General features: G+C 42.6%; 1 protein-coding gene across 1 annotated transcript; it reads right to left on the reverse strand.

Annotated features, from left to right (window-relative positions):
- Positions 1–22,942: 22,942 nt before the first annotated feature.
- On the reverse strand, positions 22,943–111,653 carry KYNU (kynureninase). Its single transcript, XM_075001566.1, has 13 exons — positions 111,473–111,653; positions 106,956–107,076; positions 94,741–94,823; positions 79,502–79,563; positions 77,942–78,013; positions 76,841–76,915; positions 75,272–75,418; positions 65,033–65,131; positions 64,595–64,668; positions 37,451–37,503; positions 36,313–36,398; positions 29,199–29,429; positions 22,943–23,086 (listed from the first exon to the last, which is right to left on the reverse strand). The coding sequence occupies exons 1-13, from the start codon at positions 111,639–111,641 to the stop codon at positions 22,943–22,945; spliced, it is 1,416 nt and encodes a 471-aa protein (XP_074857667.1). The 5' UTR covers positions 111,642–111,653.
- Between the last annotated feature and the right edge of the window lie 32,526 nt (positions 111,654–144,179).

Consider the following 144,179-nt stretch of genomic DNA (forward strand, 5'->3'; position numbering starts at 1 on the left):
GGCATTGATCGCCCACCCCTGGACGAAAGCCTCCCCCTTGCTCTCAACGATGCTGTGGAGCGTGCAGCATGCGCCCACAACCTGGGGGATGTTTTGGAGGTTGATGTCCAGTTGGGCAAGGAGGCACAGCCAGCGGCCCTTCAGATGGCCGAAAGTCCTCTCCACCACCTGGTGGGTGTGGTTCAGGTGGGCATTGAATTGCTCCTGGCTGGCATTGAGGTGGCCAGTGTACAGGCGCATGAGCCAGGGCTGGAGGGGGTAGGCTGCATCTGCCATGAGGCAGAGGGGCACGGTGGAGGGATGTAGGTCCCCACCTCCAGCTTCTGGCACAGGCCTGAGTTCCTAAAAACACGGACATCATGTGTGCAGCTGGGCCAGACCATGTACATGTCCTGGAAGCAGCCCCGACTGTCCACCATGGCCTGCAGGACCAGAATGGTAGCCCCTGTGGTTTATATATCTTCCTCCGCTGTGGTCAGGGATGCGGATGGGGATGTGGGTCCCATCCAGGGCCCCGAAGCAGTTTGGGAACCCCATGGAGGCGAATCCGGCGACGGCTGCGTCCAGGTCCCCGAGTCAGATGACCCTCTGGAGCAGCATGGCGTTAAGCACATAGACCACCTGTGAGGAGGGAACACAGGCACCCATGAGGCTGTGCAGGGTGCCCCAGGGCCCTTCCCCCAGGCCCCGCTCCCTGGCATCTCCCCGGGTACCCCCCTGCCCAACTCCTCCCTCCCCAGCTCCCCTCCTTCTCCAGCACCACATCTGGCCCCCCTGCCCCCCAGTGGGCGTGTGCCCAGGCCTCCTTACCTCCATGATGACGGCCCCAACCATGGCCTTTCCCACTCTAAACTGGTGTCCCACATAACGATAGCTGTCTGGAGTGGCCAGCTTCCAGATGGCTATTGCAACCCTCCTCTCGATGGGGAGGGCACGCCGCATCTGGGCATCGTGGTGTCTCAGTGCTGGGGTGAGCCACAGGCAGAGCTCAAGAAAGGTCTGCCGGCGCATACAGAAGTTCCGGAGCCACATGTCGTCATCCCATTCCCTCATGATGAGCTGTTCCCACCACTTGGAGCTGGTGGGGTAGCTCCAGAGGTGGGGGAGCAGCCGGCAGGGGAAGAAGAGGGGAGCCCGGTGGTCAGGGGTGTTACCGTCTGCCTCTGGGGAGAGCTCCTCTGGCAGGAACCACTGGCCGGCCTCCCGGGCAGCACCTAGCAGGGCGCTTGCCCCCTGGATAACTACCTGGAGGGCCTCCTCTTCCTGCTGCTGCTGCTGCTGCTGCTTGGTGTTCATAGCTGCTGCGACTTGATCTGCGAGAGAATGGCTACTGCTCTGCAGACCTCATGCTGTGCAGGTCGGGTGTGTCTGGGAGGGGCCCTTTAAAGGAGCAGCTTGCTGTTGACCTGGAAGGGCTAGTCCAGCCTGTGACCCGGTCTGTGGGCTTTGCTGGCCCCTTATTTCAACAGGGAGTGCTTGTGTGTGTGGACGCTCTGCATTTCCTTCTGGGGCGGCTCCTTTTGAGGTTCCCCGTCGCTACTTCGATGTTGAACGTCAACAGCACCAGCCCTGGAGAACGTGTAGATGATACGCGTTGAAGTAGCCTATTTCGATGTTCTTACTTCGAAATAGGCTACTTCAACGTAGTGTGCTATTGTAGACATAGCCAAAGTGGCCTAGATGTTTAGCGTGGAGTTATGTGAAAATTTTAAGTCTTAGTAGCTGGTGTACTCACAGTTGCTTGAGTCCTTTTTCTGCTTCCAGACCCATCTCCCCACTCTTTGGTGTGTGGGGGAGAGGCAATATGGACTCAAGCTCCCAGCCTACCTGCCTGTCCTCCCACTGGGAGAGACAGGTCAGGCCACAGCTCCTAGCCCTCAGCACCTGTCCCCTACAGGTGATGGTTCAGGCTGTGGCTCCTGGCCCTCAGTAGCTCCCAGCCCCCTTACCTGTCCTTGGTGAGAGGAAAGAGCGGGAAGGAGACCAGGTTATGCAGTGGCTCTCTGTCTTCTCCCCACCCACCTGTTGGTGGGTTGGGTGACTGCGTCAGCCTGCCTGTCTCTGGTTTTGGGCGGGGGTGAGTCAGCCATTGCTCCTGGCCCCTCCATCCTTTCCCTGGGGGTGGTGGGGAGGCTGGGTGAGGCCACAGATCCCAGCCCCTATCTTTGTTCCTGGGGGTGGGTGGGGAGGAACCATACTGAACCACAGACCCCTGCCTGACCTCTGCCCCAAGGCCAGAGCTGGACTGTGGCAGTGGCCCTCGCTTGAATTCTGGGAAAGGGGCTCATGAGGTCAGGGCCTGTGGAGCCAAGCTGGGAACTGGACCTAAGTTAAAGCAGGAGAGCTGGGCTGACCCAAAGGCTGGTCCCAGTCTCAACTTGGGGAATAAGGAGGGTACGGGGGGGCTGGAGGGGTCAGGGCTGGGCCATGATGCTGAGCCTAGACCTGTGATAAGCCTGGGGGGACTGGGACTGGGAGCTAGGGCAGTCTGAGGCCAGGGAATGTGGGCTGGGCTCCTGGCCCCACCATGGGGGTTGGCAATAGTCTAGGGGGGTCATGGGCAGGTTCAGGCCAGGTTTCCTTCTCCCAGTGTCTGTGGGAGGGAGAAGATGGACCCTGGTGGTGTTGGTGCAGTGGGGCGGGGGCGGGGCACTTAACTGTCTAGTGGCTGGCAGAGTGGAAAGCCTTGTCTCCATGTAGCCACAGCATTCCTGCTGTGGCTGCCCACAATGGTTACTCTGCAGACCTGATGTTCCCCTGGTCGCTATCCCCAGTAGTGAGTCTGTATGTCATCACTCCTCGCAGCGCCCCTTCTGTTCCACATTCTGGGAAATCCTGGGATTTTGGCTGGATCCCGCTCTCCAGGCACAACCAACCCCTGACCTTGGTTTAAGTTAGGGTAAGAGGGAGTTTCACACCAAGTTTTGTGGTTGCAGCTCTTACGATTTAAGAAGAGTTCTTGAACAAATGTAGCATGTGCAGACAGGCACACACTAAAATATACATACTTAGTTATACATTTAATTGGATCAGTCTCTTTTGTTAGCGCTAACTATTATAAGGAAAACTAAAGCATAAAATTGAGCACTCCCTCCACTGTATACTTCTGAAAAATAATCTGTTTACAAAGTGTATTGAACTATTTTGTCATGCTTATAAGAAGCACATAACATGTTCTTTTAGGGGAAAAGGCGATATACCCCCTTTATTGACAATATAATACAAAAATCACCATATGTATACACATGTACACACACACACACTCAACCTCTCTTTCCTTCCCTCCCTCCACTCAATCCCAATGTATTTGCAAGGCATATTACACTATTCTTACATTCTGTATTTCCAATCCTTTTATATACATATACTAGAAATGCTGAAGCTGCTGTTCATGGAAATTGAATAGAGAGAAACTATATCTACTCCAACTTTCTATTTCAGGTTATGTACCTCTTACTTTGGGCTCCTGACAGATATTTTAAAGGCCAGTTTCACATGTTTGATAATTTCAAGACAAAAATCACCCACCACAACACATAAACCTTTTACAAGTAAAGCCCAATTCCAAAAATAAAAAGAAACATATGTTGACACATTATTTAAAGCCTACTTGACCTTGGTTTAGCAGCATACAAACTTAAAATGCAGTGCAAACATGCCTGTGATGTTAGGCCTATGTATCCTAAAAGTGCGAGTATAAAAGAGTATCAAAAAGGTAACAAACTCACCCAGTAAAAGACTTCTTAAAGAAAAGATAGATTGTTCATCATATTTTAATATATGGCTACATAGTGAAGGTGACTGCCAGGTTCAGTCAAAAGTACTCTTCAAAGCACTTTCTCTTCTTGCCATCATTAGCTGGGATTAACTGCAACCAGCTATTTTCCATACAATCATTGCAAATAGGTGTTGAGGAAGCTGACATACTTCAATTTGTGCTGGAGACGAAAGCAGCATAGAAATTATAGTTGTTAATGGTATAAGCCTGGCACTTCAACCTATGCTTTTTCCACCACTATCTTAATGGCCTTATACGGATGCTGAATAACATGAAAAGAGTGCTGAGCCTGGTAGGATTCCAGGGATAAGGACCAGTGAGGACTTGGCTCTTTTTGAGAAGAAAAAAATTTGATATGTTATAATACATTTCTGTTTATTTCTTCAGCCTCTTGTAGGACAGGAACATTTAGTCATCAAAGTATCAAATGCTATAGACAGGCCCAATAAGATACCTAAATACTGTGCTGGAAGGCACATAACTAGCTAATGTAGTTCAAGCCACACCTGGCAGCAATGCCAACTATTTGTGTCACATGTGGACTATTACTTGTAAATTATTTACCTGTGTTGTAGTCTCTCTGTAGTCCTTGTTCTTGACCATACCACAACATATGACATCTGAATGCTTGGCTTCCACCTCCAGCAAAAAAGAAAACAAGACAAATAGAAAAGAATAAAGAATAAGTGAAACCTCTCTATGGAGACAAGGTGGTTTGTAGCAGCTCTCAGAAGAGGCTGTGCTGCTCCAACTAAACAGGAAATTGGAAGAGGATGACAGAGCAGCTTACCATAATTACAAATAATTAGTAGATTCAGCAAATAATTAATAGATTCAGCACCTAGTTTGTGAAAAAAGTAGGAAGTCTTCTTCTTGCTTGAAGCAAGCATGTGGATTAGATCATCTAAGATGTCCATCCCAATGAGTCCCAATGATCTTCTGTGATTTTTTTTTGCTTGACCAGCAAAAAGACATGTCTATACTTTTTTCCCCCCTTTTCTGGAAAAGTACCTTTAGAAAGGGGGCTCTTTATTTGGAGAGTTTCACATATTTTCATTATTCCTAACTGGAAATGTAGCTGCTGACAGGCAGAAATGAATCAGGTTCCTCTGAAGTTTAGTGCACAAGCCTTTACAGTTTGAGCTAAAAGCCTCCTTTCACTCAGCTAAGGCTACAGGTGAGGCTCAGTTGTGCTCTTGAAAAGTGGTCTAAGGTCCACTATATGGAAAGTGAACCACACCCATTAAGTGTGTGGGTGACAGAAACATCCAATTTTTCCAATTAAAATATTATCCTAGATGTTCCCTGTCTGCTCTGTCCCTAGGCGTCTTAGTTCCCCTCTACTGTGAAGAAAACACCCACAGTGGGAGAAACCAAGATACTGAGAAGCCTGGCACCAGTTGATAGAAGTCAGAAGAGACCTGGTCCTTCTCTTTCTTCTGCTTCCCCAATGCAATGAACAAAAGGAAACTAAAACCAACATAGTAACCTCTGGAAGTCATTTATTTGCACATTACCAAAATAGAAATGTGGGAACCAGCTGAGATTAGGGATTCATTGTGCTAGACGCTATGCACACCATCAGAAAGCCTGTCCTCATCCCAAAGAGTTACAGTTCACAAATGGGAAGCTAGAGATTTAGTGACTTAGGCAAGATCATATAAAGACTTTGTGGAACTGAGCTAGGATCACCTAATCACAAGTGACAAGACCTTCCTTCCTCTCAAATTCTCATCTCACCAGTATTGTCTCCTTTGTAAACAGAGAAGTTTGTAAAAATATCTCCTGATATCATTACAGGACCTAACATCAACCATACTACCAGGGGCTCCTTTACCTACACATCCATTAAATATACGCCATCACGTGCCAGCAATGCCCCACTACAATTTACATTGGCCAAACTGGACAATCTCTACGTAAAAGAATAACTGGACATAAATCAGATATCAGGAACTGTAATGTACAGAAACCTGTGGGAAAGCACTTCAATTTCCCTGGACACTCAGTAACAGATTTAAAAGTAGGAGTCCTAAAACAAAGAAATTTCAAAAATCAAACAGAGAGAGAAATCTCTGAGCTGCAATTTATTTGTAAATTTGACTCCATCAACCAAGGATTAAACAGAGACTGGGAGTGGCTCACACCTTACAAAAGCAGCTTCTCGGCCCTGGGTATTAATATCTTCCCATTAGACTCTGACAATGGGCCTGTCTGATCTGACTTGTTTTTTGCTCTTTTGATATATACTACTGGTAATAGGCCATTTCCACCTTGCTGAATAGACCTTGTCAGCTCTGGCCATCCCTCTTACTGGGACACCACTCTTTAAATACCCCTCTGGACCCTCCCCGCCGACTCATGCATCTGATGAAATGGGTTTTTGCCCATGAAAGCTTATGCTCCAAAATAGCTGTTAGTCTACAAGGTGCCACAGGACTTCTTGTTGTTAATGTAAAGTAGAACATCCTTATTCCTCTGTGCTTTGTGCCCCTTAGCCAGAGCAGTGGTTCATCCAACAATGCCTATCTTTTATGAAACTTTCCAAACTATTATGGGATTGGAAGTGGCTAGCAAGTTCTTATAAAGAGAAAAGTAAGGGTGTCTTTTTAGCCACCTTGCAATCCCCCATTTGTGAACCCCTGATCCAAAATATACTACCTCATGGTTGGTACTACAGCCATCATGTCTGAGATCCCAGTCAATGCCTACACTGTCAGGGGCATAACATCATGGTCCCTCTCTAGGAATGAAATTTATTATGGCCTCACAAAATAAGCAGACTCTTCCAGGCTCAAACCTCTACCTCTCTTGTGGCTTCTATCCATACGTCAGCACTTGAGTCAATATTTCTTAGCCTCCCAGATCCCTCCGAGTAAGAGAACTCTTGGCCAGTCCCACTATGCAGACTGTTATTCCCAGATCTCTCCCCCAAAACACAAGTCTGAATCCTTCTTTCCTTGTGGCAAAGTCTCTGTAGACCTTTTTCTTGGGGCTATGACAAGTTTCTCAATTTCTCCTGCCCACTGTCATCCTGATTCTTCCAAAGGAGAACCTCTCTACAGGTCACCCCAGCTCTAGGCATTCCCTCCTGATTTCCTGACTGAGCTAAGAGTACCCTTTATAACCTCAGCCAGCACTTAAATAGACAGGTATCTTGGCACCCTTTCCCAGTTTGTCTTGGTGATTTTCCTTTCCTCCAAATTACATGTTCTTAAAGGGTCAATGCAACAAGGTCCTCACTATTCTCAAGCGAGACAGGCCATCTCTTTACAGCAGGCTTCGAGTTTGAGAGAAAACTGGGCTTTTAAGTCCCAGCTCAACCAGGTACTTCAACAGCAACAGAACTTTATGCATGGGGGTATTGAGATTGTTATGCATGTGCACATGCACTATCCTGAACTGAGGCCAGAATTCAGAGTAGCCATAATCCTTAAACCATACAGAGACTACCACTGTTCCTATGATGTTACAGTTCACTCACTACAAAACAGTACCTCACATCAGATCAGGCCATGTATTACATGTTCACATACATTTAAAGATGGTATTCAGTTATTTATATTATATAAATAGAGTAAAAATAATTAGCAGTAATTTTATGAGACCATCTTGACAATAGATTCCCTTCGCCATTCATTTTAAAGATTTTTCCCTGTCAATACCCAGGCAGGGTGCACATAAATCTTTACCCCCTCTCCCCCCGTCCAAATCACTGAGGCTACGTCTATATTGAAGGGATCTGTTGGCAAAAGATATGCAAATTGGGCAACACATTTGTGTATCTCCTGTCAACAGTTCTGTTGGAAGAGGCTTTCTCGACTTTTGGCCCATCTACATGGGACCAAATATCAGAAAAACTCCCTCTGCCAACACATCTCTTCTTCTTTGTGGAATGAGGATGATCAGGATGTTGGCAGAAGGCTCCTGGAGCAGCAGATTTCTGTCAGGAGACCTCCAGGCTCCCAACAGAAGCCTTCAATCTAGACATAGCCTGAGAGAATGAGCCCCTAAATTAATGACTGTTGAATGTGTTCCAATATAAGCATTTGAAGAAAGATACTTAAGGGAAAAAGAAAATGACTTTTTTCCCTGATCTTTTGAAGACTGAATGATTTTCCCCCTTTCTACAGAAACAGATTCCAGACTAATTTTTTCCTACTAGAGGCTTTAAAGTATAAAACTCATCAAACATCTTGTCCTCTGAGACAATGTCATCTAAGTTCAAAGGATGTACAGGCCTGCAAAACTGATGTCTTATTTCAGAGCTGGCACCTCAGCTTTCATCAACTGTTTGATTTGATGAAATTAAACCAGTTTTTACACATTCTCTAAAAAAAATATAGAAGACACAGCCAAATCTCATAGGCCTCAGGAAAAATTATATATATAATAAGAATATGCAATCAGACATAAAATATTTTTAATATATTTATACCTATCTTGTTCCAGGATAGATTTATAACATACTCTATTTTGCAGTAATTTTTAAAAGATTCTTATGATTGAAAACAAAAGTCATGCACATTATTTATTATAATGACTGTAATTAAAGTGAATGAGTTTGTTTTTCACAAATAAATGCAAAAAAATAGCTACAGTACAATCAGGTGCTGATTTAGTGTTGGACAAACTTGAAGGAGTTGGGAGTTTTTTTCTGTTCCTCATTCAGAAAACTTCAAGATAAGAGACTCCATTCTCTGAATTTGGTAATACTGAGTCACGTTTGGCTTTTCTCAAGAGTATTTCAAGATTTTTGAGGTTATTTTAATATTTTAGTTCTTTGTCTCAGTTGAAACAAGAAAGTTCAAAAAATGCAAAAATAATCAGACCTAGAGGTTTGTTATAGATCCAACATCCTTAAAGATCAAACTTCTATAATTCATTGCTCCTAGCTGTGGGCTAGGTGAAATGAGGGACTAACTCCATGGCCATACCCGGGGTGGAACAATAATCCTTGACTAATTGTTTAATTTGTAAATTAGAACAAAGAGGTATTCTTTTACATGACTTGTCCTTCTCAGTGATTTTTTTTTCCCAATCCCCTTGTAGCAGGGGACGCATCTGCTGATAGGACACCTATGAATTTATCTACACAAGAAAAGTAGATGCTGTAAAGAGATTTGATAATCTGTCATCTCTGAACAAGGTACTTATCTATGGCTTTGCCCTATAATATTTGTGCTTAATGCTAGTTTGTGACATTTACAAAGGTATCTAAGTGCAAAAACTCCAAAGATTTTCAGTGAATCTTGCCCCCCTAGATCACTTAACCTGGAATTAGCTTTGAGTATCTGGGCTTACTAAGGCTAAGGTTACACAAGCAAGTTTTGCTGCTGACCATGCCCCAGTTTTGTCAACAAAACTCATGGAGTGTGCACATGCAAAATGTGTTTTGTCAACAGTCTGTCGGCAAAACTCAGCACTTTTGCTGGCTGCAGTCTGCCTCTCTGCCATGAGACATAATGCTGCTGTCGACAGATTCTGTTGAAAAAAAAGGCTGTGTGGATGCTCAGGGGGGCCTTCTCTCAACAGACAGGGTATTCACAACAAAGGACAGCCCTATCTGCTGTGCTTCCAGGTGCCTGTTTTATTGAGAGAGCAGCCAGGTAGTTCAGTTGCTTTGTCAACAGTGTGGAGCACTCTTTCAATCCACTCTTAGTGCGTGGCCACACTCTGTCAACAGAAGTTTTGTCAGGAAATCTCTTCCGACAGTGACTTCTATTGACAGAGCACTGTAGTGTAACCATAACCTCAGTGATCATATTTATATACTATTATTATCTTGAATGATGTAATCACACATTCAGGAGAACACACCATGATTAGTTCTAGCTAATTAACTAAACCAAGTTACAGAGAGGTAGCTGTGATAATCTATCTTTATAAAACAAAAAAAGCAGTTCCGTAGCACTTTAAAGGCTAACGACATCATTTATTAACTCTTATTAATTTAGTTTTTAGTGGGATAGATCCAATTCTTCAGATCTGGAGAATCCTGACAATTGATGACTGAGATGTGGAGAATTTAAAAGAAAGATAGAAAAAAATGAACTAAGAACTGACGAAGCAGAAGGCAGGGCAGAAGGAAAGCAGTTGGGGCTGGGGGAGAGAAAAGAGGGAAAAAACCAAACTTCTGCAAGCGTCTATTAAGTTGTTATTTCATTATTATTTAAGTTTATTTCCTTTTTTACTGAGTTCTGAATCCTAAAACCAGATGACTGTCTAACTCTCAACAGGTTCCTTAGAACCTTCCTTCAAGTGGCTCTTCTTGGTTCCTTTTTATTGGCTTCAGCCTTCAAGCTAAGAGACATCCAGGGCTCAGATCGAGCCAACATGCCAGAACCTCTTTCATTCTACCATTCTTCTTCTCCAGAATTAATCTTCCACTTAAAAATAAAATCTAGCCATTATGGTTCAGCAGATGGAGTTAGGTCACTTTTTTAACCTAGTGGATGCATTAGTGTCTGTCTGTGCTCTCAGAACCTCATAGGGTAGTTCCAACAAGTTCTCTGCAGAATCTGGTGGTAACTCAGGAGCCCAGCAACAGTACCTTCAGTAGCAATGGCAATAGCCCTCACAGAGTCCATGACAATGAAACTTAGCATGCACTAATGGTGGCACTGCATGAACAAATAACTTCTCTCAAGAGACCTGCATCCTGCTTTCTTGGCAGAAAGTACCATTATAGTAAAGGCTAGCAGCATCTCTGTAGAAGTGAAGATATTTCCTACTCCCCGACTTGCAAGGATCTGAAATGCTCCAGTAAGCTGAAAATAGCATTAGTGTCAGTATCTGCGACAGCATAAGAACACAAAAACAGACATTTCTGGTCAGATCAAAGGTCCTCCTAGCGCAGTATCCTGTCTTCTGACAGGGGCCAATGACAGGTGATCCAGAAGGAATGAATAGAACAGATAAACATCAAAGCTGTGTCTACACGTAAGTGCCCTTTCGAAAGGGAAAAAATCAAAGTTCGGCTTTCAAAAAAAGCGGCCATCGAAAGAGAGCACCCGCCGCCATTTTTCAGATTGGCGTTCCGATCTGCTCTTTTGAAGTGCCGTCAAGGTGTTTTGAAAGAGAGCGTCCACATGGCTCCAAGCTCTCTTTCTAAAGAAGGGAGGCAGGAAACGCTGCGGACAGGATCCCATGGCCGACAAGCCCTTCCGGGGCCACAGCCAGCTGCTTCCTTTCAAGGGCCTCTCCTTCCACCCTCCCCTCTGCATGAGCCGAGTGCTGCCCAGCCTATCCCAGCCTGGCAGAGCCCACTCATGCCCACCATGGAGGCCCAGCAACAGCTCCTGCAGGAGGACACCTTCATCATGGACGCCCTGCTGGCAGTGCTGTGCACCCTCGCCACAGCTGCACCTGAGCTCATCGGGTGGCTTCAAGGTACCCCTGGGGACACAGGGCTCCCCCCCTCAGGGCACTGCCGGTCACCCTCCCCCAGGTGCCCTGACACCTTTGGACCCACCCCAGCGGCACCGACTGGTGGGAGCACATGGTGCTGGGGGAGTGGGGTGAGGAAAGGTGGCTGCAGAACTTCTGCATTTTGAGGCAGACCTTTCAGGAGATCTGCCACTGGCTCACGCCCGCACTCCAGCACCATGACACCTGCATGCGGCCAGCTCTCACAGTGGAGAAACGGGTCACAACTGCCATCTGGAAGTTGGCCACCCCAGACTCCTATCGCTCTGAGGGACAGCAGTTTGGGGTGGGCAAGGCCACCGTTGGGGCTGTACTTATGGAGGTTAAGTGGTGCCAGGTGGGCGGGGAGACTGGGGTAAGGGGAACCCTCCCCTGCAATGGACCAGATGGGGCAGGGGCTGGACGGGAGGGGGCAGGGCTGCATGAGCCAGGGGCTGGACAGGAGGGGACAGAATGGGCCTGAGGCGGGGGGGCAACAGCTGCCTCACCCGCACTAGAGCACGTGTCCCCCTTCCCCCTCTGCAGGTTGTCAGGGCCATCAACGCGATGCTGCTCCATAGGGTTGTCCACCTGGGGGATGTGGACAACACCATCACTGGCTTCCAGGACCTGGGCTTCCCTAACTGCATCAGTGCTTTGGACAGCACACATATCCCCATCTGCGCCCCACCACACAGCATCGGCCAGTATGTGAACAGGAAGGTCTACCATTCGGTGGTACTGCAGGCCCTGGTGGATGCAAGGGGCTGGTTCACCGACCTCTACATGGGTTGGGCCGGCTGCACCCACGATGCCCAGGTCTTCCGGAACTTCAGCCTCTGCCGCTGCATGGGGGCCAGCATCTTTGTCCCTCAGAGGGAGATCCCCACGGCAGAGGACATCACCATGCCATTCTGCATGGTGGCAGATGAGGTGTACCCCCTGCAGCCGTGGCTCATGAGGCCCTACACAGGACACCTCGACTTCATCTGGGAGGCGTTCAATGAGTGCCTCAACCAAGCCCGCAACATGGTGGAGCGGGCCTTCAGGTGTCTAAAGGGGCGGTGGAGGTGTCTCCTTACCCAGCTGGAGGTCGGGGTCCCCAACGTGCCCCAGGTGGTGGGCACCTGTTGCATCCTCCACAATATTGTGGAGGGAAAGAGGGATGCCTATGTCCCTGGGGGGGCCCTCCGGCTGGTGCTGTCTATGAGCAGCTGGGCACCGACCCCATCCACCAGGCCCACTGGGATGGCCACCACATTTGAGAGGCCCTCAGGCAGGCCTTTGCCCATGGCCAGCTCTGACCCGCATGCACACCCACATCCCACGCACATCCGTCACCCACCATCCCTGCCACCCCCACCCCCCACCCCCACCAGCACTGCACCTGCACGTCCACCACCCACCAGCCACCGAGGAGCACAGCAGGGAGTGGTGAATAATAAAGAAACATTTATATAACTTGGGTGTTTGGAATAATATGTACAGGGGGAAACCTAACTTGGAGCGGGGGAGGTGCTCATTCTGGGGCAGGGGTGGTGGGCCGCGAACCCCGTTGGCCCCTGGATCCCCTGCCTCCCCGGGTGTGGGGTCCCTGGTGGGGGTGGGAGGGTGTTGGTACCACCAGCAAATATTGCCGGCAGGTGGGCCTGGTGGGGGCAAAGGGGGCAGGCTCAGTGAGGGCAGAGGCGGTAGGCTTGGTGGGAGCAGAAGGAGTAGGCTCAGTGGGGGCAGGCTCGGTGGGAGCAGAGGGGGCAGGGCCAGCAGGGAGAGATGCCGGGGGGCCAGGAGGCAGGCCATAGTGGCCGTGTGCTCCTGCACAGAGTGGCCAATGCCCTCAAGAGTGTCCAGCAGTCTATCCCAGGCCTCCCTCCACCACTCCATGTCGGCCCGGGCAAGCTGGAGGTGCTCCTTGGCCACCTCGGCTTGGTGCTGGGTGGCTGGGTCTTCCTTGGCCCTCTGGGGGGCCCTCCGGCCACAGCCCTGATGGTGCGCTGCCTGGGGTGGAGTCCGGACACCTCCGACGGATGCGGGTGGGCTCTCCGGGATAAGGGATGGCGCGGGGCTCTCCCGGCCCATGGATGGTGTGGCTGTATGGGGAGAAGGAGAGCATGTCAGTAGTGTGCCCCGGACAGAGGGGACCTGGCTGTGGCCTACCTGCCTGAGCCCATCCCATGCGGCCCCTGTCCCTGCCCCTCCAAGGGACACTGACTCCTCCAGGAAGCACCAACCGGCCCCCTTCCAGGACAGGGCCTCCCAGCCTGAGTATGATTCCAGGGGTCTCTCCCATGGGTGGCCCTTCCCAGCCTGTGGTGCCCAGGCCCCGGGTGCCATTCGGCAGTGACCAGCCACCACCCCTGTGCGGCTTATGGCACTGTCCACTGGGGACGGGTGCTGGGCCTCACTGGTGTGGCACCATGGGATGCCACATCCCATGTGGGGGCTGGCCTGTGTGCGGCCCAAAACTACCAGTTCTGTGTGCAGACATCTAGCCATTGCATCACCCCCACCCTGTGGAGTAGGTGTGCGCCCCTCCCTGGACATACCTGAGGGTCCCCCAGTGATGTCCGGAGATGTCGGGCCCTCAGTTGCCCAGCTGGAGGAGGGGGAGGGGATCACTATGGTCACTTCTCCCTCCTCGCTCGACCAGTCCGTGGTCCCTTCACCCTCCTGGGTCCCTGATCCAGGCTGCTCCTCCACCTCCTCCAGCTGCAGCTCCTCCCCGGAGGTGTCCAGGAAAGCCACACGGGGTGAACTCTCCTGGGGCCCCAGGATGCTCTGTAGCTCTCTGTAGAAGGGGCATGTGGCTGGTCCTGCCCCAGAGCACCCGGCCTGGTCCTTGACCCAGGCATATCCCTGGAGCAGTTCTTTTACTTTGGAGCATACCTGCTCCGTGGTATGCTCCAGATGGCCCTTTGTGTGGAGGCCCATTGCCAGGCGGCCAAAGGCTGTGGCATTGCACCGCTTCATGCCCACATGGCGCAGGACCTCCTATTTCTGCCAGAGGCCGAGGAGGTCCCAGAACTCCCACTCCATCCAGGAGGGAGACCTTTGTTTTTTCTCCTCCTGGAAGCCCTGGGAGCCTTGGGATGGCTGGGGGGGAGGTTTGCGGGGGGGCTGGCTGCTTGCCATGTGGGTGCTGGAGTGTGGGGCTGGCATGCGTGTGCAAGCTTCTCCTAGATCGCTGTCAGCTTCCTGCCACAGGTTTCCTGCATGCGTGCGGCTTTAAGGCAGCTGAAGGGAGGGACCATAGAGCCCCACGGCTGCCGGCTGGAACAGCCCCACGCTCCAGCTGATCGGTGCCATGGCGGACCTGTATTTCGAAAGAGCAGATTGTGGAACGTCTACACGTGTACCCTTTTGATTTATTATTTCGTAAGGGTGCGATATTCCTGATACGGGATCGGGGTTCGTATTTCGAAGAGTGCACCTCGTTCTTTCGATTTTCTTTCGAAAGACAGGTTTATATGTGTGGATGCTCCTCCCACTGTTTCAAAAAAGGGCCATTTATTTTGAAGTTTTTTGCACATGTAGACACAGCTCAAGTGATTCATCTCCTTTTGCCCATTCCCAACTTTGGGCAAACAAGAGGCTAAGGACACCATCCTGATCCATCTTGGCTAATAGTTATTGATGGACCTATCCTCCATGAGTGCATCTAGCTCACTTTTAACCCTCTTATGGTTTTGGCCTTCAGAACATTCTCTGGCCAAGAATTCCTCAGATTGACCATAAGTTGTCTGAAGAAATATTTCCTGTTGTTAGTTTTGAACCTGTTGCCTATTACTTTCATTTGGTGACTCCTAGTTTTTGTGTTCTGAGTAGTAAATAGCACTTCTTTGTCTATTTTCTATACACCAGTTATGATTTTATAGATCTCAATCATATTCCTCCTTAGTCACCTCTTGTCCAAGCTGAAAAGTCCTACTCCTATCAATCTCTCCTCATATGGAAGCTCCCTAATAATTTTTGTTGCCCTTTTTTTGGACCTTTTGCAATTCCAACATATCTTTTTTGAGATGGGACAACCACATCTGCAGGCAATATTCAATCCCATGTAACTCCATTCAGGAACATTTGATTTACAATGTTCAAGATAAAAATACTGCAATTTGATGGCATCCTCAGAAAGGTGCATTATTGATTTTTTTTTTGGTTGAGTAACACTTTCATTCTTATCTACTTCCTTTCTGAGAAACTGTTTGTTTGCATTGACACTTTGAACTTCTACAATGGATTCTAATAGAAGAGAAACAAACAAGCAAACATCTATTGACTCTCAATGTTTGATCTGACCACAGTACTCTTTTTCCTTTGAAGGTAAATATCGCACAGAAATTTTAACTACAAATGCCAGGATTTGTCAATTTTTTGAAATGCTGTCTCATTAACAGATGTGCACATATCCCAGAATATTTTGCAATCATTAACTGCAAGCTAACTTCATGATATACATGTATACCTAAAAATTGAACCTTGGAGTCCCATCTCATCCTCCCACAGGGAACACTAGACAATGCTCTCTTCACTGTAAGGTATGCTCATCTGTGCGAGTTTTCTTGGTGCGCCATGAAAGACTGATGCCCATTCAAGATGTTACAAATGGTATCTGTCAAGGCTTCCTATATTGGAGCAGTAACAGAGTGGTAGCTGTGTTAGTTTGTATTCTAATAAAAGAAATCAGCAGTCATGTAGCACTTTAAAGAATACCAAAATAATTTATTATGTGATGAGCTTTCTTGGGCCAGACCCACTTCTTCAGATTGCAAGTTGGTTATTATTGTCAAGCTTACAAGCTGGTTTTGTGTGCGTGTGTAGTCTTTTTTTTCCCCCAAGATATGCTTTAACTAAGAAACTACTGGGATGATTTCCACATATATCTTTGTATTTTTACCTGACAATGATGAGAAAGTAGTTTCCTTTTATTTCAAATGAAGGGTTGTCAGTATCCCTTGTCCCTATGTATACTGTGGAAGCCTGTATAAATCTTATTCCCATCTTGCAGTTGCTTTAAGTAATGATTTACTATGCTTTGTCTGTGTCATAGCAAAAGAAAGTTTGCTGGATATATGATTTGATCAGCTTTTAACATTATGGCAAAATATTGAACATCTTTCTGTAAAATGCACGTAACAAACAACACTCTGCTTCATTCCCCTCAGTGGATATACGCACCATACCGCGCAATCAAATTATAATGTAACAACTCTTTCCATACATGTTTTGAATGCAGGACTTGTTCCTTATTTTCTAAAGTAGTTACACATGATTTGATTAATTGCTGAAAACTGAACACAGAGATAAAGGGAACTTTGAAATTCATACCTTGGAGTATTACCATGTACTCAGGACTAGATGTAAATGTCAGAGAGAAGAAAGATCTAATGAACTCTTTATTGGTGAAATACAGTATTGTATCTGCATAGAATTCCAAATGGTTTGTAGCTTCAAATGAAGATAATCATGGTGAGGTTTACTATATGGACTTTTATTCAACACTTATTTCTTCTTCTAGGCACAGTAGAAGGCATTTGGTGTGCTAGAAGTTGCAGCAGCTCATTATTTCATTGAGGTTTAGTAGATTGTATTAAGGCTAGCAAATTGTGCAAGAAACAAGCAGTGTAGCCATACAAATACTTTTTGCTGGAAAATTACACCGCCATAAGTTTTCATTTTCCCCTCATGTCTTCCCTGCCATAATAATGGCTTCAGGATTTAAATCCTTCGCGTTATTTTGACTTAAAGCCTTCAAACTGCAATTGAATGAAGTAGTTCATCTGTCATTATTCAAATATGAAGCAATTATGATGAAATAAAGATAGAATTCCACTGAGAAATACCTCCAATCAATTTTCACTTATATTTAACTCACAACATAAAATGATACTTAGACAAGTAAGTTAGGTTCCTAGTTTTTATTACCTAAAATATGAATTACTGACCTATACTTTATTCATTTCTGAATCTTAGAAGCCCTATAAATACATTTCACAAATATTAACAAAAAACTATGTTTAGCGTAGAACACTACTCCTCAGCTGATGGGAAAAAAATGTCCAACTGCACTTCTTTGGATACTCAGGCTAGATCCGGAAAGGGACTTAGGCTTTGACATGTTCAGCACTGACCTTTAGGCACCTGGGAAATCACTTAGGCTTACTGTACAACTCTCCGTGGGGAGAGATAGGCACCTTGGAATGTGTTATACAAAAGCCCCATGCTAGAGCCGCCAGAGTTGGTGAATAGGAGACAATGATGAGAAGGGTGTGTTCTAAGCCTTATGCCTTTTCGGGAGTCTGGTACCTACCTCTGCCTTCAACCCATAACTAGGTACTCCTCTCCCAGAATCATGCAGGTCAAGGGCCTAAGTAATTTCTTACAACTAACTCCGCATCATCTAGTAGGGGAGGAGGGGCAGAAAGCACTGTATACCCTTTAGCTCAGTTGTTAGGGTACTTCTAGGGAATGTGGAAGATCCCAAAGTCAAGTCACCACTTTGTCTGATGAGACAAAGGGATTTGAATGGGAATTTGTGCTCTCTCAGGTCAGGCTGCTGCTACACTACCATTGTCCCATTGGAGGGGCCATGGTGGTAACATAATTCAAAGCAGGAAATGTAAGGAAATGTCAAAGCAGGGCGCTTATTTCAAAGCTGCCCCCATCTTCACTGTCAATCTTCAATTCAAAGGCTGTTCACATGGCTGCCATTATGCTAATGAGGCACTGAATGTGCATGTCAGTGCCTTATTAGCCTGCTTAGAATTGCCTCATTACCATGGCACCTCTCATGGGACAAAAGTAGTGTAGCAGCAGCCTGAGTGTCCTTGCTACTGGTGTTGTCTCAGTCCTTTTCCTCTTGCCCAAGTAATATTGAATGAAAATAGAATTCCAATAGGAGAGATTGAGAATACGCCACATCAGAAAATCCCAAGGGACACTGGCTGGTATTTTGCACAGAGACTGATTTGCACCTCTGAACTTCTCAAGCTAGCTGAAGACGGCTGTGAAGCCAGGTTCCAGAGAAACCAGAAGCTGCTGGAGAAGAATAGGCCCTCCAGTGCTTCCTTCAGCTGTCTTGTTTGTACTGAGAGACACACAGCTTCAGGGGACTGGGTTCCCTGTTTGTTCTGGAAGGAGGACTCCGCCCTCTGTCCCACCTTATCCTTCTCATCATAACATCTGAATGCATTTCTGCAAGTAGAACCTGTGCAGTTTCCTCTTCACTGCGGTTTTTCAGCAGTTTTGTATTATCTGACCCCAAGTAATTAAGGAAATCTACATATAAGTAAATTGCCATTCAGAGAAGAATGGCACACAATGAACCCCTTTTCTGTTTGGTATGAGATTCCCAAATATTGTCATAAATCTGTGTTAGTCCTCTGGGTATATTTTTAAAAACAGTGTTGTTTTTTTTCCCTCCTGCATCTTTAGATCCTTATATCTTGCAGCTTAATTTGAAAATGTAATTTCTTCAGACCATCCTAAAATTAAATCTGATCACAATTAAAATCCACTGGCACTGAATACAGAATTTAAAATCAGAGACTTAATTAGCTAGAAGCATTTTGGGGTGTATACAACTAATTATTTCAGCACATAATTATTTCTGATTTTACTTTGACAATCATAACTAAAAGCATTTCAAAATGTAGTTTATAATACTCCTAGCTTATCCAGCAGTTTTTCCAGTAGACGTTTTGCTGAATAATATGTAAAATACTGACACCTAATGTTAACTTTCAGTATTATTCATTTCATAACACTTTTGTATAAAGTTTGTGGAAAAAATAAAATTAAGTGCTGAACTGTAATTTCACTTTGATAAAATCTTTATGGATAAGCAGACACTGAATAAATGTAAAAGAGTGGGAGTTGTATTTATCCTCAGGGTTAACGAGTGGAAGTAAGAGCATAAGTGAAAGGAGAAAAAGCTGAAGCAGCAAGAGAATTTTGCTGTACCAAACTTCACTCAAATAGAAACTATATCCATATACATAGAATTAGCTAGTTAATGTTTACCAGACCCACCCATGAAAGGTGGGGGAGGCAAACAGGAAAATTGCATAAGGACCTGGTGGCCTTAAGGGGACTCGGGGCTGCCAGCTGCCACTGCTGTAGCTGTGCCCGGGCCCTTTAAAATAGCTCTGCTTTTAACAGTGTGGTAGGACTGTAGGGAGCCCCGAAGCTGGGATCTGTGGAGCTGCAGGGTGGGAGTGGGGCCCAGAAGTTGTAACTGTGTGAGTGAGCTGGGAGAAGAAAGCCAGGCTGGGAACAGAGCAGGGGGAGCCAGCCTGGGAAGATAAGAGGGGACTGAGCTCTGGGATGCAGCTGGGCATCATGCAACTAATGGGGAGAGTGGGCTGAGGATGGCAGAGGAACTAGTGTGGGAAGGGAAAAGATGTGGAGGGAATGCGGGTAGGCGTAGGCACGTATGGCTGAAAGAAAGAGGACCACAGTGGGTTGTGGGGGGTGGTGAGGAGTAAGGTTATGGGACTGTGATGGGCAGGCAGGGGGAGCTCGACTGCAGGGCCCAGAGCAGAAGGAGACCAGCTTGTGGGGAAGAAATGAGCAGGGGGTTTCAATGGGGACAGATTGGGGAAGGAGATGAGCTGGGCACAGGACAGCCTGGGGGCAGAGCTGTGCAGGGTTGACAGGGGTGGCAGAGTGGTAAGAGGGTGGGAGGGGCAACTCCAGGCAGGTGGAAGTTGGGGTTATGACCAACCAGGGGGTCCTCCGACTGAGGGGTGACGGTCAGGGCTTCCCTGGGTGGGAGTAGTTTGTGGCTTTAGGGGAACTGGAGGCCCATTGATTGTGCTGCCCTTGGGCATGGAATCAGCAGGCCTGATGTTTACCCAGAGCTCCACATGGGCTTAGAAGAATTTTTACTTCCTCTCCCTGAATGTGATTAAAAAAATAAATAAGCCCCTGCATGAGGGAGGAGGGGCATTTCTGAGCTCTCGCCTCACGTGCCAATGAAAATTGGCTCACATGCCACTCTTGGTCCCTGTGCCAGGGGTTGCTGACCCCTGCACTAGAGTCTGTTTTCAGAAAATATTGAATATCATATGAGATGGGCTATTGCGCGTCCTGTTTGGCAGACCCTTGAGTTATGGATCATCATTTACACAAAGTTCTTAGCTACATGAGATGATTCCCTCTTTACACTTAAATGTGTCCTTAAACTAATTTAATTGAACTGGGGCAAATCCCTGTGTGGATGCTTATAGTTAGCAATAGGTGATTTCCCTTCTGTCAGAGACAGGGATGTTGGCAGCCATACCTAGAGTTTGGAGCACCAGTCCGCTGTGAGATGCCAGGGCCAAAGTCAGAAACCAAAGCAAAGGGGCAGAGACAGGTTACCTGGCATTAGGCAAGGTGAGAATGAGGCTAGGTCCAAAGTGGAGCCAAGCTCAGAAGAAGTGAGCACAGCAGTTGCTGTAAGCATATGTTTTCAACTACTACCAAACTTGTGCTGCTAAGCTTAAGACATGGTCTGCTGACTTTTCACACTACTCAGGCAGCCTCCTATGCAGGCCAGCTACGCTTGTTAGACTGCCCAGAGACTGGTTCTGATGCAGATTCTGAATCCTGGCATTTTTTTAAGTTAAGCCATTTCATAACTGATTTCTGCTAAACCAGATAATAACCTTCATTTAAATCAAAGTAAGGGTTTAAAATCACAATTATATAAGTCAATAACTTTCTCATGTAAACAAAACCTGCCTGCATGGGTGCAAATGTATTATCCTCCTTTGAGATCCCTTCATGCTTCCAGAAGCCGTGTCTACATGTGCACGCTATTTCGAAGTAGCGGCGCCAACTTCGAAATAGCGCCCGTCATGGCTACACGTGTTGGGCGCTATTTCGAAGTTGAAATTGACGTTAGGCAGCAAGACGTCGAAGTCGCTGACCCCATGAGGGGATGGGAATAGTGCCCTACTTCGACATTCAACGTCGAAGTAGGGAACGTGTAGACGATCCGCGTCCCGCAACATTGACATAGCGGGGTCCTCCATGGCGGCCATCAGCTGGGGGGTTGAGAGACACTCTCTCTCCAGCCCCTGCGGGGCTCTATGGTCACCGTGTGCAGCAGCCCGTAGCCCAGGGCTTCTGGCTGCTGCTGCTGCAGCTAGGGATCCATGCTGCATGCACAGGGTCTGCAACTAGTTGTCGGCTCTGTGTATCTTGCACTGTTTAGTGAAAGTGTATCTGGGAGGGGCCCTTTAAGGGAGCGACTTGCTGTTGAGTCCACTCTGTGACCCTGTCTGCATCTGTGCCTGGCACCCTTATTTTGATGTGTGCTACTTTGGCGTGTAGACGTTCCCTCACAGGGCCTATGTCGATGTGGTGCTGCGGAACGTCGATGTTGAACATCGATGTTGCCAGCCCTGGAGGACGTGTAGACGTTATTCATCGAAATAGCCTATTTCGATGTCGCCACATCGAAATAGGCTACTTCGATGTAGGGTTCACGTGTAGATGTAGCCAAAGTGGTGTAAAGTGGCTGTAATATAAGTGAGTATTCACTACAGGTTGCACCTCCCTCGTCAGGCACCCTTGGGACCTGACTGGTCCAGAACAAGAGGATTTGCCAGATGAGGGGAGGTCAGGTCCTCTGGCTGCCCTGCGGTGGGATGCCAGCCTGCTGGCTGGGCTCTCATCCTGGCCACTGCAGGCTCCCTGGCACCAGGCTGCCTGGGCAGGGGGGTCCACTCCTGCTGGGCTCCCCTGTGAGGCTGCTGGACTCTACCACCCCAGCTGGGTTTCCCACTGATGTGGGGTTGCCGGGGGGGGTCTCTGCCCCCCCCCAGCTCCCTGATGCAGGCTGCCAGGCTCCCCTGCCCTGGCCAGGTTCTCTGCAGTTGTGCGGCTGCTGGCAGATTCTGTACCCCAGCCAGGCTTCCTGCAAGCTCCTCATCATGGGGATCCAGGCAGAGTTCCCAGACCCAGAATGGGCTCCCCATAGTGGGGCTCTCCAGCCCCAGCCATGATCTCCATGTGGGTCTCCCTGACCTGGCTCTTTGCCCCAAACCACCCCTGGAACTTCCCAGAGCTGGCTTCTAGCAGGGCTCCTCTGCAGCCAAGCAGCTGGAGTTCTCTTGTCCAGGTCCTGTCTGGTCCAGCAACATCTGTGGTCCTGCCGGACAAGGGATGTTGCCATATAAGAGACTGCCAGATGAGAGAGTTTTAACCTATAGTTAGGTCTTCCAAGTGAACCAAAAATTCAAAATGTCTGGTCCACTTGTGATTACCCAAGCACCAACTAGTGACTTTACAAAAAAGAAACACATTATTTTAAAAACGTAAATATGCATTTATTTGAAGTAACTTAAAACAGAATTTCCATAAATTCAAATGCAAAAATACTTTGCAAATGTTGTTACATTGCTGAAGTAATGTGCCTCATATATTCATCACTTGGTTATAGGGCAGTGACATTTTATTCTTTATTTATTGAGATTTTCACCCATTCCTCTTCTCCAGGCTAACCAAAAGAAACTGTATAAAATGTTTCAGAAAAGCCCCATTAAAATGTACAAATCACAAGAACTTGTGAAGTCAAAGTCAAAGCAGAGAGGAAATATTAGCTTTAATAAAAAAACCAGTCTGTTGTAAATAACTATTTAAGCACTTTTCTCTTTGTTTTTCAAATTGCAGTGAATATAGCCTAGTCTACTAGAAGGACAGAATTGCTCAGAAGAATAAATGACTCTTAGTCAGAAATAGATTAAAAGATACACTTAGCCATCAATAAGATCAGGATAGTGCAGCATTGCTTGCTGTTTGTTTTACAGATGTAATTGAAGATTGCAGGATTTCCATAAATCTGTGTACATCATGGAAAGAATTATAGAGAGGAACTGGGGCAACACGAAGAACGTTTGGTTCTCGGATGTCACACTGGAAAACAGAATAGGAACATTTAATACATTAATGTCACTTCACATTTATTTTTCACAGCAAAATGCAAAAAGCTCACCTCTTGCTTGCCATTGTGAAATAACACTAACTAAAAACCAGCCCACCCTCTCTCCCTAAAGACTGGTTGCTGCAGTCTGAAAGCTAGAGGATCAGAGATTCTTGTGCATAGACCTTTAGGGTTGAAACAACAAAGATACCAGGAATAATGTTCTATTATAAGAACACAGATGTGAGGGCAAGATTTTGGCCTACACTGCTGTCTCCTTTACACAATTCTGTTGAAGCACAGTGCCTCCAGGAATCATCCCCAAGGCCAAGGTAACACAGGCAGCCCTACATCAAGGAATGTTAACCCCATAACTGGTAAACATGTTTACCAGTATGTTTATGAGTTAGTCCTTTAACTGGTTAACCAGCCCTTGTTGGAAAACACCAGTGATTACCAGCTGGGCCAGGTCAGGAGCATCCTCAGCTGAGGAGCGGCTGGTAGGCCAGGCATCAGGATCTCATGGACAAAGCAGGACAGTTGTCAGGGCCGGATGGCAGGCTCTAGGTTAAAGTTATCTATGTCCTTTCTTCTCTGATGCCCCCAGCATAGGGGATATAATGGGAAATGGCTGGAGCTATCTGATCTCTGACTATTTGCCGCAGAGCTGACTTGTGCCAGGATCTATTTCAGCTCTTTGAGCAGCCCAGAATTAAAGATGTTTTCAGGTGGCAGAAAAGCCACCTTTACCCTCTTGACCATAGACAATAGCTCCTATGCTGTGTGAATCCTGAGAGGCACAGAACTGAATGAGGCTCAGATTTTTGACAAAAACTATGCACAAAATACAATGTTATGTTTTATAATAAAGGTACAAATAATTCCTGAAGACGTACAGATTCTGAACTTGAATATTTTGCTGAATAAGACAATCTCCTAAAAATGAAACATTACTGTGTCCCAATGACAAGGCAAGAGCATTACGCCCTGTATCCTCTTAAAAGCAGTAGTTCCTGTAATTTCTTGGCAGCACCAAAACACATAAGCGTATGCTGCCTACAAGTGTTGCCCTTTGGAGACACAAAACCTAGATCTACTATTTCATTTATATGCTGTTAGCCTATCATCCCTCCAGCACTTCTAATCTTCAGACGCAACACATAATACCTTCAATTCAGCCTCTGATACTTTCAGTTTTTTGAATCTGTGGTCACTGGTTACCAGCCTGATTTTTATCAGGCATAAGAGGCAGCTGACAAAGGGTAAGTTTCACAGGCAGAACCACGTTTACAAAGTTTTTTTTTTTGTGCTGGCAGCAGCATCTGCTGGTAAGCAAATATGCAAATGAGCAGCCATTTGCATTTTCGAGACTGTCTATTTGCACACTACTGCTGGCGGTTTGGGTCAGTGTAACCATAGACTAGAATATTTCTCTGAGGCAATGACAGCTTTTCTACTTCTCAGCTATGTCTACACTAGAGAGTTTTGAAGCCAAAACTGGGGTTTGTAGACAAAGCTCTCAGCGGGTGCGTCTACACCAGCCAGCTATTTCAAAGCAACTGGCACAACATCGAAATAGCACACGTCATGTCTACACACTCCGTGAGCTATTTCGATGTTGATATCGACGTCAGGCAGCAAGACATCGAAATCGCTATTCCTATCCGAAAATAGGAACATCAAATTAGGGCATGGGTAGATGATCCGCATCCCACTACATCAAAATAGTGGGGTCCTCCATGGCGGCCATCAGCTAAGGGGTTGAGAGATGCTCTATCCAGCCCCTGAAGGGCTCTATGGTTGCCACGTGTAGCAGCCCTTATCCCAGAGCTTATGGCTGCTTCTGCTGCTGCAGCTGGGGGTCCATACTGTGTGCACGGGGTCTGCAACCAGTTGTCAGCTCTGTGGACCTCAAGCTGTGCAGTTGAGTGTGTCTGGGAGGAGGCCGTTAAGGGAGTGGTTTGCTCTTGCCCCAGAAGGGCTAGTCCAGCCTGTGACCCCGTCCACAGGCTTTGCTGGCCCCTTATTTCGATGGAGGGGACTTGTGTGTGTGGACGCTCTGCATTTCCTTCGGGGGTGGCTCCTTTTGATGTTCCACATCGCCACTTCGCTGTTGAATGTCAACGGCACCAGCCCTGGAGGACGTGCAGACTATATGAGTTGAAGTAGCCTATTTCGATGATTTTACTTCGAAATAGGCTACTTCGACGTAGAGTGCTAGTGTAGACATAGTCAGAGTGTCTACACACCAAATGTGTTTTGTCAATGGAAACTGTCAAAAAAAAAGAGCTGTGTAGATATTCCATGAGGCCCTTTAGTTGACAGAGTGGATCAAAAGATCAATCCGCTTTTATGTGTGGACACAATCTGTCGACGGAATTTTGTAGGAATATCTCTTGTGAGAGTAACTTTTGTAGACAAATTAGGCACACGATCCTAGTATAAATGTAGTCATCCAGTTGCATGTAAGCTAACAACAAGGTTCTGACTTTCTGCAGATTATTAGAGGAACTCCTTTATAAGTATTATGCATTTTGTTGTGGTTTTTCAGTCATGTTAGAATCAGGTAGGTGAGGTAATATCTTTTATTGGATCAACTTTCATTGGGAAAAGGGATAAACTTTGGAGCTTCACAGAGCTCTTCTTCACAGCTATATTAAAGAAACTTTTAGGTTACTAATAATAGAGGAAGATTATCTTAGAATCATAGGACTGGAATGAATTTTGAGAGGTTACCTAGTCCAGTAACCTCCCCTCACGGCAGGACCAAACAGCATCTAGATCACTCTGACATGTTTGTCTAATCTGCTCCTTAATAACCTCCAATAACATAGATTCTACAACATCCCTAAATAATATATTTTCATATTTAGTTGGCTAAAGTGCAACTAAAACTGCCCTTGCTGTGATTTAAGACCATTGTTTCTTGTCCTATATCTAAAGGTTAAAGGAACAATTTTCCTCCCTTATCCTTGTAACATCTTTGTATGTACCCGAACTCCACAAACAAAACAAACCCATTTCTCCAGTCTTCCCTCATAGGTTATGTTTTCAAGACCTTCAATCATGTTTGTTGCTCTGCTTGATCATTTATGTTTCTTTTCAATGGATGCTCTCCAATTTGTCCTCATTGTTTCTGAAATGCTGCACACAGAACTGGATATACTACTTCAGTACTGACCCAGTCAGAGCAGAGTAAAGCAGAAGAATTACTTCTCATGCCTTGTTTATGACACATCTGGTAATACGTCCCAGAATGACTGTCATGTTTTTTTCCCCACAATGTTACACTGTTGGCTCATATTTGGCTTCTGGTACATTGTGACTCCCAAATCACTGTTTGCACTACATCTTCCTAAGCATTTATTTCCCCTTTTGCATGTGTGCAACTGATTGTTCTTTTCTAAGGGAAGTACTTTGCATTTGTTCTTTTTGAATTTCATCCTATTTATTTCAGACCATTTCTCCAGGGTTTCCAAGTCATTTTGAGTTTTAATCTTACCCTCCAAAGCACTTGTAACCCCACTTCCAGCTTGGTATTATCCTTTAATTTTATATGTGTACTCTGACACTATCTAAATAACTCACAAAGACAGTGAATAAAACCAGACCCATAACTGATCCCTGCCAATCTTGTGGCTTAATGTAAGGGGTCTGAGTTCAAATTTCTGACTTGGCCACAGACATAATGTGAGAGCTTTGGCAAGTGACTTAATCGCTTTGTCTCAAAAATAAGAATAATTTTTCAGATGGGAAGCTTATGTAAATTATAAGCTCATTATTTCCAGGAAGGTCTTTTACTACGTGTATATGCAGCACCTTTTACAGTGTGATCTTGTGAATTATTGATTTTTCAGGCTGCTGGCAGTTCCAGAGCAAATAATCAAAAACAAAACAAAGTTGGCTTCAGGTTTGATGCAAAAAATAGTGGTAAAAATTCCAATGAATAGAAGAGGCAGAAATAAATTCTGTTTCAGGAAATTTGGGCTGTTTGCTGACATGCAAGGGCCTCTCTTTCCCTGGCTGGCACTTAGATTGTCAGCCTTTCCCCTTGCCAGTGGCTTGGGGTTAGCATCTGGTTTCTGGGGTAGGGAGGCCAGCTACTCCTTCGGAGTCTTCTCTCTAACTCATGACACTCTTTGGGTGTGTCTACACTAGGAACTAACTTTGAAGTTAACATTGAAGTTAGACACTACACTGAAGTAGACAGTAGATAGTCTACACACATTTTCCCTTACTTCAAAGTTAACTTTGAAGTAGGGAGCCCAACTTCAAAGTCCTTACTCCATTCCCAGGAATGGAGTAGTGCCCTACTCTGAAGTTTAACTTCAAAGTAGTGTGCGTCTAGATGCTCAACTTCAAAGTTTCTTACTTTGAAGTTGTACTTTGAAGTAAGCAACTTTGAAGTTATGTTTGTAGTGTAGAAACAGCCTTTATGTTTCTAGCTCTTGGTGTGTATCTCTTGCTGCCTCCCTCACCATCTGCCTGCACCTGCCTCTTTTGCTGTCTTTTCTTTCCATCCTTTCTACCTTCGTTTTTTTTCTTCACTCTCACTCTCTCTTCATTTCCCTTCTCCTTCTAATTAGGGTGGGTTTTTAAGAGCTTCCAACAGGCCACAATAGGAGTCACCTGGCCCCAGCCTGTCTGTGCCAACTCCCTGCCAGCTGCCTCTAACTGACCTCCAGACCTCCACCTGTGATTAGCAGGTCTTTTACCCTTTCTAGGCTACTCTGTAGCAACCCTGTGCCCTGATTGGGTCTCAATATAGCTGTATATATTAGCTATCTTTAGAGGGAGAGGTAGTTTCCATTCACAAAGCAAGGAAGCTATGGTGATGTGATACTTATACTCACCCCTTAGTGGATGCACATGACAGAGATCCAGGTTTAAATCCTAGCTCTAGGGCATTGACTTCAGTCTAGGCTGCCTATAGCTCAGGAGAGTGCCTAACCTCCACACGACAATATTGGATGTTTTAGGGAGTGCTGCTCTCAATGTGTCCTGTATAGAAACTAGTGCACTTTGTATGAATTATGGTTACACAACTAAAACCTATGTGTTACTCCCTGATGAGCACCCAACCTGTAGAGTCATTTTCCCTTCCTGGCAACATCTCCTCCTCTGTTTTGTCAATGGTGCTTACTATCCTTGTGAATCCCTTGCCCAACCCCTGCCCCTCCCCCCATCAAAACATTTTGGAAATACCAAATTTAACTATTTCAACCATTCTTTTTTTTTTAATTTGACTGAAACAATTTGCCAAAATTAGCACAAATTCATTAAATGTTTCATTTGACCTGGATCTGCATCACCCTAATTCCCAAAAATTTCAGCGACAAAATTTCTCTCAGAAGTAGTGCTGCTCTCTTTCCCAGCCTCTAGGTATTTTTGTAAAACCACTGCTAATGACAAATTAGTGCTGTACAGAACTTAAAGAAAAGGAAGGATAGTCTGGACAGCCGAAATCCTGAGCAGTTGATCTTAAAATGTGGATAATACCACATACATAAATTGCTCTCAGAGCTAAGAATTAAGAGTTATGATAATATGTTATTATTCCATGTATTTAATACATAAACATCTGAGGATTTTTTGAACTAGGAACACCTATTCTGTCAACACAATTAGCCTGGACATCTTAAAATGTCCTTCTTGTTCAGATTACTGTCACTTTCCTACTGGGTTGGAAATACCCTTCCTTTGTAGTATGTTAATGTTGCAATGTTTTATCTTGACTGGGAGAAAATAGAGCAGTGATGTGGAAACCTGCAGAATATTTACATATGGTGTCTGTGGGGACAAGGAGGAAGGAGAGACGTGAAGTTAGAGGGAAGTTACCCGAACATTTCTGAACCTGCAAAAAAGAGTTTGTTCAATTTTAGGGTGAAAAATATTATAATCTCATAATCTGAACATTGATCAAGTTTTCCTTTTATTATAAATAACACATTTTCATCCGTATGCCTGATCCAAACTCTATTGAAATTAACTGGAGTCTTTCTCCAGTCCAATATGAAGAACAATAACATAGCAATTAACACAGAGCAATAGAGTCATAAAACAAAGCATGGGAAAATCAACAGCAGGGAAGACTGATTTACTCACAGCTATTCCTCTCTTTTCCAGTTGTTTAAATATAGTTTTGATTGGAAGAGAAAAAACTAGTGTGAGCTGGCATCCTCTCTCCTCAATCTGAGGTGGTGTGATTATTCTTACAAAGGGTTTTTCTGGATTTGCTTTATCCTCACTGTAGTAATGCTTTATCAGGTACTCCAGGTAACCTGTTAGTAGAATGGATTTCCTTCTCAGGGCTTTCATTGTAGTTTGACCAAAGACCTACAAGGATGTAAATAATTAGATTATCCATTGGTGAAGCTGAAAACTGAAACAATAAAGGGAACCCTACAAAGAAGGATGGGGCCATTTTTGTCCTTTTTATTAATTTAATCATTTCAAGAGCCACAGTAGTCTGAGGCCTGGACTTTTCCATCCTCAATCATGTTATGTAGTAGTTTTCATGCAATAGTAGAACCAAATAGTAACATGTTACCCAGTGTGGATTAGGATAGCAGAATAGGACCTTAGAAAGCACAAGATAAGACTATGTACTTTAAGGGTGAGATGTAAAGTTCCTCCTTACCTGCTGCTTCAGTAGATCTGCAGATATTTACCTATGCATTTGGGAATCTGCACTTACAACAAGTGGCTAGTACAGCTGGTACCAGGTTTGTGTATAAATGTTGTCCCTAAATACTGGCAGATTAATAGTGCAACTATAATAAAAATGTAGGTGCTGGAGCAGTCTAAGAATGAAAATAACAGTTTCAAAAATCGTGGGTCTGGCCACAGAATATCCTGATATTGATTTAAATATCTTAAGGGTTTTTAACAATATTTTGAGTCCGTTTTACTTGACTTCTGGTCTTTGGAGCTCTTAGAATTCCTGTTTTTAAGCTTTTCTTCACAACGATAGTGTCTGGAAAATACTTTTTTCTTTCTTCTCTTTCTTTTCAAACAAGACTCTAATGTGACCCCAGAAACTGGTGTTTTAAGACAAACTCCAAATTTTACAAGACTCATGATAACATTGCAATAATAGTGGGTGACAATGCTTAGCTCTGCTGCCACATGGAAGGGAGACAAATAGTATTGCCAGAATTGACATATTAAAAACATCCAACTATTGATTGTCTTTCAAAATCAAGTGGTCAAATCTAAGGCCAGATTCCAGGCCCTAAATTCTAATATATGTTGTTGCACCGCATTGTGCCCTCCAATGACTTCAGGTTCAAAAGTCAGACCCTGAGGGAGACATACCACAACAGTATTTAAAATCATATTAATTATAATATGAAAATAAAGAGATTAAAGTAATTAAAGGACAAGAGAGCCAAGACTTACTTAGAGTTAGGTCTGCCTGTGCATATGGGCACATTGGGCAACAAGTGCTCGCCAGTGATTTCAGTCGTCTGCAAATAATTCCGCCTCCTCCCATGATATACCAATGTTTAATAAGTCTTCCTTAAATGTGGTGCGCCAGGTCTTGAGTGGCCTGCCTCTCTTCCTTCTTCCCTCTGCCATCTTCCCATCTCATTGCAGTCTTTGGGTGCAGTTGATCTGGCAGACGCAGAATGTGTCCAGCAAACCACACTCTGCGCTCTGTCACGATATCTTGCAGTGCCCATGACCCGCATCTTTGTAGTATCTCCTCATTGGTAACGCAATCGCGGTAGGTGACACCCAGGATCTTTCGTAAGCAATGCTGGTAGAATACATTGAGCTTGTCTGCTACTCTTGACGTTATTTTCCACGTTTCAATAGCGTAAATGACGACTGGCATGATGATGGTGTTATACAGTCGAACTTTTGTTGCAGTGTCAGTTGTTGGTGCAGACCAAACTGGGCGCAGTCTTTCCAACACTGCTGACGCCTTACCGATTCAGCAGTTAACATCTGCCTTGACACCTCTGTTGTTAGACAGAGTGCTGCCAAGATAGGTGAACTGCTGTTCTTCTTCTATGGGTTCTCGTCCAACCACTAGTGGTGTGTTTGTCTGAGTGTTCCCAAACTGCATCAACTTTGTTTTATCACTATTTATCCTCAGCCCAATTTTGCTGGCTTCTGCTTCCAAATTTGTCATCATGCCTTGCAAACATTCGCTCATTTCTGCTAGCAGTGCAATATTGTCTGCAAAGTCCAGATCTGTGAGTCGACGCTGATCCGAGAGCCAAGAGACCCCACTTAATTTATAGCATGCTTTCTGGAGAGTCCTCTCCTCCTGCTGAATATCCATAGGCCTTTGATTCCAAGACTATCATGGGCATGGAGTACCATGGGCTAAACAAATCTGAAATATTACTTTTCCATCTCTTGCGCGCAAGACATGGTTGGTCGGGCAGAGGCCTTGCAGGGAGATCCTGGTGCAGTGGAGGTGGGTAAGGAGTGTGAAAGTGACAGGACTGGTAAGGGATCAGCAGCTGCATGGATGGAAAACATATAGCACCTGCTGTACAGGACGCATATAGAAAACTTTGCTGGTATCACAGAACTACTGGGTTTGCAGGATAGGCTGGATTCCTGATCCCTTTCTTAGGCTACTGGTAGAAAACCTCAGGTTTTGTTCAAGGAATATTTGCCCCATGAGTGCAATTTTTCAAAAGGATTTTTTGAATGCGACCATGGAGATCTTCCTACCCCAAACACTTCAGTCCATAAAAGAGGAAAACTAGTGCCATAGCAGTCACTTTAAATATTATTGAGGCTTTAACACTTGCAGTTTTCATGGTTTGCATGAGAAACACTGACTTCTGCTTCACTTCTGCTGGATGGCATACAATTCCACAAACCAGCTCTTGCCAGACAGGAAAACAAGCCTGTTTCTATTGCCCTAAAGCAATTAGCCTGGGGAAATCTGTCTGTGCCAAAAGGGTAATGCAGGTATGAAAAGGGGAGTCAATGGAATGTGATCAGCTACCACTCTTTGGCTATGTCTATATTAGAGCAATCTGCCAAAAGAAGTTTTGCTGGGAGATATCTTCCTACAAAACTTCTGTCAACAGATCATGTCCAGACAGCAAAGCAGAACGCTTTTTAGATCTGCTCTGTCATCAGAGAGAGGCTGGACTCCCTGGCCACTCTCTTGACAGAACAGCCCCTGAAATGCCATCCGACAGGGTTGCATTGCTGGCAATCCCGGGAACCCCTGTGAGATGTATCCATGAAGGCTCCCCCACCCCCGATACCCATTCCCTGCCCATTCCGAGGTGTGTCTACCTCCATGAGGCACAGCATAGCTGCTAGAGCAGGGCTTCAATGCTTGCTGAGAGACACAGTGCTTTCCAGCTAGCCATGGTGCCAGAGCAGCCCCCAGGCTTTCACTGGCCCCACCCAGAGGTGCTTCAGCACCAGCTGCATCTCCTCATGGACGTCCTCCTCTTCCTCTGGGAAGGCAAGCCAGACACCAGCCTTGAGGAATTCTCCATTGCTCCTGCATGGTCCCAGCTGCACCCACCCCAGGTGCACAGGCAGATATGGAGGTACCATATCAGGTCCAACTGGTGGGACTAGATGGGCATGGAGCAGTGGGATGACCAGCAGTGTTTCCAGAGCTACTGCTCAGTGGGAAAACAATTTGCTGCGTGGAAGTCCACTGTTGGGGCCCTCCTCATGGAAGTAAGGCACTCTTGGGCTGCAGTCCCTACATGGCGGGGGGTGAGGTATCCTGCCAAAGGGGGACCTTTGACCCTCAGATTTGAGAGTCCAAGGGGTGGGGTTTGGAGGAAGCCCCTTCTTCGAGGGACCGTGCCATCCCACCATTGCACAGTCCTGCTGCTGGGGGGGGACCTCACAGGAGGAGGGTTCTTGGAGAGCTCAGTGGGGAGGGGATGCAAGGAGGCAGAGGACCCTCCCTGGGGTACAGGGACTCCCTCCTTCAGTCCTTGAGATATGTGTTCCATACCATCCCTTTGGAGGATGGCCACCAATACCATCCTGCTGCAGAGGATCATCCATCTGGCAGCTGGATTTACTGCCCTAGGGTTCCCGAACTGCATCAGGGCTATTGTCAGGACCTACATCCCAACCTGTGCCAAGTATATCAGAAGAAAGATATACTTCTTCAGGATGCTGCAGCCTATGGTTAGCCACCATGGACACTTCATAGACATTTCTGTCAGGTGGTCAGGTTGGGCACACAACATGTGGGTGCTCTACAACTTCAGCTTGAGCTGAAGGATGGAAGCAGGCACATTCATCACCCAGTGGGAGCTGGCAGTCGGGGATATGCACATGCCACTGTGCATTGTAGGGGATGCAGCCTAACTCCTCATGTCATGGCTCATGAGGCCTTACACTAGCCAGTTGGACATAAGCCAGGAACTCTTCAATTGTCACCTCAACCAGGCCCAGGTGCAGGTGAAGTGCACCTTCCAATGCCTCAAGACTTGCTTCCAGTGCCTGCTCACCCACCTGGACGTGGGGGAGCACAACTTCTCCCAAGTTGTGGCCACACATTTTGCCTTGCATGACACAGTGGAGGGGAATGGGGAGGCCTTTCTCCTGGGGTGGAGGATGGATGCTGGCCATGGGTACAAGCAGCCAGGTATAACTCTCATCCACCAGGCCCCTCAGGACAGGATGTGGATCTGGGAGACCCTGAGGGAGAGCTTCTCCCATGGCCCAGAATAACCTTCCCCAGGGCCCCCTCCCAGCAGGGGCCTTGGGACCACAGCCCTACCTCATCCGCACAATGATGCCTCCCTTCACCCCACAGATCCAAGAGGGTGTGGACCTTGGGCCCAGTCCAGGAAGGGGCCTGGTACTTGGTGTCCTGCCCTGGATCCTGTGGCCCCTTTTGGCTGGTCCTTTGAGGGTCCTGGGGATTAGGGGGTGCCTAGTTGTCTGCCACCTGCAATGGCTCTAGTGTAAGGGAGTGGCTGTGAGGGTGTGGGGGGCTACAGCCTGTAGCCCTGCTGCTTCCACACTCTCAGCTTCCTGCCACAGTGTTTACTGGGCTCCCTGTGGCTTTAAGACAGGCTGACAGCAGGTACCATGGAGTGCTTATTTCTGTGGACAGGGTGTCTCCCCGGACATCTGTGCGGCACCCTTGAGTCCTTTTCTGTCAATTGAAAGCTCCCACCCCCCACCCCAAATGTCTAGACCAGCTTCCTGTTGACAGATCTCTGTTGACAGAGGCATTATGCCTCATGGAGAGCAGGATAAGAATGCCAACAAACGTGCTGTGCTCTGATAATTTACTGTCAATGGAATACCTTGAAATCTGTGACCTCTGCTGGCCACTCCACAGGTTTTGTCGAGGAACCCTCTAGTGTAGACATAGACTTTGAGGCTCCCTGAGGTAGTCTAATTTATATGCACCCACTCAGACTGGAACAGTGACAATTTCGGACAAAACAGAGCTCCTTTTAGCTTATGTAGGAAGTCATGTAAAGTTTAAAAATACATTGAATGTTTAAGGACTAACAAAATAAATTGTCAAACTGAACAAGAAGTATTTCTGTGACCTTTTGTTGTCCTTCAGTTTAGTATGTAATGCTGGAGAGAAAAGATAGCCTTAGCTCACAATTTTCTGATTTTAATGGTTTGTTTTGTTTTTCATAACACATAGATAAAAGATAGTGTGAGGCGGATGGGCTTTTTTGTTCCAGAACTGACTTTACCAGCACAAATAAGGCTAATAAAATGATTCTGGACACTATTTTTCAGAAATAAACCACATTCACCCTAGCCACAGAACATTTTCATGAGCTTATATATTTATACCCTCATCTGGAACCCCCAATCATGCATGTGACGAAGGGGGTCTTTGCCCATGAAAGCTTATGATCCAAAATATCTGTTAGCCTATAAGGTGTCACAGGACTTCTTGTTGTCACAGAACATTGTTATCCAAGTTTATTTTAAGTCTGGGTTTCAAAAAAGAATTTTTGAAGATTGTGAGTAATGTAGAAGACAGAAAACAATGTACAATATGTATAACTGTACCTTTCATCCACAAAGGATCTCTAGGGATAAAGTCACCCATCACAGAAATGCAACCATTTCTGGAAATGAAATGTAGCAATATGTGACTGCACCATTTTACAACACATCTAAAGGAATTCTGAATGTTTTTCTAAGATGGCTGAATTTTCTCAATATATGATTATGGATTTTCTGTGCACAGATTACTGACAAACTGGCAAAAGTCTTCCTTCTTAAGTCCATCAGAGGGGGCATTCTCCTGATCCAGGAATTAATGCATAAGAGGAGGGCATATCATGGAGTGAGTGGGCCAGGGAGAACCATTTCATATATCCACTGCTCTGATGCACTTCCCAAGTAAACTAACGGCTCTGTATTTCCTTTCTACCCCCAAACCCTGTAGTCGAAATCTCTCTTTGATGAAGGTCACAAAGGCCAGATACCAGTTCCATGAATTCTGCTTCCAGGGAATAGAGAAGATGGATTCCCAGAGCCAGTGCAACCACCATGACACTGTGCAGACAGATCCTGTTTCTTCCATATGGAACAAACCTCACGCTTCTGACAAAAGAATTAAGAAAGAAATTCTGTGTGGAGTTTCCCAGACCTTCCACTGATAAACTGCAGCCAGGAACTTTTGGCCTATGCGTTACACTGATGGCCATCTGGACTAACTCCACAGGAAAGAATATGGTAAGCTGAAGTTAAGAAGAGATAGTCTGGAGCTAGAGGTGTGTAACTGAGAACAGAATATGGGCCTGTACATGAAGGACATTAAAACATTTGAAGTGAAATGTCAAAACAGGAAAGTTCAATTAAGCCTGAAATCAAACAAAATCTTGCCTGATTCTGGGTTTTGAGTGTCACCAACAAATACTGTCAAGATTCATTTTATTCCTTTGGCAGAGGCAGTGGCAGATAAATGAGTCTGGGAAAGGTCAGTTTTACCATAATGATTTTGTACCTATCGGGTGAGTTTCCATCAATTTTGTTCAATTTTCATCATGCATTATTGTATTTAGATCCATCTCAAATATAACAGAAGATAGGGGTTGCATATTCCACACATACTAAAGCTAATAGAAAGGTTTGTGAAGTCAACAATATCTCTTATAACCACAAGTAGTCTTAAATTTTACATTTTTAAAGAAAGACAATAGTGATGAAAAATCAAAGATTTCAGTCTACAGTTTGAAGATTCTTAAAATTTATAGTCATAAGAAATGTAACGACCTACCTCTAAACTGGCATGCAGTGCACAGACCAATAAAATTGGAGGATTTGATAACCGAAATCCATTGATTCCTGAAGTTAGTTGCAGTTCTGGAAAATGAATAATTTTCTGTTAACTTTTATCTTCATTTGTTTAACTCAGTAGGCCAAGTCTTGTGTTTTCACACAATTAAAATTCTTACAAAAGTGAGTGGGACCTCAGGATTTGGTCCATGAAAAAGGAAACATGTTTACTCCATTTGCAGCTACTGTTCTTTGCATTGGATGCATGTGGTTTTGCCCAACTGAAGGTTACATCAGCAGCCTTCCAGGAATGAGATCTAGAGAAGTAATTAATCCCCTTTATTCAACACTGGTGAGGCCACATTTGGAATATTGTGTCTAGTTCTGCCCACCCCCCCATTACAAAGAGGATGTAGATGCATTGGAGACAGTCCAGTGGAAGTCAACAAAAATGATTAGGGGGTTGGAGCACATGATTTATGAGGAGATGCTGAGGGATTTAGGATTATTTAGTCTACAAAAAGAGAGAGGGGTCAAAGGAGGAACCAATCTCTAGATTTAGAAAGTACTGTTGTGTGTCTGTGTACAAGGCTAGCACATGGACATCTCACTTCTTTTGACACAGTACACTGTTTGTGTTATATCCCATGAAGTTCTAGCTTGAAGTAATGAAGACAAAATAAATGGCTGTTTTCAGTTAGGGCCAGATTTCGCTCCCTTTATGCATGTTTCTCATTAATTGCAATAGAACTATTCCCAACATAAAGTACCACTCCATTTAAAGAAGAAAAGTAATCACCAGTTCTTATGGGACATAGTAAGGTAAGTCAAGTACTTATGAAAATGTTACGTCTAGCCCAAACCCAGATTTTTGAAAGACCTTTCTAGTGTGTTTGAGCAAACCATTGTGAAGGTACCAACTAGACTGATGTGACAGCAGATCAAATTCATTCCGATTGTTATTTCCTTGCCCTCAGTGAAGCTGCACAACATCAGGGATGAATTTGGCCTTAATTGGTTTAATACCAGTGAGCAAATATAAAGTCTTACCATTTCTAGTTAAAATAATAGTGAACAGCAACACATGCAATTTATATTTCATGAAACATATTTAAAACTAAATGTAGAAGTATACATACTGTTTTCCATGAGAAACCTAGTTTTGAATTCATGACCCCACCATCCTATTAGCCTAAAATATAACAGGGAAAAAAATAAAAAAAACAACCCTCAATAAAAGCATATATTAATATATTTGAAATCTGATATGAGTATTACTAAATAGCTTCTGATACACTAATCCAATATCATTAGAAATACAGTAAGTTATGTGGTTAGCTGTGAACAGCAACTTATTTATGTAACTTGACAATTTTTCTGTAACACTGAAAGATTCTTATTATAGTTTTAAAACAATCAGTCCATGGAGGAGCTATTAATGTTCACTTGGTCTGAATTCAACCTATAAACCCCTCTCTTCCCCCTGCAAAAAAAAAAAAAAAGAAATATTTCCAGAGTAATGTACCTAATGGCTAAAAGGGCAAACACAAATCTGCTTTGGTAAATGCTGAAAATCAAAGACCATTATCAATCTGACTTAAATCCCCAAATGCAAAGATATGGACAGGAGACAAAAGAGAGGCAAGCCTCAGAGTAACGGTTGCAGTTGCTTCATTATTCCATTGCTGTGCTGTGCTGGTGTGAATCCCAACCTGGCAACAAGATGTCAGATTATGAAACTGGGTTGATTACTCAATGCTAGGATCTTCTGTCAATGAAATTTGGTCCTAGCTAACTCACAGCTTGATTTTGAGAAAATTTGAAGCCATTTCAAGATTCTTTTTCCAAAATAGAAATATTGCAGAAATGTAAATAAAACAAGAAAACATAAAGTTGAAGCTTTTCATCAAATATTTTGCACTGACCTAGTACATACCATATAACAGATCATGGTCCTCCTAATATGGCTATAAAAGGATATGAAGGAGTAAGATAACCCCTTGTCACCTCATGTGTAGCCTCTGTAGACATGGGGTCTGAGCACAAAGGAGTAAGCAAGTGTTGGGTGTTCGTCTGTATCCACAAAAACAGCAAAAAGTCCTGTGACACCTTATAGACTAACAGATTTTTGGAGCACAAGATTTTGTGGGCAAAGACTCACTTCATCAGATGCATTTCAGATAACACACAATAAAAACTATTGTCCAAATAACTCAGCTGTTAGTGCACTGAGTCATTAAAAATGTATCATGAACTATTTTATAGTATTTTAAAGTTTTTTTCTAACATTTTACCATAAAACACATTAATGGTGTAAGTATTCCATTCATTACAATAGTAACAGAGAGGAAGCTGTGCTAGTCTACACACTATCAAAACAAAAAGCAGTCAAGTAGCACTTTAAAGACTAGCAAAATAGTTTATTAGGTGAACTTTCGTGGGACAGACCCACTTCTTCAGACCATAGATATTGAGTCTGTTCTGGTCTGGCTATGGTCTGAAGAGGTGGGTCTGTCCCATGAAACCTCACCTAATAAACTATTTTGCTAGTGTTTAAAGTGGCACTTGACTGCTTTTTGTTTTCTTTACAATAGGTTTAACATAGAATAAACAAACACGAAGTATAGGCCACTAGTGTGTAGTGAAGTTAAAATATACTAAAGAGCAATTTTCACCTTGGGCCATGCTGTTCACTCCTTCCACAGGCAATATTAATCAACAGGAGACCCCTGGACACTATCAGGAGTATTATGTAAGTAAAGAATAATGAATGACTATAGTCTTAGACTTCAGGTTTTAGTTCAGGTGAGATTCCAAAAGCTTGGAGTTGTATTTCAACTTACTAACTCTATTAACAGGCCTATAACAGCACCTTTCCTGTGGTTTGTCATGTCTAGAAATTGCAAACTGAAATTTCAAAACCTAACTAAAGTTTGGTCATAGAAATGTATGAAATTCAAAGGTGGTATAATGTTTAAAAATCATTTTGCCTGTCCCTATTATTACTAAAACTCTGACAAGTGGACTTTTCTTTTTGCTCCCTTAGAACTGCATGCGTATCACACATGATGACCATGTCTACACTAGCCCCAAACTTCGAAATGGCCACGCAAATGGCCATTTTGAAGTTTACTAATGAAGCGCTGAAATGCATATTCAGTGCTTTATTAGCATGCGGGCGGCCACGGCACTTTGAAATTGATGCGGCTCGCCGCCACGCGGCTCGTCCCAAAGGGGCTCCTTTTCGAAACGACCCCACCTACTTCGAAGTCCCCTTATTCCCATGAGCAGATGGGAATAAGGGGACTTCAAAGTAGGCAGAGTCCTTTTGGAAAGGAGCCCTGTCGCCACAAGCTGCGCAGCGGCGAGCCGCGTCAATTTCGAAGCACCGTGGCCGCCTGCATGCTAATAAAGCACTGAATATGCATTTCAGCGCTTCATTAGTAAACTTCGAAATGGCCATTTGCGTGGCCATTTCGAAGTTTGGGGCTAGTGTAGACGTAGCCGATGGGTGTTAAGATGAAGTTCTGGTTCTAAACCATCATCAATCCAAAGTTTCCTACGGATGTCAGATTGTTTAATGTACAATATATCAATAGGATTCAAAGAGATTTTATATCTACACACACATACACATACACAATATTTATAAATTAGCAATTAACAGTTAACTTTCTGTGACAAAACTGAAATCAGCGTTGCCAATAGTATACTAAATTTCATCCTGAAGTAGCTGAGGTGTTCAAATCTAAATGCAAGGGTGTATAAATGCATAGTAAAAATAATAGGCAGTAAAATTGCACAGTAAGATGAAGTAGTAAAATTTCTTATTAAAGAGTACCTACTCTGCATACAGAGTGGATATTCTGAAAGACCTTAGTTAATTTAAACATTCTTGTTTTCAAAATAGGAAGGCCTGTTTTATAACTTTTTATTTTAACTCTGAGCCACGATTTTGGCAAAGTCTTATTAAATACCAAAAATGCAGGAAAGGACAAAAACCTATTTTTTTAAATGTTCTTGTCATTAAACTAATTTGTCCCCAGCCAAGCTGGGGAATTAAACTGTTTTAGAAGAGCTAGATGTTATAAACTAGGCATGACTGTTTTATAAACCATGCTAAAAATGCTTTTTAGATTGGAGGAGAGACTTATACTGGAAACATGCTTTAATAATGTATAGTGAGAACTGACTTTTACTGGACATTTGGACATATGGCTACTTACACATATAGGTACAACCAGACTGGAGATTCATCACATTTCATTATAACTGAATTTGACATCTATTTCAGCTTTGTATGTATACTTCTGCTTCTGATGCATCCTGGATTGTTAACCTTCTGACATCCTACAAACAGCTACAGAACATGTGGTTTCTCAAGACTGTCCTGCCAAGTATGCTTCAGCATTAATAACCTCTAAGGGCAGGTCTATACTTACGGAAGGGAGTTCAATGTGCCACAATCGATCTTCCAGAGATCGATTTTGCCTTGTGTGAAGATGAGGCAGAATTGATCTCTCTGGGCTCAGTCATCGACCCTGCTACTCCACAATATCGCACGGAATAAGGGATGTCACCAGGAGTATGAAGAGCCCAGATCCACACTAGGAAACAAAGTTAATTCTGATATTTCAATTCTAGTTACGCTAATGGCATAGCTAGAATTTGTGTATCTGGGATCAACTTTGTTCACTGTTGTAGACGGGGCCTAAGATGGAGCAGGTATTTGAGTCAATGGAATGGATCAAATGAGCATACAGACTCACTGCTGAGGTTGCCAGAATCAGTGCTGGTTGGTATGTTGGTGGGGTTTTTTTTTTGGTGAGAGGTACATGGACTCATATAATGTCACTTTGAGCTATTTTTGTTTGTTTTTATGTAATTATAATTCCAATAAAAAGTGAAAGAATTATGGTCCATTTTGTCTCTAAAATACAACAGAAATCCCAATTTTCTGACAAGAAAGGAGGTGGCCAAAAGACCCAAAAATATTCTGAGCTACTTTTAAAATGTTTAATACAGTGGGCTATTACACTCTGTTATGTGCCCAATTTTGTGACACAAATAAAGCATTAAGCCTATTTCATTTGTTTTGTTTTATGCAAAAACATTTTCCTATTTTACAAATTGAGAAGCAAAGACAGCAGATTTATGAAGGAGAAAAATTATGCCAGATAGGCACAGAATCCCCTCATTTGTTCCTATTTCTTGTGAGCACATTTACACCAGGGAACAATCCCTTCAGTAAGTATTTTTATTTAGCTCAGTTTTTTTCTCACATCTGTGTGTGTTAGACAGAAGCACTGGGCATTCTTAACTTGAGTCATTTCGTTTGTAGTTGCATTAATGAGCCAAGAGTGTGGGATATAATGATCACTATGTATATGCAGTGAAGACATCAAAGACGATCCAGTTAAAGTACGTAGGAGAAATATAAAAAAATTTCTTTGACCTTTGCTTCTAAGTAATAGATGATCACGCAACTCATTTATAATTTACAACCTGAAGAAACATGTGGTTCATTTGCCTTCTTGTGGGAAAAATATTGCTGAAAATGTTGAGCAGCGATACAGAAAACAATCATACATTGTTAACAGAGCCTGACTTTCACAACTCAGGACGAAGTCTTCTATGACCCATTCTATCATCATTTTCTGTGAGGGATCATTTTAAGTATCCATGAGAAAATGAAATAACAGGATAATAATATAGAATTACTGATAGTAAATATTAAATTCTCAAATATCAGCATGTATGGAATATAACGGTATCCCTCTACTAGTCAGATTACATCCTTCCATGGAATTTTCTTAAGCCTTACTTAGATAATATAGAAATATTTACAATATTAATGGATTTATACAATTTACCCATTCTTTGCTTTTTTTTTTAAGCCTCCTATCTAAACGTGTTAAGAAGACAAGAAAAGAAGAGGTAGGCAAACCAGATAAGGAGAAAAATATAGAAGATATGTCTGTCTTCCTTTCTTCTGCCAAAGCTTTGCCCATTTTTAGAGGTAAATTTAAGTTTTTAAGATTCAGAAATGTTGGATCCTTTCTTTCAATATACCCTTTCTTTCACCCAAGTGGGAATACAACCATTAATAAGAGAACTTTCATTTGAAAGTTTGGCCTACAAAGCTCAGAAATTTAAAATTCTCATAAAAATAAGCCTGTCGATTTTGATAGCTCTACTGTTCTCATGAGATTTTCAGCCCACTTTGCTAATCCAAGATGTGTGCATAACTTGAACATGCATTTAAATTTTTAGGCCTTATGGCTACATCTACATAGCAGTTATTCTGAAATAGCAGCCATTATTTCAAAATAACTTTGCGAGCATCAGTACTACACACAAGCTATGTTGAAAGAAATTCGAAATAGGAGATGCATTATTTCAAATTTTGTAAACCTAACTGCATGAAGAATAGTGTAGACTGATCACTTCTTCAGTTCCTTCTCCACCATGACTCAGATATGTTCCAAAACTGAATGGACGGGAAATAGTGGAATATATATAAGAACCCCACAGGATGAAGACCCTAATTTAACACTAAAGCATCCTAAACACTAAGGCTGTGACTACACTAGCCCCCTTCATTGAAGGTGGCATGTTAGTCAGTCTGTGATAAGTGAGTTAACTCACGAAAGCTCATGCTCTAAACTTTTCTGTTAGTCTATAAGGTGCCACAGGACCCTTCGTTGCTCTGTGATAAGTGAATACTAATAAAGTGCTGTGGTGAATATGCAGCACTTCATTAGGTTAATTATCCCCACGGCAACTTCAAAGTTGCAAACTTCTAAGTGCTGGCATGCCATGTAACCGCAGACACTTCAAAGTACCTGCACAACTGCAAAGTGCCCTTACTCCCCGAACAGCAACGAAGGGTCCTGTGGCACCTTATAGACTAACAGAAAAGTTTTGAGCATGAGCTTTCGTGAGCACAGACTCACTTCTTCAGATGCTGGTCTTGGAAATCTGCAGGGCCAGATTTCCCAGACCAGCATCTGATGAAGTGAGTCTGTGCTCATGAAAGCTCATGCTCAAAACTTTTCTGTTAGTCTATAAGGTGCCACAGGACCCTTCGTTGTTGTTACAGATCCAGACTAACACGGCTACCCCTCCGATACTTTACTCCCCGAAGTTGCTGTGGGGAGAATTAGCCTAATGAAGCACTGCATATTCATCACAGCACTTCATTAATATTCTCCAATTGGGCTGATTACCATGACCTCTTCAAATAAGGGGGCAAGTGTAGACATAGTTTAATACATCTATAAAAGTTATTAAGCACTATTAAAGTGACCTATTTACTGTGGAACAAAACAGCAGAAAGGTAGCACTTTAATGATTAACAAAATGATTTATTCAGTGATGAGCTTTTGTGGGACAGACCCACTTCATCAGATCAATTTCACTTCCAATACAGACTGACATTGATAAGTACAGAGGACCAAAAAAAAAAAAAACAAACCTGAAAAATCAAATACATAGGAGTGGGGATGAGGGGTGAGGGGATATTAATTGTTCAGCCTGAGATAATTTCGAGCATCAAAGGAACGGAAGCTGTCCTTGTAATGTGTGAGGTAATTGATGTCTTTGTTCATCCCATGTGCCAATGTGTTGAATTTGAAAATGAATTCCAACTCACAAATTTCTTGCTCTACTCTATTTTTAAATTCTTTTTGCTCCAGGACACAAATTGTCAGGTCTTCAACAGAATGGCCCACACCATTGAAGTGTTCGCTGACTGGCTTATGTGTATTGAGTTTCTTGATATCTACTTCAAGATAGGCCCCAGAAGATCAATAACAGAACACCACTTGTCATCATCTATAGCCCCCAATTCAAACACCTGCAATGCATCATTAAAAACCTGCAAGCTACTCTGGATCATGATGCCACATTACAGAAGGCCCTCGGTGACAGGCCTGTCCTTTCTTATGGACAACCTCCTAACCTAAGAAAGATTCTCAGCAGCAACCACAGGCTACGCCACAGTAATACTAATCCTAGAACTTTGCCTGTAACTAACCCCACTGCCAACTTTGTCTACTTATTTATTCTGGGGATACCATCACTGGACCTAACCATGTCAGTTACAAGATCAAAGCCACAATCTCATGCACTCCCAGCAACATTATATATGCCATTATGTGCCAACAATGCCCTGCCACTATGTGCTTTGGACAGGCTGGGCAAAACCTTCACCAAAGAATAAATGGACAAATGGACACAGAGCAGACATCAAGAAATTCAATACACATAAGCCAGTCAGTGAACACTTCAGTGGTGTGGGTCATTATGTTAAAGACCTAAGAATTTGTGTTCTGGAGCAAAAAGACTTTACAAAAAAAGTTGAGAGCGAGAAATCCCTGAGTTGGAATTCATATTCAAATTTGACACATTAACACATGGTACGAACAGAGACATCAATTACCTCATGCATTACAAGGATTGCTTCCCTTCCTTTGATCCTCATAATTAACTCAGGCTGGACAATTAACATCCCCCCCATCCCTGATTCCCCTCCTGTGTGTTTGATTTGTCAGTTTTTGTTGCAATTGTTTTTGGTCCTCTGTACTTATAAATGTAAGTCTGTATCGGAAATGAGATTGATCTGATGAACTGGTCTGTTCCACGAAACCTCATCACCGAATAAATCATTCTGTTAGTCTTTAAAGTGCTACATTTCTGTTGTTTTGTATAGAGTAACACAGCTACCTCTCTCTTACTATTTACAATGGAATAATTTTGTTTTTCAGAATGGCATCAGAGCTGAAGATGCTGAAGGTTCTGACCCAGACTACGTGGTGATGAAAAGAGGAATATAGTACATATTGCCCTTTATTGTCTCGGTTGGAGACACTAGGCAAGGCAGACTGCTTGTATAGAGCAAAAGCCACATGGATAAGTCCCACAGTGGAATATCATCACAAAGGGATCATCACTTGAGGACGGACATGTAGGCTGTATCTACATGGGCACAAATCTTCAAAATAGCTGTATTTCAAAGATTACTAATGAGGCGCTGCATTGAATATTCAGTGCCTCATTAGCATTAGGACGCTTCTGGCCATGGTGCTTCAAAAGTGCCGCTTTCGAAAGCACGCGACTTGATGCAGCTACGCAGGGGTCCTTTTTGAAAGGACCCCACACCTTTTGAAATCCCCTTATCCTGCTCACTGATCGGAATAAGGAGATTTCGAAAGGTGCGGGGTCCTTTCAAAAAGGACCCCCTCGTAGCCGCGCTGAGCCACGCGCTTTTGAAAGCAGAGCTTTTGAAGCACCGCAGCCAGAAGCATCCTAATGCTAATGAGACACTTACCTGTGTAAGTGAGAAGTATTTATGTATGTGGTCAGTTACAGGCTTCCCTCAAATTTTGCAAAGTGATTTGATTTCCTGACTCACAGACTCAATAGCTAGAAAAGGGTCATGTTCACAAAACCCAGTTTTCTTTTCAACATAATTGTGATTCTAACCCCTAGAGACAGCAACTCAGCACTTTGCAAATACGGTGAGAATGTCAGTGAAAATCTTCATTTTATTTAACTTTTTTTGTGTGTGTTTGTGTTTTATGGTGCAGAGGTTGGTGCTTTGGCATGAGAAAAATAGGTTATATTCTGTTACTTTGTAGTCTTGAACAAGTCATTTAGTCATTGACGGACAAGAGGAGTGAGATACCTAAATCCCTGTTTTGGATACGTAAGTCCCAATATTAGCACTATTGCAATGCACAGATTCTTGCAAAACCCTTCAGGCACCTGAATTTTGAAGTAGAAGATTTCTAGGCATCTAAATTTTGGCTCTGGGCCTGGCATTGCTACCTCTTTCTGGGCATCTGAGTATTGTCTACTGCTGAAGCTCCAGCACAGTTCACAAACCAAGGGAAGATAGAGCCCAGCAAATCTTTAGATACCTGCTTTATATCTGCAGGTATCTGCATCCATGGATGTGGATATACACAGATTATTTTTACAAATGCAGATGTGGATAACAATTTTATACCCATGCAGTGCTCTAAAGAGAGACCTTCAGCCACCTGAGTTGAATTCAGGCTCCAATCACGAAGTCATCTTCTAAGTGTGCCTATGGATCAGGCTCTGAATGTTAGATCACACAAAACAGCTGAGATGAGGGGTGAGAAGTTAATTTCCCTTGCAAATGTAAGCCCAGTGGTTATAGTACTCACCTTGTCTGTAGCAAACCTCAGTTCAAGCCCTGTCCATCTCTCAGGTAAGTGCCCTAACCACTGCACTATGGGTTACTAAGATAGGCCTCTTGCTGAAGCTGCTTCACCATTGCTAAATAATTTAAATATTTAGTGAAAAGTTCAGAAATTTTATTCCTGCTGCAGGCACAAATCTCATTGGAACAATAAGTACATATGGCTCTGTAATGTATCTGCTTGGCTGGGAGATGCATAGGACTTGGCTCTCACTGAATGTCAATAACATTGAGACACCTAACTCCCTTCGACTTCTTGGAAAATACCTGCTAAAATGCCCAGGAGCTATATTTAAAACCCTATTTGTTTCTGTCTGTTCAGCAACTCACTTACTGGAACAGGACACATACTTTGTCCTATACTGTGATGGAGGGCCAGAAAGGGTTATACAACAAGGGCTACGTCTACACGTGCAGCCAACATCGAAATAGCTTATTTCGATGTTGCGACATCAAAATAGTCTATTTCGATGAATAACGTCTACACGTCCTCCAGGGCCGGCAACGTCGATGTTCAACTTCGACGTTGCTCAGCCCAACATCGAAATAGGCGCAGCGAGGGAACGTCTACACGTCAAAGTAGCACACATCGAAATAGGGATGCCAGGCACAGCTGCAGACAGGGTCACAGGGCGGACTCAACAGCCAGCCGCTCCCTTAAAGGGCCCCTCCCAGACACAGTTGCACTAAACAACACAAGATACACAGAGCTGACAACTGGTTGCAGACCCTGTGCCTGCAGCATAGATCCCCAGCTGCCGCAGAAGCAGCCAGAAGCCCTGGGCTAAGGGCTGCTGCCCACGGTGACCATAGAGCCCCGCGGGGGCTGGAGAGAGAGCATCTCTCAACCCCCCAGCTGATGGCCGCCATGGAGGACCCAGCAATTTCGACGTTGCGGGACGCGGATCGTCTACACGGTCCCTACTTCAATGTTCAACGTCGAAGTAGGGCGCTATTCCTATCTCCTCATGAGGTTAGCGACTTCGACGTCTCACCGCCTAACGTCGAAGTTAACTTCAAAATAGCGCCTGACGCGTGTAGACGCGACGGGCGCTATTTCGAAGTTGGTGCCGCTACTTCGAAGTAGCGTGCACGTGTAGACGCAGCTAAGGAGGCTTAATGACCCAAAAGCACCCTATAGAAACCTACCAGTAGATAATGGTTGTATTTTATATGTGTTTACATAAATATTATTGAAGAATGACAAGATAACACAAAGGTTCCTGTCTGTCGCTGTATTCTGTTAATTGAGATTTAAAAAGCATATGTTAACAGATGAACTGTGACTGTGGTAATATCAACATTCTTATTTCTTTTTGGAGTTTTTAGTAAGTTATCTGGAAATGTCTGAAGGTCACAAATATGTGAAGTAGGAATGTCTGGGTACTGTAGCACCCCCAGGTTTCATGCAGTCCCACTGCTGGGCACCCTGCTACCTAGCTGCTGGTTCTGCACTTAAAAGCTGGCAGTGCGTCTCAGGCCCACATATTGCTCCTGGCCTTCCACCCACATTCCACTCTCCAATCCCTCCCTTCACTTGGGCCTCAGGCCCCAGCTTCCAGCAACATCTTGTTTCTGGGACTTGTCGCACTCCTGGCTCCATGCCTGGAGCTCTGCTCTTGGTGCCACAGGTTGGGTCCAACCTGCCAGCCCCAGCCCAGCACTCTTCTTCTGGCTCCATGCCCACCACCAGCTGTGTTCTTCTTCCCATAACCCTGTCCAGGTCCCCACTTCCTAGCCCTGTTCTCAGCCTTAGTAGAGGGCAGACAGGGAGCTTTCAGGAGCATCAGTACTGAACATCTTACAGTCCTACTCCTAAAAATGGGTAATCACTTTATGCTAATGCATGTAGCTAATTACAGCAATACTTAGAAAATAAAAAAGATTTTCTTCAAAGCTAGGATAATTGCCTCTTGTTCACACAAAGACTGCATGCTGTCACAAAGCTATGGATGGGCCATAAAACTCTATAAGAACTCGTCCTCCCTCATCCTTTCATTTCAGATCTGTTCAATTCATTAAGATAAGTTTGAGTAAAAAAAAATGAGGTCTCCAGTTCCATTTTGGATCACCCTGATATTTGTTATTGGACATTGGATTATAATCTAACAAACTGATTCTGGAAAGGATTCTTTGCAACTCTAAAGCCATTGGGGCCCCTTGTCTCTGTGCCCCCAGAAGAAGTGGGGTAAAGGGTGGAATCTCTGGGGCCAATGGCAGTTGCCCCTAATGCTGCCATTACCACAGGACTGGGCTCCCACAGCTTCCCAGAGTGGCAGAACAATGCTACCAGCTCTTCAAAGGAGCCCAGAGCTCCAGCTGCCCCCATTGCCAAGACAGGAGCAGCAACTGGTACTCTGGGCTCCCTCTGAAAAGATGGACACCAGGGCAACTGCTCCTTACTGCCTCTGTTGGCAGGCGTTTCTAAAGCTCACCATCTTTTCTATGAAACTGAACTAAGAACTCTATTCATGTCTATATAAATGGTAACCAATGCTCACTCTCTTTTATGCTTTAATAAATTTTAGTTTAGTTAATAAGAATTGGCTATAAGAATGTATTTGATTTAGTCATTAACCTGGTGACTAATGTGCCTTATCCTTTGGGATTGGTAAAATTTATTACATAATAAACAAGATTTTCAGTAATCCTTCTTATATTTGACTTGGCTGTCTGGGTGGGAGCTGAAGGCTGGGTTGCTTTAGGGAAACTTTGTTTTGGTCATGTAATGAATAAGATTTTATAAGCTGTTTTTTTGCTGGCTCGGTGAATCTAAGTATTAGAATAGTTATTAGTTTGTGGGATTGTCTGTCCACTTCTTTGCAGTTTGTCATGACCAAGTGTGAGTGTGTCTACACAGTAAAATTATTTCAGAATAATACCCCCATTATAAAATAACTTTGCAAGCACCTACACAGAAACAAACAGTATTTCAAAATAATTTCAAAACAATGGGCAGATTATTTTGATTTCTGTAAACCTCATTCTATGAGCAATAAAACCTATTCCAGAATAGATATTTGGGAATAGGGTCTGTATAGGCATGGAATGCAGCTATTTCAAAACAGGGTCCTCCAGCCCTACCCAGGGTGATCTATCAGTGTGGACACTCTATTTTGATACATATTTTGTGTGTACTGTGCTATTTTGAAATAAACTATTCTGGAAAATTTCTTCTGGAATTCTGAAACAATACTGCGGTGTAGACATAATCAGCGTGGTCCCTTGTATCGCCAGTAACACATGTTAAGGTTCAGCCATTTCATAGTTCTCCTCTATATTGGGTCAGTGGATAATTATAAGTAGGATATTTCTGGCATTTGAAAAATTTAGCTCCGTAGTAATTATTAGTGTCATATGACAATAATTTTGATATTTTGCATATCCTGAATACACTTTCTCTGCTGTTTTTAACTTGCTACAAATATTTTGTAATTTTTAGTGTATGTGACTCATTAATATTGTTGTACATTTTATTAATGAATTGCTCTCTCAGAATACAATAAAAATCACAATCCTTTATGAAAGCTGTTATTGTGACAATAATGACTTTATATTTAAAATCTCTAAAGCTTCACTGTATCACGAGCACAAAACAATAAATTTATACTGTAGACTCTTCCGTTGAATTTTTTGCATTTTCAGTCACATCTGAAATTAGTTATTTTATTTTATTTTATTTTATTTTATTTTATTTTATTCCTTTGGGGATATCTTATTTAAAAATGACCAAACTGACTTTGAGCTCAGAAGCAAGTTTTAATGACATAAATCTAAATCTTTAAACACAGTTTTATAATCCAAGTACTAGTAATATGGAGATATAGCTATCTCACAGGGCTGGAAGGGACCTTCAGAGGTCATTGAATCTAGTCCCCTGCACTCACAGCATTACCTATCACCATCCTTGTTATATAAAGGCAAATAGCTTTATATATATAGATGTAGATATAGGTATAGATGTAGATATATATTTAAAGCTATTTGCCCCAGATACCTAAATGGCCCCCTCAAGAATTGAATGCACAAGTCTGGGTTTAGCAGGCCAGTGCTCAGACCACTGAGATATCCCTCCCCATACTTGCACATGCTTTATACTGTGGCCTAGATTTGAATAATCATCCCACTTTCCCCAAATGTTATTGCCCAGTTCAGGTTTTATCTGTTTTACTTGTGTCACCAGTGGAAATTTTAATTTATTGGGTTACAATCCTAGATGACTCCAGTGGTGGAAAACTTAGATATTGTGGTCAATCATGTATGAGTTGATTTACAGCTGATAAGCATTTGGAGATAGAAAGTGCTTATGTTCTCCTCTTGGATTGATTTTTTTCGGTGTTAGACTTTTAGACTTTGTGCAATGGGGAATATTCCAATCTCAGAACACGTCCATCCATATTATTGCTCCAGGTCAAAACAAACAGACATTGAGTTCACGTTTATAACAGGAAACAAGTTTCTGTGACCAGAGTATGTGAAAGAGAAATGACTATTATGTTGGGAATCCAATCAGGGCTTGGTGAATGCACACAGAACAATTTGGGAATCCTCTAAGGCACTCACGGTGAAGGACAAAAATTTAATTCAGAGTGGCTAGACCAATAATAAGGTACTATATGATCAAACCGCAAAAAAGAGCTGGAGCCTAAATTAAATCCGAGCAAAAGGTTTTACAAAATAAACAACCCCTCCAAGGCAAATGAAGTTGAATTAAAAACTGTTAAATTAGCTCACAAGCAACTATTGTCACAGACTACTCATATATCACTTCTACTCATCAAGTGTAAGATATATGAAAAAGGAGAATACAGCCAGCAGTATGTTAGCACATTTATTATAAGGAAAGCAAATTTCTTGCTTAATATCAGAAATTAAAATTCAAACAGGGGCACAATTTACTCTTAATAGATATATTAACACTGTCCTTGGTGTTTTATATAATGTCTTGGACAATTCTGTAGTTTTTAAAGAAATATAGTGAATTTTCCTAGGGAGTTTCAACAAGTTTAAATTAAAAATGAAGTGACAATCTTGCCTAGAAATATTTTTGAATTGTGACTTCTGATTTAAAGGAGACTCATATGGTTTTGATTACTATGATACATTTAGTGAATGATTCACACACTCCTTAATCCCCTGGATGGATCTTTGAGGGAACAGTAGCTAGCTGAAATTCTAAATAATGCATATGTCTGACTGAACTATAAAATAAAAAATTAAAGATCCAGGGAGCTATGCTTCTTGTAGGCCTTAGTTATTTTTGAATATAGAAATCACAAAATTAAAGCAAGTCTTCAATGAGATTGCAACTTTTACTAAACAGAATTTATGAATTATGACCGATTTGGATATGTTCAGAACAAGAATCAGTCCATGTTAGGTGGATTTTAGGTCACTGACTGGAGCTAATTATATATGGTAAAAAAGGTGTTTAAAAAGAAGTGGGGTTGGATAGCTATGGTTACACTACAGCGCTTTGTCAACAGAAGTCACCATCAGAAGAGGTTTCCTGACAAATGTTCTGTTGATAAAGTGCATCCATACATAAAAGCCAATTAGAAGAGTGCTGCACTATGTCGTCAGAGTAGCCAAACTGTCCTTCTCCTCTCTTGACAAAGCAGGCACCCAGAAGCACAGCAGACAGGGCTTCCCATTGTTCTGGATGCTCTGTCTGTTAGGACAAGCCCCTGTCCCCCACCCAGAGCACAGCTTTTTTGTTTGCAGAATCTGTTGATAGCAGTATTATGTCTCATGGCTGACAGGCAGATGCTGATGATGAAAGTGCTAAGTTTTGCTGACAAACCGTGGATAAAACACACTTTACGCGCAGATATTCCACCCATTTTGTTGAAACAGGTGTTTTGTCAACAAAACCCACTGGCCGATAGGTTTCATAGCCTAAATGTGTGTTACTGGTCATGATGCATGAAAAGGAAGGAACATGGGACTGGAACTTAGAAACCGAGCATGTTCAATATGGAAATTATTTTTAAAATCCCTCCTCATAACAGAATGGCACTTTTATTTTTTGTTGTTGTTTTGCAACAAAAAGCAAGATGTGACTCAAGACACGGATGTGTTTCTTGTTGTTTTCAAATGTGGCCCACAACTGCTCTCATTTTTATTAGGGATGAACAGTCGATGGAGATTACACGTCCCAGAGTGCAGCACCCAATTTGGTTCAAGTGCCTAACACAAGTACTTAGAACAAGATAAATGATGTAAATGTGGGTTCCTCTGGTTAAGGGCTGACATTTGCAGTAGATGTAGACTTAAGCATAAGAAAAAACAAGCAGCCCTGTAGCACCTTAAAAGCTAACAAAATCTGTTGACATGAGTATTACTCACAAAATCTCATTACATAATCAATACAATTGTTAGTCTTTAAAGTCCTACAGGACTGCTTGCTTTTTGTGAAGTTACAGACAAATACAGCTATCCCTTTGAGATTGCTAAGCATATGAGTGAGTGTGTGTGTACTTGTGCACATACACGCAGTACTGTAATTTTTCTGTGTGACTGTCTTCACTCAGGTGTTGGTCAGAAGGGAGCATCACCTGGTTGACAGGGTTCAGTTGCTTCCTTCTGTGGTACAGCCCATGTTTCTGGGCTGGCTTAGTCCTAGGCCTATCCCAGGGGACAGAGGAATTGAAAGAATTCTGAGTCCATATAAAAGGGAATAGGACAAAGTTTCCCTCTCAGGCTGTCAATAGTAGGATCTTCCTTCCCTCAGACAGGCACCTTTAGTCACTTCTCATGGGGAGAGATTCTGCCTTTCCCTCAATTCTCCTCTGCCAGATCTCCAGGTTTCAAGTCTCCTCTCCTCCCTGGTCTGTCATCACATGAGTTGCCCCCTTTCCTTGTATAGGTGTGCTGGGGCAGGAGTGGCTGAATCTAGATCAGTTCCTTAACTCCTTATTGCCCAGTGCAGTTTGTATACCCCATCACAATCTAGTTTTAGAAGTTCTGGTATATTGTATTTGTCCTACAGGACTCGAATAACGTCTCTCATTTGTGTGTCATGTGAAAGATTTTTTGTTATGTTGAGACAGATTAAAGCAATGAATGCTGAATTAAATGTATAATGTTGAGGGGTGTGCCCCCCAAAAAAAAAACTTGGTATTAAGTCTGCACTGCACTGGCATGCTAAAAACCACTTGGGAAATCATCACCTACAATTTTAATTTTATGAAGCAGCAAGCAATCTCAAGGAGCTACTAAAAGCAACTTTGAAGACTGGACTCAGAGTTCAGGAGACACTGTACATAACTGGATGCTTTTTGCTGATCAGTTTTGCTTTATGTGTTTGCAATGGCCATGGTCTTGACCACCCAATATGAATGATATGTGTTATATAAAAAGAGATGAGTATGAATTAATACTGAAGGATTAGTTGTACCCTACAATAAATTCCCTTTGTTCTACTCCAGCAGCAAAGAGGATTTACAGCTTCCTGGATCAGACTTTGAGCTATCGTCTTCCTGTCCTTTTTGAACATCCATTCCATAGCAAATTTCAGAATTTTTTATGAAATGGAAATTCAGTAAGGAATGCATCTGCCAAAGTTTTGAGCCCTGCCTCAAAAACAGGTCATCTGGTCGCCAGTTCTGGAAGCAACGGACCCTGGAAGTCATAGGACCAGAGGCTTCCAAGAAGCCACAAGCCTGGGATCCAGCACACCAAACTCCCAGTTACATGTTATCGTGCCTGCTAAACAGATGGGAAATTGAGAGGTTGCAAACCCCATATATTATGGGCATAGGAGCAAGGGATCCCAAGCTCTTTCATCCTCATCAGATTGTCTGACAAGCAGCACAAGAGCAGGAGACTGGACGCTTCCATGCTTCCAAAATCTTGGCTTCCTGGCCCTCTGCAGGTAGGCTATTGAGCAGCTAGCAAGTAAGCAGGCAGGAAATCATGAATCCATCACTAACTCAAAATCCAGCAATATCCAAAAAAATCTTGATTTTGATGTATCGGCATTGGATAAGACAGAATTTATAAAGGAAAAAGGCTCTAAATAGGATGCTTTATCACTTGCAACACAAGGTTTAGTCTTTAAAATAATAAAGTTTCAGACAGTAACATTTTTTGAAAAAAAACATACATAAAATCCAAAAATTATATGGACATGAGATGTCTTCAGCACACATGGGAAATTTGAAGGTCAGAGAAGTTGGGTGCTTTCTTTAATAGGATCATTGGGTAAGTTCATTTCAGCACTGGACAGAAGACAAAAGCCCTCAGCTCTAGTTCTGATACCAGTTTATTTTGTGATCTTCAGCAAGTCACTTTTCCTATTTTTCCTTTGTAAAATATAGGTAATAATATCTACTTCCTCGATAATATTTGTGACTTTCCATATGAAAGTGAAAACACATGTCAAGGCCAGTTAATGGAAGAGTTGAGAATAGAATTCAGGATGTTACTTTTCAGAATGACACATATATTGGCAGATTTAGATGAAATAGGATTCTCAAGTTTTCATAGGTAAAGCAGAAAATTTCAGTTCCCCCAAAAGTTTGTAGAAAATCATAATTTTGGGAAAGGTGGTAGGATGCAATTAAATGGTGAAGAAAAATTGTCTAGGAAAGAACGGTGGGGTGATGTGGGAACTAAAAAGGGAACATGAAGGGGCGTATTACCACATACACAAACAAAGCAATTTCAACTACGTCTAACTGGTAATTGTATTGCAACATATTTATACCTACGTAGCATGACATATACAGCATATGGCTGGTCAGTTTCCTAGTCCTGCAAGTGGTGCTGAGATGGGACCCAGACTGACGCTTCATTCCCTGCTCCCTGCCGCTTAGAGGATCTGGGAAACTGGCCAGCTATGAAGCTCCTGGCACCCCTCCACTTGCAGAGGTGGGAAACTGATCAGGGTAGCAGTCTGGGTCAGTTTGCTGGCTCCAGCCAGTGGAGGAGAGCCAGGAACCAGGGGCAGCCTGGCTCCAGGCTCCCCTCCACTTCTTGGAGCCAGGAAACTGACCAGAGCTGCTGCCCTTGTCAGTTTTCCAGCTCTGCAAGAGGAGGTGAGTCAGGAGCCAGGCTGCCTACTGGTTCCCAGCTCCCTGCCACTCTGGGGACGGGGAAACCACTCCTGTCAGAGATGGCAAGAATCAGTCTGCCCTGCTGCACCATGACAGATGCGGTTTCCCCTATCCTGTCAGGGATGGCAGCCTGACTCATGGCTGCCCCCCTGACAGGAGCAGTATCCTCGTCCCCAGAGTGGCAGTCGCATTAACCCAAGACACGCACAACTTTGCTGCATGTATCTCAAGGGTTTACTGTAGTACTTTTCATTTGTCTATATTGAATTTTATCATGTTGATTTCAGACCATTTGTGCAGTTTGTCAAGTTTCCTTTGAATTGTAATCTTGTCCTCTGAAGTGCTTGGAATTATTTACAAATGTTATAAGGACAATTTGCACAACATTATCTGTTTTATTAATGAAAACAGCAGACTCAGGACAGACCTGTGTAGGATATAGTACATATGTCCTACCAATATGACAGCAAACCATTGATAAATACCCTTTTGAGTATGGTATTATAATCAATTTTCAATCCAAATGATAGTAATATCATCTAGGCCACATTTCTTTGGTTTGCTTATAAGAATGGCTTGTGTAATTGTGTCAAAAGTTTCAATAAAATTAAGCTATAGCATGTTTATATGTTCCTACCCCCATCAGCTAGATTAGTAAGTCTGATGAAAAAAGAAATAATCAGGGTCCCAAAGCTGAACAAATGAAAATGAGCATAGATATAGTACACATTAACCTGGCTCTCCTTCCTAACCTAAAACTCCTTCCAAAGCTTAATAATTCTCTTGGATATTTGCCATTCACATGGTGCATCCAACAACGTTCCCCTGCAGCCCCATCATGGATCTAGATTGGCCTAATAAATCACTTGTCCCAAGACAATGCAATTAAGCCTAATTAGCCAGTGCCTTTATTCCTAAACTGTGTCTTCCCAGGGGAGATTTTAGCTTTTGGTTTTTAAATTAGCTTAAGGAGCTAAATTGCTCTCTTTGATTTGGCAGGAAAATAGTTTAGTTCTGCCATATAGTCTAGGATAGTTTATGTACTCAAGATACACTTGTTGCACTTCATGAGCAGCTTACAGCTATCATTTAAGTTTCCCAGTACTAACAACAAATGTTTTTACAAACTTCACCCTGTTCATTTTTGTCAGTGACTTTTGACATTACTCCACTGAGCACACCTTCTTGGATGCCTCCTATAGAACCCCTTCTTTGCTCAGGTTGCTATTCATTGGCTTGATTTTCAGAAGCGCTGAGATCTGCATATCCAATTGACTTAAACAGGAATGAATATCACTGAAAATTAAGCCATGTATCTTTTCTCCTTATAAACATCTTCACCAAACAAAGCAGGTATTGAGATTTTTTTTTCTTCCAGCAAAGACTAAGCAACATTCCTGCCCTGTTTGAGAACTATTTTTCTTCCTTAGAATAACTCTCTATTCCCCAGGATGGGAAGATGTATTGTTTTATACCAGTTTTAGCCATTTTTGACACAATAAGGATGGTTCTAGATGTGGCATTTCTTCAGAGCAATACTACTGCTACTACTACTACTATTACTACTACTATTACTAATAATAATAATGATAAACCCTCCAACAACCTAGAATAAAAACCTACCAGCTGGAAGGGATACAGATGCAGGAACCAGATGCAAAGCAGACTGTATAAGCTTAATTTTCAGGGATGCTCACATCTCCATAACATCAGTAGGGTTGTGGTAGCCCAGGACCTCTGAAGACACAGGCAGCTTAGTTGGTATTTGCTTGTCTTTAATCAGTTTAAAGAGCCTGCTACCAGGACAGCATACTGAGATAAAGAGTTTGTAACAGGATGAACCCAGGCCTTCCGATTTTTGTTACAGACCATGCAGTCAAAAGGAAAGGCAATCCTCTGGTAAAGGTAGAATTCTTGCCTTCCTAATAACCAAGAACTTGTCTGACGATCCTAAGTTTTTGAAAATAGGAGCCTGCTATATATGAAATAGCTATGTCCTTGTTTTTCCTTTGATATTTTGTGTCTGTAATGAAAGTAAGATGCTTTTTAGACATCAACAGTTTCCTGTATGTACACCACTCCACCACCACATCACACAGAATGTTTATTTTTAAACTTTAGTGCAGTCTAGCAGCAGGTGAGGACTCGATAAAACCTTTTGTTTTTAACAAAATATTTCTTTACTCTTCTGCCAAAGCTTATCTATTATTCTACTAGTTGCTTTGCATACATTTATTTTCCTTTCATCTTTTAAAATTATGCTATACTTCTTATTATAAGAATTTAAATAAGAAATTTTTTCTTTCTCTTCCCCCTAACCCAGGACTCTGTCCATTTTTTTTCACATCAGTTGTTCCAGTACACAACAGGGTTAAATAAACTGCTGAATTGTAACTGCAAGTGGTATCATATAAATATTTGTTTCCATCGTGCCTTCCATTTCAGGCACTTGACAAATACTATTTTTTTATTTATCATATTGTTGGTAGATTTTGTTATTTTCAATTTTTATAAATTGGAAAACTGAGGCACACAGAAGATAAAGGGGAGCCTTTCAAAGTACAAAGGAGTGAGGCACCTGTCATTTGTACATTGAACATTTATCTCTATGTGATTCACTTGAGGCTGCATAGCAACTGTGTAATATAGCCAGGAATATAGCAAAATTCCCTCCTTTACAGCCTGGAACCAGGCCCGCCAATGGGAGAGAGGTGCATAGGAGGGCATTTGCCCCCAGGTTTGGCATTTCAAAGAGGCCCAGAGCTCAGTTTGAGGCCACAGCTACTTTGGCAGAAGTGACAGCCAGAGCCCCTTTGACCTTATGCAGCAGTGCTGCTACAGTTGGGAGTGGTTGTGAGGGAGCGGGGAAGTGTGGGGCTGACAGTTGACTATTCTTTGCCCCACCCCTTCTGCTGTTGGCTCTGCCCCTTCCATGGTGCAGAGTCAGCCCCCCCTGCCACCTTGCCCTGCTTGCTTTGAACTTAGAGACTTAGCCTGTCTTTCTTCACCAGAAAACAGAAACATTAAATACTGGAGTTTGTTTCAGCCTACATTCAGGAAATTAAATATTAATTATACAGCCTCAGTCCCAAAACACATTTCTTGCTCTGACTGAGACCAACCTTCTTTATATAACTGTCAATATAAGCATATGTGGGGAAGCCATCTTAGCCCAAGTTGATTGAATCAGTGTGCATTCTAATAAGGTCCCCTCAGTATTGAAAGCATTAATTCAGCCCTGGTGTCAAAAGTGGTCTCAACCCTTGTCAAAGTCAACACTATAAAGACTGTTGACTTCAAAAGTCAAATTAATCCAAAGTTCAACTGAATGAAGAAAGGGAAGAAAAGCTAGAAAAATATCATCTGACAATTAAGGTAATTCTGATCAGGAAACTTTTGATGAAACAGTTTTTGCGTTAGAAAATGCTGATTCATCTAACTTGAAACTTGTTGTGGGAATATACTGATTTAAACTGTACTTTTCTCAAAAAATGTTTTTTCAGGATTATGGCCAAAACCAGATGAAGAAAGCATTTCACATTGCAATAACCATGTGTTCCCCACACTCATGTGAAACATGGGAAAACCAGCTTTGTGTCTCATATCTGAATCTGCCTGAGCAGGAGCTGAACCTGCATCTTTAACATCCCAGGTGAAGCCCCTGAGCACTAGAATCCATGTGTGTCTTATCTGCTCAGTCTAGAACTGGCCCAGCAAATATTTCAAAAATTATATGAAGAAGGAGAAATAATGACTCTACAATGAGTGATTATGTTACTCATGTGGCTGTTAAATTATATATGCAAAGTGGAAAAACTCCAAAAGGAAAGCATGAAAGAGACTGATTTTAGAATAGTAACAGAGAGGTAGCCTTGTTAGTGTTAGTCTGTACTCCAACAAAACAAAACAGCAGAAATGTAGCACTTTAAAGACTAACAAAATGATTTATTCAGTGATGAGCTTTCATGGGACAGACCCATGATGATGAAGTCCCACGAAAGCGTATCACTGAATAAATAATTTTGCTAGTCTTTAAAGTGCTACCTCTCTGCTGTTTTGTTTTGATTTTAGAATGGTCAGGAATCTGATGGTCAGGACACTCAGCTCTGATGTGAAAGATCTTCAGTCAAGACCCTGGTGTACTACAAGTAGAGAAGTTATGTTTACACTGTGCCCCTAACTCAAAATAAGATATGCAATTTGAACTACGCAAATTACGTATCCTATTTTGAGTCAATTTTGAAATAGGCTATTTCAGGTCCGTGCCAAATTTTGAAATACTGCACTATTTAGAGGCATCCCTTACTCCTTCCACACTGAGGGACAGAAGGATGTTGAAACAGCACACCCAGTATTTTGAAAAATACTTAGAAATACCGAGTGCGTTTCCCAAATGCGGAATTACTATTTCAGAATACCTTGGTATCTGAAATAACTCTACAGTGTAAATATAGCCAGAGGAACTGGGACATCTCCCAAGTCAGTTGCATGACTACCATGATATTAGCTGTTCTTGTATGGACTGGTCTCATTCTCTTGTTTTTCACAAAGAACCTGAAAAGGCCCAGTTTTGGCTGATGTATACAGGGAAAAAATGTTGAAATTTCAAAAAACTTTGCATGACAAGACCACTTTTCTTCCCTGCTTTACCTTGGACTCTATTACTAATTACAGGAAAGAGGTCCCTTGGCATACCCACTGGATCATCATCTTTGAAAGGTGGCCAAAATGTCCAGTTTATATGACAAGGCAATAAAATAGTTTGAAAAAATATAATTATGTAGTCAATAGCTTGAATATGAAGGATGAGATAAGTTAAAGAAATCAATATGGGTGGTTAGAGTGGTTTACATAATATTAGCCAGGGGTTGAAAACAACTTGTCAAATAATTTAAAGGACACAGAGATCAACTGGATTGGAATTTAATTGCACACTTGAGGGTGAATGGCTGAAATAAGAGATGATAGAAGAAAAAAACGATGAAAAAAATGAAAAGAGATTTGAGGCTTCTGTGTTTGAAAGAACTTGTCTGGCCACTGGGTGTCATCCTTGAATCAAATGATGATTAAAGACCTTTTTTAGTTACAGCATAAAATCTGCAAATTCAGTAGCAGTTAAATTCCACTCTATTTGATTGTACACCGTACAGCAAATTGTTCTGAATTTAAATCAGCTATAAAATTGAATACTTTGACACAGACAAATTCTCTTTTGTGTCATGGCTTTTATTTGGAAACCTGAGGTGGCTAGTTTTTGGGGGATGAGTGGGGAGGAAGGCAAGTTGGCATATTAACAACAATTTGATCTTCAAGTCTCAGCATATGCAAAATAACTATGGCTATTAAGGTCATGACAAAATTTCCAACTGAAAGTCTGGGGTTGTGTTCTTTTCTTAAATTTTTCATTGTCCTGCTTTTCTGACCTTTCACTGCACTACTTTAATGTAATTTGATTAAGAGATGGTCCCTTGTTGCAAAGATTGCACCCACAGTTCTACTCCTCCAACATTTGCAGCTATACGGGCTCAGAGTTCTGATCCTAAATTCAGAATCTGCTACACAGATAAAGACAGGGTCTCACCTCAACATTCAGATGGAGATCTTGATCTGAACTTCAAAGTTAGGGGAGCTTAAACCCAGAGACTGGCTTCAGTGACATCTCCAATGTATATAGAAGAAACCTCTTAATGGGGATATAGATTGTTCAGTTCTGTAACCTGTGATTGTTCAGTTCTGTAACCTGTAGCTATTTTTGTCCTTAATAATGTTCAGTTATCTGGAGGTAGTATAGGACTGAATGATTAGGTATGGGGAAACTGATCAAGTAACAGACTCTAATCTTAGGCCAATACACAAAGCCGAGATGTTGCATTCATCAAGATTTTGAAAGTTAAGAAAAGAGAGCTATTCCCACCACGGTGTATATCTGTTTTTTCATTCACTCAGAATAAACCATTCCTCTCACTACAAGGCCTCCTTCCTCTCTCGTGTAACCAACATCTTCCCCAATTAGACCGTAATTCCTTTATACTCCCACCCATCCAAAATATGCTTGAAGATGGGTGTAGGATCCAACAGACCTAGCTGCATTAGCCCTAGAATGCAGTGTGTATACATGCCTGGGGGTGGAGCCAAAGTGTGGTTTTGTATACAGCAGCAAAGAAGAGATGCATTTTTGTATGTCCTGTTGGACATAGGAACCGTAAAAAGGTGACCAGGACTAGAATAATGGAAAAGTGCAGAGATGAGCTAGTTAGCTTGTTTTATTCAGACGTGAATGCTTATTGGGAGACTGAAGGGCAGGAGAAAAGGATATGCATCTTTTGGAGCAGCTGAGTTAATCTTCTGAGTGCAGGTGTGGGGAGTGGAGGGGTATGGAAAATAGTTGAGGGGAAGAAAAGATGGGAGATTGAAAATGGGGGAGAGAAATAATTGCGGGAATAGTTCAGATGAACATACACGTTTGCTGGCAAATACTTCAAGCAAATCAAAATGTAGGAGGATCAGCTTATATGTGGACGTAAGCCCTATAATGGGATCTCAGTTGTGAGCACCTAAGATGATTCCAAGAAGCAATGGGCATTGTTGTTTTATCTATTAGCAGTCTAGACAGTCTCGGAGGCTGCATATAACGTAATGCAATTGGTTACAATAATACTATTTCTCTTTGAAATTTGATTTAGTTTACTTCAGTCCCAGCTAAAACAAAAATAAGTACCAATATTTTCTCCAGGTGTTACATCACAAAAGATGTGTTTACATTTGCTAATGTATTAAAATCACAATCTGACTATTTTTAAAATGACAGCATCTCTATAACATTTTAAACAACTATTTCTATGTATGCAGCCAACTTGGAGAACATTATAGGTGCCTAGGTGACTTGGAGTTATAGTCTTGCAGAGAATATAACCCAGCTTTTTATGAATTACAAAGTCTTTGAGAAATTCATGTAATCTTCCCTAGATTTAAAACTAGGTACAATTTTAATGAAAACATGGCAGTGTAAGAGAATAAATAATCAGAGCTAGAACAATCTTTGATTTTGTTCACAAACCACAGACAAAGGTTTTTCAAAAAGTCTAACTTGGTAAGGGAAACAAAGTGGGCAAGATAACATCTTTTATGGGATCAACTTCTGTCAGGCCAAAGAAAGGTATTCAGTATTTACATTTTAAAGGATAATTTGAGGTACTCTCCTTATATTGGACTGTCTTTTAGAAAGGATTGGGGTCACTTATTTTTAATGTTATAACCATTTTTTTCATATTAGATTGCATTTAAACCTCAAAGCAGAATCCAGGAAGAAGGTCTGTTTAGGGTATACACATGCATGAATTAATGACGTTTAAAGCTGTCATAATTTACTAAAATTTTCAGTCATCAGTTTAGCATAAAATGAAGTTAATGAACTTTTGCCTAAATTGCATTAGCTAGTATTTACAATATAGCTGACAAATTAAACCAGCAATTTAAAAAAAGCTTTCAGTCTACGAAAACTGGACATCACATCCCATTCTAGGGGAAGCACTTACTTTCCGTAATGTAATCTGAAACACCCATATATTTTCATTGCAACACCTTGTAATTTACAGCAAAATAGAAGACTTTAGCAATTCCATTTTAGCAATACAAAACCAAACAAAAAACTCCATAATTACAGCAACCGTCCACAAGAATTTGTCTTGGCTTCATGTTGTGGGTTGCATTTTTTTCCTTTGTTTTGTTTTTAAACAAATTAGACCTCTGGTCCTTCAATAACTCTGAAGAGACTGAAACCAATATCTCGCTGATTTCAGTGGGGTGCTATGCAGACACCAGGGTCTGCACATGTGGAGTTCGTTGCAGCACTAGGACCTTTGATCATGACCCTATAAGCCACTTGCTGATAAGGATAGCCTTTTTTCATAAGTAATCCCATTCATGTTTGCAGTGTTGTGACACACATGCAAGTCCCAGGATTTTACGATGTAAAGGTAAGCTAGGTAATGTTGGTCTGATGCTGAAAGAGACAAAATTTTGACAACTTTGTGCAAGCTCAAAAGCTTATCTTTTTCACCAAGATAAATTGGTCCAATAAAAGTATTACCTAACCCACTTTTTCTCTAATCTCATTCACATCAGTGGGTTTACTTCTGAAAGTACATATTGGCTGCTTTAAGCATTTACACTCAGCCGTTGTTTAAAAACTCCCTCAGGTTTGAAACCTGGAGGCCATTTGTTTGGTTTGATATGATTAAACTGATTCCTTCTATGCAAAAACTGAAATAAAAAATTAAGGGGTGAAAACAATTGACTGAAATGGAAAAAATGATCTCATGAACCCTTGTGAAGTGAGACTGTTGAGAAGTATAACTCTATTCCTTTATTCTATGCAGTAGAAAAAACCCCCCAGCTTTCAGTTAAGTTAGTTTAATTAAGTGGTCACATTTCTTCTTTTTCTTTTGGGGACAATAGAGAAGACAAAAATATTGTATATTGCATACTGAGCTATCCTCTTCAACAATAAGTAACCTTATATACTTATACAGTAGTATACAAAATACGAACTTTACAATTGAATTCATTCAAATTTGGGAATGTGTATTGTGTATCCCTAATTCAGCACCCTCCCTAAGTGCCTTCTGTTTCACATGAATCTTAAGAGAACAACCCCTTTAATCAGGAGACACAAGTTAAAAATTGTGAGAAATCTCAGAAGAAGAAACTAGTGATTTCCTCTATTAAGGTATTCAGTTCAGAAGACTTCAAGAATTTCAGGCCAAAACCTCAGAAGAAATATCTTATGAAATTCTAATATCATTGAACCAGAAATTCATCCCTGGCGGGACCTAGAAACTGAACTTCTAAAACCTTATCCTCAGTCAAAAAAACAGAATAAATCAACAATGTCACAAAAGCAAAAGCATATGTCTGATAGGGAAAGAGAGATGCGTTTTCCCTTTTTAATTGCACACCACCCCGACATCTCTTTGGTATGTAGAAATACTTACGCTGGTTTAACAGTCTGGGAATGTTTCTTATGAATGTAGGCACCAGCTAGGCCTCCAGCTCCAGAGTTTAAATACTGTAAAGAATATATTAAGATTTATATATTTTGCTCTCATTATTTCTCAACCTCCCTCCATAAAGACAGGATGATATAACAGTTTTAATAAGGGTTTTGGTTGCAGCTCTTTGGCCTCATCTATTGTCTTAAAGTGGGGACCTTGGTGAAGATATTGGGAGATAATCCTAAATATTTCATTTCTTCAGATTTATCTTAAAAACCAGCATACCCATGCAATCTGCATTTACACCTTAGACAAAGGCTCTGTTTGAATTTTGGTCCAAGGGGCCTGTACAGTTCCTATTTGATCTGAGCCTCTTTGCCCTTTCTTCAGAAAAGCATAATTATTAAAAACACTATCAAATATTGGAGCAACACGCACCTTGTAGGAGCACCAGCAGGCAAAATCAACTCCCCAGTCATGTAAATGTAGTTCTATGTTACCAACAGCATGAGCCAGGTCAAAGCCAACATAGCAACCCTAGAGGAAAGAGAGGATCTTAATATACTCCCTAGAAGGAGAATCACTGTAAAAGTGAAATTTATATGTGTTCATATCTGCTCCCGAAATAACTGCACCAACAAAATCTTATCTATTTGATTTGGTGATAAAAACAAGTTTTGTAGCCAGTACACACACATACACGTACACATCTCTATATTCAATCCCAAATAAATAATTTTATGGGCTTATATTCAAGGATACAACTCTATGGCCCTAAATTTGATCTAGTCTAATGCTGTGACAGTAGGTGAAATAAAAATAATAGTAATAATTAAAGGATAGATTTTGGCATGCTCAAAGACAAGATAAATAATTTATTTGTATCAATTACTCAGTAAAGGTCTGAGCTGCTAAATATTTGAAGCTCACATTGCCTTTGCAATTTTGTGAGCTTAGCACTTATGGACATCTGTCCCTTAGGATTTTGTAGCAGTTGAGATAGCATCACATACAGTACCATGAATTTTAATATCTATTGCACCTGTCCCTATGACAGTCTAGAAAACCACGCCTCCCTGCTCCATGAAATAACTATAGAATGGCCATATCTAAGGAATAAAAACAAAAACAATTGGAATAAAGAAACATGAAACAAAATGTTTTATATAGAAAATGACCACTGGATGGCAGCATTTTTTAAATTAAAACAATAATCGAAAACTTGTACTATAATTGTAGTCATTAAAGCAAAGAAAAATAATACTGTATTTTGCACCTAGACTAAACATTAATATTATTGCACATTTTTCTCTAAAGACACAAACAGCCTGTTTAGCAGTGGCATGGTAGGAATGAGTAAAACCATGGACTTTAATATATCTTAGCCCTGTAATAACAAAGGATATTTTTAAAAATCTCATTTTGCTGTCTCCTGCACAAAAGGCATCCCAGTTAAATTATTAAAAAGAATAATTTAGTATACTTAATTCCATCTAAAAACTATCTAGCTAACCAAATGAAAGAGCATTTGTAAAAGTGAGACCACTTATTCTAATGAGAGTGTTAATGAAGTTGTGAGACTGTAAAATGTTCTCAAAATGATGGGCTGAACTGCCAATGCCCCATCATACGCCCAATAAAAATATTAAGGATGGGTGAACTGACACAAGGGCAGTATTCAGGTTTGGCTTGATAAACATTCTGTCATTCACATATCAAGAAGCTGCCTACACAGGAATGTTAAGGATAGTTAAAATGAATCAACTAAAGGAGTGAAGATCATTTTTACTAAATACCCATGTGGATGCTCTCATTCAGAAGTTGTGTCCTTAGTTTACAGTAGCTTAATAAAACATAAACTACAGCAAATCAGGGCCATGTCACTTATAAATGAGTGCCCAGAGAGATATTTAATGCATATCAATGTTTCGCCTTGTCAATTACTTTTAACTTTTCTGAGTGATGCCATATCCTGAGTTGCAGCTCATCTGTTGATCTTTCATAAGATTCACATTGTTTCCCATGAAAGTCAGGACTGCTGGGTGAATACCATTTCTTAAGTTATTTTGACACTTCTGGTCTAAACAAAAATTGGTAAATGGCCAAAAGCATATCAGTAAAAAATTAAATAATTAACTTATTTAAATATAAATCTCAATAAATTCTGTTCATATTCAAGTTATGCATGAGGAACATTTTTTTTCTTCTGCTGAACTGGTTCACCCATACCCAAAGAACATGTCACTTTTCTACAAAAGCAATCTGACAAGCAAAAAGAAGAGAACTAAGAAAGCCCATCGTTTAAAATGTCCACCATACTATTTTATAGTTGTGTTGGTCCTAGGCTGAAAAAAAAGAGAGACAAAGTAGACTATAATATATCTTATTGGACCAACTTCTGTTGACAAGTTTTTGAGTTACACAGGTCTTTCCTTCTGCTACTTCATATTGGTGAGGCAGAACAAAACCCCTCAAAGATGGATGGCCTTGTGGTCAAGGCACCAAAGTGGGACTTTGAATTTTCAATGTCAATGGACAGGGGTATGATCTTGGGTGAGTCTTCTATCCTTTACCTAAGTTGACATATCTGAACTGGCAATAATCATGCCTCTCTATCTATCATGTGGCACAGGCCTATAAACAGTAAGACTCCATACACGTAGGCTAAGTCTAGACAAGAGGGATTTTTCAGGGAGCCACCACATAACCCTGTCTGCTGTGCTTCTGGGTGGCTGTTTTTACAGAAGAGCAGTCAGGCAGTCTGGCCACTCTCTGGCAACAGAGAAGATCACTCTTCTGATGCACTCTTCTGATCACTCTTCTGATCTGCTAACAATTTTTTTGCAAGAGCTCTTCAGACAAAAACTTCTGCCAACAAATCCCTCTAGTTTAAACATAGCCATAGACTGTAACAGCAATTAAAGCGAACTAAAAGAGCTCTGTCTGCACCAATCATGCAGGAAGGAGTATTCTGAGGGAATGTTGCTCCCCAAAGGTACGGAGACCAGGGGGAGCTCTCCATCTACTTTTAGCAGAAGAGAGAGATCTGTGTTCCTAACTACTTCCTCATCTTTATTTTAACTTTTGAAACACATTGCTGGAAAGAATCTGGGGACTTGCTGATAACTGGCAGGTAACAGCTCAGCATGGTCAATGACATTTGGAGAGAAAGAATTGACAGCTTCACGCAAGCACAGCTCAGACATTTTAGAAAGCAAGTCAGGAAGAGAAATGAAGATGTAGGATTTTAAAGCATTTCCTACCGGGATCTTAGAGATTCAAAATAGTCTACATGTTGTACACACTGTGCTGAAGAGACATGACTTTATTACATAACTTATTATAAAAAAGTGAACTTGGAAATTAAAGTTTTCTAGGGGTTGATTGTTTGTTCAATAGATTAGAGGGTTACACCTAAAAAGATGACTTTATTTTTTTTAAAGTAAGTATTGCTTTACCCTCTACTGCCTACACCCTGCCGAGGTGAACTTGGTGTAATATGTAGTCATTTCCATTTATCTGAGAGTCCAAAGATTGGAAAATAGCTTGAGGTGATTTCTGAAGCTTAATTTAGTTCATTTAATATTTAATGGCTTAATGAAGCTGTCCATGTTCAGAGTTTTCACTCTGGGAGGAATCTTAGTTTAAGCAGAGAACTTAGGAAATTGATTTAAAAAATTCAAAAGGAAATCAGCAATTTAATTCACACATAATTGACCTCAGTCTTCTTAAAACACCTTTTCAGACCTTGCACTGTAAATCTCTGTTTAAGCAGTTTTAGGGTAACAGTTGCGATTTACCATTTAGGCTCCATGTTTAAAAGATTTTAAAAACCTTCTTGGAAGGAACATTCCCCTCTGCTACACTGTTTGAGTACAATACTTAAAGGGGATTGTTATATAAAATGTATTTATTCCTTTTCACCTTTCATCTTGCATTTTACCCTTCCTTGCATTTTTTTTCTATTCTCCCCAAGTTACTTTCTGTTTAGGAGATGTGCTTGGTTATTAGTCATCAGTGCATTTTGATCTGAACTTGAGGATATTGTGGCTCATTCGTATTTTAGCATCCCAAAGATTAAAGCTTTCTTTTGATAGGCTTGCTATTGGCTTTTTAGGAGTTTCATTCTAGCCACCAACAATTTCATCATCCTCAAAAGAACCAGAAAGAAATGTGGTCTTTTAGGTAGCTGAGCCTCAGTCTGTCAAAAGCCTGAGGGTGAAGAGTTGAATGGGGAGACATGGAAGTACAGAGCACTAATGTGATGTGATACTTACTAGTCTTCCCTGCTTGTATGTCAGGCCACTAAGACTATGTCTCGATAGCAGGTTTCTGTTAACAAAATTTTGTCGACAGAAGTTTTGCTGACAAAGTGGCTGTGTCTACACTTGCATTCCCCTTTCTAAAGAGGTACGCAAAATGAGGCAAATCAAAAATGCAAATGAGGGGCAGACTTGCATATCTGATACCTCACTTGCATATTCTTATTTTGAAATAGCTTCTTTTGAAAGAAGAAAACCAGTGTAGACGCTGCTCTTTCGAAACTAAACCCCATCTTCTAAAGAATCTATAAAAAAAGGGAAGAAGAATTCTTTCGAATTTGGGATTTATTTTCGAAAGAGCAGTGTCTACACTGGTTTTCTTCTTTCAAAAGAAGCTATTTCAAAATAAGAATATGCAAATGAGGTGTCAGATATGCAAGTCTGCCCCTCATTTGCATTTTTGATTTACCTCATTTTGCGTACCTCTTTCGAAAGGGGAATGCAAGTGTAGACAAAGCCAGTGTGTGTCCAGACTGCAGATCTGTTGGCAGAGATCTGCCCATTGGGAGCATTCTGTCAATGTCCCAAAATACCTCTTTTCACAAGGAAGAAGGAATGTCTCAACAGAGGGGATTTTTCTGACAATTGGCCACATGTGGGTGGGCCAAACGTCAGCAAAGCCTCTCCCAACAGAACTGTCAGCTAAGGATACACAAATGCATTGTGAAATTTGTGTATCTTTTGATGAAAATTCTCAGCAATCTAGACAAAGCCTAAGTGCTGACATGGTGGGTTGATGCCTTGGGGATGGGGACAGGGATGAGGTCAACTCAGGATACCTTTTCTAGTTATGACACTAGTTATGAATTCTATCTCATCTGGGTACTTCATAAACCTACTGTCATTCACCTGCTTATTTCTGTGAAGCATTATGACATCTGTCTGACGGCTCTAGTCCTGTCCACTGAGGAGAGAAAGGTAAGAGTCACTGCCATATTGGTTGAACAACTTTTCCAAGATAGTTCATATGTAAACTGAACAAATGGGAGGAGGGGAGATAGTTCCATGTAGAATGGTACATGGGAAAGCTCCTGTGAAAGAACAGTTGTTCATTGTAACTACATGAGATCTGTCCAAGATGAATGAGTGAAGTCAGCTCATTGCTATCCCCGTCTACTCTTATGAGGCTGTGTAACTAAGGCTATATCTAGACTACAGGGATTTGTCAGCCAGAAGTTTGTGTCTGAAGAGAGCTTGCAACGAAACTTCTGTCAACAGATCATGTCCAGACCACACGGTGGATCAAAAGAGTGATCCTCACTGTCAACAGAGAGCAGTCAGAGTGCCTGGCCTCTCTACTGCCAAAATCACCACCTGGAACCACAACAGACAGGGTTCTGCAAAATCCCAGAGGCCTTTTCTGTCGACAGAAGGCCTCCTCAGAACATCCAGACTAGCATTTTATTGACAGATCTCTGTCGACAGCAATGGTTTTCCTCGTGGTGAGTGGGGTACAGTTGTCAATAAAAGTTTACTGTTGACAGAACACACTTGACAGTCTGGACTCTCCATGTGTTTTGTCAACAAAATGGCCATTTTGTTGTCAAAAATCTTTAATCTAGACATAGTCTGAGTTAGTAGCATTTTGTGTTCAATGGAGTTTTAGGCAGTAATGTACATATAGATGTTTCATTAATGGCTGCTGGTACATTGCCTAATCCAGTGGCTTGCAAACTGTGAGTAAGGACCCCAAAATAGGTTATCACTCTGTTTTAATGGGACCATCAGGGTGAGCATTAAATTTGCTAGGGCCTGAGGCTAAAGCCCAAGCCCCACTCCCTGGGGCCATGCCAAAGCCCCAGAATTTCAGCCCTTGATAGCAGTGTTCAAGTCTACTCCCTGGAGCTTAACCTTGGATTTTGTTCCCCCAACCCCTGCCCATGGTGGTGGGGGATTCCCTCTAACTTTTTCCTCCCATGGGTAAAATAAATTGTGTTATGTGTACCAAAGCTGGTGTGGATGTGTACCACCAACAGAAACACATGCTGATGGCTGTGGGCACTCTGCTAACCAGCTGGATGGCACCTGAATCTTACATGGGTGGCTGCCCAAAAATTCAGCTTGCAGAGAACACTGAGCAGGAGGGGCTCAGGTTTTGGCCATCTCTCCATGGGGTCATATGATATTTTTTGTTGTCAGAAAAGTGCAATGAAGTAATCTGAAGAAGAAGGCACTGACGAATTTGGTAAATAAAGGTCTTAAATGTCCTTTGTTAGCTTTACTCTCAGCAACAAAAGGAACTATTCTGTTAAACATGGAATTCTCTGAACAATCTTAGTATTTCTTTAGGACTTTTATTTGCATGATTAGAACCATAAAGAATTTATCCCTAAATTTACACATAACCTAAGGATTAATGTGTGACAAGAGGGGACTTGGTTTGGATGTAACCTGTGCTTTTACTACTGTTTTAGAGAAAACAGCAGTCCTCCAGCTAGTGAGTCTGTGATGAAATACAGTAATAAGGAATAATTCAGTCTCAAGTAAAACATAGGTTCCTGAACTTTTTTACAATGTGAACAACAGCCCAGTACAGAGATTATTAACCCTACCTGTTCCTACTAACAGCTGAGCAACTGACCCTCTTCCCAACAGACATTGCCTAGTAGTCCTGTAACTGTTATATCAATAGCTTATATGATAAAGCAGTACTGAGACATTCTTCATGATTTAACTGCCTTATATAGGAAAAGAAGTTTGTCTTACTTAAAAAATTAATCAAAACATCTCATTTAGTTCTTCAATATTTTTGTTTAAATTGCAGACATCTTCCCCATATTTGATATTTATAGTGATCTCAGGAAGTAACAATTTAATAGACATTTGCAGTTAGTAATTTCTTCCTAACCCTTCAGCTCCCATAGCTGATTTGTCAGTTTTCATTTAATTTTTCTTTAGGTTTTTCATCTCTCTGTTATATATTCACTGTGCCAGTTCATTTCAGCACTAATTTCCTTTCTGAAAGTGTGGGTCTGCCCCATGAAAGCTCATCACCTAGTAAATTATTTTGTAAGTCTTTAAAGTGCTACATGGCTGCTTTTTTGCTTTATGGTCTGATCTGCTTGGATGGCTTATGGTCCACAACCCCTCTTCTCATATAACAGTGGCCCCTAATATCAACAGCTGGTCTATATCTGCCCCTGTCTTTCCAATGAATTTTAAAGGCTTCTCTAATATTCTGTATAAAACTGGAAACCTGTGGAAGTAGCTGCAAACCAGCTCCGTCAACAACCATGTAATGTCTGAGCTCTCCACAGATTGCATGAACCAGTGTTGCATTAACCACAGGCTGGAAGCTGAGGAAGTAAATGTTTTCAGTATTTCAGATATCTGAGTATGGTAAAAGAGTTTGTATAAATGTATAGTGTTTATGTATTTCAGAGAGCAGCACTTATTAGGATCTTTGAATGTTTAAAACTTCTTCCCATGCTTTTAAGGATTTCCAAACCAGAAAGACATCAGTAGTGCTTAAAACTGCATCTTTGTACTACAGCTGAATGAATATTCATTAAATTTATGATCCTGAATCCAGCCTCCCCAGCTCCTGAACATTTCCGCATGAAAGTGGTTAAAGCCCTTGATTTCCAATGAAAGTTGAGCATGTGCCATCCCTAGGTGCCATAGAAAACCACTAGAGAAGCCAGCTGATCCATATCTCATACCACCTTTATTTGGAAAAGTTTTATAGATTTTCAGAGAGGAAAGACTCCACTTGGCTTCCAATTTTGGTTGCTAATGGGCTGGATGGCTACGTCTACACGTGAAGCCTACATAGCTTATTTCGATGAGTAACGTCTACACGTCCTCCAGGGCTGGCAACGTCGATGTTCAACTTCGACGTTGCACGGCACCACATCAAAATAGGTGCTGCGAGGGAACGTCTACATGCCAAAGTAGCACACATCGAAATAAGGGTGCCAGGCACAGCTGCAGACAGGGTCACAGGGCAGACTCAACAGCAAGCTGCTCCCTTAAAGGGCCCCTCCCAGACACAGTTGCACTAAACAACACAAAATACACAGAGCTGACAACTGGTTGCAGACCCTGTGCCTGCAGCATGGATCCCCAGCTGCCGCAGCAGCAGCCAGAAGCCCTGGGCTAAGGGCTGCTGCCCACAGTGACCATAGAGCCCCGCAGGGGCTCGAGAGAGAGCGTCTCTCAACCCCTCAGCTGATGGTCGCCATGGCGGACCCCGCTATTTCGAAGTTGCGGGATAAGAACATAAGAACATAAGAATGGCCATACTGGGTCAGACCAAAGGTCCATCGAGCCCAGCATCCCATCTGCCGACGGTGGCCAATGCCAGGTGCCCCAGAGAAGGAGAACAGAAGACAATGATCAAGTGATTTATCTCCTGCCATCCATCTCCTGCCCTTGTTATGAAGGCTGGGGCACCATACTTTATCCCTGGCTAATAGCCATTTATGGACCTAACCTGCAAAAATTTATCAAGCTCTTTTTTAAACCCTAATAGAGTCCTGGCCTTCACAGCCTCCTCGGGCAAGGAGTTCCACAGGTTGACTGTGCGCTGTGTGAAGAAAAATTTCCTTTTATTAGTTTTGAACCTACTACCCATCAATTTCATTTGGTGTCCCCTAGTTCTTGTATTATGGGAAAAGGTGAATAATTTTTCTATATTCACTTTCTCCACACCATTCATGATTTTATATACCTCTATCATATCGCCCCTCAATCGCCTTTTTTCCAAACTGAAAAGTCCCAGTCTCTCTAGCCTCTCCCCATATGGGACCCTTTCCAAGCCCCTAATCATCTTAGTCGCCCTTTTCTGAACCTTTTCTAATGCCAATATATCTTTTTTGAGGTGAGGAGACCACATCTGCACGCAGTACTCGAGATGTGGGTGTACCATAGTTTTATATAGGGGAAGTATAGGGGATGCGCAACGACTACACGGTCCCTACTTCGACGTTGAACGTTGAAGTAGGGAGCTATTCCTATCCCCTCATGGGGTTAGCAACTTCGATGTCTCGCCGCCTAACATCGAAGTTAACTTCAAAATAGCGCCCGGCGCGTGTAGCCGTGACGGGCGCTATTTCGAAGTTAGTGCCGCTACTTCGAAGTAGCGTGCATGTGTAGACACGGCTGATGACTGCTGGAAATTCACTGTCCTCTTAACAAAGTGGGTCTTTGACCTCAAAAGCTTACGCTCCAAAAAAATCTATTAGTCTATAAGATGCCACAGGACTTCTTGTAGTTTTTGCAGGTACAGACTAACACAGATACCCCTCTTATACTGTCCTCTTTCAATCAAATACTAGTAATAAAACATGTGACTACACACATATACACAAATCCACAGATAAGCTGTAATGAGGACACTGTGTCTAGGTTTGAGCCTGGTGAAAGGCAGACGCTGCTGTTTCTGGAACAAGGGAAAGAAACTTTTTATTGCATTTAGAAAAAAAAATATTGCCAGATGGAGTGGGTTCACTCAGTGTTTTCATGCCATGGCCACTACAGCTAATTCATGGATCTGCACTGGTGCCCAATGGGATCAACAGAGGCAAGACAGAAAGTATACCAACCAAATGTGACGAATACCCTTTGTGATCATTGCTGAGGCCTCCTAAGGGTTAACTGTTCATATCCAGCTACATTGCAGGTTTGTAAGAATCTAATAACATTCAGTATGTTAATTCCTTGAGTATCTTAGTCCAGAAAAGATACATCCAATGAAAAATGTGTTTCCTGATAAGTTTGCTGATCTCTTCTGATAAGAAAACTTAATTAAGACTCTACCTTCCCTGCATGATCAAGATGGTTAAAAGAATCCCTTAGATATGTTCACTGTAAGTCTCTAGTACTCTGGCTGCAAGTTTCCAAGGCTGAGTCATGGTACTGAAAACAAGTCTCCTCATACAGGTGATATAAGCAGTATCCTGCCTGTCTCCTGTTAACTGATCAGCTGAGTCAGAAGCTGTCAGCTCCACAGGGAACTCGCCTTGCCCTGCTGACTGGAGACAATAGGCTGTTATAGAAACTGCCAGTGAGCAAGTGAGTATTGAGAGACCATAGCTAAATTCTGTTTACACAGAAGAACACACAGTGCTGTAGGTTTGAAACAGAGTTTGAGATGATCATTTCCTTCCCCATTCAGAAATCAAAAGGAAGAACCCTGCAGAATTTAATAATTTAATTTAACTCTGAAGATTTCTTAAGATACTGTATAAGATATTTATACAAAATGAAAGTATAATGGTTACAACTTTCTATAGCCATTTAGAGTGATTTAGACAGACCCCCAAAGAGGTTACATGCTTGTCCTGTTTATAGGGAAAATGGGAAAGGGTTATTTAAAATTGAATTTGGAGAAGCAGCCTTGGAACAATTCTACCTTTTCTTGGCCAGCCTTTGTTATTCTGGGGATGTCAAACAGCTGTCCTGTGTAGTACTGAACTCCACTCAGGAGAATTACAGCAACAGAGTCCCCTTCCTTCTCAATTATTTCAAGGATATCTTCAATTCTCAAGGTCTCCTCCCCCTAAAATAAAGTTAAAGTACATGTTTTACATCTACCCTGGCAGTAATGAAACTGTCATTTCTTATTTTGTAATCTATATTTTACAATGTGCTGTGCTGCCTGCATATGGAGATTAAAAGTGTATTCTAGCAGAGCAATGATCTACAAAGGAAGAAGCAGGAAATAGCCTTTCAAAAAAGAAAAAATCATTAGCAACTTATTTTCAAGGTGGTAGAGTCTTAAAAACATTCATTTAGATTTCTGACATGATTCACTCCTCTTAATATTTCAGACAGATTTAATTTACAATATAAAAAGATCTTGGTGCAAACAGAATGCATAATGATTTTATGTGACATTTGAAAATCAAGACACCCACAAGGCTTAAAAGCTGTCTGTTAGGTCTCACGCTTAATTTTCAGTACCTTTCAGGTCCCCATGGGAAGTTATTCTGAATCTGCCATATTTATATTAAAAAAAAAGTGAGTCTGACATAATAAGTACAAAATTCCAAAACCTGAAATATTTAAATATTAAAACAAAAAGCAGTCAAGTAGCACTTTAAAGACATATAGACTAGCACGGCTTCCTCTTTGTTAAATATTAAGTAATTTTAAACAGAATAATTCTAATTTTTATGCTTTGTAGTGATATTTTCCACCTCCTTCCCCCAACAATTCTTCTTACCAAAGTAGCACTTTAAAAACACACCACTATCTAGGGATCACCTTCGGCAATAAAAACTTGGAAGGAAATTAAACTTGCTACTGCAAAGAAGTTGCTTACAATTTGGCAAATTTTACCCAACTGCCACTATTTTAACAATCTCTGAACATCTATGAAGGAAGGATTCAGGAGCAGACTCTCTCCCCTCACAGATTACAGCACCCAGACTTTTAAAATGCATGTGACAGTTAGGTGCAAAGTTCTTCACCTCGAAAAGGGATGATAATGCAATCTCTCAGAATGATCTGATTTAACTGTTTCTTGAAGCAGCATTTTCCTTAGGTGTTGGTACTAAAAAACCAGTATGATGTCTTTAGATAAATCTATGAAGAAAGAAAGCTGTAAGGAGAATACATGGTGATGCTTCTGAATTTTGCATTTTTAGGAACATATTGTGTTATGGAAAATCAGAAAATATACCAAAATCAATGTCCCTAAGAGGCAAGGTCAGCGATTTCATTCCAACAACAAAAATAATGTTTGTGTTTGAAGTCAGAAATCTCTGGAGAGCATCAAAATAGACAATTAGTTGCAACCGATAATTTTATCTGACAATTTTAAGCACAATAAAATGTCAGAGGAGGTGAATGTACATAACAAGTGACAGCAGATGTTAAAGAATTTGAGGTACAGCATCTCCATTCTTGTATTAAATGAACCCGCACAGCCAAAGTTAACAAAGAGAGCAGAATTCTGATATGCATATTCCTCACTAACCTCACGAGGCTGTATCATGAGCATGCATTTCTCCACATCGAGTCCATGAAGTTGAAGCTGAGATGCAACTGCATACTGCAAAAGAATTTCACATATTCCAGCTGAGCAAAAACAAACAATAAGAGAGATCTTAAAAGAAAGGGCTGAAATTTTTAGTGTAAATGTATGGAAGTTAAACACACAGTTTTCAAAAAATTAATGAGTCAAATTTTGGCCATATTAACTTCAATGGGGCCAAACCACCCAGGCATTTCAGTGAGCCAGGGCTCTTTGGAATAGGTACAGTCCTCTGTTCTATGACTCAATGGCACCTAGCATACAATGGCACTATAAATACGACTACTAATAAAGATACTATAACTTTTGGAGTATAATGTCAAATATAGTCAGAAATGCTGTGATATGGAAAGTAATTATAGTGCAGTAGTTGGAGGTGAAGGTTGAGCTCTATTGCCTAGAATAAAGGCTAGCTTCAGTTCATGTTACCATCTTTGTTGCAAGTAATTTTATGAATGTATATTTGGAGTCATTTTATTGTGCCTTAAAGATAAAATTTCTTATCAATTTCCAAGAGTTTACTGAGTTGATGATTAAGTAGCACTGGGCCACAAACTCCAAGACTAATTTCATGTAAGCTGTGATGCACAGACTATTGTCTCCTATTTCATAGCACACAAATTATGTTTAGATCTAGTAATTTAAAGTGCTAAAAAACAAGCATTTCCATCTCTGTCTGGGGATACACAAGTGTTAATGTTGTAAGTTTTCTATTGATTTGGTTTCCTAAAGTAAAACCACAATATAAATTAAGAAAACAGCTACAACTTCTGTTGATTTAGCCCAGCAGTTTGTTCAATGTCTTTAAAAAGACTAACAAATCAATGTACCCAGTCCATATTTTCATCTTGTAACATTTTTGTTTGAATGAAAAGAATAAAACTAGAGCCTGTAAAACATGCTGAGCTCAAAAGCATCTGACAGTTTTTATTTTTATTGTAATGCTACTTGGATACAATTAGCTAATAAATCCAAATCAGTCCACTGATACACTTTCAAAATATGATACAATAAAGAAAATATGATGAAATATAGGTTTCTTACATGGTCGGAGGGAAAGGCTTTGGATTCTAGAAGAATTTTACAGCGACTTGGAATTGGGCTAAAAAAAGATAACTGGTAAAAAAAAAAAGATATGTTTAAGTATTTACTTAAAGCAGGACTAAAGAATTAAACCCTAGGTATAAATTAAGAAAATTACAAACTATCTGCCTTATGTAGACCATGTCAAAATAATCCCAGAGCTTTTGAAAAATATTTAGTTTTTACAATACTCACTGATGTAGAAATATTTATAACATTGTACCTATTTTACAGATTTGGAAGTAGTACTATGGAGAGGCTAAGGGTGAAATCCTAAACTTTGGAAATTAAGGACAACATTTCCACCAGTTTCAGTGGAGCTACACCCTACATGATTTGCTGAAGGTCATACTAGCAAATTACTATCAGAGATACAAGTGAAATTTAAATTTCCACCCCACTGCTTTCATCACCATGTTTCAGAATATCACTTGTAGCAACTCCTGAAGAGAGATCGCTGAACTTTCTGCATAGTTTCTACATCATTCTGTAGCATTGGTGGTGTTCACTCCATGCTCCTATGATGAAGGTTGTAGGACTTAACCTCCAAACATAGGTGATCAGCTGAAAACCTGGGCCATTCACATAGACTGTCTCAGTACCTGTCTGGATCACTGCATCTCCAGGAAAGTGACTTCCATAATGATTGTCCATAAAAATGTACAATACAGCTCCAAGCTGAATGATATTTCCTTCCTCAAGCACTGACCATGGTGTACCCACTTCCTTCTTCCTCACATCATGTGGGATCCACACTGACAGAATTCCTTTCATCAGCTTGAGTAAAAGTGGGATCTGGGACTGGGCACAGAAGTGGGGGTGGGGGTGGGGGTGGGGAGGGCTTCTGAGTGACCTGAGCTTATTGAAACCACATTTATAATTCCATGCTGAATAGTGAAAGGATTATTTACCAGTGAAAAGAGTGTTTACTATATTTATGTACAAGAGTCCTCAAGGTGATGAGCTATATGATATTCCTTTGGGGCTCAACATTGTAAGGAAATTGTTAACACCTCCATTTCTGCAGATGAGAATCTTCCTCCCTTATGATATTTTGAGAGGAATTTCAGAACTGTCAAAATGTCACTCTGGAGAGTCATGTAGAAACCCAAAAAGCAAATAATAGGTTTGTGTGCAAACCTCTCCTGAGCAAGAGTCTTAAATGCTACCCTTTAGTCATTGAACATGAGAAAAGAACAGATTTGTCCTTAAAATGTTTGTGGAAGAAAACATCTTTGCTGCCCAGGTCTTGTGCCTTGTGTTTCCTATGAGCTGAGCAAGGCATTGTATGTATCGAGATATAGGTCAGAACATTCAGAAAGTGTCAGTTCCTGATCTTTAAGCCTTTTGAAAGAGGCACTGAGATCATTGTTCTGTGCTTCCTGCTGGAATCTCTACAAAATATTTTTATTAACGAATTCATAAAGGAACAGTAAAATCTTTTCAAATTCCAAATATAAGGACTAAAGTTAATTTGACAATATCAGATTTACTAAACACTGACAAAAAGAATGAATTTACCAACAGGAGATGCAGATTAACAGTCAAACCATTCATTAGGGCTACTTCTTCCTTTTGAGCACCTGAAAAGTAATAACACAGAAGTTTCTCTTTTTTTTTCCACCCTGTGCAAAGTCTGGGAAAATGATGTAAAAAGTAAAGGCACAGTTTTCAGCCAATGTCTCTCAAAAGACCAGACAGCAAACATGTTTGATATGTCATCCCACTGCAATAAAATGTTCTCCTGTCTGACTCACTGGCTCAGTCTGACAAAAATATTTATTTTTCAGTTTTGATATCTCTTATTTGCTATAATGACGTAGCTTCATTTCCCAGCAAACCACGAGTTTGATTTATTATTACCATTAATACTTTAGCCAAATTCAGCTACTGAGTATGTTTGCCATAAGTATGTCTCTAATAATATTAAGGAAAACCATCTATTTTAAGTGGTTAGCTTACAATGCCAAGCTAAAATTCATCCTTAGTAAAAATTAAAGACTTTTGCTAAATATAATTAATCATTATTATTCACAGCCAAGCTTTTGGATTCAGCTTTGAGTATATATCTCTGAGATAACTATATAGATATATGGAGGCTAATAGGAACCTTAGGCACAACTAATGGATTTTTCCAATATTGTTCTAGCTGCTTATTTATGAACCAATTCTCAAAGTCCTTTCAGCTGCCAGGGAGGTTTGAGGTAGTATGAGGGGCTGTGTGTTATACAGGGGAGAGCTTAGACATGAAAAATTACCAGTTTCTGGCTTTGGTTTCATGTCTTTTGTTGCAAAGAATTACAGTCAGCTGTACACCCTAGAGATGAATTAGCAGTCTTTTGTGGGAGAATGGGCTTGTCTGAGTTGCCTAATAAGCTCTACAGATGTAGGGCAGGCTTGAGGAAAAAAAGAAGAGAGAGAGAGAAGCCATACAAGAATGAGAGAGGACTATAGCTTGATGGGGAAAATGAATACAGACACAAAGAAGAGAAGGAGATGAGAAGGACTCCAATCCCATGATGATGCAACTCATTGCCCTCCAGAGCACTGTTTTCCGGACATTGTTGTCATTATTATTCATCATATTTATTACAGTAGTGCCTAAGAAGCAAAATTGAGAACCCATTTTGTTGGCCAATGTACAAACAAAATAGTAGATGGTCTCTCCCCTGAAGACCTTACTGTCTAAGTAGGTATTCACTAGCTCCCTTTACAAGTCGTCCAAACTCCCATTTTACCACAGGAAGGGAATTGGGACAAGCTTCTACAGAGTATGTATATGGCCTGAAGAATTCCCCACGTGGACTTTCCAGATTCTTTGGGCAGAGGTTTGAAGCACTATGAAGTTTGTGGGGCACATGCTCATGAAATTTGGTCATCTGTAAGTACTAAAATACTCCATCTCCATCCAAGCTAGGCTTCTCTACTACCCTTTCTTTCTCTTGACAGCGTGGTCCTGCAGGTGTCATGCTGCTATGTGGTGACTCAATTGCAGCTGCAGAAGGAAGCTACCGGGAGTTAGTTCCATTCAGAGCTGAACTAATTACATTCTTAATTTTTATGTAGGAATATGGGGGCTGAAAAAGGGGTGGCACCAGGAAGTGATACCTCTCCCTCTACTTCTGTGAGTACATAGAGCCCCTTTGAAGTAGAACTATCTTTTCTCTTTGGCTGTGTCTACACGTGCCCCAAACTTCGAAATGGCCATGCAAATGACCATTTCGAAGTTTACTAATGAAGCGCTGAAATGCATATTCAGCGCTTCATTAGCATGCGGGCGGCAGCGGCGCTTCAAAATTGACGAGCCTTGCAGCCGCGCGGCGCGTCCAGACGGGGCTCCTTTTCGAAAGCACGCCGCCTACTTCGAAGTCCCCTTATTCCCGTGAGCTCATGGGAATAAGGGGACTTCGAAGAAGGTGGCGTCCTTTCGAAAAGGAGCCCCGTCTGGACGCGCCGCGCGGCGGCAAGGCTCGTCAATTTCGAAGCGCCGCTGCCGCCCGCATGCTAATGAAGCGCTGAATATGCATTTCAGCGCTTCATTAGTAAACTTCGAAATGGCCATTTGCATGGCCATTTCGAAGTTTGGGGCACGTGTAGACGTAGCCTTCATGTGTTATGTTGTACTATTTGATACAAACCCAAATAGTTAATTGAATGTCAATACCCTAATTTAAATATGACACTGTAATTATCATGTAAATCTTGGTGTCTTGCAATTTATATAACCTGCCTTGTCTTTAGGAAGCAATCTTTGTAGCAATCTTTCTTACTATACTCAAAGACCTGCCTTTCAAGAGACAAAATAATGTTTGCCATTGTTATATCCTGACTTAGTACATTATCAATGAGACAGACTAAACCCCTATATATTCTGCTTCATAAACCATTTCTCTAATGAAAGGAAGCAGTATTTGTAACATACCATCTTTACTACAACTTTGGAAATAATCCTGATTATGTGAGGTAACCCCTGCCAGTTATATTTTACCCCATTGCCTCTGTGAGTGCAACAGGCATAGGTGCTAGAACTGGGATTGTGGGGGATGCTGTGCACCCTATCTTAATGTGGTTTCCATTATATACAGGCTTTGCAATTTTGTTCAATTGCTCACATCACCTCCACTATAAAAAATATGCTAGCACCCATGGCAACGTGAGTGTGTTTCTTACCAGAATAAGTAAAAAGGCATTTTGTGCAATGATTGGAAAAAGCTAAATGTTCCCATTTTGAAAACAGTTTATCCCTCAAAGTCACTACAAATCTGCTCAGTGCTCAGTCTTTTCTCAACAGAGACCAGCCTGAGCACATTGTACAACAGGAGCAATACGGTTAGTCTGATTTCATCAGAAGGTGATCCTGCCAAGGTTATGGTGTTTTAATAAAGTACAGTAGGGAAAAGCCAAGATTTCAGTTATGCTATGTCATTTGGCTTAAGAAAAGAAAAGAACTTTGTCATCTAGTGACCTTGACTCTGCATTTCACAATATATTTACCATTGTAGCTTTCATGTAAAAAGAAAATTTGTGCACATTTAATAAGCAAGATGTTATAGAGCCATAAACCTTTAACTGGACAAAAGAAAATCTTTACCGCCTTTAGTCCATCCCAGAATAAATTCTACTAGACAACACACACTTATTGCTTCTCTAAATAAGCTACAGTAATTCTTCCTCCTCTATAATATGGTAAATATGAACTATAAACTGTTTTAAAATTCTCTTTATATTTTCACATTAAACCTACTAAAGGAAAAAAACTCAGAATTCATTCTTCCTGTCTCTTTGACACACATTGATATACTTAGCATTGCATGTTGCTGGGGGAAAAGCTTAATTGTAAAAACCACATTAAAGGAGAACATTTTAAGCACAGTGTTGTTCATATTTCTTCACTTCTCTTATTCACTGATACATAAAGGAAACAAAAGAGCTTGAAATAATCAATCCATATTATGGAGACATCACTAGTCTAGATAGTTGACAATTCATCCATTATAAGGGGGAGTTATTATCTTAATTTTCTCTTTTCAAAGAAATAATCATTTACATTCTGCAAACTAGTTCTAAGGAAATCTCCTACAAATAAAATCCTGCTGGACTGGTTATCTTAATGCCAAATTCTAGCTCAAACCACACATTAGAGCTCAGTTATATAATCCATGAAAAAAGAGAGAACAAGGGGACATAATGAACCTTCACTGCTGTGGAGGTCTATATAATCCAGTCCACTGAAGAACTGAAAAAAATGCTTAATGGTGTGTTGATCTTCATTTATTGCTTATGCCACTTAAAATGGACAAAAGTGTAACAACTTCAAAACATTTTGTCTCTGGTGAGAGATGAGCACAAATCTTTATAAGATATACTGTAACACTTTTATGAATGTTCTGAAGAGGAACAGGTCAGCGTGGAGATTGGCAATATCCAAAATGAGATGGCAACTACACCAAGATTTATATTTCCTACTCACCCATTCTCTTCAAGATGTGTATATTCCCTTTAGTTAAACAAATAGTTTTAAAAAACACTGATTTTTATGGTGAAATATGGAATACAGACATCTGCCCGCTCTGCAGCACAGAACACATCATCTTAATTCCCTACTTTCTGCCCTGCATTCAACATTTGGGCTATGTCTAGATTAGAGTGACCTATCAACAGAAGTTTTTGTTGGACAGATTGTGGCCAGACAGCAAAGTGGATTGGTCTGTTGGTCCACACCGTCAACAGCGAGCAGCCAATCTGCCCTGCCACTCTCTCAACAAAACGGCCACCTGGAACACCATCAGATAGGATCTCATGGCCAACAATCCCTTCTCGGACTCCCAGAGAGCTGTGCCTTTAAAAAGTTCCCCCCGCCCCGGAGTTCCTGCCTATGCTGAGGCATGCCTACCTCCATGAGATACAGTGCAGCTGCTAGAGCAGTGCTTCAATGCTTCCTGGGAGCCACAGCTGTTTCCAGCAAGCCATGGCACCTGAGCAGCCCATGGACTTGTGCTGGCCCCATACAGAGGTGCTTCAGCTATCTGCTGCACCTCCTCATAGCTGTCCTCCTCGTCCGCATGGAAGGCAATCCTGAAATAACATTTGCAGAACTCACCTTGGCTGCCAGATGGTCACAATCAAGCCTACTCCCATCCCGGGTACACAAGTGGATCTGGAGGCACTGCATCCACTCCAACTGGTGGGACCAGCTGGTCATGGGGTAGTGGGATGACCAGCAGTGGCTCCAGAACTTCTACTGCAGAAGGACACCTTCCTAGAGCTCTGTGCCTGGCTTGCCTCTGCCCTCCAGAGACAGGACACACAGCTGTGGCCTGCCACTGTCATGGAGAAGCAGGTCACAATTGCCTTCTGGAAACTTGCCACTCCTGACAGCTACCACTCCATGGGAAACCAGTTTGGTGTGGGGAAGTCCACTGTTGGGTCCCTTCTTGTGGACATGAGGCACTCTTGTTTTGAAGTCACTTCACCGGGGGGGCGTGTCCCACCAAAGGGGGACTCTCAGGAAGTGGGATTGGTGTGTTTGGGGTGGGGCTGGGGTGGGGGAGAAGTCCCATCCGTGGGGAACCATTCCATCCCACCCTTGCACAGCCCTACTGCTGGGGGCACCTTCTCAGGGGGGCTCCTGGAGAGCTCGGGGGGCAGGGGACAGTAGGGGGATGAGGACCCAGTCCCTGATGTGTGTGTTCAGTCTCTTCCCTCTGCAGGTTGTGACAGTCATCAATACCAACCTGCTGTGTAGTGTCATCCATATGGGAGACGGACACAGTTATGGCCAGATTCGCAACCCCGGGATTCCCAAACTATATCGGGTCTATCAACGGGACTCACATCCTGATCCATGCACCAGACCATAGCAAGGCCAATACATAAACTGAAACATGTACTTTTCCATGACCATCCACTGTGGACGTTTCACAGACATTTATATCAGTTGCTTGAGCCAGGCACATGACACATAGGTGTTCCTCAACTCTGGCCTGTGCCAGAGGAGGGAGATGAACATGTTTGTCCCCCTCCATGAGCTGGCAGTCAGGGACATGCACATACCACTGTGCATTGTGGGGGACATGGCCTACCCCCTCATGCCATGGCTTCTGACACCTTATACTGGCCATCTGGACTCAAGTCAGGAACTCTTTAATGCCTGCCTCAGTCGGGTCTGGATGCAGGTGGAGTGCACCTTTGCCTGCCTCAAGGCACATTTTCAGTGCCTGCTCACCTGCCTGAATGTGGGGGATTGTGTCCATGTGCTATGCCCTGAACAACATAGTGGAGGTAAAGGGAGAGGCCTTCCTCCCAGGGTGGGAAGCAGACATCCAGGCATCCAGAGGTTGGGAGAGTTGAGGGGGGAAAGGGAGGAGTTGTGGTAGTGATGAGGTAGAGCTGTGGGCCTGAGGCCCCTGCTGGGAGACCCTGGGAATGGCTATTGGGGGCATGGAAGAAACTCTCCCTCAGGGCCGCCCGTATCTGCACCCTGTCCTAATGGACTTGGCAGATCAGAGGTTCACCTGGCTGCTCACGCTCCCTTTAGCAGGCAATCGTCCAGGTACGGGAAGATGAAAACACCCTGTCTGTGTAGGTATGCTGACACAACCGCTAAGGTCTTGGTGAAGACTCTGGGCGCTGAAGAGAGGCTGAATGGAAGGACTCTGTACTGAAAATGATCTGTGCCGACAATAAACCGGAAGAAGCGCCTGTGCGCTGGATGAACTGCAATATGAAAATACGCATCCTGTAGATCGAGGGCTGCAAACCAATCTCCGTCATCTAGTGCCGTAATTATTGAAGCCATCGTAGTCATCTTGAAGCGCTGTTTGCGTAGATATTGGTTGAGTGCCCGTAGATCCAAAATGGGCCTCCACCCTTCTGTCTTCTTCTCTGTCAGGAAGTACCTGGAGTAGAAACCTTTGCCTTGATATTGCTCCGGTACTCTCTCCACCGCCCCTATGAATAGGAGGTGGTCCACCTCCCGCCTTAATTCCGGTAGGTGAGAGGGGTCTCTGAGAAGGGGTGCAGTGGGAGGATTTGGTGGAGGTAATGACTGGAAGGAGATCGTGTACCCCGTGTTTACAATCTCCAATACCCACTTGTTCGAAGTGATGCTTTTCCATTGTGGGTAGAATGGCTTGAGTCGGTGATGGAACATGTACTGAGATTGGCACTGAGATACGGTCTTGGTTTCGCGACCCTTGACATACCCAGCAAACCTGCTGTCTTGTATTTTGCCCTGAGGAGGCTTTGCCTTGTTGAGGTCGACGTCTAGGGCCCTTGTAATGTGATTGTTGATGACGTCCCTGATCATACCCCCATTGAAAATGGGCATGTTGCGGTTGGTAACCATAACGGCGTTGTTGAGGATAAAACTTTTTCCTTCTGTATGGTGGGGTGTATATCCCCAAAGTCCAAAGTGTCGCTCTGGAGTCTTTGCTCGAGTGTAAGACTGAGTCGGTTGATTCGGCAAATAATTTTATTTTGTCAAGGGAAGGTCTGCAATTTTCACTTGTAGCTCCTTGGGAATGCTGGAGGTGTGAAGCCATAACTCCCTGCGCATTACAACCGCAGTGGCTACGGCGCGGGCCGCTGTGTCCGCTACATCTAATGCAATCTGGACGCCTGCTCAAGAAGCCGCATAGCCTTCTTGTACAATCGCCTTAAGGATCGGTTTCTTATCCTCCGGGAGGAAGTCCATGAGGGCGGTAAGTTTGGAGTAGTTGTCGAAATTGTGGTTCGACAAATGGGCAGCATAGTTAGCCATGCGAAGCAACAGGATAGATGACGAGTAGGCCTTTCTACCAAGTAGATCCAGTTTCTTTATATCCTTCTCCAGTCCCCTGGATTTATACTGGGACGTTTTGGATCTATGTTGAGAGGATTCGACTACTAGCGAATTTGGCTGTGGATGACTAAACAAGAATTCCATACCTTTAGCAGGAATGAAGTACTTTTTGTCTGCCCTTTTGTTGGTAGGAGGAGCGGAGTCCGGAGTTTGCCATATATTAGTGGCTGCCTCCATGATTGCATCGTCCAATGGTATAGCTATTTTGGAAGAGGACGGGGGCCTGAGGTTTTTAAGAAGCTTATGGTACTTCTCCTGCACTTCCGCCACCTGAATGTCCTGAGATTGAGCTACCCTTTTGAACAGCTCCTGGAATTGTTTCAGGTCATCTGGGGGGAAATGTCCCCAGGAACCACCGCTTCGTCTGGAGAGGATGAGGAGGCATCACTGTGGTATCTCTCCTCCATTTCCTTGGGATCCTGGCTGTATTGATATGGTTGTCCTTTTGAAGCTTCGAGGTGAGGCTCAAAATCTTTCAATCCAGCCTCTGATTGGGAAACTTGCGGTGTTCCCCCAGGTGGAAGCTGTGCACTGTGGCGTTGAGGAGGAGTTGACGGAGATCTATGGTGAGATGCCGACCTCCTATGTTGATGCCCCATATAATGGTGGCGGTCATAGCAACAGGGACAAGGGCCCGGTGATGGGGACCTGGACCATGACCCAAAGATGTAAGGGTGATGTAGAGAATGCTGTGACTGTCGAGATGACACCGACGTATGGGGAGAGCCTCTGTGAGAATACTCATAGGGGTCTCTGCTAGATGATGGAGAGTGAAGAAAGGGAGATGGACGTCTGTGGCAGGCTGAAGGTGTTGCTGCTCGTCAAATCTCCAGTGGTGATAGCAGCGATAATGGTAGCGCAATTACCTCAGGGGAGGGACTGCGGTGCATGGTCTTTGCTTTAGCTTTTGCTCTTTCAGGCATCACTGGTGGTCTTATCAGTGCCGGTGGGCTCGGCACCGTATCAGGTGCCGTGCTAGTTTCCGCTGCTCCCGGTGCCGTCGTTCCCGGTGCCATGGTTCCCGGTGCTGTTGTCCTTGGTGCTGTTGTCCTCGGTGCCATCGTTTCCGGTGCCGCTGGGAGTGCTTCGCTCGGTGCCGCAGTAGCCAGTGCCGGTCTGTCCAGTGCCTGCATGGCTCTCGGTGCCGTCTCCTTAGGAACTGTAGGCCCCTGGGTGGGTACACGCGCTGCGGCTTTCCCAGCAGAAGAAGCCAGTGTGCCCGGGCCCTTTGTTTCACTCATCCCACTTCCAGAGGTAACGGGCAGGGATCGAGCAGGAGAAGCTCTTCTCTTCTTCTGCACAGAGGAGGTCAAAGAGGCAGCCTTCCTCTTGTGCAACCCTGAAGAGCCCTCCTTATGGGGCTTCTCTGATGAGGCAGGTTGAAGTGCTTTGTCAAAGAGCAGCATTTTCAACCTCATCTCTCTATCTTTTCTAGCCCTATTCGTCAATTTGGAACAATGGGAGCACTTCTGGGGAACGTGTGTCTCCCCTAGGCACCGGATGCATCTGCTGTGGCCATCCGAAGCAGGCATGGCCTCCCGGCAAGATTCACACTTCTTAAAGCCGGGGGACGACATTGTTAAATTTTAACTCTCTGAGTCCTTAGGTGCTAACAGCACACTTAACAGTCTATTTGCTAAACAATAGCAACAGTTGGCCTTTCGAGGCTTGACAAAACTAGTGGACCCGCCCGGAGGCGGCCGCTGCAATCCTTAAAACAGTCTTTACTTCTAAAACGAACTATAACAGGGTAAACTAAAACTATAATAATTATATAACTGCTAACTATTAATATTATAACTAGTAACACGAGTAAAATAGGATTTATCTGTCTCGGGCGTTGGAGCCAGAGAGGATTCCGTCTGCAGACATTGGCGGTTGAGAAGGAACTGGCGGGGACCGGATCGCGCACGTGACCGTAAGCGCGCGAAGAGCCGACGCGCATCGGTGCATGCGCGACCCAACGGAGACTGTTGAAGAATTTCCGAGCTGTGGCGCCGGGGCGAGCCCGACAACTACTGTGGAGCAGCCATGGGGACCACTCAAAGAAGAACAACTATTTTACTTAACCAAAGAAAAACATGTTGGAAATAACTGTTGTAATTACAAACTATTTACAATAGCAGCTAAGTGCAAAAATCTTTGAACTGTGTAGAGTGCGGGGCTTGGGACGGGGGCTCTTCCTGGAGAGGATGGGGGCCCATGAAACCGAAGGGGAGTGGGACTCCAAGCAGTGTCAGCCTCAGGATCCCCTCTCACCATTGGCTCAGGACCCCCATCAAAGATGGGTTAGGGCCAGGACCAGGACCAGGACCAGGACCAGGACTGGGGTAGGTATGGAGGCAGTGGGGCCTGGGTATGCAAAAGGAGCAGCAGGGGTCTGGGAAGCAGTGGGGGTTGGCATGGCCCTCTGCCACTGCAGAAGGTCAAGGACACCCTGCAGAATGGCTGGCAGAGGCAGGGCAGCAGGGGTGCAGAGAAAGAAGTCAGAGGGGTGGAAGCCACAGGCAGCTGGGCCATCATGTCCTGTTAGACTCTAGTGGTGGCATCAAAGCAGGACATTAGTTGATCTCAGGTGGGCTTTCCCTGGTGGTGAGGTGGAGCTGGCTTGGGCCTCAGACAACGGAGGGCCAGCTGTAAGGGAGACAAGGAGTAGGAAGAGTGATTCATTCACTCAACACAGCCCCTAAGGCTCTGCCCCGCTCCTTGAGCAACAACCAACATCCTCCGAGTCAAGGGATGGGAATATCCTGGAAGCAAAGCAATGTGTGGCCTGTACAAGGGGCCCTGCCACATGGGGATTCTGGGACTGTGCCAACTGCTGTGTCCCCCAACTCCATGGAATGGGCTAGTGACCAAGGGGAGTGTCCCACCACAGAGGGGTCCCCTCATAGGTGGGAGGTGAGGCAGAAGCAGCCTGGCCTTCCCCAGGGGCCTCCCCCCACAGCTGTAATTCACAGTGCTGTCCACAGTAGCAGGTGCTGCCTCACACCCGCCAGCAGTCCAGTGTGCTGGGAGCCATACTCCTTAGTGTGTTGGGAGTCAGGCCAGCACCCTTGAGGTCAGCATGCTTCCATCCAGGCCAGGTGTTGGCAGGCCATCCCTCCAGGGGTCTGGAAGAAGGCTGGCACCCATGCTTGGGGGCTGTCTGCTGGGTTCAGATAGTGCACACTACCTTGCACACTTGAGCCAGCCAGGAGATGCTTGCAGCACCCCCCATCTGCACCCACATCCCACACCCTGAGGTGTGTTATGTGTGGGGTACTCACCAGAGGAGCCCTCTGCCAGCTCCAAAGATGCCTGGAAGGTGGCCTGGCTGGCTGGCACCGGCCCCAGGCTTATTACCAGGGTGCTGCTGCTGGCAACCGAGGCTGTGTCTGGCTTCATCTCTGGTAGGGGTTGGGAATTGGAAGCCTGTTCCTTCTCCTGTGTGGGCTCTGGCTGTGGTGGGGAGGGCCCCCAACACCATGTGAATGGTGTGGGTTGGAGGTGATGTGTCCCCCCCATTCCCAGGATGTCGTGTATCTCATTGTTATGGGGCAAGTGGCGGATCCTGTCCTGGAGCATCAGCCAACATCCTGGACCTGGCTATAGCCCTGCTTGAGCAACTTCACCTTCATCTGGACCTGCTCAATGCTGCATGTGGGAGGGGAGTTGACACTGTTCTGCCAGGGTGGCGGCCATACAGGCGTAGGCAGGGGGCATTACAGCACTTCACCTTGGGGTCCTGGAGTAGCTCCTCCTCACTCCACATGTCCAACAGGGTCTGCACTTTGGGCCCAGTCCAGGAGTTGGTGTCCCAGGTGGCTCCTGGGACCCCTCAGACTGCTCCCTGGAGGGCCCAGGGAGTCTTGGGAGGGCTGTCTGCCTGTCATCTGGGAAGGTTCTCAAGAAAGGAGTGGCTGCAAGGATGTGGGGGGCCGCAGATGGTACCTCTGCTGCTTCCATGCTCTCAGCTTCCTGTCACAGAGTTTCCTGGGCTCCCTGAGGCTTTAAGAAGGGCTGGATGCACTACACAGTGCTGATTGCTGTGGACAGGGTATCCCCTGGGGCATCTGCACAGCACCTTGGAGGCCTTTTCTGTCGACAGAAGGCCTCCAGAGCATCCAAATTGGCTTTCTGTCAACAGAGCTCTGTCCGCAGAGGCATTCTTCCTCATGGGGAGAAGGATATGGCTGTCAACAAAAGTGCATCATGCTCTCAATTTACTGTCAACACAACACCCTGGGAATCTGGATGCTCCCCTAGTTTTGTGGAGAAAACACCAGTTTTGTCAGCAAAACCCTCTAGTGTAGACATCGCTTTGCAGTTAGATTCATCCCTGCACCAGTGCTAGCACAAAGACTAGCTGAAAGATGTATGTACCTCTCCTACTGTATGCTGTTGGGGGACAAGACACAGGCTGGTGTGCTCAAACTGCAATCTAATATCAGTCTAACTTGCTGACCAATCTGATTTCATTGTGGCTTTATACTCCTGTTGGTCTGTCAATATCCATCTGTTGTTTCTTGTCTTAGATTGTAAGCTCTTTTGTTCTGTGTTTGTAAAGTGCCTAATAGAGGTGTAATACAGACAGGGCTGCTGGGTGTGGGAGGGGTGCAGGGGGAAAAGGAGGGAGCAGCCCCACAACACAGTGATTAAAAAAGGCCCTGAACTCCCAGCCACCACTACCTTGGCAGTGTCAGAGGCTGGAACCCTGGACCCATTAAATCATTGCATGAGACCTGGGCATAGATCAAAGGCTGTTTAAGGTCTCTGCGCTCACTTTTGAAACCCTATATTTTCATGCTAGATACCCAAGTGATTTTATCTATCTCCTCTCACAGCAGCGGCATAGCACCAAAATAGCAAGAGCTGACCAGTGGGAAGACACTTGTGACTGTGAGAGACAGATCTTTCACAGGACCTGGATCATAACTCATTCTCAGGTGAAATAAGAATGACCACAAACTTTTCTGTATTCACAGTTAATCGCAAAATCCAGCTTTAGAAAAAGAGATATTGTTGATTTGGACAGTGCTGCACAGTATGCTCAGTGGGGGGTATGTGTGAACCTAGAGTTAAAAAAAAGCAAAGCTGTTTGCACTATTGATTTTGAACCACTGATTAGACTTGTTTTTTATTTAATTTTTGTGCCTTTTTCCATGAATAAATTGTGACTTTTAGAGATGTAATTTTTTTGCAGTTGCTGGAGGGTCAGGGTTTACAATTGTATTCGGGCTTGTTGGGTTGTTCACAAATTGACATCTAGATATTCATAGCTCTTAAGAACCACATAAATGGTATGGAGTTTTGTTTTGTGATTTCATAACATTCATAAACAAGACGACAGGCTAAAGAAGGGGCACTGAAGGGAACCGGGGCACTGAAGGGAACATGTAGGAGAGCTATATAGCATGACAAAAGCCCCAAAACAAAAACAAAACAAAACACCTCAAAACTCCAGCTACCCCACACCCACCTGCCACCTAACACTGGAACCCATACTGGGTATCATTAAACAGTTATAACCCAAAGTCAGTGAGGACCACATTCTGAAATAAATCTTTCCTGAATCCCCTCTTCCAGCTTCCAAACAATGTCCCAACTTCTCCAAGCTCATCATCAGAGGCAAGCTCCTCACAGACCACGCTGACAAGCCTAAAGTGGCACCAAACCCTTCCATGAGAAATGCAAAACCTGCAGCTACAACAATAAATACCTCTGATAACACACCTATCAAGATCCATGAGCTCTACATTTGCCAATCACATTTGGGCTACGTCTACACATGAAGCCTACATCGAAGTAGCCTATTTCGATGTGGCGACATCGAAAGAATAATGTCTACACGTCCTCCAGGGCTGGCAACGTCGATGTTCAACATCGACGTTGTGCAGCACCACATCGAAATAGGCGCTGCGAGGGAACGTCTACACACCAAAGTAGCACACATCGAAATAAGGGTGCCAGGCACAGCTGCAGACAGGGTCACAGGGTGGACTCAACAGCAAGCCGCTCCCTTAAAGGGCCCCTCCCACACACAGTTGCACTAAACAACACAAGATCCACAGAGCCGACAACTGGTTGCAGACCCTGTGCATGCAGCATGGATCCCTAGCTCCAGCAGCAGCAGCCAGAAGCCCTGGGCTAAGGGCTGCTGCACACGGTGACCATAGAGCCCCGCAGGGGCTGGAGAGAGAGCGTCTCTCAACCCCTCAGCTGATGGCCGCCATGGCGGACCCCACTATTTCGATGTTGCGGGACGCGCAATGACTACACGGTCCCTACTTCGACGTTCAACTTCGAAGTAGGGCGCTATTCCCATCCCCTCATGGGGTTAGCAGCTTCGACGTCTCGCCGCCTAACGTCGATGTTAACATCGAAATAGCGCCCAACACGTGTAGCCATGACGGGCGCTATTTCGAAGTTAGTGCCACTACTTCGAAGTAGCGTGCACGTGTAGACACGGCTATGGTGTACTGTACTTCAAACTACAACACTCTCATTGAAACGAGACAACCACTCTACTCTGGAATGAATTTACACAGAAAAACTGATAAAGGATAAAAATGCCGTGTCAGTGACAGGTGAATACTTTTCTTGAAAATGTTCACTCCATATCTGAACTCTCAGTTCTTGAGCTCAAAGGAAGTCTGCACAACACCTTTCAAAAATTAGCCTGGGATCTTAGACTTGTAACTTCTCTAGGCATGAATAATCACGGTCTTAACAAAGACACTGGATGTATGGTTTACTCCAACAATCTGTAACTATCTGCTCATAGGAATAAGGGGACTTCGAAGTAGCCGGGGTCCTTTCGAAAAGGAGCCCTATCAGGACAAGCCGTGCGGCAGCGAGGCACGTCAATTTTGAAGTGCCGTGGCCGCCTGCATGCTTATGAGGCGCTGAATGTGTATTTCAGCGCTTCATTAGTAAACTTCAAAATGGCCATTTGCATGGCCATTTCAAAGTTTTTGGCTAGTGTAGACACAGCCCATGAGTTGTTTCTCTGAATGTATGAACTACTTATGCTAAAAAAAATCTGTTCTACTTTGTATTTTGATGTGAAACTGATTAACTTCACCAGACCTGAAAGAGCTTTGTGTAGTTTGAAAACTTCTCTTTCATCAGTAGAAAGTTGATCCAATAAAAGATATTACCTCACCCACCTTCTCTTTTTAGTATCCTGACACCAACGTGACTACCACTACATTAACTTTAGAATCACCAGGACTGTAAGGGCGGAAGATACCATTGTGATCATCTAGTCTGAGACCATGCACATTGCTGCCCACTGAACCTCATCCACCCACTCCTGAAACAGACCCATAGAAGTTACTGAAGTCTTCAAATCATGGCGTAACAGTTTAAAATTAGAGAGAATCTACCATCTACTGTAGTCTAAATCAACAAGTGACCCAGGCTGCAGAGGAAAGTGAAAAAATCACCATTCTCTGCCAGTCTAACCCAGATTTGGAATCCTTCCCAACCCCAAAAAGGCTGATTAATTAGATTCTGCGGAAGTAGAAAAGACAAGGAGAAAAAGCAGGAAACATCTCAGTGACAAGCATTTGCTTTATAACTAAAGGAACAATCTTTGTTTCGCTCCAACTCTTCTTTAAAAAGGGAAATGCAATGGTGTTCATTGCCCTTTATCAAGGGCTTTGGCGTCATATATTAGCCCAAGTGGCTTATGATGATCCCAGAAGTCCCTACTGCAATTAGTTTCATGATATACACATGATCATCTGTTATTGTCTACATTCATCTCCTAAGCCACTTTCAGACCTTAGTGGTACTCCGTGTTCTAAGCAGTCAAGAAGACTATTGTGAAACAAAGCTCTATAATTAATTTTAGTGGTAAAATTTCCAAGTTCTGTGACACAACCAAATTATAGGTTTTCGAAAAGAAGTTCTCTCTCTGGCTCACACATACCCACGATATCAGCCATAAGCGCCACGATGCACTCATCTGCTAAAGCCCATGGGCGCTTGCCAGTGAAATGACCATGAACACCTCTGAAAAGGAAGAGAAACAAATGCTGAAAATGTATTCTGTTCTCTTTGGTACATTACTAACAGCAATAACTCAATCCTCCTCCGCACAGGAAAGGGAAAAGCCGAACACAGTATATTGGTTGTACTACATGACCTCCTAACAAATAGCATCATCAACAGACAATACATTCAAACAGGTTTTAAAGACTGGCAAACATCTCATCCAGAAGTTTGGCTAATAAACAAACAAACAAGCAAACAAAATAAATACAGAAATGGATGTTGAGCAAACCACAAAGGGTTAGACTGCAGCTTTCTCACAAACCTCGTATAAAGGTGCAGCAGATAGTTGCAGGCTCTCGAAAGCAGACAGGGGACAGGACTGGGACCAGGTACAAGATTGGTGGGACTTGCCGTGAACAAATGCATGTGCGCATCTAGGGAAGTAACCTATGCCAGCCATATACTTGACATAACTGTGCTGGCCAGTGCACTGGAGATGGCACTTCCCATTTCAGCCCTCCAACTCCATACTCACAAGTGGGCGAGGGACTAGTCACCCTCCATAGCTGCTTTCCCACCTGTACTTCTAATGACAATTAGGGAAGCCAGCACAGGGGAGCAAGGGATGATGTACATCCCAGCTGTGTCTACATGGTATGCTGCTGCTGATAGGGTCATGTAAATCAAGGCACTTGACAATGCAAATGAGATGTTAATTTACAAATTGTGTGCCTCATTTGCATACTCTCATGTGATGGCTGTCTTGGCAGAGGCTTCTCTTGCCACAAAACAATCAATGTAGATGGGGTTCTGTCGACCAAAATCACAGTTGTCAACATCCCCCTCATCCCTGACATCACCCTCAAAATTGACACCCTGACATCCCCCTCAATTTTGTCAGGGATAAAGCGCTGTCAACAAGGTGGGGGGGGTTGTCTGACAGACCCCTATCTATACGACTTATTTGGTGCTGAGAGAAGTCTCTGCCAGGACAGCGACCACATGACAGCATGCAAATGAAGCACTCAATTTGTAAATTAGCACCTCATTTGCATTGTTGAGTGCCCTCATTTGTATGGCCCTGCCGGCAGGGGCATGCCATGTAGACATAGCCCCCTTTTATCTTTTGTTCATGGCTGCATAGAATAAGCCATAATCTAGTCAAAAGTTGGCATTTACATCAAAGAGGAATTATGTAAAGTGGAGGAGGTGCATAGGTGCATTTCCTTGCTATTAGATAAAGATTGTGGGACTTGTGCCAAAGATGATTTACAGCCTCTTTAAATTGAAATAAAGCTTTGCCCATTTGAATTCACCACACATGCCAATTTTGAATTGTACAAAATGGCATGGATGTGCATGCTGTTTATTCAGGAGCAAATCTTCTTCACCATATAATTTCTTTCTCCCCCCTAAAATTATTCAGACCCATTAAACCCAAGCTCCAAATAGCCTTTGAATTTGGAAGGTGGATGAAAGCCTAGCTCGTATTTCTAAATCACACTTTGAAAATTTTACCTCTGTTTATGGGGAACAAGCCAACCCTCCTAGAACATTTGGAATCTACATCTGAATCTGAACTACATGGCTTGAAGTTTGTCTCGGCTACACACACTGTAACAAATAACTAAATGTAGTGACTTGCATGATAGTATTTAACAAATACGTATGTCAGGTAACCAGTACACTTATGAATTCATTCATATAAAATTGCAAGAGTTTAATTAAAAATAAAATCAGTATGGAGCTTGAGTAATCTGAATATGCTACACTGATTGTCCAGCCTAGACTCCACACTGAGGCACTGTATAATTTTCCTGCTTTTTTGGAAACACCAGAATGCCTATGTGGAAACTAAAATACCAGACTGCAGGTGATTGAACTGAAAAAGAATAAAGCTGCTTCAGAATAAGAATGAGACCAGTGGGAAGTAGGTGAAGCACAAGAGGAACCAGAAGCTGTGGGAAAAGCAAAAAAAAAAAAAAAAAAAAAAGTAAACCTTCAGAATTGAAGCAGGCTTATGGCTGTCCCCCAAAGTCAGAGGAGCCTTCTGGAAAATTATTGCATCAGTAAAACCAGCTGTGCGAACAATGATCTTCAGAAGTACTCTTACCCTTTCAGACTTCTTTAAAACGTTCCTCCACAACCCTGCCCAAGATCAGTTTTCATCCTGAAGCACCCCTCTTCCACACATACATGGGCTTCTTATAATCCTCTGGTTTCTGACTGAGAAGAGCCACATTTACACTTCACAGGGGAATTCCTAAATTTAGATACACTGGTTCAGAGTAGTAACAGGGATGTTCGGTTATAGATTTGAGAATATGCGTCCTACAACAAAGAGACTTTTACAACAGATGACACAGGGAGATGTGTGAACTGGAGTTCATTCTCAAATTCAATACATTTACACTTGGCCTTAATAGAGATAGCAGTTACCTCACATATTTCTTTGATATTCATAATGATCTCAGGCAGGATATTCAGTATTTCATACCTCTCTCCCCTCCCCTTCAGTTCTATGTATCTGATTTATCAGTTTTTATTTCAATTTTTTAGATCTTTGTATTATAAAATTCTGTACTGGAAATGTTGTATTTCCAGATCTGAAGAAGTGGGTCTGCCCTACAAAAGCTTATCACCTAGTAAATTATGTATTAGTCTTTAAAGTGCTACATGACCTCTGGTTCAGAGTAAACAACCACTTCTGAACAAAACAAAGCCTTGCGGTACCCACCTCGTCCCCACTTTCCTCAGGAAGCACAAACCTTGCACTGGCCCCTTTGTAGATGCACAGCAAAGTAAAGAGAAGCAAAGACATTGCGATCTCCACCACATTATTCACAAGCCATGCAGTCTGCCCCTAACAGATTAAATGAGAAAAACTCTAATCTTTAAACCAGTGGATATCACTTCTTCTAATGCAGATACAATCACTATCGGCTGGGTTCAAGTCTATTTTCCCAAGTTTAAAATTAACCCCTAAAGAAATCATTTTAATAGGAAATAGGCACTATTCTTTTGGGTAATTAAACGGAGGCAGAGATGCTAAGTGGCCAGCAATTTTAGGTGGAAGAAGTCAGTGTTAGAACTAGCAGGTTTATTATTAAGGAGTTCCTAGGCTGGGTCAGGCCATCAAACAGTTTCTCTCTGCTTCTGTGCAGAGGATACAGGTAGAAAGCATCACTAATTTCCCTTCAGGACTCATCTTTATGTAACATAACATAGCAAGTCTTTGGCAGTACAGATTATTCCTGGGAAAACAGAAGGATTTCACTGGGGCTGCATTACCTCCCTGTTCTCACTGGATTTGTAGTTTGGACAAGGGCATACCACACATGGCTGAGTGGAAAGTAACAACAACCGATGGGATTTTCCTCTTTCTTTCACTTTTCCCTTTCTATAGACATTAATGTACTCCTAAGGAGAACTTACTGTTAAAGGTCTCTTCACCCTCATGCAGCCCTGTTACACAATTCCAGGACTAATTTACAGTTTACCCAGAAAACTGATATGAACCTTGGATACTTTTATATTTTGGGGGGAGAAAAAAACACATGAAAATAAAAGTATAATAGGGAATGGGAGAGGCAGTATTAATTATTGTTATTCATATTATTACACAACAGCTTTCAGCCTGTCTCTTTCCTGATGGTCAACATAAATGTTAAGAGACAAAAATTATTACAGCTAAAATGGTACTTACAGGCATATTCTTGGTTCCATTTTAATTTAATCACATGGAACTCTGTAGCCTTTACTGATGGCACAATACAATCTATTACACTTAGGTTGTAAAACTTCTATGCTCTCCCTCATAGAATTTATCTTTCTTCATATTGTGCCACCACATTCCTAAATCTGGTAGAAAGTGAGGATAATAGTCTTTAAGGATATAGTAATAATTGCAGTGTTCAGGGCATTCCACTCCATCTTCCCCTTAGGCAGTAACAGAAATGTACATGGAGGTACCTAAATAAATGAATGTGTTCCTGATTCATCAAAGCACATGACAAAAGCTGATGCAGAAAGAAAAAAATGTGTAGAATATCATGAGAGTTTCTCACTGAAAGTTGAAGATGCTGTGCCAAACGGTGTGGATGAGGGGGCAGTTGCCTCACACTGGTACTGGCGGCATGTGTACACTTACTGGGAGACAAGCTGGTCTTCCAGAGTTTGATTTCATGTATCTGGCAAAGATGCACAAAAGTGATCTCTCTGTGGTCCGCAATCTCTACCGTTGCTATCATGAGGAGTAAGGGAAGTCGATAGAAAAAATATTCCTATCGACCTCCATCAGGGAGGACAGACCATACAGTCAACTTCAGATTCACTGATTCTAGCTACGCAACTGCCATGGCTAGAATTGTACATTTGCAGTTAACTGTAAGTTCTAGGGTAGACAAAGCCAGAAAGAGTTTAAAACAGCCCTGGGAAATGGCTGCCTTGGGAGGCAGGGTAAGGCTTATGGAAGCCAATCAGAGCACAGGAAGGCTGTATACATGATTTAGCTGGCCAGGGTGAGGATATTCTTGCTCTAACCTTGGAGGGACCAGGACCAGGATTTACGTGCCTACTAGACTTGTGGGTACCATTGACCAAGCAGTGTTGGGGAAAGGCAGGGTGAGCCCCAGGAGCTCTGGCCTGAATACTGAGGCTGAGGACTACCAACATGGCCATGAGGGGTACTAGGGCTCCAGGGAGGAAGCCAGGGCAGAAGAAGGCAGCAGATCCATCCCTTGCCAATGATGAGTGACCAGTTTTCCCCTGAGATAAGGGACTAGATGATGACTGGCTGTGGGTGACTGAGCAAGGTGCGTATAGGAAGCTTGAGGTTCACTGAGACTAAAGGACCCCAGAGTGTGGGACACTGGGGTACAGCAGTAGTCTGAGGGCAGTCTGGGAGGAACATTGATCCTGAGACTAAATGAAGAACAGAAACGTAATAAACAGCAAGTGAGACAGCAGCCTGAAGGAGGCACTGCGAAGGCTGAAATGAGCTGATTCCCTGAGCAACCAGTAGGAGGCACCTTGGTGTTGAGTTATGCCTCCTGGACAGTGTATCAGGTGCAAATTTGGCCTGGTGTGTTGGAGGTTCCCTTTGTGGTTATGATTGCTTAAAAGCTTATGGAGAAACAATATTATCTATATTCTACTGATTTCCTGGCCCTTGAAGATTGTATACAAATCAGAGTGTGATACAGGGTTTACCTTCCTATGTTGGTTCAGAACCTCCTCCTAGCAAAGGATACAGATTACTGGCCAGACTCCTAGTCAGTGTAAATCTTCATTGACTTCAGATCTTGTCATCAGTTGGCTGATGGCAACAGATCTATTGGTTGCTACTGAGTGACACTGTCAGGGTGGTATCCAACATTGGTCCTGAGTTTATACATTTGCTTTCACTATGCTAATGAGAAAAAAACCCTGAATTTCTTGATCTTCAGAGAACATTACAAAGTTCATTTTTTTCATCTGTAGGTAGCAGATGCTGGAAGAAGAAGAATATTTAGGGAAGGGTGGCTTTTCATCCCATCTTTAGTGCTAAGTGGTATGATTAGTTACCACCATATTTGGGAGGACTGGTAAAGGGTTTTTTTTTTTTTTTTTTTTGTAATTGCTTGATTATTTTAATGTCTAATTAGGATGCTAGAGTGAGATATGGGGTTTTTTATTTGTTTGTATAATTCAAAATAAATAAAAAAGGATTTAAGAAGAGGATAGAAGATTAAGGAGGTGCAGATGGGTGGAGGCAAATGACTTACAGGAAGAAAAGTAGACAGTGACTCATCAAAATTTTGTAAAAGGACTTCAAAGGAGCATGGGCACTTTGATGTAACTGCAGCCTACCTGTGGCTACATGCAAGCTGGCACTTTGAAGTTTCACACTTTGAAGTTGCTGCAGGGGGAGATTTAGCTTAATGAAGTGCTGCGAATGCACAACAGTAATTCATTAGTAATCTCCCAACACACTAATTACCATGCCCCCTTTGAAATTCAGGGCTAGTCTAGACACAGCCTTGCTTACCCAAGAAGCAACCTGACAGTGCGGGCAGAATCGCGGGCGATAAACCCCCCGCTGAACCCGCACCAGCAGTCCGTCCGGATCCCCACGGGGCCTCAGACGAGGGCAAAGAGGAGACGGCAGGAAGCCCGCCGACTGGCAAAGGACCGCTCCGCTCCTCAGCAAACCGACCCCACCCACCTCCGGCACGGGGCCTAGAGCGCAGTGCAGTGTAAGAGGGGAGAGACTGGGGAGAAGCTAATCCCTGGTAGGTTAGGAGCTGGCTTGTTTGTTGAGGGCAAGGGTGAGATACGGAGAGGAAGGTTGGATTAAATAATGATTATATTTATTAACAAAAACAGTAACTTATAAACAAACAGCACAATAATTGAACTTGTAACGATATATATATATTAACTTATCTACTTCTAATTATACTTTAAACACTTACAATAAACAGCAACAAGGGTTCCATGAGGGAAGTCTGTATGAGACTCTCCTTGTAAAACACAAGGACACAAAAATCTAATAAGTTTTTCCTCCGGGTTATAGGGGATAAATTAGTTTGTCTCCCCTATGTACCCTGAGTGACTAATAGTGCCACTCTATTGGACACCTTGAGGTCCACCCTACAAGGGTCCTTCCCAACTGATTTTTTCAGTGGGGATTGGAGAGAAGGGAGGAAGGGGAAAAAAGGGAGAAAAGGGGTTATAGAAAAAGAACACAACGATAAACAGTTAATTAGTAAAACTTCTAGTTATGGGCTTGTTAACCAGGTGTGCGGCTTTAAGCCAATGGTTATAGCCCCAAGTAATAATAGTTCCCAGTTAGAGTTACTGGCTTGGTAAGTATCCCCACACAGCCCAAATTAAGCTAGAAAGTTAGTGTTTAGGGCGTAGGGGGTTTTACGTGTCTGATCCGGTGGTCTAATCCGATAAGATGGTCACGTCCGGTGGAGAAAGGCTGAGGTGTTGGCAGCGAGAGCGGTGGTGCTGCGATGGTGGCAGACCTTAAGCCTCAATTGGAGTGGACGCAGTACCCCACCCTAGGGATGGGGCCAGTTCGACCCACTCCAAATCCGCTCTCAATCTGTTTGTTGGCGGCGAGATCGGAGGTGCCGCAGTGATTTTTGGCAGGCTCTGGGTGCTAAGGGGTGAGGGCGCAGTACCCCACCCTAAGGGTGAGGCCAGTTCGTCCCTCACCCAATTTACCTCAGAGCGGAGACTGCCTTAGCTCTTTTAGTATGTGTGATTTCAGCTATGCCTCAGCAGAGCGGACTCTGCTGGGCGGATGTAGAATTGCAGCTGAGGACCTTCAGGGAACAGGAGCTCTTCACAGAGTCAGGAGCACTTCGCAAAGTCTTCTTTCAGCGCCGGCTGCCGGTGGATAGTGGAACCCCCGAGCGCTGCAGGGCGCTGCCTTATATTCCCTGTTTTTATTAATTATTCATGAGGTCATTTGCATATAAGCGTTCTGAGGGGCCTGTTTTCAACCAGGTCCCTTTCCAGGAGCTACCTCATCTCCGTCCAATGAGGAGCCTGGATTTTGAAATTCATGATTTGAAATGTTTGTGAGTTCAGGTTACCGGTAAAACCAACCGACACAGAGTGACCGTTACGGGGGCTGCTAACTGGCAGCCTATGTACCTTTTAGGGTCTACCTGCCCCTGTAATAATATTAATGCCCCAAGGCTTGTTTCCCCTGGCCCACGGGGACGATTATGCCCAAGGGATGAAAAATCCCTGACACAACCAAGGTACTACAATGAACGAGCACAGTTTGAGTGGATTAGCTTTAAAGACAGCTAGGATCTTTGAAATTATTGCTTGTGTAAAATACTAGATTTACTTGCTTTCATAAGAAAGCATCTAATTTGCATAATGATATTCATTTGATTCCTTTTATTTACTTATTTTACCTCACTTAGCCGCCCACTACAAAATCTTAGATTGTCCACACATGGTAGGCTATTAAATAAACGTCAATTATAATAACCCTCAGATACTACTTAGCTGGTCTGGAATATACCTAGTTGTTCTTGGTAAAAAGGTAAAAAGCACAATAAACCATTTTGAATGGCTTCAACTATCTTCTCTCTATTTTTATTGTTTTTTTATTTCTTTTGCATGCTGGCTTCCCTAAATATATGCTTCTCTACCCTGTTCTATTTTGTACCGACCTTATTTTGACATTCTCAGTCGCCTTAGGTTTCTCTGCAGCTAACACAGTGATAGGGTTTTTAACTTTATGATATTTACCGAGTGAGGTGTTCTGGGCCAAATTGTATTTTTGGCAAGAAGCCTTTGGTGATTTGTTCCCTCTGTTCAGAGAGCTTGAAATCATGTTTACTCCATTTTTTCTAAGATCTTGTTATTGTTTTGAAGACATTTTGATATTATGGATGCTCATGCTGCACCTCCTTTCCTTTCAGATTTTTGTATTCGTTGAGCGGGGCAAAAAAATCCTTCATTGTCACAAAGACAAACAAAAGAATGGAAAGCAAAACAACAAAAAAGGACAATGGGGGAACTGTAATATGCTCTCTCTGCACGATTTTACAGAGAAGAGAGCTATCTGACTTTAACCTTTTGAAAGAAGTCAGCCATTTGTGTGATAAAGTACAATAATCATACAGAATGGACAGGGTTGCAATTTTTTAAATGAATACATTCAGCACAGCTCTGCAGTTTTTGAAGAGCCAAGGGGAAAGAATGCTTCACCCATTTCACATTCATTCAGAACAACTCCCTCCTCCCTTATAAGAATGAAACTAATTATATAAATAAGTTGCAAGCTATTTTCATTAAGTGCAACCTTCATCTTTAAGCACAATATTTACAGTGTAATGTACATTATGTTTCTGTAACAGCCGATTGCTTGTTGGAGACAACTTTTCCAGTTAACAGAATGCACTTTCCCCATTCAGCCTCCCCATCTTCCCTCTGATCACTCATCAGGAACTCATATCTGTTGCAATCATATCCTTGCAATATACTCCACAGTTACCTAGAGTTGTGAGTCACCATACCACCACTGTCCTTCAGCAGGAAGAATTCTTTTCTGTGCCTGCTGTAGCTCAGCTCTCTGAAATCAACTGCCTCTGGCCACACAAGCGTTGCCATGTAGGTCTCTGCAGAATTTACTTGTTCTGTATAGGCTACTGCTAGCACACACCAACCCCAGAGTGCTTGGAGTACTGTTTGCAGTTTCCACACTTTAAGCACCAGACACTAACAGAAATTACCAGATAAGCTGTCCCCAAAGAAACAGGGCATATATCAGCTTGTTTAAGTGAACTGAAGTTCTGCTCCAATCCATTACTGCACCAATACTTCTATAATGAAAACAATCAGATACTTATCTCAGGATACAAGATAGCAAATGAGGACAATAGAAACAGAAATGATTACAAAATAAATATAAACAACAGGTCCTGTGGCACCTTGTAGACTAACATATTTTGGAGCGCAAGCTTTTGTGGGCAAAGACCCACTTCATCAGATGCATGCAGCCTGGGGCTAGGGCATTCCACTTCCCAGAGTTTCTGCTGCTGCTTGTGGGGTGGGGCTGACCTCTTCTGCAAGCACTTGGGCCACCCTGGACCCAGCACACCCTCCACCCAAAGCATGGGGCCTGGGGCAGCTGCTCCAAGCCATACCAGGGATGAGATGGCTCTGCCTACACTTCTATATGGTCACCTTTCCTATTTAATGGAGATTTATCTGCCCCTCCCCCCAGGATTCAGTCTTTTACTCAGCAAGCCAGTTTGCAGTCAAACTAGGATTCAAGCATTCATGAGCATCTTCTGCTCTTCAAGAGGTTTCCACAGGGAAAGGATAAATGTTGTATTTTTGCCTTACACCCACAAGGTTCCTATTTGTCCCCAAGAGTTAGGATGCAGCCTACTTTCCCTTGGGATTTATTTCTTGTCTTGTGTTGAATTTTGCACACCTCTTTTGACTTCTATGTAAATTGGGCTTTCGTTGTTTTGGCCTACAGTAGCTATTCTACATGACTGACAAGTTAATCAAACTCCTTTGTCTGATCCAAAACCTCTCTGTCATCTCTGCCTTAGATGCAAATTTTTAAGCATATTTTTAGATCACGTATACAACTCCTTATGTATCATCTGTATATACATCTTACAATAATGAAGAGAATCGATATGCCAATATTTATTGACCATCTTGAGATAAAGATCATGAAAACACTGTATTCAGTATAGTGAGTCTGCCAGACCTGTTAGGAGTTACTGTTACAGAACAGTGAACTCCTGAGGAGCCGGCACTAAGGGGCTCTTAATGTCAAAATAATCTACCCCATAAAGCAGTCATTTTTTTATTTCTTTCCCCAGATATCTTTCATGCTCTTTATTAATCTTTGCTCCCTCATTATTATTTATCCTTTCCTTCGCTCACCATTACAGTTGCCCAGGTATATGTTGGACACCTCACAAAGCAGGATAAGAGAGTCTCCTTGCTCCACAGGGTATAATGTCAAAATTTACCTTCACAATCCATTAGGGAAGAGAAGGGGGAAGATAAAAGTAACCATAAGGTGACATCACTCTCTGTACCAAAGGATGAATGGGCATAAATCCAACATCAGGAATTGGATAACACATAAACCAATAGGGGAACACTTTAACCTCACTAGACATTCAATAAAAGATTTAAAAGTAGCCATTCTCCTACAAAAGGATTATACAACAAGATTAGAGAGGGACACATCTGAATTGGAATTCCTTTGCAAATGTGACATTTTAAAATCAGGCTGTAAGAGGGATCTCAAATATTTTACACATTACAAGGGCAATTTCCCCACCTTTGATTTTTCAAAGGAATGGCACACATCCCATTTAACTTAATTAGTTTCTTCTACCGGTCCTTCTTTTTTTTTTTTTTTTTTTTTTTGTCTTTCATCCTTACCCCCACTTTGGTGTATAAACCCTTGACTCTAATTCTAATTTTCTCTTCCAGATCACTGCTTGTTATTTGAGAATTCAATAGGTCAGTGTCTTTTCCCTCTCTAGTTTCACATCTTTTCTCACAACACAGAGTTGCACAAGTAAGTTTCTGTTGTCTCTTTTCTAGTCCCTCTCTGACTTCTTCTCCATTCTGTCTCCTCTCCCATTTCATTTGTAAAGTGAACTTGGCACCTTTGATGCTCCCAGATCAGATCCATATTAAAAGCACTTCCACTACTTGGCACAGCTCTTTGCACTTTTACTATCGCACATGCAGTGTGGTTAGCAAAGCTGTAATATGCCCACAGACCCTCTGCTGATAGCAGTGCTCCTACTAGCTCTGTCAGAAGGATGTCTCCTTTCGGTCATGTGATATAGCTGTGTCTTTGAACCTCATTGTTCTCAATTCAGCTACATACATCATCAGCAAAGCTTTGCTTTTATTTATTATTCAATTGCAGGTTTAATTTCTAACAAATCCCCCCTTAAGAGGCACATAGAGATGTTTGTGGAATCCTCACTAATGAAATTTCTGCAGCTGTTTTTTATGCCAGGTCCATGCAGTGGGGCTAGCTCTAATCAAAGTTCATCTGCTTACTGAGACTCTCCTATGGACAGAAAGTGTGTTCTTCCCATACATCATGAATTTTTTAGCTATGGACCTGGTATAGGAACAACTCAGGAACAGCCAACACTGGCAGCCTTCTGCACTGAGTGATATTTAAATGACAATTTGTCTATTTTAAGGATTCTTGGGATGAATAAGCACTGATGTATACTAATAAGAAGACCATGGGAACTGACATTGTATCATGTATACTTGCAAGCATGTGTCCTCCCCATGTAAGCACTGCTACATTCTGGATAGAGCAAGTTAGTCTGTAGTCTGAAAGTCTTCCAGGTGAGCCTAATGGGATCCTCACTCTGGCTTAACCAATGAAAGCCAGTCTAAAAATTCTCTTCTGAAAACTCCTCTTTGCCTATTTTACAGCTAACCTCCTTTTACAGAAGATTTTACTCTTGGTAGGAAGACAATGGATATGTATTCCCTTAATCTGCGGATGGATTTAACACAATAGGTTCCTAATAAAATGTTTTCAGGTTAGTTCTCCAGATTAGATAAAAGGTTGCCCTCCCAAAGGAAAGATGGTTAATGTTTCACATGCCTTCAATTACTCACATTCTAGCCCATATATCCAACTCTTCATCCAGGTAAGATTTAACTTTTTTTGGCTGAAGTCCAAGAGAATTCCCAGCAAAGTATATGCAGCTTTCATTTTCATTCACTAGAGTTGGGTCAGCTGGGAGGGGAAAAATGGAATTTAAAAAAAATACTCAATTATAATCATATCATTATTCAGACCCCTTCAACCCAAAAAAGCACTAATCTCTTCATCAATTGAAAGATCAATTAAATATGTTAAAATACATGCTAGAAACAAACATTAAAGTTACATTTCTTTGTGCAGTGATTTGCCGTTAGGGCTATGGAAAAATAGATTAACTGACTAGCAAATATCTCTTGCTAGGTTTTGCAGTACTTCATTGAACTCAACTAGCAGTTCATTTGTCAGAAGTAAAGACAACTTGCGTAACTTCTTAATTAAACCTTAAAAGTCTTTTAAGAAGTATAAATCAGACATCAGTTTTAATTTAATGTTTTACAGATACTCCATACTTGTTTTGCATGCAGAGTCCTTTTAACATGAACAATCAAATAATGTAAATATTATTCATACGTCTAAACTTGTACTATTAACTGTGCCTTTGTTATCCACGAAGGCATAGTCTTACTGAGACTAGAGAAAGAAGTCTAATTCAGAATTTGGAGCTGTAAATCTCACTAGTATGCCTTAAATTCCAATAAAAAATTGAAACAGGTGATGAATTAAAAACTACACTGCTTTTCTATACGGCAGTCCATCCTCAGACATACATGACCATGGCTACTGATGCAGAAAGCGGGCGTTACCTCATTCCTACATTCCCACCTTTACATCCGTTATGCTGTGGATTTCCTCTTTTTGGTTATCAACTGCATATTAGGCTTGGACCTGGGGCTTTTTTCCTCTCAAATGTTGACCATTTCCTTTTCTCTGACATCTTTAATGCCACACTATACTGTAGCATCTGTCTGAACTCTGCATGTTTTCTAGCACATTAATTATTGTACATCTTCTCTGACTAGAGTATTATAAAGTCATGACATTACACAAGTTGCTACTTTACCCCTTTCATTCACAGAGCTCTTTATTTTATTAGCCCGCTACTACTTACATAAGTGTCTGCACCGCCTTTTCTTCACACTATTGGCCACATATTATTTCTGGAGGGTTTGAGAGGGATGGGTCTGGGTCTGTATTGTGCAGTGTTCCAAAATAGGGAATGTTGCCAAGCACTAGAGCACAATACAGTAAACTTTTTCATATCCAGAATTCTATCATCCAGAGCTCTCAAATAACTGGCATTTTACCCATAAGTAAACTTCAGTATCATTTTCCATAAGTACAGTATAGTGAAAGTAAATATAAAAAATACAGCTTAAGTTTACAGTGTACAATACAACAGTTGTTGGTAAATGAAGTACTCTGCATACATTTTTCTTTGTTTCTTAATCTCTCATCTTGTTTTTTTTATTGTTATGCATTGCTAGATATACCTCTCTATTATCCAGAATATTTGAATATCTGGCAACCTCCTGGTCCCAGGGCTGCCATATATGAAAGAGTTTACTGTACTAGCAAAAGCACTGTTACTATTACGCTAAGCACTGGAGCATAACAGTAATGTAAAGACAGCTTGCATTTAAAACATGTGCCTTTACATAAGGCTGACTATAAAACATGAACAATATAAAGAAATAAATGAGATTTATATTCATATTAATTAAATATGATTTAGTAAGTGGTTTCCACACCTATTAGAATGATTCCAACAGGTCAGATTTAATAATGTATATCCTTTTTCACATGGAAGCGTAACATTGCTCTACATATAATTTAGAGCTCAATTTCTAATGAATTAAGGTAACCTTTAATCCAAGCCCAAGAGCAAGTGGTCTTTCAATGATGATCAGTCTAAATGAAGAGTAAATATAGAATTTCAACATTAGCCAAGGAGGAGCTACTGCGTATTCTGGTATATTATACAAGCACAATTACTTGGTGTTGCTCAGGCCCTTAACTCAATTAAGTTTGCACACTTTCCCCTTGCTCCTTGACAGTTATGAAGGATAGTAGCCAGCAACATCCCTGTACAAATTTGGTAGAGGGAGCTTCACCCCCTCCCCACTCATATTGGGCTCCTGGGAGGTAGGCAGCACAGGGGTGGTACACTTCTGGATAGAGGATGGGGACATCCCCAGTCAGCCCCTTTCACCTGCCTGGTGATTCTCTTTTCTTTATGGCTTTATGAGTGGCAATTCCATTCCAGGCACATCCCATTTTCCTGGCACAACAAACCACTTACCTTTTTTTTTTTTTTTAAAGTTATGATAAGAGGAAGCTGTATACTGAATTTGGCAGTCTTAGCGCTTACTATTTAGGAGCAGACAACTGGACAAACTATTTAGGAACAAACAAGTGGACGGACAAACTCTCTTAAATCTATAAATTGTAAATGGTCAAAGAAGAGATTAGGAAGTTTATCACTACCTTCCAACATTTTCTTTAGGAACTAATAGTTCAGCTGTTTCAGACAAGGGCATCTCAACACAGCAAGTATAATGGGGGCTCTTCCAAGAAGTGCTTAGACATTTGAATATTTATGTAACTTTTCCAGTGTTGCCTCACTCCACTTGCTCTATTGAAACTGCACAGAATCCACATGCTTGCCAAACTCCCAGAAGAACGTGACATGGAATTAGTCTGTTGGCAGATTTTCACTTGATTTATATAGTGAAAACAGTGATTACAATTTACATTTTGGTAAAAAAGTTAAACTATCATTTTGATGTTTGACACTTTTTTGAGTACATAATATACCTGTCTCCCATGGATGTTCTCATCTTCCTCTTTCGAGGCTATGTTAAAGCATTATTGTAATGCTTTATGTAAATATATAAAGAATACTTGATGGCTAATATCTGTAATGACACTTATCTTCAGGAGCGAGTTATCTAGGACCCACTCATGCATGAAGATAAATGTCAGGAATGATCAGTCATTATAGTATAGCTATACAATGTAAATATTTTTACCCCTGCTGTTCTTCAGGACAGAAGCTGTATTTCGTGACAGTTTAGTAAAAAAAAAAAAAAAAAAGGAGACTCAGGGTGTGTAAGAACAATGAAACATGTAACTAGGCAGTCTTGGGGCCTAGATATCATGAAGAATAGAGCTGGATTGCAAGAAAGGAACAATAATATTAAAAGTCCATTAAAGTAAAGAAAATAAAACATAAAAATCTCCTTATGGATGTCTCTATGAGGAAAGAGAGTATCTTGGACTCAAAGCTGCTGAGATACTAAGCCGTTACTTACCCCAGAGATATTTGGGATAGAGACAAAAAGAGAGTGGAGTATGAAGCTATATGCCTCTTTGCTATGCACCATACAGGAGGGAAACAAAGAACAATAGCTATAATGTTGTCATTAATTTGTGCTTTGCTGGTTCCAAGCCTGGCATTCAAACACTAGACATGTCTTTCTATAATTCAGATTCCTTTCATGAAGTTGAGTAAATAATTCACAAAAAATTCAATAGTATTTTATTCTTCAATTATTCATTTGAACTTGCACTTTTAGCACCCTATCTTTTTTAGTATCACATCTAAGCTTCCTGTGAATAACTACTGTAGTGTATGATGGCAAGATTGTTTGATAAAACAGAAACTATTAGTTGAACTTTGCAAAAATCTTAATAAACAGATTTTTCAGCACACAAGTATGAATCTTCACACAAGCATGTAATTCTAACATATTTATCCAGTTAGGGAATAGAAATACACTATGACTTTATCTATTCAAAAACAATTTAAGTTTCCAGTGCTCACAATCAACTGTTTACAAGCAAACTACAGATGAAGAAATTACTCACATAAATTTAGTGAAATATTTCCAATGAATATATTTGAGAAAATTTTGCTCTATTTGCAGATAATTCAAAAAAGAAAAATAAACTTTTCAGCTAAATGGTTCCCACTCAATTACTTGCCCACATATTTTTTTCCTGAGATACCCCATGTATTTTTCCCTTAAAAGCCTGTATTAAATTCCTTTTGCATCCTAACAATAAAATATTACATACTCTAAAATAACATACACTGTCTCTTCCATTGCCACTAGATAATTGTAACAAAAACATAGCATAAAAGTTGTAGTGAAGAAGCAATTGCTCTGAGCTGTAGGTTCTGAGAGACATTGAAGTTTCAATCCAGTGGGTAAAATTATTTGCCTATCATTTTCAATCAGTCAGTATATTGTTCAAAGAAGCTGACTGACAGCATGTGCATTATGTAAGTGCTGCATTTTCACATTTAATTCTGGACAGGAATGAAACCATAAAATATTCTATGCCACAATAAGTTGATGGAATGATTTAGCAACATTGAGGACATACTGTGCTCAGCTATGACTGCAATTGTTCCATTACATGGTAGGTGACAATTTCCAATGATTTATGAAAAAAACAAAAAACAAAAAAACAAAAAACCATAGTCAGAAGATGCAAAACTCCCCAAAATAATTATGATTCTCACTTGGAGGTAGATCCTTGATTTTTGGAATATGAAAATATTCACGGAGATGTTTCAGCTCATCTTCTTCATCTAAGTGCAAAGCAAGTTTTTCATCTGCTGGACTACATCCTAGATGTGAGGCAGTCTGCTCTAAAATTGTCGCTGGGAGCCCATAAGAAGATGAATCCATTTTCAATACATTCATTTTACCCTTAAAATGGAAAACATAACAGTTTAAATTCAACATGAGACATATTCACTAGGGGCTAGTAAGAGACCACTAACACTGCTTCAATTGACAACTAAGATTTATTTCATCCCAAGCTCTCATAAAGTGAAATATTTGAATGGGATGGCAAAAGTAAAATTGATCAATTCAAGCATATACAAGGCAACATATTGCTGTAGCCCCAAAGGCATCTTTTCCCCAGATACAGTACAGTTTCCTCTTTAAACTGTATCAGCAGCTTCTAAGTTCTACCTCTGCACCAACAGCAGTAAGAAGTTCTACAGTATCATTCACATTTGCAGAACTAAAAGCCAGGGGCAGCATTATTATTTTATTGTTTCAGCAATCCGTGTTCTGAAGGAGGGCAGGTGTGTAGCTACATTTCAAGTTGTTTTCCAGTCTGTGAAATCTTCAAACTCATGGGTTTTTTTCCACTTACCAAAACAAATAATGAGAGAGAACGTAAAAGGAAACACTTATGGCAGACGAAGTTATGATTGGAAGCGTTTTTGAACAGAATCTTGAAATAATATTTCACTCTTATTGGACTACACACCAATTTATGGTCACCATTACAGTTGCTCTGAACTGAGAAAGAGGCTGGGAGTGGGGGCAGAAACACAGGCCAAACAGTGAACATGTCAGGCTATATTTTCCAAAGATTATGCAAACTGCAACATCTGCAACTCCCCTAGTCTTCACATGAAATATACTGAGACCTACATCTGAAGGGGCTGGAGCATAATAAAAGTACCTCAAACAGATTTTTGATGCATTTTTGCCAGTTTATTGGGAAATTAGACTTAACAGATTTTTTTTTAATCAAAGAATATTTGTCTTTGATGTAATTTCTGTGAATTGAATATTGCTGTATGTCATTGTCATATCTTATGCACTGACTGGATCCCTGCTGAGTTCTGCAGCACTTGAAAAAATGGTTGCTGATTAGCCCAGTTTAAGGAAATTTACAAGCAGCTAAAACACACTCTGTCTCCCTTTAATAGCCCCAAATGAAAGGCTACTATAAATTAAACACTAAACCAGATCAGTTCTGAGAATTTTGGGAAAAAGTTGTTTTAAAGCCACCTTTCCCCACCCTCTCCTTCTGTACTAAGCAAAGCTCTGGTGCAATTAAGAACTGGACCTATATTCTTCCACTATCCTTTCCTCCATATATGTGTGGAAAAAATTATTCTACTACAGCACAATCTGTCCAAATAACGACCTACAAATTCCTCAGTTTATTGATGTAGTTTTAGCGAACAAAGCTATGGATGCTACAATGAAAGAGGTCATATATATGACACAACTCAGCCTGACACAAAATCAGTAGACAAGATCTTATTGTCATGGTGCAGCATGTGAATACTAGAGGTGACCAGTGAGATCCCACAAAGACACTCAAGTGCTCAAGTCTGGGATTTAGGAGCTTAAGTCCCAGTTTGGGCTGCAATAAGATCCATAAAACTGCTGTTAAATCCTGGAGGCACCTAAACTTGGTTGGTGCATAAGTTTTTAGAGAACAAGGTTCAGATACAGAGTATAGATACAGATATACTCAGAGTACAGATACAGATACACTGCCTCTCAGGGATGTAGTCTTTTCTGAAAGTTCAAATATGGTAACCCTAGCTTCTGTAGTCTTCTTTCAGGAATTCATATGTATTCAGTTTTTTATTATTTTTACACACACTGTGGCCGTGTCTACACTACCCCCAAACTTCGAAATGGACACGCAAATGGCCATTTTGAAGTTTACTAATTGACGCTCCTGGCTGCTGCGTGTCTCGTCCCGACAGGGCTCCTTTTCGAAAGGACCCCGCCTACTTCAAAGTCCCTTTATTCCCATGAGCAGCACTCCCAGGGAGATGTGACCTAGCCATCACAGGTGTCTCTGCTTGATCAAAGTGTGCATGGTGGCAGTCCCTGATCATTCGAGCACCATGTTGTTGATCACCTTGTCCTGCCAGGAGATTCCCAGGATGCATCTCAGGAAATGCATATGAAATGAGTTGAGCTTCTTTTCATACTTGGAGCTCAGCGTGCAAGTTTCGCAGCCGTACAGGAGAGTACTCAGTATGCAGGCTCTATAGACTTGTGCTTTGGTGTGCTCTGTGAGTTTCCTGTTGGACCACACTCTTTTTGTTAGCCTGGATAGTGTGGTGGCAGCCATGCCGATACGTTTGTTAATCTCGCTTTCAAGGGAGAGGTTGTCGGATATTGTGCCCAGGTAAACAAACTCGTGGACAACTTCCAGCTGGTGATCCTTGATGCTTATAGCAAGCGGATGGTTAGTGTCCTGACTCATCACTTGTGTTTTCTTAATATTGATGATAAGCCCGAACCCTTTGCAGGCATCCGCAAAACGATTCATGAGGTGCTGCAGTTCCTCCTGTGTATGAGTTGTAATAGCTGCATCATCCGCAAAGAGGAAGTCTGGCAAGCACCTTGTTTGCACTTTGGTCCTTGCTTTTAGCCTAGACAGCTGGAATAGCTTGCCATCAGATCTCATGTGAAGGTAAATGCCTGTTGTGGCTGAACCAAAGGCATATTTGAGCAGGATGGAAAAAAATATTCCGAAAAGTATAGGGGCCAGAATGCAACCCTGCTTCACTCCACTGTGGATACTGAAAGGTTCAGAGGTGGATCCATCATAGACAATGAGTCCCTTCTTGTCCTCGTGGAAAGACTTGATGACATTGAGCAGGGTCAGGGGACAGCCAATCTTTTCCAGAATTGGAAAAAGACCATTTCTGCTAACAAGGTCAAAAGCCTTGGTTAGGTTGATGAATGCAATGCATAGTGGCCTTTGCTGTTCCCTGCACTTTTCCTGCAGCTGCCTGAGGGAAAATATCATATCGATGGTAGATCTTTTAGCTCTAAACCCACACTGTGACTCAGGATAGACTCGTTCTGCAAGGACTTGGAGCCTCTTTAATACTACCCAGGCAAAGAGCTTTCCAACGATACTAAGGAGGGATATACCACGATAGTTGTTACAGTTGCTCCTGTCACCCTTGTTCTTGTAAAGAGTGACTATGATGGCATCTGTCATGTCTTGTGGTACTTTCCACTCCTTCCAACACTGACACAGCAGCCCATGCAGTTCTGGAATCAGGCTGCTCTTAGCACACTTGAGAATTTCTGATGTAATGCAATCTTTACCTGGGGCTTTCCCAACTGCCAGTGCATCAAGTGCCTGGCTGACTTCCAGTGCTGTTGGTGCATTGTGGAGCTGTGACAAAGTTGGAAAGCACCGAATGGAGTTCAGTGCTGCTTCTGTGACAGTGTTCTCCGAAGCATACAACTCTGAGTAATGCTCCACCCACCTTTCCATCTGTTTGGAGTGGTCCTTAAGGATCTCTTCATTGAGTGAGCTCAGGGGAGCAATCTTATTTTGAATTGGTCCAATGGCTTTCCTGATTCCATCATACATGCCCTTTATGTTGCCATTGTCTTCACAGGTGTGGATTCTGGAGCAGAGCTGAAGTCAGTAGTCATTAGCCCAGTGCCTGGCTGTCCTTTGGACTTTACCATGAGCGGCCCTGAGTATCTGCAAGTTCCTCTCGCTAGGGGATGTCTTGTATGTTGTCGCTGCAAGCCGCTTCTCCTCAACGATGGGCAGCAGCTCTTCTGAGTGTGCTTCAAACCAGTCAGCTGACTTCATCTGCTTCTTAGCAAAAGTCGACATCGCCGTGTTGTAGATTGTATCCCGAAGGTATGCCCACCTTCTGCTGGCATCTGCACTGGTTGGGCCAGGAAGGGCCTCATCGAGGGCACAGGCAAACTGTGCAACCCTCTTGGGGTCTTTGGTCATACAGATGTTGATTCGTGGCCTACCTGCATTCTTTGTTCAATACAGCCTCCGAGGTTGAAGCCTGATCTTGCTGGCAACGAGTGAACAGTCGGAGTCGCAGTCTGCACTATGATAGCTGCAAGTCAGCTTGACATTCCCTATGCAGGCGTGACTTACAAGGATCAAGTCCAGCTGGTGCCAGTGTTTGGACCTGGGATGACACCATGACACACTGTGCTGGGCTTGGTCTTGAAGAAGGTGTTAGCAACACAGAGACTGTGCTGGCAGCAAAGCTCCATTCTCATTTAACTCCATTGCCCATTCTCATTTAACTTTCCAACTCCAAATTGCCCTAAGCACGTGGGCCAGCTGGAATGGTCAGCACCAACTCTTGCATTAAAATCCCCAAGAATGATCAGTGGCTTGCGAGTTGGAATTTCTTCAATTGCGATACTGAGCTCATCAAAAACTTGTCCTTAACTTCTTGGGAAAAGGTAAATGATGGAGCATAGGCACTGATGATGTTGGTCAGGCCTGCAGATGTTCGCACCTGGAGTTGTATAAGCCTTTCTGAGCACCTGTGGGTGGTGTGTTGGAGCCAATCAGACTATTCTTGATTGCAAAACCCACGCCGTGCTCTTTGGTTTCACTAGGGGGTTTTCCCATCTAGAAAAAAGTGAAATCTTTCTCCTTTAGACTGCCGGAATATGAGAGTCTTGTCTCCTGAAGGGCAACAATGTCCATTTTTAACCTTCTCAGTTCGTTGTTGATAACCGCTGTCTTGCAGATATCATCTGCATCTTCAAGGTTGTCTGAAAGTCCAGTTATCATGGTTCTAACATTCCAGGTGCCCAGACTAAGAACCGGGCGCTTTTGTATTTTTCTCTTTTTGTTTGTGCACAGATTTCCTACCACCTGTTGGGATTGATCCCTAAGCTCCATGCACCCAGTGAAGCAAATGGACTGTGGCGAGACAGCACCTTATTGGCTGGGGGCTGCCCAGTTTGAGGCAGGTGGTAGCTGTCCAATGGGGCTACAATGACCCCTCCCACCATAGGAAGCAACCTCTGGCATCAAGCTCTTTGCCAACTAGCTGTGACTTATAACTGGTATACTGTTGCTTCCCATGTAATGCCGACGCTGTGAGGCGCCGCTGGAGTGTCCTCTCCAGGGCGCATGCCTGGGCAAATTTTATATGAAGGATGAGCTGTTGCCTATGTAGCAGATCCCCCTCTCCTTGTTGCTGATAAATCCAAAGGAACGGCGAGCCGGTACAGTTTGGCATCAGCAGCATCGCAGGAGTTGCCAAGAAGATGTCAAAAGTAACATCAGGCTGCCTTCGGGTCTCCAACTCTGGATTTTTCCTCAGGGTTAACTCCCTGTAGGGTCCGAGAAGACATTGCAATGGTTGAGAGTGCAGTCCGACCCCTCTGTGAATCCTCAGGAGAATCTAAACAGACCAGTCTGTGCAAGGTGAAAAGCTGAAAAATAACTAACCCTGCCATGGGAACTACTGCAGAACAAGGTGCGCTTGCCAAGATTTCAAGGCTACGCTGGCAGTAGGCCACAAGAGATAGTGATAAGGAATGCATAGGCAATTTTAGGCAATCTTAAAGTTGAGCTTTATCAGCTAGTGTTAGGAGGCCTGTTACAGAGCCTCTCCCAGAGCGAAGCTCCGACGCGTCGGGTCTTCCCCCACTGGTGACTGCGGCATCTCTGGGGCTCCCGTCGCGGGTGTCATGCGCTTTCAATAAGCCAAATATAGCACTCACCTTCTGGGTGCAGCCTCATTTCTGGGGAACCCGAGCCTGGTTGGTTACAATTGGCACAGCGAGCAGGGTTCTCCAGGTAGGATGCCTTTTTGGTCAAAAGCGGAGGAGGCAGAGAAGCCAGCGCTGTCCCTGCTGTGCATACCAGGATGTTCATCGACAGAGCGATGGGGGCTGGTAGCGCAGATGGTGGCCTGTTGGGCAGCCCCGGCAGACTGGCCGGAGTTGCGGGAGGTGGCAAGCGTGATGCTGTTACAGGTAGAAGGGGCGTTGCATTGGCTGCGGCTGAGCCGCTGGCCAGGGATGGAAAAAAGGGCGGTGGGAGAGGTAGCATGGCTTTTCCTAACTGCCCTCTGGGCCCTGGATGATGAGCTTCTCCACCTGCATAAGGCGCTGGTGAGGAAGGAGCAGGAATGTCGTGATTTGGCGGATACGCGGCAATAGCGCAGGAGGTGGTTACCTCGCAGTCTGAAAAGACGCAAGTGTTAACCCATCGTTGTGAGGTGTTGGCAGCGAGAGTTGCGAATCGGTGGCGCGTGAAACTAGGGAAAGAACCGGTGTCAACGGCCCAAGTGCGTGCGGTCCTTGCGCGAGCCACTCAGGACCCTGAGACCTGGGATGGGAACATTTGGAGCTCTTCCTCGTCTGAGGAGCAGGAGGAGGTGAACGGGGAGGCTGTGCAAACTGATCCGAGACAGGCGCGCCCCATTCAGGAATTGAGGCAGAAGGAGGTTGCTGCAATGACGTCTGGCGAACGTTTAAGACAAGTGAGTTGCAGGAGATGGTGAAGAGTTTTAAGCAGGAGCCAGGGGAGGGCCTATTGGCCCGGCTAGTGTGTGTGTGGGACAACACGGGCAACACTGTGTTGCTACTGCTTGCAGAACTCCACCAGATGGGCATGTTGTCCCAGGATTCACAGGTCAGACAGGCACTGCAGACTATACAAGGTCTGAATGATGCACAGGGACACACCGTGGAAGTGCTGTCCCTGTACCGCTGGTTGACTGTGGTGGTGGACCAGGTGTACCCCTACCCGGGGGAACTGGAAGCACTGATGAGGCCCTGGCGTACGATCCCAGAAGGGATGAGTGCGCTGCGGCAGCTGGGCGTGGTGTGGGCTGTGGCTTTCATCAACATGGGACCGGATGATATAACGGTCCAGAAATCCATCAAGGCCACTCTGTTACACCTTGCCCCTCTTGAGCTGAAGGCCTCCCTTATGGCCGTGGTCATGGCAGCAGGCGGGACTGTAGGTGACTTGGTGGGAATGTTGATGCAGTTAGAGGCTGTCATAGGCGCGAAAGCAGTCCGTGCCACAAAAGGAAAAGGTGGTCGGGCGGGAGCCCCTGGACAGGAGAAAGGGCATGCTCAGGTGACCCGGAGAACCATGTGGACAGATTTGCTGAAGGCAGGGGTCCCCCGTGAGGAGATCAATGGTTTGCCAACACCAGACTTGTACAAGCGTTGGTTACAACTGCCGCCTATTCAGCGAAGTGAGGATGTGGGTGCCTCCAAGAGGGCTGGTGAGACTCAGGCACCACGGAAAGGTACAGGAGCTGGGGGTAGGACCGAGCCCAGCGCCCTGGTTGACTGGACCCTTCCCCCTAGGAAGTGACGGGGAGGCGGGTCTCCTGCGGTACGGGCTGTGGCGGTGCAATAAGTAGCAGAGAACCGGCGCCCATTCGTCCCATTAGCCATCAAGTGGCCCCGCGGAAGGGAGCAGCATGTGCTAGATCTGTTAGACACTGGAGCCGAGGTGACCATTCTGCATTCTACCCAGACTGCAGGTCATGCAATGGTTGTGCAGGGCCTCGGAGGAGTGGAGACCACTGCTTATTCGGTGGAGGTCACCCTCACGCTGGGGAAAGCCCCTCCCTTTCGGGCGACTGTGCTGGCTGCACCTTTAGGTGAACGCATCATTGGAATGGACGTCTTGCGTGGCCAGTGTGTGGATATACAGTATGGGCTGTTTGCCTTTGGGCACCCCCAATACATTCAGGCAATCAGAACTGTGGAGCCCCTACTGCAGGAACATCCCAAATGGGACCCTGTGTGCCTGCCGGTCCCCCAGACCCCAGTGTCAGTCAAGCAGTACCGCATCCCTGGTGGAGAACACGAGATCAGTAACACTATTGCTGCATTGCTGCAGGAGGAGATTATTCGCCCCACGCTGAGCGCTTTCAAAAGCCCCATTTGGCCAGTGAAGAAGCCGAATGGATCGGGGCGCATGACAGTGGACTATTGAGAACTCAATAAGGTAACCCCGGAGCTAACGGCCGTGGTTCCGGACATGGTTACCATCCTGGAGTGCATCACCGTGGCAGCCTTGCCGTCATAGACCTGGCCAATGCGTTTTTCTCTATTGACATTCATCCCGAGAGTCAGGAGCAGTTTGCCTTCATGTGCCTAACAAAGCAATACACGTTTACTGTGTTACCACAGGGCTTTAAGCACTCTCCTACGATCTGTCATCAGCTAGTGCAGGCCGATCTGGAGCGTCTGGACATCCCTGACCAGATGGCCTGCTACCACTACATCGACGACGTTATGATCTTGGGACCAGATGAACCGACTGTTCAAGCTGCCCTAGACACCGTTATAACAGGTTTACAGGAATGGGGGTGGGCTATTAACCCCAAGAAAGTGCAGGGGCCAGCCACCAGTGTGGTCTACTTGGGTGTACTGTGGATGGGTACAGACAAATGCATTCCACCGAAAGTGCGGCATACCATCCAGGCATTCCCCACACCCTCGTCTAAACAGCAGCTGCAAACCTTTCTGGGCCTTCTCGGTTTCTGGTGTGCTTTTATTCCACACCTTGCTTTTCTAATGCATCCTTTACAGGAGCTTGTGCGCAAAGCCACCCAGTGGAACTGGACAGAGAAGCACCAACGAGCCTTTGATCTCTGCAAAGAGGTGGTGGTGGCACATGCCCGCCTCACTCCACCGCTGCAGGGCCAACCGTTTGAACTGGAGGTAAAACTGTTGGTGACATGGCATCCTGGGGTCTGTGGCAGCAGGTGGGAACCCAGTGGAAAAAACCTATTGGCTTCCGGTCACGAACCCTCTGCGAAGCCGAAGGTGGATACACCCCTCCTGGAAAAGCAAATCCTAGCAGTGGTGTGGGCTTTGCAGAACACTGAGCGGGTCACAGGCGTCACCCCTGTTACTGTACGAACCCCGATCCCCTTAATGGGGTGGGTCACAGGTACCTCTGGACTGCTGTAGCAATGGCCTCAGAGTGGGGCCCACGTATCAGTAACAGCTCCAACGTATAGGTAGTGTTGGCACAAACTGCCATCAACTCGTCTGCCTTTTGTCTGCCCCACAGTATGGCCGTGGGACAGCTCATGGACACCTGTTTCATAGGTGTCAGTGCTACTCCTGCTCTCTTGCAAAACTACACCCTTTTGCAAAACTTTGCTTTTACTGCTCTCATATGCTGTTATCAAGTCTGTTCCACAGGTGCACGCTGTGTTGCCAGAAGAGCATCAACCACCTCACTTGATTCCTACTAGCCTTGGAATTCACAAAGGGGTCGTGGGGAGGAGTGGAGGGTGCGAGAAGACATTGTAATGGTCAAGAGTGCAGTCCGACCCCTCTGTGAATCCTCAGGAGAATCTAAACAGACCAGTCTGTGCAAGGTGAAAAGCTGAAAAATAACTAACCCTGCCATGGGAACTACTGCAGAACAAGGCGCGCTTGCCAAGACTTCAAGGCTACTCTGGCAATAGGCCACAAGAGATAGTGATAAGGAATACATAGGCAGTTTTAGGCAATCTTATGTTAATGAGTTGAGCTTTATCAGCTAGTGTTAGGAGGCCTGTTACAGAGCCTCTCCCCGAGCGAAGCTTTGATGCGTCGGGCTTTCCCCCACTGGTGACTGTGGCATCTCCGGGGCTCCCGTCGCAGGTTTCACGCACTTTCAATAAACCAAATATAGCACTCGCCCTCTGGGTACAGCCTCGTTTCTGGGGAACCCGAGCCTGATTGGTTACACTCCCGAAGCCCTTCCCTGGAATGGGTGTGACCACAAGGCAGCGGGGGTTTGAAATCAGAGTTTACTTTCTCCTAAGTGAGCGACCAACCAAGGCTAATGAGCCTCACCTGCCCGAAGCAACCAGTTTTAAGACGCTGGTGAGCCACCTTTTGCCCCTTCTCCTGTCGGTAGAAACAGTTCCGCCAGGCTTAAAAACTAAGCCACACAAGAAGGCCAGGAGCTGGACATGGTTGTCAGAGGCTTTTTGAGACGCGCACCATTGAGGGAATTTTATAGGCTATGGGAGCTTATCCCCACAACTGCCCTCGGCATGACAACCTTGGAACCCAATCACAAAAATAAAAATAAAATAAAGCATTGAAAACTACACTTTTAACAGTAACAGTCTAAACAAAACAGCCTGCAAAGGTTGGCTAGCAAAATATGATGATAAAAACAATACCCATTTGTTATCAGTTATATTATCAGCCTTTATCTCTACGTGCTAACTCTCTGGTTACTATAAGTAGTTGTTGCAGGGAATGGCAGGGAATGTTGCAGTAACAATTTCAGAGTTACTTTGTGGTTGGGAGTAAGATTTGCAACAGGCTTCATATATGCCTTTTATTTTTCGTTTCACAGGTGTTAACCCTAAGTGGGACTCAGTTTCTTTCTGTTTTTCTACATGTCTTTTTCAAAATCTTTTCTCCCCCGTGTACTCTGCAGTCTGTTCTCTCTGCCTCCACCCATTTTTATTACCACCCTTTGTCCATAAATACATATCTGGCCCTACTTATTTGTTCTCCTCCTCTTACTTCATATCTTCTCCGCCCCTCCACGTGCACACACACACACACACACACACACACACACACACACAAATACATGCAATGATTTGGTGAAAAAGACTCACCAGTAGCTATTGGGAATCTTCTGTTTTCAGTCAGACTGGATGAAGCTAAAATTAATCAAGTTGAAAAACCATCATTATCTGTGCAAATATCAGTTTTATCATTACATTTCCCATGTTAATGCTATCAAACAATCAAATGCCACTAATTCCTGTGTGATTATTTGTTTTGTCCTTTATACATAGTTTACTGGCTGATATAAAAATTTCAAAAGGAAATATTAACAAACCATGCATTCAAATTTGCAGAAAAAAGAACCATTAGGTTTAATTATATGAACAATACTTTGATTATTTTAGACTATTTTATGCAATTTTTAGCTCTAATCTCTGCCTATATAATTGTATTATCCTATCTTCATTATTGAACTATTATCTTCCAATGTTTTCGTGAAGTGTTCAGAGTTTATTACTCACAGTATTTTCTGTCTAACACAGTGCTGCCACAAACGCTGCCACAATGCTGAATCTGAATCAGTAACTCTTAAAAGATTTCACATGGAGAATATTTGTTCTGCTTTCTGACCTCCAATAGCAGTTCACCAAGTTATCAAAGTTTAACCCACAGAACTTTGACATTTTCCAGTTTGCTGACCAGATAAACGTTAAAAAGGATCATATAAATGCAAAATAAATCAATGGTCTCAAGGGTTAGAAAGACCCCAGCTGAAGGCACCAATAGCATTGTTAGAAGAGGTATGGAACCAGAGAACTATAGCCTTTTAAAAACAAAGTACAAAAACAAAGTACAAGTCTTGGCTGTGTTATTCTCATTCACATGAGTACAGTTTGCAAGGGCCTAAAAATGCAAGCCAAAGAATTTTGCTTTCTAAACTTGACATTTTGCATTTCAAAATAGTGCATTAAATTCAAAAAAGTTGCATTAGTGTAAATACTGAAAAAATTCTGAATATAATATTCACAGCATGCCTGATCAAATATAAAGAAAAAAACATTCAGTAAACACATAATTATATAATTAAATAATGTACACAGTAATAGTGTCAAACCTACTGCAACAGAATGTGACAGACATGGATTAGAGTAAGTTCCATTTTTTAAAGTAACTGCGGTGCATACGAAGGGTCCTGTGGCACCTTACAGACTAACAGAAAAGTTTTGAGCATGAGCTTTCGTGAGTACTTGATTTGTACATCAAAAACCGACAGTGTTAAAACTAATTTCACACAAAATTCATCTTTCTACTGCATAGTAAAACCACCTTACCCAGAGGTTAGCAGCCATTTCAGATAAAGAATAAGGAAGTTCTTAAAAGCTCAAAGAGGGCTGTGACAAGAGCAGCTTTTTCCACAGCCACATGTTTACTACATAAAGACTGAACAGTACTATCTCTGAACACATGACCACCTCCAGTTACTCAGAAGTCAAACACATGAAACTTATTCCTCTGCAGCCAAATTAAATGAAACACTGCAAAAACAATACAAGCCCTCTCCCAATTTACAAGCAATGTCACTTGCTATCTTGTAAGACTATTGTTATTCTTGCTATCATTTTAAGGTGTGCCAACATTTGGAGCTGGGAATACAGTGTAGCTCCAGCCAAGGCTAACAGAACATAGTTTTGCTGTGGGAATTGGCTAACTGATCTGAGGTATATGCCTATCAGCTGGACCCCTGCGGTCATACTAGCCATGACAGCTACTGTATTTTTAGCTTAGCAGCTGGATCATAGCTAGTGTGGGTATGTCTACACTTGCATTCCTCTTTTGAAAGAGGTATGCAAATAAGGCAAATCAAAAATGCAAATGAGATGTAAATTTGCATATTTAACGACTCATTTGCATATTCCAATTTTGAAAGAGCTTCCTTCGAAAGAAGAAAGCCAGTGTAGATGCTGCTTTTTCGAAAGTAAACCCATCTTCTAAAGAATCCTTCTTCCTTTTATTTAATGGGAAAAAGGATTCTTTCGAAGATGGATTTACTTTCAAAAGAGCAGCGTCTACACTGGCTTTCTTCTTTTGACAGAAGCTCTTGCGAAATTAGAATATGCAAATGAGGCGATGAATATGCAAATTTATACCTCTTTTGCATTTTTGATTGCCTCATTTGCATACCCCTTTCGAAAGAGGAGTGTGAGTGTAGACACACCCAATATGGGTATCCTGTGGTACATATATTTGAATTTCTGTTTGTCAAAGTACAGACATTTTATGCTAGACAAAATGAAAAGCACTAGCAATTGTTTGTCTATTCAGTCTCTGAAGTGTCAGCTAAAAGGGGCCCTGGGTTGGCCCTTTGTGAATTAAGACATATGTAGCTCCATCCATGTCAGTCACCATCTGTACCTTGGTTCCTTGTGTAATGTTTAGGAATCACTCAGAGGCAAGCTGCTACATGGCGATATGCTTCATTCAATATCTCAGTTTCAGCTGCTTCTGTGTTAAATATCTTAAAAGGTATACCTCCTCACAACTTCCTTTCCCAGCCCAATTTAATGACCATGAACAATCAACATTTGTAAAAACACAGAACTTCAAATGTTTATAACTAATGTACTAATTAAAACTGATAATGTCCTGTTAATTTTGGAGTTATCTTGTACTGTCTCTTGATAGCTCTCTGAAGATATCAATACAAGTAGTCTCAGGAGGCAGTAAGTCAATTTGTTCTGATGGTGCCCTATCCTAGAACTCATCTGTCTTACCTATTGTGATTGTTCACTTTCTCAGAACTCTTCAGGCAAGAGTGAATGTTCAGAGCTACTTGTTCATGCTTCCCTTGGAAAGTGGAGAAGTGTTGCCTTTTACTTCTCAGTATGTGTCTCTGGCTACTTCCACACTAACCCCTTCCTTTCCGAAGGGGCATGGTAATGAGTGAAGTTGGAAGATGCTAATGAGGTGCTTCCATGAATATTGAGCGCCTCATTAGCATAATGGCGGCTGTGGCAATACAAAAGTGCCGCTTCTGAATTGTGCACTGCCCATGTAGACGGGGGCCTTTTGAAAGGACCCCCCAGTATTCGAAAGCCCCCTTTTCTTAAAACCAAATAGGAATACTGCAGTTAGGACTACTGTGAGACTGGAGTCTGTTTGGTTTTGTGTGGTATTTATACTTCTGAAAATCCCAGTTCTTCAGACTTCATTTTCCAACTATACAGATATTTTGTTCCATTTTCTTTTACATAAAAACAGGGGTGCTGGAACAATTGTTGAAGTGGGGTTGCTAAGAGCTATTGAACTGAAGTTCAAACCTTGCTTATGGTGAAATCCACTTCAAGATATCACCCCAAGCAACCTTATTTTCAGCAGGGGACAACCTACTCGTCATAGGTGTCATTGTGTAATTTAAAAATGCCTAATTTCAATCATGTCTGATGCTGTAGCCTTTTGCAGGAAGTGCTTTATTATTTTGATACTGTTTCTCATCAACCTGTTAGGTTGGAGATGAGATCTTGTGGTTACACGTCTAAACCCAAACTTCACTGCCAAGTGCTGGAAGTTATACCAATTAAAACAACAATGGGCAACCATGATTAGTAAGTGAGCTGCATGAGTGGCCCTTTGTCATCTCTTTGGGCAGCAGGCAGGCCACGCACCCTGTTTTTACCCTCTTCCCCCACACCTTTCTTGTGCTCCATCCTCGCATCTCTCTCTCCCAGAGTTGAACGGATGCAAACAGCTGATTCATGGCATTCCAGCTGTGGGGGGGGGAAGCAGGAAAATGGGGACAGAGAACAAATCCACAGATTCATGGTGCTCCAAAATGTGATGAGAAAGAGGGGAAAGAGTAGAAAGTTGAAACTTCAGCGTCCCAGTGCATGAGAGATGCAAGGGGAGGAGAGCATACAGGGTGTCTGTGGGTTGCAGGTAGAACCCCTGTGGTCTGCATGCATCCTGTGGGCCACAAGTTGCCCACCACTCAATAAATGGGGGCCAATTGTCTAACAGTGCTGATGTGTGTGCTTAGAAAAAATAGATTTGGCATGAAGAATCACCTATCTAGCTAAACTATCTTACACTTAAAAACATGTAGGAAAGAAAGAATAATAATTTAGAAAAGACACATATTTTTCACATCTACATAAACAAATTTGTGACTTTATTACTCCAAGGGGGCCATTTTTCCTGTACCACCAAAGAGAGCTCTTCTGTTTGATTTGGCCTGTGTTTTGGGGGCAAGCCTTAACAGCTTCTTTAGTGTCCCTGCTCACTTAAGACTAGCATAAAATGTCTCCAACCTCTTACATTTTTCAGTCCCTCAGTGACTCACATGAATTGTAACATATTTTTCTCTAGCACTTTAAGCAACATGAATGTGCTTTCTTTAAACAGAATTCCACTATTACTAAGAGCTCCCCTTTGAATTGGTGGGCTGGAAACATGGCAATCCTGAAAAAGTTGAAATTTAGAAAAAAATTGTTTTCAGTTTTATCCAAAAATAAAAATAAATTTTCACCAAAGGAAAACTATAAGAATACTTTCCATCAGGTTGAAACAAAACTTTTGGGTTGGATCAAAACAAAAATTTTCATATTTATTTTGGGCATTGACAAAAGCAGAGGGCGACTAGATTGACAACTTGTGAATGGCAAAGTGGGGAAGTAGTAGCTCCCTTATGTTCTTTAGTCTAGTCACTAGATGGGGGAGAAGCAAGATCAATTCCCCTTTCTGTATCCCTTATATTACAGAAGAAAAGGAGGGATAGCTCATTGGTCTGCTAAACCCAGGGTTATGAGCTCAATCTGTGAGGGTGCCATTTAGGGACTTGGGGCAAGTACATACAAAAAAATATGTCAGGAAAGGTGGTAGGTTCTCCTGTGAGTGCAGGAGACTTGACTCAATAACTTCTCAAGGTCCCTTACAGTTCTGTGAGATAAGGATATCTCTGTATAACAGTTCAAAAGCCTCATAGGCTCTGGGATAGTCTGGTGTGGAGTTCTGCATTTTGTAAATGTGTAGGGACTTGAATCTGCTGCCTCTAAGGCAGGGTTTAGCAAACTCTTTGAGGTGGGGCGCTGCAATTTGACATTTTGACCTCTGTGTACGAGGGTCCAAATGGTGGTGATACTTTTAGAGTCACTAAGGCTGTGTCTACACTTATGAAAAACTTTGAAATGGCCACGCTAATGGCCAAATTGAAGAATAGTAATGAGGCACTATAATGAATATTCAGTGCATCATTAGCATGCCACCAGCTGCAGCACTTACTGCTATCAGCTGATTTCAATGTTTGCAGGGTCCTTTCAAAAAGGACCCCTGGGTACATGAGCCACAGACGAGCGAAACATGGCACTTTTAAAGTGCCGCGGCTGGTGGCATGCTAATGAAGCACTGAATATTCATTTCAGTGCCTTATTAGTATTCTTCAATTTGGCCATTAGCATGGCCATTTTGAAGTTTTTGGTAAGTGAAGACATAGCAAAATAATCCTACCTACAACAGCTTCACTAATAAATAAATTAAGATTCAGAGCTTTATCATTTAGATGGTAGTTGGTAGCATTAGCTAGTCTTTTGTTAATCCACAGGTACCATTGCTTTGAGCAACCTCTCTACTGAATGTGAGAAGAGGAGTGGGGCTCAGCTCCCGCCTTGTATGCCAATAACAACTGGCTTGCCTGCCACTCTTCGCGGCTGTTCTTAGGGTTGCTGGCCCCTGCTCTAAGACAATAAGAGTTACTCTCTTGTCTTGGGAATGCATAGGTGTTTGGTCAGAGACATAGCTACATTTTAGAGCACAGTCCACCTTCCGTAAGCTTTGTTTTGTATTGTGTAACTTCCATACCTTAACAAATTCTAAATGTTCTGTAAAGAGCATCTACTATTGTCTCTTTCATATATGTATCCCAGATATCAATCACTATCTGGTTTCTTCTCAGGGACTCAGCCCTCCACTAATTGAAAGAGTGTGACTCATCTAAAACTGAACAGCTAAACTCTACAATAATTTCACCTTCCTTTTTTTGCCTTCTGATTAAAAACACCTTTCACAAGTTTCATTTTTTTGAGGAAGGCAGTATTCAAAATTTGCACCGTCACTTCATAGTTGAACTTCTGTGCTTGAATTAAATCAAAACTAGCAACACATCAGGAATTTCCTAACCAGCCACTATTAAAAATAATAATATCTTCTGACCATCTTCCTTTTCACTGACAATCATTGCTGGCAGATCAAGAATATTCACTCACTGTCTGAACTTCCTCCTCTTGTCTTCCACATGTCCAGAGAGCTTCATCTCTGATGGAGAATTAAGCTTCTCCATTCTGTCACTCAGGCTATTTTCTTAATTTCTCTTTCATTCTCGTATCTGGGGGCATTCAGTAATCAGAGACAAAGTGCTTGACAAATCTGCTCCATTCAGAGTATCATTTCCAACAGCCTCTTGTAAGTGGTACTAGCTTCTTAAAGTTACATTTCTCCAAAAATTCAGGAGAGCTCTTGATTAGAGATTATCCAGTTTTTTGTTAATTTGAGAGAAAGCTCATGCTTCAAATGGTGGGAGGAAGGTTATGTTGTATGTGTAGAGAGAGGAACACCTCTCCTGGTGCCGAGGAGTCCATTCATACCTCAATATGAGCAACAGGATGAGGCTGGGCTTAAGCTATTGAAAGCTCAGAATTGGGCAGCCTGTGCTAACAATACTGGAGGGAACTGGGTGGATACGCTATGGAAATGGACCTCAATAAGAATAATCAGAGGGTTAAGATGGGTCAAATAAAATTAACTATTAATGAATGAGATGTTGGAGGGGAGGTGTTTGTGGAGAAACACAATCAGACAGGCTTAGGTAAGTATGTAGATGATTAAATGGCTGGAGGCAGGACAATGTGTGACTATTTAGGTAGGATAGCACTAAAGATGTGGCAGAACAAGTATATCTCTGAATAGCATTTTAAGACAGTGGTGTGCACAGGACTGCTACATTAGGCACTATGATAAAAGGAGTGATAAGCTATGACTGCTGATTCTTAATACCATTCAGATTTGTCTCATTGTTTTACCTATCTGTCTTATATTTGGACTTTTATGTGTGCCTTTTGCCTAGATCTAGGTGATACTGCAATACAGCCAACTAACCACAGTGCCACCACCATAATACTGATATAATAGACTGTATACAATATTTTTGCTCCCACTTCTACCTAGAGAATAAAAAATAAAATAAAAATGCTGTTCAAATGCATAATAAAGGGAAGTGAGGGTATCCCATAATGTAGGTATTCTGCTACTGTGTGCCAGACTGTGTCCATTTTTCAAGTACAGTATGTTAAAAATAAGTAGAAATCAGTTACTCAGAATCTGTGGCCTTGTATACAGCAGTAGTAGTTAAGAGAAACTCCTACCATGAACTGGTAGTGACAACAGTGGGAAGAAAATAAAAAAAAAAAAAGAGTTCAGGTGTTTACTTCAAACAAGGGTAGCTGAACAAGAATGGTTAAAACATCTGAGCCCTGTCTATACTATGCTCCCAGTTCTGACACCCTCAAAGGAGTTGCTATAGTGGCAGAGAGATGCTAACAGTGATGTAGCCTTTGAATACCCCAGGACCCCAGCAAAGGACTACCTTCTTCTACCCTTTTGATCTGCTTAAAGCAATTACATTCAAGAGAATTATATAAATATTCCAACTGGCAAAGTGAGGAGTTGGGCACTGGGAAGTTTCCTTCTGCAAAGGAGAACTTATTACCACATACTATCCTAATTTGTTGCAGAACAATAGGGAACTTTCCATATATTTATACTCTATAGTGGCTATTGGTAGTATTATGTAGCATGGGGACATTCCTGGAATGTGTAATATATTTTGCAGCAGCAGTTGAAGTGCAAATGAAGTGTAAACTTTAATCATAGGCCACTGTAGACCCAGTGAACACAGAAACCTTTGATGCAGGGACATAACCACAGTCCTGCCTGCTTAACATCTAGGCCCAAATTAATAAGGGCTGAAGACCCCCAAATCCTGGGACTCCCAACTCCTCTCGTTGGTCAGCCCCATTGCATTTCCTTCCTGCTGGCACTGTGCACTGCTGCCATGATCTCTAGAATGAGGACCACATGCCTTATGGGGGCAGGTCTGGGTGAGGATAACATTGGGGCAAGCGACTGGGGCAACATCACACAGCACTGGCAAGAGGGGGAAGAGTCCGGGATGACCTATCTAGCTGTGGGTAAAAGGGGTCCGTGGAGCTTAAGCCCCAGAGGAAGAGAGCTTGAGCCATTGCAGGGCCCCTTTCCATCCCATGGGTGTGCCCCACAACTTGTGGAGCAAGTGACAACCGAGCAGTGAGACTGTGTTTTGTCTGCCACCCCTCTGGGCTAAATATGTTATATAGGCTGGATATGAACTGGCACATTCTCACCCTGAGAAATTATACAAGCAGGCTGAAGATTTTTAACATGCAAGCTGCACTTTACACCTTGGAATCCCCAGGTCTTTCATACATGGACTAAAAATCCTTTTAGCCTGAGTCCAGTACTTTGTTCCTCAGGTGTTTCCAGGAGCCTTTGTGTTTGTGGCTTGAACATCTCCAGATGTTGATGTTAGTATATGCCAGAAACCCTTTGATTTGGTTCCCAGATCAGTTTGTGGCAAAACACCGATGACATTCCAAGATGTCAGTCAGAGGTCTTAGTCACATGTGTTTGTAGAGTAATAGCAGCCATTACTTACAGGCTTTCTGTAGCATTCTCAGTACGACTCACAAAAGGCTAAAGTCCCTTAAGGGCTACTATTCTTCCTAATGGACCATAATCCTAAATCGGACCTTTCCTCCCCACTACCTAGTCTGAAAGCATCTTTTCTAGTGGGTATTACCCAGGAGTAACTAGATTTGGAGTACAGATACATAGATATAATTTATAACTTCAAATACAAACATGGTACATGTAAATATGATAATCACATTCAGCAAATCAGAACCTTTTCATGACAGCTTACATGACCCATCTTGCATAAAATGCATGATGATTTTGCATATTCATATAAGAATTTCATTATTAAAAGATACAGATGAAGTGTCACACACACACTTTTTTGGTAAATGAAAAGGAGCCCTGAGACAGTGAGTAGAGGCCACCTCGCATTTTCTGTCCTCCTGCGATGTCCTGAAACATTGGTAGCCCATGAATATGAGTTAGGCTGCATCTTACACTTCCTGTTTCCTTGCTTGGTCATGCAGTGATGACATACTTTTTCTTATTTGTCATCTGTGCAAATATGATCAGGACTGACCAAAGCAACATGGAGTCCCTTTTAGACAAAAGACACACTTTGATTTGTTGTTGTATTTATTTTTAATTATACCTCTATACTTCAGCTCCCTCCCCATGAATTCTGAAAGGTATAGGTCTCTTATCAAGATTTAGACTTTGACTTTCCAATAAAGTTAGTATGCAGAGGAACTAGAAAACACACTGACCTGCGACTGCGGGTGGGTCTTCACTCACCTTGGAAGATCTGACGCTTACATTCAATCTTCCATGCCGCCGTTTCACACATGCATGAAACAGCACATTCCAGGGTCAATGTCAACCCTGGAACTTCTTTTGAGTGGCAGAGTATTCAGAAAGGTTGACAGGAGGAGTGCTCCCGTCAACCTTCTGCCATGAAGACAGGCATGGAAGTCAACACCTGCAAAGTCAATTTTTGGTACGTAATTGGTGTACCAAAAATTGTGTAGCAGCCGTCAACTTTCCAGGTAAGTGTAGATGCAGCCTAAATGAACACGTACCTGTAACTGACTTCCTACATATGTTATAAGTCTCAAATGCTTCCCTTCCTCAACCACAGATTTCAGGCATTGACTCTTTTTTCGGATGAGACTTTATTAATATTTCCTAAGGCATTGTTACACCATTACAAATCAGCTGTCTCGCTTGTGCTATAGGCATACCTATCAGTTTCTGACAAACTCCTCTAAGGAAGGATACAGGTCTCCATAGGGATTTCATATGGACTTTGAAGAGTGAATTTGCCTCAAGCAGGTCATAAAAAATTCAAAAAAGTTGATAAAGATCACTCAAGATGAAAGCACAATGTCATTTTACTTATTTTATGTTACCATATACATTAAATATATTTTAAAAATCCCTAAATACAAGGTATATCAGTCACAGTTGTTAGGAATAAAGTCTTATTTTCTAGAGCAAAGGGTAATTATCTGTATATCATTTAAGGTTTTCCTCATTTCCACAGAATAAGTTATTAACATTTGACACAGTTTCTCCCTACACACTGATTCAATAAATATTATCTATTTCTCTTAAGATATTTGAATTTTTTTTAATTCTCTTTTCAATCAAATGAAAAACAAATGTGCAAAACTTCTGGCTGTTTCTTGATAAGGTCAGATTTCCAGCAATTTAGCCTGTTTTCATCCTTTTCAGAATATATTTGTTCTGAACAAAGTAGATATAATTAAACCAAAGTTGGGCAAAATGGCTCAGAAAAGTAAGTCATTCACTTTAATGAAAATTGACAGAAAAATCTTAGAAGAAATAAACTATATGCCAATCCAAATATATATTTACATGTTTTAGTTTTGAAAAGAAAAGCTGTAATTTGTGCAAATGCAGTTTTGTGCATTCTTTAACACTTTAGGTATGTAGGGATTCATGGGATTTTTAAATATGTTTGAGCTCCAGAGGCCAATAAATCGTTGACTGAAGCCAAAGTGCTAAATCAAGGTAATTTATTTAATGTTTGTAACTAAAACACTTTGCTAAATTCTCTTGACATTTCTTTTTAGCCTGACAAATATCTAGGTAGAAAAGTTATTTTATCCGAAGTGTTAGGCATACTTCAATCTCAAGAGGCCATGGATATGCATCTCTGAGAGGAAAATAATTTACTTAAATAGTTTTATGGAAGCCATTGCTGTGGCTGAAAACACCCACTCATAAAAGACAGTCTCTGCTGCATCTGGTCACATTAAAAAGGTACTATTTTTACCCTGTGGGCTCTGTCTTCCACCAGCTCTTTTCTCCTCTACTAAGCTGGACTGGTTCCTCTCATAATGCTTTGCTAAGGTCTTTTACAAAACGCTGTGGTCCTGAGTGTGATCTTCCCTTTTTTCTATTCCCAAGTCCATTTCTTTTAAGCATATGTGCAGGTGAGACCTCAGACAATTTGGGTCATCTTTTGGGTCCTTCTCAGAAGCCAGTTTGCCAGAAAGGCTGTCCTATGGAACATGCCCATCATTCATTCAGTACACCTGCCCAAGCCAGTGATGGTGTGTTTGTTTGAGGAGTGTTTCCATGATGGGTATACTAGTCATTTGAACATCTCAGTGTTTGTAACTCTCTCTAGAAGATTCCAAAGAAACAACCAAGGTACTATATATGAAGGCTGTTGAGTCTTTTTTGATGAGAGTCCATGCTTGACGCCATACAAAAGTGTGCTGATAATACATGCACAACACACACAGATCTTTGTGTTTTCTGTCAGTTTGTTGCTTTGCTATACACTCTTGCTCAGTCTAGATATAGTTGTGGTGACTTTTCCAAAGCAGACATTGAGATCTGTTTCAGGTGAGAGGTCAGCTGTGATGATGGCCTCCAGATACATGAACTCATTCGCCACTTCAAGTTCTCAGTTGTTGATCTTGGTGGAGGATGTTGCTTCAACTCCTTGGCCCATTATGTTAGTATTTCCAGGATTACATTAGGCTTGAAGTCTCAGAGTGATTTGGAAAAACTGTCTATGAGGCTGTGAAGCTGGGCTTTTGTGTTGATAGTCACTGCTGCGCTATCAGCTAAAGCGTGGTGTTGGGTGAGGGCCTCCTGAGTCTTGTTTTTAACCCCAACATACAGTGGAGTTAAAATAGAGCTTATGTCAGAACTGTTTTGCAATTTATGAGACTATCCTCAGTCAATAATGAAATATTTTATTTTCAATTAGAAAAAATTACCTGGCATTACCCAGGTCCATCATACTTCTCAGGGGTTGAGGGGCTGCTTTCTCCCCTCCCCATCCGGCAGGGCTGCTTTCACCCTTACTCCCCTGCCCCAGTGCAGCAGCCAAGGGCTGGTGGGAAGGGGTTTCAGGTGGGGTGCCATTTACCTGGTCCAGTGGATGACAAGACAGTAAACTCCATCCCCAGCCGGCTACTTTCTTGGTGGTGCAGCTGCCCTCTAGTGGTTCCTCTTCAGTATAACTACACCACACTCACTGTCTCCAGTAACTACCCTACATTATCGCTGTACCTCTGATCAGCCCCCTCTCTTTCCGTCCCATTCCAGGCACATCCAAACTTTGACCTTCCTTTAAGTTAGAAAAGGTTTCTGCATACCACATTTTCTGGTCTTAGCTCTTACAGTTTAGGAGGCATTCTTGAACAGACCCACACCATTTCTATATCTATTTCTATACTTATTTTATATCTATATCTAAAACGGTTAGAAAATGCATTGAGTTTAACGTACCTTTAAAAGTTGTGAAAATCTTTTGTGCCCAAAGGTGAGAAAATGTTTCCAGACACAGCAAACCAAACATGCAGTTAATCATGGGGGAGTAGTGAAAGCACAACAAATGAAACATTTCATGGGCACCTATATATTCAGCTATTCCCATCCACAAAAATAACCAATGGCTATCCTTTAATTTATTCAGGTGTAACAAGAGATTTCTGTATCAGTTGCCCAAAACACTTTACTAAGGTCTAACCAGGAAGAAAAACTTCAGAACAAATTTTATATTTCCCAGAATTATAATTGATTTACTTAAATGGGATAGTAGTAGATTCAGGAATCTTTGGTGTGCTTACAACATTAATTAGCATTAATTAGGTTTAAGAACAAGGCTTTAATTAAATAAAAACTAAGAACAGTTTAAAACAGAAAATTCAATGATGGAGATTATACGGGTGAAGTAATAAAATTAGAGATTTTATCTCTACTGCTTACAGGGTCCCATTGCATATGATATAGTAATCTTACTCCTTGAGATGCAGTGATAAATCATACTTCCTGTGATGAATGACTAAACGAAACCCCATAGGACTACTGTGTATACCAAAGAAATATATTGGATTCTCAGACAGGCAATATTTAGAGTTCATCTCCAGATCAGCCAAGAAAATCTCCCTGGGGGTCAAGGTTGCATCATTTTTGGATGATGCAATCAAGGCCTAGGTTTGCACTACTCCCTGTGGAGAATGAGTCAACAAAATCCTATAGGGAAACATTGGAGCCCATAGAAGAGAATGGAGCTTCTGGGACAGGAACATATAAGCAAGCTGTGATGTCACTTGAACAGGAGAGTCATTTCAGGTTTTGATGGAGGTGGGGCAGTAAGGCGGACAGCCACACCTTCCCAGGGCAAGGTGGGAGGAGGTCCGGCTCCACGTCCCCAGAAGAGAAGGGGTTGATGGTGGAAGAGACAAGGCTGAGGGCAGTCAGCCCTCAGACCCCCTCCCAAGCTGCAAAGTGGCAGAGAGGAACAATTCTGTTTCAGCCACAACACTGCTCCAGGCAGCAGTTCAAAGGGGCCAGAAGATCCCAGCCATGCTTGAATGGCTGGATGTGGGAAATTTCCCCTCTTGATCCTTGCTGTCATATTTGCATGTACATGATTGGCTGGGCTCCCCACTTCCCAAGTGTGTGTGTGTGTCTGGGTTGGGGCTTCTGTCCTTGCCTTCAGGCAATGTGTGTGTGTGTGTGTGTGTGTGTGTGTGTGTGTGTGGCTGGACTCCCCTTTCCCTAGTGTGTGGGTGGTTGGGCTGGGGCTTCCTTTTGGGGAGTGTGGGGAGGAAGAGCATAGCTGGGCTCCCCCCTTTCTTTTGGAGTGTGTGTGGGAGATCTGGGATCTCCCATTGCCTCTGGGATATGTGTGTATGTGCAAACCTGCTTTAAAAATCCCTCCTCAGTAACTGGTGGGTGTGGTACCATGATAGCACACTTCTGAATACGCACACACTCATGACCTCAGTATTGGTGCAGAAGACAAAACTTACTCCACTCATGGAAACAAAGATCTTAGAGGGAAAAATGCCCCACCTCCCAAAGCCACACCTCTTGAACCCCATTCACCCACCTAAACCCCATGCCTCCACCTGAACCCCTTGCAGTCCATCCAACGTTTAAATTTCTTACAGGCACTGTTTTATCATAGTACCTCCCCCAAGGGAGGATAGGTTATGATAGTACACTATGTATATTTTTTTTTTTTTCATTTTCACGCCTGGTTATGAATTAGATTGGAAGGAAGATTCTAATCCTAGGCTACGTCTACAATAGAGAGTTTTGTAGACAAAACTACATTTTTTGTCAACAATACTTGTGGAACATCTACACAAAAAAATAAGTTTTGTCAACAGAAACTGTCAAAAAAAGCTGTGTAGACACTGCGGGAGGCCCTTTTGTTGACAAAAGATCGATCCACTTTTATGCGTAGACACGATCTGTTGACAGAAGTTCTGTTGGAACATCTCTTCCAACAGTAACTTCTGTAGGCAGATACTTCTTTGTGTTTCTAAGGCTTTGAGAGTAAAAGCATTACCTCCATGATATTCACTGTACGTACTCAAGTTTGAAAGACTCTGCCACCCTCAGGAATATTAAAAGTAATTGGGAGCTAAGATTACTTACTAGTTGGAAGAGAAGTATTGTGCAGGAGACACACGTCTATAAAAGGGCTGGCTGTTCAGGGCTAGGACTTGTTGTTTCTGCACATATCCAGTAGCAAAGGTGTTATGACAAAAGTCCCTGGAATTCAAAAGTGCATTTGCCATCCTGCTGAGAGTCAACATTTGTGTAACAGTATGGGCCCTACCTGGTAATCTGACGTGGCCCATTATAAAGGAAAGAATCTCTCAGACAAATGCAAAGTAGAACTAAATGGAAAAATAGATTTCCCACCCAGCGGTACTGTTATTTCCCTCAACACTGGAGAATTGGAAAAAATAAGGAAGTTTTAAGTGTAATTTAAGCAGTGTTTATGGTGTGACAGTTTCTTGATAGTGTAGAGATTGTGAACAAGGTGAGTACTGCTCAGGTGTGACCACGCTCATAATCTTTAGGCGTATTGTGTGCTTACCTCATCTATATGATTAAATTAAAGGGTTACTAATTTTGTGTGGGCATGGGGGACAGAAATCACTGAAATTTTACCTCGGAAATTATCTTAAAATCATGGGTAATCACTTCCCTATAAGACTTTACTACCAACTGCCATAACTGACATTCTATGTTCGAAAATTCAAACCTGGTGCAGTCGTCAATCAGGTCCATCATACCTGAGGGGACTGGCCCTTACCAAATATGGGCATCCTTCCAGAACTCTCTGAATACTAATGAGGATGGCCTATATAAGGACACACCTCAGCAGCATTGGGAGTCTTAGGATCTCTCGAAGGAAGCGTGTGTTTGTGACTGACCGGACCGGACCTGACCTGACCTGAGCTGAACACAGAGCTGAAATCACTTGCACTGTTGGCCTTTTCAGCTGCAGCTGCTACTAGACAGCACTTCCCAAAAGGGGGAGCCTCATCTGCTGCTGCACCGTTCACCACCTGAGAGCCAGCTTTCGAGGAGGAACTGTGGAGTCAGCAACCGCCATTTTGGCACACTCAACACCTCAGTGCACCCCTCCTCCCCCAGGGCTGACCATCTCCTCCTGGCCGCATCGCCTCGACCTGCTGCCATCAATTGCTGCTTCCACAGAGGGCCTTGTTTGACGTGGCACCCTGCGCCAGTGTGGCAGGCCTCTCAGCCACTTGCTGTACAATAAAGGCCTTGTGCCCTGCTTTTCAGGCTCTCAAGAAGCCAAAGACCATATCCTTTAAACTGTTATTTATAATTGTTATTGCTTGTTATAATTGCTTCTTTTAATTGTTCTTATGATTGCTTACATAATATTAATGTAGGTAAGCTAGTTAATCTTAATATAGGTATAGATAGATATAGAAAATAGTGTTTATATAATCTAATTATTATCTATGTCAGGATAACTACCTAGTGACAGGGAAACCTGGCACTACGTTACCCAGCAGTGGCCTAGCAACCCACTGACTGGACAAATAGGCCCTGGCCAAACCAGCCACGAAAGCCTAAATACAGCTGAAACCGAGCTTTAGGGCACCTCAGCCCAAAATCTTATAGACTTTTAGCCTACATATTTCTGGTTGGTACAAGGTGCTCCAGCCAATCCTAACCAGATACATACTAACCGGCCTTTCAGAATACTGTGACCTGTGACAACCAAATTGTCTACTATGTTACCGACAGTAAGTTAAAACAATGAGTTTCGTAATTTGTATTCGTTACTGTTGTTGCTGTGTGTTTGTATTTTGCTGTTGTATGTGAAATAATAAGCCATTTTGATTTGTTCCAACTAAACTTTGTCCCTGCACTCCTCATTGTATCTCAATCCCCTGGGCACAGGTACAAATTGAATCTGTGTTTGTCTGGACTTACCTGCATGTTATATCCAGGCTATTCGGGCTGGGCCAAGGTTAGCCGAGCCCGCTCCCCTACAATAGCACTCAAGGCATTCAATTCAGCTACCAATTTACCATTTTTATATAATTGCCTCGACAGATAGCAGGGCAAGATCAGAGAAGGTGGTCATTCTTTAGCTCTGCTGCTCTTACAATGAAGCATTCCTAGGTGACAGAACAAAGAATAACCAGCCAGCCCATGGGGGAGTGGAGGTGGGAAGAAAAAGAAGAATGAAGTAGCTTTTCAATCAGAGTGGCTAGGGGGCAGATGTGTGGGGAGGAGAGCGTCAGGGAAACAGCAGAGCCAGAGATGCATAAAGTGTCCTACATTCTTCACACTCCTGTGTAGAGGAGAGGCAGGAGCCAACCTTCTGCAGTGGCAGCATTCTTGGGGGGCGATGCTGCTGCCACCCCACCCACCCACTGACAACTCTCCATGTGAAATCTGATTGGTTGAGACTGGGTGATCAAATTGCATAGAAGGCCACAGCAGGCAGGCTAAAGCTCTGTAGGGAATGGAGAAATCAGCAAGAGAGTGACATGCTCCTCAATACCTTCAAGAAAGAAAGTGCTTAAGGATCAGTGGCAGCAGCTCCAGCAGAACTCAGCAAATGAGAGGCTTTCTGGAAGGTAACTATTGCAGCAGCAGCAGTCCACCCAGGTTTCCAGGATTGCCTCTAAGAGCAGCTGCTTCTGGCACCTGAACAGCAGGAGGTAATCTGCAGCTCCCCATCTGCAGTAACCAACATGCATCCACCTCTCTTGCCTGAGGTACCACTTTGGCCTCAGGAGAAGACAGCAATGAATGATCCTGCAGGCCCCAAGCCAGGAAGTAATACTCCCACAGATCCATTCTTGCACTCTAATTGCAGACAGAGTAGGAGAACTCTCTCTAGGTGATTCAGAGGGATGATTTTAAAGAGAAGTATCTAAGTTTAAAACCTCTCTTTTTAACATCCTGGAACATGTATTTCAACTGGTTTTTTGCCTACACAAGCTTATGATAAATACCTCTATTAGTTTTTAAGATATCACAGGACTCCTTATTGTTATATACTTGATTACTAAATTTGAGAAGGTATAGAATTTTAAGTGTATGATTATATTATGTGATAGTTAATCAAAACTGTAATTCTAGTGTTGTCTTTATTTGCCATGATGCTTCATTTTTGTAATACAATCTTATTGCTTCTAACTAAATTTTTGTTTTAGAAGAATTTATTGCTTATTGCCTATTCTTGATAGGAGGTCTGTACTTGTGTCCCTCAAGGGTATGCTAACTAACTGCTACTTTCCCTAGAAAATGTGTAGGGCAGGCCACAACCTTTAATACCAGAACAAATTAATGAAATGCTCATTGGTTTAATCTAAGTGATTTCAAATCTTCTGGTGACATAGCAATCCACAGAAGGAGGTAGGTGTCTATAGATCAGCTTCAAAATAACTTTATCAAACCCTAAATTCTGTATAGGTCATCCAGTTTTTAGCTTAAATATATTTTACACTTTAATGGCAGGTGCATTGCACCTGTTCACTGTCTCTATAAAAAAGCAAAAATATTAAAACTTTTCTTAAGTTAAATTGTGTTGTTTCCCCTTTTAAAAACTGCGAGTACTAACTTGTACTTTAATCATTTGTCTTAGTTAACTTGTTTCTATCTTTGTATAAATACATATTATACATATATATACATATACATACATATACATATATATATACATATACATACATACATAAATACATATAAATACAAAATGAGATCAAACCTGACAGATAGGAAGGGCCTTCATATTACAGTTTTGAAGGCAAAGCCAGAAAGAAGTTACAACATAAGAATGGCCATACTGGGTCAGATCAATGGTCCATATAGTCCTATATCATCTCCTCTAAAAGCAGAAAATGGCAGGTGCTTCACAGGGAATGAACAAAACAGCATCATCAAATGATCCATCCCTTATGTTCCGTTCCCAGCTTCTGGCAGACAGAGGCTAGGGACACCACCTGTGCCCAACCTGACTAACAGCTACTGATGGACCTATCCTCCATGACTTTATCTAGCTCTTTTTTGAACCTTGTTTGAACATGATGTAGTAGGTCAGCCTTTCTTGGCTGTATCAGCATCATGTAGCAAGGTTTTTAACCTCTAGCCCTGCAAGATGGAGGCCAGGCCCATGTATCCTATCAGTCTTGTAAATGTTTCTTCATTCTTTTAATCTGGCTTTTTTAACATTATTTCAGCTTTCACATATGGCATTCTGCCAAACATGGAGCAAAATGATGGATTGCTGGTCAAGCTGTGAGTTTATTGTAGTTAAGGTCAACTTTTGAATCATCTCAGTCCATTTTTTCTTATACTCAAGGGAAAAAGCCTTTTTAATCTGTTCCATAATTTGGTTAAACCTTTCAACTTTCCTCCATAGGGAAGTGAAGTGCTGCTTAGAATTATTTAAATGTTTCAGCTGATAACGGTGTACAGAAAAGGCACCATGAGAACTGGCCCCACAATCTGTTTATGCTTTGGAGAGGTAGTAGCCAGTATTATGAACAATGGTTTATGAATAATATTGTGGTTTCTATTGATTTCAGTCTGAGTTGGATCAGATCCTTGCAAATTCAACTGGAACACTTTTAACATAATATCTAAATGCCATATTTTGCTTTATCCCATTGTTTAAGAGGCACACAATGTGGCTGTGAATTTCAGGAAAAATCCATCACCAGTTTATCATTAACATGGAAATTGCTTATTGAGTCTCTGAAGCAGCTGGTAGTATTTTATATAGGAATGCTGTGCTAAAACCAGATTTGCTGTAGCACTGAGGTATCATTAAATGGAGGAAGTGAACTTTATAGTTCAAAAAAGTAAAATGTATTTTAAAATGTTTGGAAATAATTAAAAGTGGTAGCTTTTTTGGAATACATTGTGTAGTTAATTTTAAAAATAAAAATACTGAATGGGTCAATTCTTGGTCTTTCTAGATCATTGTTCATTTGTAGCAAATCAGTGCAATCTGTATTGCACTCCATTGCTTTGATGCAGAACAGGGAATTGTTTTCAGTTATTTAACATAACACATCAAACTGTTCGAATATAACAAAAACAATCCTGGCAACATTGATGAATCATTAAGAATTTGCTGTTGTATTTTGGACCAAACTCTGTTAACTCTGTCACCCCCATTCTTTATTTTCCACAGAAACACACAATAAAGGTATGTGAGGAGTACACCTGCTCAAGACTCTCCCTACAAAAACCCAGGAACAAATCTACACTAACATACCCCTAGATTCCCAACCATGTTTATGCTATCTACAACCCAAGATCCATAAATCTGGAAGTCCCAGATCCCCCATCATCTCAGGCATTGTCACTCTCACTACAGGATTGCCTGGGTATATGGACTCTCTACCCAGACCCTACACCACCAGCGCTCCCAGCATTCTTTGAGATACCATCGACTCTTTTAGGAAACTACAGTTCATCGGTGACCTTTCATGGATATAGAGACCATTTACACCAAAATCCCACATGAAGATTGACTTAAAGCTGCTAGGAACATCTCAGAGGAGGCCAAGGCACAAATGGTTGTGGAGCCTTGTGTAGCCAGACATGAACCCCCCCACTTGGCCTTTTCTTCCTCTTCCCCCCACTGGGAGAGACAGAGAAACAAGCAGGGGAGAGAGGTAGCCTTTGATGTCCTGGGAACACAGGTGTGCTGTCTCTCCCAGCCTCTCTACTATACACAAAAACCAGATAATGAATGGGCTAGCTAATGGCCGCCCTTCTGGCTGATCTCAGTAATTGACACGCCTTGATCACTTCCCCAGGAAGAATGGGGAACCCCACCCATCACCTCCAAAGGTGCCCAATTGTCCACAATTCACAGGTGCGAATTGAGCCTTGCATCTTCCCTGGGAAACCTGGGGTTCAAAACATATTCCTCCCAATTGGCCACTTGAGACCAGGAAGAAGCGTATGTGACAAAAGGAGTAAAAAAGGGGCTTGGCAGACCCCCCCCCCCCGGCTTTGAGTTTCAATCACCTACACCTGCTGGCCCCGTCTGGAATTAACTCCTGAGACTGGGGACGCCTGGTTCGTATCTACTTCTTCCCAAGGGACTGAGAGAAAGATTCTGGGTCACACTGGATCTAGGAGGCAGGGGTAAGAATTACACCTGTATTACACTTCTTTCCTATAGGAATTGAGGGAAAGACTCTGGTTCCACCAGGTCTAAGAGGCAGGGGTGAAAGTCACACCTGCAACTTGCCTTTCTTGTGTACACATTAATTGTATTAGTTTAAGCTAGCTAGTTTGTTTAAAACTTTTCTTAAGTTAAATTGTGTTGTTTCCCCTTTTAAAAACTGCGAGTACTAACTTGTACTTTAATCATTTGTCTTAGTTAAATTGTTTCTACCTTTGTATAAATAAAATGTAACTGTTAAAGCCTCTCTAAGTGTAATTTTCCTCTTGCTGCTGTACCCGAACTAAACACAAACCAAAGAACCCAGCCTGCCTTGGCTGCTTAGCATAGCTGCTGGTGTGGCATCACCCCCTTTTGCCCCACCAGACCCTTAGCTGGCATCTGGGCATCGGCTCACACCTTGTGACTGTCCTCACCCACAACTATTTCAGATTTGAGGACAGTAATATATTCAAATCAGTGGCACCACTATGGGCACCTTCATGAGCCCACAGTATGCCAACATTTTTATGGCTGACCTGGAACAACGCTTCCTCAGCTTTCTTTCCCTAGCACCCTTCCTCTATTTGCATGTCATTGATGACATCTTCATCATCTGGACCCTTAGGAAGGAGAATCTTGAAGAGTTCCACCATGGTTTCTACAGTTTCCACCCCACCATCAACCTCAGCCTGGACCAGTCCACACAAGAAATCCACTTCCTGGATACTTCTATGCAAATAAGTGATGGTCACATAAACTCCACCCTATACTGGAAACCCACGGATTTCTATGCTTATCTACATGCATCCAGCTTCCACCCAGGGCACACCATACAAGCCATCGTATATAGCCAAGCACTAAGGTACAATCACATTTGCTCCAATCCCTCAGACAGAGACACCTAAAAGACCTTTACCAAGCTTTCCTGAAACTACAATACCCACCTAAGGAAGTGAAGAAACAGATTGACAAAGCCAGACATGTACCCAGAAGCCACCTGCTACAACACAGGCACAACAAGGAAAACAACAGAACACCATGAGCCATCACATACAGCCCCCATCTAAAACCTCTCCAGCGCATCATCAGTGATCTACAACCCATCCTGGACAACGATCCCTTACTCTCACAGGTCTTGAGAGGCAGGACATTCCTCACCTACAGACAGCCTAGCAACCTTAAACAAATTCTCACCAGCAACTATAGACCACACCACAGTAACTCTAAACCAGGAACCAATCCCTGCAATAAACCTTGGTGCCAGCTCTGCTCACATATCTACACCAGAGACACCATCACAGGATCTAACCACATCAACCGCACCATCAGGGGCTCATTCAGCTGCACATCTACTAACATAATACATGCTATCATGTGCCAGCAATGCCCCCCTACCATATACATTGACCAAACAAGACAGTCTATATGTAAAAAATTAAATGGACACAAGTCAGATATCAGGA

Source organism: Carettochelys insculpta, chromosome 8, assembly GCF_033958435.1.
Source record: "Carettochelys insculpta isolate YL-2023 chromosome 8, ASM3395843v1, whole genome shotgun sequence".
NCBI classification, from domain to species: domain Eukaryota; kingdom Metazoa; phylum Chordata; order Testudines; family Carettochelyidae; genus Carettochelys; species Carettochelys insculpta.

Excerpts from the sequence above, each read along its gene's own strand:
- KYNU (XM_075001566.1), bottom strand. The coding sequence starts at position 111,641 with ATGGATTCATCTTCTTATGGGCTCCCAGCGACAATTTTAGAGCAGACT. Across the intron at positions 94,824-106,955 it reads TTGGATATATGGGCTAGAAT|AGGTGTTCATGGTCATTTCA; the intron begins GTGAGTAATTGA and ends CTTCCTTTTCAG. Across the intron at positions 37,504-64,594 it reads TCCCAGACTGTTAAACCAGC|GCTAATAGGATGGTGGGGTC; the intron begins GTAAGTATTTCT and ends GTTATATTTTAG.